The sequence below is a fragment of the Peromyscus eremicus genome, chromosome X, assembly GCF_949786415.1.
Source record: "Peromyscus eremicus chromosome X, PerEre_H2_v1, whole genome shotgun sequence".
In the NCBI taxonomy this organism is placed as follows: domain Eukaryota; kingdom Metazoa; phylum Chordata; class Mammalia; order Rodentia; family Cricetidae; genus Peromyscus; species Peromyscus eremicus.
Genome location: NC_081439.1, coordinates 113848060 through 113961267, shown reverse-complemented (window position 1 = coordinate 113961267; position 113208 = coordinate 113848060). Strand labels below are relative to the sequence as shown.

General features: G+C 41.2%; 2 protein-coding genes across 4 annotated transcripts; one reads left to right on the top strand and one right to left on the bottom strand.

Moving 5' to 3' along the window:
• Positions 1 to 12965: 12965 nt before the first annotated feature.
• LOC131899126 (P2R1A-PPP2R2A-interacting phosphatase regulator 1-like) lies at positions 12966 to 74747 on the bottom strand. Of its 2 annotated transcripts, XR_009376057.1 has the most exons (10): positions 74607 to 74746; positions 69984 to 70191; positions 63765 to 63843; positions 54539 to 54592; positions 51045 to 51088; positions 50917 to 50938; positions 48433 to 48525; positions 46349 to 46398; positions 41918 to 42010; positions 12966 to 13084 (listed from the first exon to the last, which is right to left on the bottom strand). XR_009376057.1 is itself a non-coding variant. In XM_059250512.1 (9 exons), the coding sequence occupies exons 1-8, from the start codon at positions 74635 to 74637 to the stop codon at positions 46381 to 46383; spliced, it is 549 nt and encodes a 182-aa protein (XP_059106495.1). In that variant the 5' UTR covers positions 74638 to 74747; the 3' UTR covers positions 12966 to 13084; positions 46349 to 46380. The 2 variants fall into 2 exon arrangements, 1 of the variants encoding a protein (XP_059106495.1); XM_059250512.1 differs by lacking the exon at positions 41918 to 42010 and having other exon boundaries at positions 74607 to 74747.
• A 4727-nt stretch (positions 74748 to 79474) lies between these two features.
• On the top strand, positions 79475 to 103414 carry Pabir2 (PABIR family member 2). Of its 2 annotated transcripts, none has more exons than XM_059250828.1 (9): positions 79475 to 79885; positions 82585 to 82663; positions 87772 to 87815; positions 87893 to 87947; positions 88191 to 88292; positions 88581 to 88663; positions 89673 to 89734; positions 93365 to 93461; positions 101070 to 103414. In XM_059250828.1, the coding sequence occupies exons 1-9, from the start codon at positions 79788 to 79790 to the stop codon at positions 101212 to 101214; spliced, it is 765 nt and encodes a 254-aa protein (XP_059106811.1). In that variant the 5' UTR covers positions 79475 to 79787; the 3' UTR covers positions 101215 to 103414. The 2 variants fall into 2 exon arrangements, with proteins under 2 accessions (XP_059106811.1, XP_059106810.1); XM_059250827.1 differs by having other exon boundaries at positions 88578 to 88663.
• The last annotated feature ends 9794 nt before the right edge of the window (positions 103415 to 113208 follow it).

Sequence of the window (113208 nt, the reverse complement as noted above, 5' to 3'; positions counted from 1 at the left end):
ACAGATCAGATGGCTCAGGAGTTAGGATCACTGCTGCTTTTTCAGAGGCCACAAGTTTGGTTTCCCACATGGCAGCTGGAAACCTTCTGTAGCTCTAGTCCCAGGGAATCCAATGCCCTCTTCTGGCCCCTGTGTGCACTACATTCTTGTGCACGGACAGACAAGCAGACAAAGCAATCCTACACAAAGTAAAAATATACTTGAAGAATAAAATATACACCGGGCAGTGGTGGCACACGCCTTTAATCCCAGCACTTGGGAGGCAGAGCCAGGCGGATCTCTGTGAGTTCGAGGCCAGCCTGGTCTACAGAGTGAGATTCAGGACAGGCACCAAAACTACACAGAGAAACCCTGTCTCAAAAAACCAAAATAAATAAATAAATAAAATATACAAAGCATTCCTTTATATAAAACCTAAGAATTGTGAGTGTTCAAAGACCTGGGAGTTAAGCCAGTCTTGTTTTGGTAAATTTGGTTACTATACAGAGACAAGTTCACAGAAAGGGCAAGGCTGAGCACAAGGCAAGAGTGGTTTGAAACAATGTCTGGGGAGATACTTGAGACTGATGCGTGAGCCATTAGTTCCAGTCCACGCTGAAAGAAACTTCACTCTCAGTGACGTAAAGGAATGAACGTGGACTAGTGAAGAAAGGACCCAGCTAGACAAGGGGCTGCCATATGTATTCCAAAGCGCAGAGCAGGAGGAGGCAAAGCTGTGTCTGGGGAAACGAGTATGATTCATCCTGAAAGCAGCTACCAAACAGGAAACTTGCAACAAGAGACAGGGCAACGGTCGTCATTATCTGTCACAGAAGGTGTGTCTGCCACCTCAGTGTTGTTAGGCCAGCGTCATCCTGTCATCCCAGTTCACTTCAAAAGGAGCTGTGCAAGGACAGTGTATAAAGTTGGGCTTTCTAGAGGAATTCGGGGAAGAAGTTCTAGATACTTTCATTTCGGCAAGCGATTAAGCGGGAGGGCCGTGACAGCTTCTCGGGAGATAGCCTGTGCGCACATGGAAGCAGAGGCTGGGATTTAGAAAGTGCTATTATGAAAAAGATCGAAGATTGCTCTGCCATTTAGAGAGAGCATGCCTAGAAAGAGCAATTTACAACTGAAGGAAGCTGGAGGTGCTGTGACTGTTCGCCCATGATAAAAGATTCAAAATGGAGGACTCCACCAGAGCCTCGCTGCATTATTCTAGCTGCAGAATGTCAAGTTAGGATTATTGCTTTGAGAAAATATTTGCTACACCTATAATCTGGAAGTGATAGACAACATGCCAGGGCAGAACATTAGTCACCAGGACTAAGTACGAACCAGGGTAACGAAAGTGGACCCAGCTACAGGCATTAAGGTCCCATTTACTACATCAAAGGCAGTTGAAGTCAGTCCCAGAGAAAGGAGGAATGAACCACAACACTGTCCTTGAGGCTGGCTAGGCCCAAGATCACTAACTCTGGCTCTTTCCCTCATTCTGTTCATTTAGTTTTTGACTGATCACTTGGTTAGTCCAAAGATTTTCAACACATTAAAGAGACACCTACTCTGAGTTCTGACAGAGAAGGGGAGGTGGCTGTGGGGAATGTCCAGCTCACCAAATGCATTTTCTAATTAGCTGGGTAATTGCTTTGTGAATCACTGACTTCATGAACACATGAGGTGGCGGTGATTCAGGCTGCAATCAACATAGACAGCAGACAAACTTGTTTCAGTAAAGTAAAAAGAAATGATTTCTTGGGGAGGTGGGCCGATTTTAGTCCATCGAGGGAGAGAAAAACAATATAATTCTGTCTTGAATCAACAAATTGTAAATTGTGCCAGTGTTGAGAAAACTGATTAATCCTGAGATGGAAGGTAGATGGCAAAATTGGCATGCACACACAGGTACACACACACAAAACACACAAAACACACAAAACACACACACACACACACACACACACACACACACACACGTGTGCGCAAATGAAACTCCACAGTAAATTACTTGTGTACAGTTGTAAGTCTTGGGAGTCAAAGTTAGGAATTAATTTACTTGGACATTGAAACAAAATTTGAAATAATTTATTTTTGGAGCCAAGCACAGCGACACACACATGTAAACAACCAGTATTTGGTAGGTAGAAGCAAGAAGACCAAGAATTAGAGAGTTCAAGAACATCCTTGGCTATAGTCAATTTAAGGCCATGTGACTTCTGTTTCAAAAACTCAAACCAAACAACACAATGTGTATTGGATTTTTTTTTTTTTTTGAGATGGGAATTCTCACTATGCTATCCAAGCTAATCTTGAACTCCTGGGCTCAAGTGATCCTCTTATTTCTCTTCTTGGTACTTTTAAAATGAGTGATTTAGCCTTGAGCTGTTGCTTGCACCTACCATCCCAGGATGTGAAAGGCAAAGGCAACAGGGGACTGGAGACATGGTCTAGCCATTCACAGCACTGGCTGCTCTTCAGAGAACCTAGTTCAATTCTCAGCACCCATATGGTGGCCAACAATTCATCTGTAACTTCAGTTTCAGGAAATCTACCGCCCTCTTCTGGCCTCTATGGGTACTGCATGTAGTGCACAGGCAGACATATATGCAGGCAAAATAATTATACCCATAAAATATTTTTAAGAGAGAGTCAAAGACAGGAGGATTAAAGCAAAATTAAGGTGAACCTAACATATATAGTAAGTTCCTAGTTAGCCTAGGATACACAGAGAGACACTGTCTGGAAAAATAAACAAAATGAATGCTTGAAGTATTTTGTGGTAACTATTATAAGTAACTATTTTGTAGTAACTATTATTAAGCACTAACTATGATAAGCTCTTTCAAATGATAACAAGCCCCTTGCTAGGGCTTGGAGTACTTGTGCATGCCTATATATCCTAGCACCTGGGAAGTAGAGGCAGAAGGTGGGAGACCAAGGTCATCCTCCTATATACCAAGTTCAGGGCCAGCCTACACTATAAGATATCCTATCTCAAAGCAAGGAAGGAAGGAAGGAAGGAAGGGAGGGAGGGAGGCAGGGAGGGAGGCAGGGAGGGAGGCAGGGAGGGAGGCAGGGAGGGAGGCAGGGAGGGAGGCAGGGAGGGAGGCAGGGAGGGAGGCAGGGAGGGAGGCAGGGAGGGAGGCAGGGAGGGAGGCAGGGAGGGAGGCAGGGAACAAGAAGACTTGCTATTCCAAGTGTGGTACCAGCAGCACATACATCACCTAGGAACTTAGCAATAGAGACCTTGAGCTTCACCCTAAAGCAGCTCATCCAGGGTCAGAATCTCACCAAGATCCCCAAGCTAAAGAGTTGTGTTAAAAGTTGAGAAGCACCGTCTGCCTGTCACAGTGTAGACAAAAAAAATCTTGCAACAGTTCTACAGATGTTTGCCCAGTTACAGATGAGATGCCTAGTATTGAGACATAGTGTTGGACTTTTCCAAGATCCCACAGCTAACACATTTAGATCTGTCTACCTTCCCCGTGTATGATTTATAGCATGTCTCTACCAGTTAAAGAGTTAGATTCAATGGCAATTCTGTAAAAAAGAAAGAACGAAAGAAAGCAAACGCTATGGATTTCTGCAACAGCCCATCCTCTCGGACACAACAGCGGAAAACCAAGGCATCTGCTACTGTGCTAGCAATCACGTGCTCCGCTGAAAATCCTTTTCACTGTCAGCCACTTATTATGGTATCTTGCAGACAGCTAAATATTTCAGTGGTCAGGGGGGAAAAATGGAGGAGTTGTCAAAGTTATTCCCTCTTCCCAGTTCCTGTTGACCAAACATGCATCAAAACTACAAGCTCCTTCAGAAGAAAATGAAGATTTGCTATAGACCCAAATCATTGGTAAATGCATTTCAAAAGCTGTCAGAGCAGTTTGGCATCACACAAGCAGGAAGGGTAGATGGTTGACTGACAGCTGTTTCCAGCCAGTTTAAAATTGTGTACAGGGAGACGGATATTTGAAAGGCTTGGATCTGGCTGGCCAATACAATGGGCCTTTGTATTTCTGGGTAGGGTTTTTTTTTTTTTTAATATGACTGGAAAAGGTAGAAAAAGTACTGAGTCAGGAGCATACTTCCAGGTTACCAGGAACTCATTACATCTCAGGAACTTCTGTCCGCTAATCCTAGAAGGAGATTAGGCTGTTTCCTTCTCTTTCGATGCTCTAATTATTTGGGAGGCCTGCATTAGTGGATCAGCATGGCCACTTGGTTTTGCAATGAGCTGATGTGATGATTAATTAGCCTGTAGCAGGAGTCTGATGATGATCTCAGCTCAAAGCCCCAGGGATCTAGGACAGGCAGTCAGCCTCGCAAGCATGCACGCACACACACACACACACACACACACACACACACACAGGCACGCACTCACGCACATACTCACGTACGCACACACGCACACACAGCTAGGTGATGAACTCTGAAAATTGAATTAGATTGGTGATAGGCCACCACTGTATTTCTGACTGACTTTTACAATCAAATAATATGGACATAATTTATGGTTGGGAAACCACAATGGTACTTTGTTTGAGACATGGGAGTCTCACTATGTAGTACAAATTCACAGATATTCCTTTGTCTCTTCAGTGCTGGGATTACAAGTGTGTACCATCATGCCTTGCTTAGGTGTCCTTGCTAAGGATATAACATTCTGTTGTTGTTCTATTTTTCTTTTGAGATAAGGTCGCATGTAGTCTAAGTCGGCCTTTAACTTGCTGCTCTATATTAAGGATGATCTGGAACTCCTTAACCTCCTGCCTCGGCTTCCTTAGTGCTGGCATGAGCCATCACATATGGTTTATGCATTGCTGGGGATGGAACTCAGTCCTGTGTGAATTCTACCCACTATATCCCCAGCATGGGATCAAATTCTATTTGTAACGTGTATTTGTTCTGTATGTGCATAGAGGTCAGAGGCCAACTTGCAGGAATCGGTTCTCTCCTCCCACCATGTGGGGCCTGGGCATGGAACTTTGGTTGTTAGGCTTGGCAGCAAGCACCTTTACTTGCTGAGCCAAACTCTTCATGTATCTTTTTTTGTCATTTAAATGGCTATTGGGTTAATTTGATGCCACATTTTAATTGATTTATTAATATCCCATGGCCTTTTCCTTGTAGCTAAACATATAATAAACAATGCTAAAAGTCAACATAAGAGAAAAAGGACACCAAAGAAACAAACCAAATCTACAACAAAGAACCCCTTAAGGTAAAGCATGGAAGCCTTTGTAAGAGTTGTGATGCAAGCCGATATTCCCAGAAGCGCTGGGGAGGCTTCAACGGAAGAGCTTTGTTAGTTTGTAGTCTTGCTTACATAGTGAATTCCAGGTGGACTTAGGCTAGAATGAGACTTTGTCTCAGAGACAAACAAAACAAAATAGTGTCAGCTCTTTATGATAAGATGGTATTATCTAAATTGTGTTGGGCCTCATTCAAAGCTATCCTGGAATGCATGTGGCCCATGGGCCTCAGGTCAGAGGTGCCTACAAGAGTTACTTTAGCAGTGTTTTCTTAATGCTGGGGAGATGACTCAGCAGTTAGGCCAAGTTGGGTTCAGTTCCCAGCAACCACATGGTGGCTCACAACCTTCTATAACTCCAGTTCCAGGGGACCTGATCCCTTCTTCTGGCCTTTGCAGGCACCAGGCATGCACGTGGTCCACAGACATAAAAATAAGTAAGTGAAAACTTAAAAAAATAAATAAGAAGTCCGGCCTGGGTGTGGTGACTAATACCTTTAATCCCGGCACTCTGGAGGCAGAGGCAGGTGGATCTCTGTGAATTCAAAGCCAGCCTGGTTTAGAGAGCAAGTTCCAGGCCAGTCAGAGCCACACAATGAGACTTTGTCTCAGAAAAAAAAAAAAAAGAATTAAAAATCTAAGAAGCCAAGGATGGAGGGAAAAAAAAACGAGCACTTACTATTCTTGGTACAGGACCTGATTGTCCCCCACATTGGGCAGTTCACAATCGCATGTCATTCCAGTTCCATGGAATCCAATACCTTTTTGGGACTTTTTGGATACCCTTGGTGTGAGCACATGCAGACACACACACACACACACACACACACACACACACACACACACACACACGCATGCACGCACGCACACACGCACACGCACATGCACACACACTTAAAAATAAATCTTTGAAAAACAGAGTACTGGCAACATTGTATTTTAATAATGCCTTGGTCACTGTGTTTTCTCTCCCAGACCTTTATTACACTGATGTCACAGTTCCCCTTCGACCTCAACGTTTGTCTTTGGGAAGGCAGAAGAGCTGTTGGTCTCTGTCCGTATTTTGTAGGTAAGTAGCCCAAGGCTCTGAGTGTTCCGATTCCTTGCTCTTCGCAGTAGGGCCTCACAGCAAGTAAGGGACAGAGCCGACGCCAACGTGCTAGCCAGTATAGCCGTGCTTTTCCACTCCCCGGAAACTGGAGACCGCACAGGACGAGCCACTCAGAGTGATCCCCCCAAGAAACCAAAGCAGCTGAGAATGGGGGAAGTGACAATAGTCCTGGGAGGCAATGGAGTTCTTCTTGAGAAAGCAGGGAACTGGGCCTGATGGCCAGGACCGGAAGTCTCCTCTGAGGTAGATACTAGCCCCTCTGTCTGGCCCTGGCTGTGGAGGGAGCCACTAGTCTGAAGCTATTTCTTCTAAAGGGTGCCACATGCTTTGTTGTTTTTAATGTTTAAAGTTATTATGTGCATGGCCACTTTCCCTGCAAGTGTGTCTATCTGTGCACATGTATGCAGCACCAGCAAATGCCAGAAGATAGAGTCAGATCCACTGGACCTGGAGGTACACACAGCTGTGAGCCTCCATGTGTGTGCTAGTATCCAAGCCAGGTCCTCTGGAAGAGCGGCCGGTACTCTTAACCACTGAGCCATCTCTCCAGCCCAGGACACCACATCTTAAAGGTTCTGAGCCTGGCTGTGTGTATGTACTACTGGTAAGGTAAGGAGACCTTGGAGTCCTTTGTGATGAGAAAGGTGAATTAGGCCCAAGTATAAAGATTTTTTTTTAATAAAAAAAAAAAAAACAAACAGCCCAAGAGAAAAGGTAGTGGATCCAAATTAACCCCAATCATGGAACAGCCAGGACCCCTCCCTTTGGCCTTCTTCTTCCAGGCGTTTGCATGACTTGGAGTCCTTTCCTGACGTCATTTCAGTGGGCTAGAGTGTCTGGGAGAGATGCTCTGCTCACACAAGTCCTTTTGAGGTGTTGTTCCATTTAGATTATCTCAGAGAATGACCCTTGTAGATATCTATCAGGTAGATGACATGTTCACAGTCCACCTTGGAATTCAAGTCATCCCAGGTATCACAGTCAGTCATGCTGGAAAACTTCAGTTGCTGGAGGCCAGATTGTTTGACCTGTTGTTAAAAGAATTCTGGGATTTCCTGTGAGCCTTCCAGGCTTCCTGAGACTCAAACCTTTCCACTAGGTAAAAGGAATAGAAAAGGGTGATGCTTGTTTGAGATAACAGACACTTCAAAATTGTTTGTGCTGAAAAACACCCACTCTGAAACCCACCATAGTGGTTCCCACATCATTCCAGCACTTGGGAAGTAGAGGCAGGAGGATCAACAGTTCAAGGTCATCCTTGGCTACATAGTAAGTTCCAGGCCAACCTGGCCTACATGAAGTTCAGTTTCAAACAAACAATTCATTCCTCAGAGAGTGTCAAAGGAACCAAATACAGCATAAAAGGCTGACATCTCTGCTTCATTTTCTGTTTATCCCCTTTACTCAGGCCGAAGGCATAGTGATAAAGCATTTTCCTGAACCTCCAGCCATCTTGGATTCCAGGAAGAAGAAAACCTCATAGAACAGGCCCTTTCTCAGTTAGGGGCAATTCCGTTGACGAGATCACATAGTTACCTGAGCAGAAGCAATCGTCATATAAGGACCAGATAGCTGACCTCAAGCCAAGACTGCAGTAAGAGTTTGAGCACCTTGGAGACCCAGAACTAAGACAAGGATCAACCAGGCTTCAGCTCATTTCCACATGCCTCCTGTCCCACTTCATTTCCTCCTCAAACTGAAAACCTGTGCTTTCCCCCCCAAACATGGACTCGGGAAGCACAAGACACCTTTACCTAGCCCTCTTTCCAGTCCGCCCTGATAAGCAACCTGTCTTTATTTTCGCCATTGGTTCTCTCTGTATTGTGGCTGGTTGGCTGAATCCAGATTTTTTTCAGGTGGGGGGATTGCCCAGGCTTTTGTCCCCTCTACACTCCGGCTACAACAGGACACTGTGTGATGGGGACATGAGAGTACAAGAGGGCATCTCTAAAGTTAAGCTAAATAAAGATAAGAGTTTGCTAATCGCAGAATGGATAGACAGGAGGACTGTCCTTGCTCTAAACATTAACGTTAAAGTCAATACCTCTAGAATGGCAGACCAGGCTTTAGCTGTGTAAATGGAGCTTCTAGGTTGAAAGTCTAAGCACTGCTAACCCCCAACACTAGCCTTGACCACCCCTCCCCAACATACCACTCCAAGGTGTGAGTAATATTGAAAAGCGGGGCGAGATTTATTCAGTATGGCCACACTGGAAAAGGAACAAAAGGATGGTCAAAATTTCCCTCCTTTTGACATGAGATTATGTTTAACCATAGGCAAGGCATATTGATAATTAGGCAGTCCTGGTCGAGGTGTGGTCCTCGTCAACACTGACTCATTGTCTTAGGTGGCTCTCTTCAGTCTGTCTTACAAGGTGGTCTGCTAAGTTGTCAGAACTGTGGGAAGTCCCTTCCTGTGAGCACCTGAGTCTCATACTTAACTTGCCCCCAGAGTGAAATTTCTGGGAAAATCTCAGTTCTGATAGCTCGAGGTGTAAGTGTCTCTCTTCAGAGCATTCCCTTCTTGACAGGACAGTTGCAATTTGTGTATGGTTTACAGCTGGCTGTACATTCAGCGTGGACATTGCAGAAGGGTGGGGTGCATGCCTGAGATTCTGTTAAAACTAGAGATGTTGATCTATTTTCTTGAGTAAATTACCTTTGGGGGCTGTTGGTTTTTGAAACAGGATATCACTGTGTAGCCCATCCATGCTGGCCCTGAATGTATTATACTCCAGTCTCAGCCTGAGTGCTGGGGTTATAGGTCTGTATTACCACACTCGGAAATTGTACTTTCAAGTGTCGAAAGAATAGAATGGAGAATAAAGTAATAGCAGGGGTCGGGCTAGCAGAGGAGAGGTCGGGGAGACTACAGTAGTAAGGGGTGCAGGAGGGAGATCTTTGTGGTGAGGGAATAGCTCAATAGTTTGATTGCGTTGGTAGGTCCACAAATCTATACATGTAATAAGATAAGATAGAAGTGGACAGGCATTGTGCCTATGTCAAATGTTCTAGTATATATCCTTTCTAGTATATATTGTTGTGTGCAATACATTTGTTGAGGGAGACTGGGAAAAGGGCAACTTCTTGTAAATCTATACATTATTTCAAGATACAAAGTTAAGAAGAGAGCCCAGGGAGATGGCACAAAGGATAAAATCCTTCCTGTGCAAGCAAGCATAAGGACCTGAGTGTTCCAATTTCCAACACCTGATTCAAAACAAGCATGGCGCCATACGTGTGTAACCAAAGCAACAGGTAACAAAGACACACACGTAGCTACTGGGAGCGTGCTGGCCAGACACGTTAGCCAAAATGACTCATTCTGGGTCCAGTCACAAGCCCTGTCTCAAGACCTAAGGTGAAAGGCTAGAGTCATGAATCAGCAATTAGCGAGCAGAGGTCCTGAGTTCAGGTCCCAGAAGCCACACTGAATGGCTCACAGGCTATCGTAACTCCAGCTCCAAGGGATCCAGTGCTCCCTTTTGTGCTCACATATGAACACACATGATTAAAATATAGAAATAGATCTTTAAGGCAAACAGTGCAATGAAGAAATGATTTCGGAGGAATTTCTTTTCGGTGGCTTACAAAACCCTTCATTTTCAAATTTCCCCTTTGTGAGAAGTCTTTTCCCCAAATACTCCATAAATTCCTTGCCTCTTTTTGGTGTTGTTATTGTTGAAGCCCAGACTGACCGTAAACTCACAGTGCTTCTCCTGCCTCAGTCTCCAAATACTGGGATTACAGGCATGTGCCACCAAATCTGTCCAGTCCTTGATTCAGTGTGTGTTGGGTGGTAGGAGTACCATGGGAGAAACCATGGCTTCAAACATGCTAGGCAATGCTCTACCAATGAGCAACATCTACAGCCTCAAACATTGAGATGGAAAATGAAAGTTTGTTTCGAAGTCTGTACTTCTGTTTGTCTGTTTTCTCAACTTGTCAACTGAGAATCACCCAGGAAGAGAGTCTCAATGAAGGATTTTCTACATTGAGTAGAATTATAGGCATGTGGAGGGGGGAGGTTGTTTTAATTAATCGGTGTAGGAAGAACCAGCCCACTGTGGGCAGCACCATCCCTAGGCAGGGGATCCTGAACTGTATGAGAGTGGAGAAATTGAGCTGAGTGCAGGCTCATGAACATTTATGCATTCATTCTTCTTTGCTTTTGACTTGTGGATATGATGTGATCAGATTGCTTCAACTTCCCGCCACAGAGACTTCTCTGCTATGATGGACTGTAACCTAGAATTTTAAGCTAAAACAAACCTGCTTTTCTCTTCGTTGCTGTTTTATTTCATTTGGAGACAGAATCTCACCATGTAGCCCTGGCTGGCCTGAAAGTCACAACATAGACCAGGCTGGCCTTTGCTTCCTGGGTGCTAGAATGAAAGGCATATGCCACCATGCCCTCCTTCAGTTACTGTCTGTGAGGCATTTTTTTTTTATCACAGCAACAGAGACAAACTAGGACAGAAATTTGAAGCAAGGAAGAGGGGCCATTGCTGCGATAACCCGTACTGTGTAACATTTTCTTGTGAGAGCTTTGAAGACAGAAATCCTGACAGATGTGCAGACCGTGGAGCCTGAGCTCATGGAGTTTTGGAGAGAAACAAAGACTCTGTCAAGAACAGAGGCTTCTCTCTCTCTCTCTCTCTCTCTCTCTCTCTCTCTCTCTCTCTCTCTCTCTGTGTGTGTGTGTGTGTGTGTGTGTGTGTGTGTGCGCGCGCGCGCGCGCGTCTGTCTGTCTATCTCTCTGTATCTGTGTGTGTGTGTGTCAGAGAGAGAGAGAGGGAAGGAGAGAGAGAAAGAGAGAGGGGGGATGGGGAGAGACTTAGACAGTATCTCTCTATATGTCCCTGGCTGTCTTGGAACATGTTCTGTAGACCAGGCTGGCCTCAAACTCAGAGACCTACCTGCCTCTGCCTCCTGAGTGCTGTGTTTAAAGATACGTGCTTCCATGCCTGGAAAGAACCAGGGCTATCTGTGTGATAATTTGGCCAATGTGGTGTGTGTGCTCACCATGCTAGCGATGAATAAGCAGCTGTAATTATCACGGACCTCAGCATGCCCACAGAGAAGCCTCCAGTGCTGCAGTGGGACACTAGGAAAGTGTGGTGTGGTCTCGGAGCCAGCACCCAGAAGCTGGGTTACACGTCAAGCCTGCAGCAGAACTCAGCAATGGAAGCACTGTCTGCATGCTGCTGGTTTTGAAGGCACGAAAGATGCAAGATTGAGGAAGTTGTGGAGAACATCTAAGGTCTTGTACCCTGTGACTTGTTTGGAGTCCTTGTGGAGAGAGGCCTTAAGAAGCCTTTGCAAAGCCAGGCGGTGGTGGTGCACGCCTTTAATCCCAGCACTCAGGAGGCAGAGGCAGGCGGATCTCTGTGAATTCAAGGCCAGCCTGGTATACAGAGCGAGATCCAGGAAAGGCGCAAAGCTACACAGAGAAACCCTGTCTCAAAAAACCCCCCCCCAAAAAAAAAAAAAAGAACTCAGGGTACTGGAGATGATACAGTCGGGTCATAGGATGTTCACTAAGGGTAGTAGAAGGTGTCCGGTGGAACTGGGCTAAGTCCAAGAGAGAAGCTTGTGTGCACGGCAGATGTATATACAGAGGGATGAGACTACCCAAGCCCTTTGGTAACAAGATTACATTATGAGCCCCAGATGCTGGACATTGGACATACAAGATTTGGTATTTTCCTTGCTGAATTATAGTTTTGTTTTGATCTGATCATTCCTTGCATTGCTCCAGCTTTTCATTTTTAAAACAAGAATGATTGCTCTGTGCTATTATATGTTGGAAGTCTATAGCTTATTTTTTTATTTTATAGGAGCTCACAAGTTAAGAGACTTGTGGCTTTTAAAGAGACTTGGGACTTTTAATGTTGGACTGTATTTTATACTGTGAGAAAGAGACTCTGGGGACAAGGAGTGGAAGGCTATGGCTTAAAAGTAATGTATTTGTGTGTTGAGTTGACGAGAGGTGTGATCGTTAGCTTAGAATCATCTGGAAAAGGAATCTTGGTTGGCCTGTGGCCATGTCTGTTGGGGGTTGTCTTAATTCAATTCATTGATTTGGGAAGACTCAGACCACCATAGGTGGTACCACTCCCTGGGCAGGGAATCTTGAAATGCGTGAACGTATATGTATTCATTTCTCTGTGCTCTCCATTGTGGGTGTGATATGACTAGCTAAAGTTCAATGGACTATAACCTGGAATTATAAGGTAGATTAAACCTTTTCTTCCTTTAGTTGCTTTGGTCAGAGTATTTTTGGTATATATATATGGTATGGGTGATTTGCTTACATGTATGTCTGTTCCCTGCTCCTGTGGAGGTCAGAAAGGGATGCTGGATCCCTGGAACTGGAGTTATGGATGGTTGTAAGCTACCATATGGGTGCTGAGAATCTAACCTAGGTCCTCCGGAAGGGTTCACAACCAGCACTAACCACCTCTTCAGCCCCTTGTCAGAGTATCTTATCACAGCCACAGAAACGAAAGCGGGCCAGTTCTAGAGTGCTTGTATGTTGTGCATGAGGCCTTGTGTTCAGTCCCCAACACCACAAAAACAAACAAAACCCTGAACCAGAGGAAAGGGGGAGTCAGAGAATGCATGCAACCCTTCTTTTATTGTAAGCTACGGATCGGTTGTTTCCATTGGAGCTATTCGTTGCTGGAGACATGAACAGACTGGGAAGGTTCTGTATCTGATTAAGACAACTCTTCTCCCTGCATGAAAAGAACACAGAGATGGGTTAAGGTCTTTCAACAACTTCAATGTGAAAAGAAGAATAAAGTAGGAAGAAGACAGGGAGACCAGGAGGCTGTGAGGCCAGGCCATGGTTCTCAGATGACAGGCGCCAGGTTACCACGCAATTCGCCTAGAGGTCCCCTGGGCTCAGAGGCAGCTGTGCTCTGGAGGTAGAGATGCATGAGAGACCGCCTCCCCAAGTAAAGCCCTGGGAGGAATAGCAGTTCAGCTAGCCTCAGAGGGGGCAGCCGGAGTAGAAGCCAGAAGTCCAAAATGGCCCTACGTTACTTCCTCTAGTGCTGTAGAAGAGGGGATAGACAGAGTCTGAGCCTTTCATGGGAACAGGCGCATGTGCTGTGCAGGCTAAGAATTGGAAATGGGAATATCTGTCACAAGCTTTCAGATCCCAGACACACCCGACCTTACAGAGACCCATCTTGATCTTCTACACTGCATGTACCTCCCTGAAACACCATCAGCACCTTTATGTAGCTCATGTAACCCAGAAGCTGGTGAATGTTATCTAATTCATATTCTTATTTTAGGTTACGGGTAACCTGAGTAATTCTGCCATTTACTAGCATATGATCTTGGACAAGTTGTCTAAACCACAATCCCTTAAAATGTTAGTCTTCCCTCAACATGAGTCCTGGAGGAAAATTCGGCAACAGTTAAGCGTTTCTAAACATACAACTGTCAAAATTCAAAACGGGGGCTAAGGATGCGGCTCCACTGGTAGAGCGCTTGCCTACCATGCACAAAGCCCTGGCTTTGATCCCCAGCATGGCAGAAAACAAGGCACAGGTGGCGCTGGCCAGCAATCCCAGCAGTAGGGAGGTAAAAGCAGGAGAATCAGAAGTTCAAAGTCGTCTTTGACTACATGGTAAGTTCGAGGCCAGCCTTGCATGAGACCCTGGCTCAAAAGAAAAAGAAGCTTAAAACCAAACCGACAATGAACTTGAGTTGTCTGGCAGCGGTTGCCTCTGCTGCCTCAGCACGTCCCCTGAAGCCTGTTTCTGTGTGTACAAAGGGCGTACATGTACTACACGTGCTATCTTGCCGGGCTGTACCAGTGACTGCTGCCTGAAACACCTTAGTTTATATGCAAATGAGTGTGTGTGTGTGTATATGCTATGGACTGTTGTACACTTACTATATACAAAACTTTCTCCTGCTACAGAAAAATAGTTGTTTTGTTTTGCTTTGTTGAGGTAGAGTCTATGTTGCCATGGCTCTTCTGGATCTCACTCTGTAGACCAGGCTAGCTTTGAACTCACAGAGATCTGCCTGCCCCTGCCTCCTGCATGCTGGGATTAAAGGCGTGTGCCACCATACCTGGCTGGGCATAATTGTTTAATTGTGAGAAAGCCTTTAAATATATTTATAGCATCATACTTCAGCATATAAGCATCATATTCATGCATTTTTGGATTGTATCATGTCAGAATGCTTGATTTTTTTTTTAAATTGCTGTTTGAGGGACTGGAGAAACGGTTCCCCGGCTAAGAGTGCTTGTTGCTCTTTCAGAGGACCAGAGTTCAGTTCCCAGAACCCAGTTAGGTAGCTCACAACTGACTATAACTCCAGCTCCAGGGAATCCAGTGCAATTGTGACTTCTGTGGGCATCTGCTCTCTCTCTCTCCTCTCTCCTCTCTCTCTCTCTCTCTCTCTCTCTCTCTCTCTCTCTCTCTCTCTCTCTCACACACACACACACACACACACACACAAATATTAAATAAACAATAATAAAAAGTGCTGTTTGAGTTACTGACTTGAGCTATATATTTTGAAAAGTTAAATGAATTTCGACTTGGGATTTTGACTTTTAAAGATTAAAAGGTTTTGAAAATGTGTGTGTGTTCGTGTCCATGTGATGTGAATTTGTGGGTTATGTGTATGTATGCTATGGTGCATCTGTGGAGGTCAGAGGACTGCTTTATGGAGTTAGTCCTCTCCTTCCACCTCTGTGTAGATTCTGGGGATTGGACTCAGGTTGCCATGCTTGCGTGGCAAGTGCTTTGATCCACTGAGTCATCTTGTTGGCCCTGGGATAGAATTTTTCACAACTTCTGAAATGGCCCTAAGCATTCATCTGTCACTTTGCTCTATGTATTTGTGGGAAGCTGTTCTCTCAGGACTGATGATTATAAAGTCAAAATATCTATTACACTGAAGATGCTCTATGCCTTAACATATTAAATATTGAGGCAAGATTTAATTCTTTATGTAAAAATAAACAAAGGCATCCATCTTATCAGTATGCAAATTTGCCTTATTCTTTAATAAATGGTAAAATGATATATTTACCAAGGAATTGTTTAAAACTCTTTATGATTTATTATTGGTAAATGTTGAATTTGTATACTTATTTTTTATACCTAGGTTCCTGTGAACATTTTTCAGATAAAAAAGGGTCCCACATGGTAAAAGAACAAGAAGCTCTGGTTTAAAATTCTCTGCCCCTCAGTTTGCTTATATGTTAAATGGGGTAACTCCTGCCCTTATAGGATTGACAAAGTGTTTAGCACCAAATAGTCGCTCACACCTGTTACCCTCCTTCTTGCTCTGCTCATTGTTTTTTTTCTGAATGTTACATCACTCATTGCTCTGGAAGCTTCTGTTCTTTGTCTTCCAGTTACCTAGATGCTTGTTAATGTGGCCTTGTTGGCAAGGCTAAATGCACTGGACCCTCTAGTGTTGCTGATGGAGACCTGGAACATGCAGGAGGGGATGCTGTAGTAGTTGGAATGAAATGTCTCCCATACTCTCATATTCATTCACGGGAGTTTGAATGCTTAGTCCGCAATTGGTGGCACTGTTTGGGAAGACTTAGGAGGTGTGACCTTGCGGGAGGGAGTGTGTCACTGGAGGCAGGCTTTGAGAGTTTAAAAACTTACACCACTCATTCTCAGTTTGCTCCCTGCTTCCTGCTTGCTGTTTAAGATGTGAGCTCTTAGCATGCTGCTCCAGTCTCCCTGCCTACTTGCCACCATGCTTCCTCACCATGATAGTGATGAACTCTATTCCTGTAGGACTGGAAGCCCAAATGAACTCTTCCTTCTATAAGTTGCCTTGGTCATTAGTGTTTTATCACAGCAATAGAAAAGGAGCTAACACAGATGCCAATGCTCTACCTCAGACATTCAGAAAGGAACATACTGAATTCTTTTATTTTAATATTGAATTTTTGCTGTTCTAGGAATTGAACCCAAGGCATCCTAGGCAAGCTATCTCTGATTCATATCTCCACCAACAGACTTAATTTTTTGCTTCCTTAATGCACTGTCACAGCAAAAATGTTCATGTGATAAAGCCTGCCTTTTGTCCAAACATAATTTTAGACAAATTTATATGACTTAAGTAAAACCATAAGCCAGGGGATTTCCAATATCTTGACAACAATGGCTTCTTGCCAAGCTCAACAGGCACAAGAATCATCTCCAGACTATTATGGTGGAGGTTATCAAATAGAACATGAGAATCTGAAATGGACCCAGTTACATCAATACCCCAGTCTCTGCCTTGGTACCATACTTCAGCCTGGGGTTAATCATGAGCTACAATGGCAAGAGAAATGGATCCGGAAATGAAGGTAAGAGGTGTAGATGAGGTTTCAGTCATCCACTCTGTAACCAGTCGTGGCACATACTCTTGGCTGAATAAGCGAATGACTCTACTACATCTGATAACCTTCAGACATGACTCTTCTTTTGCATGAAGCTCACTGTAAGTAGCTGTGTAACCTACAGGAAGTGAGTCTGCCTCTCTGGGACTCATGCTCCCCATATGTCAAAAGGTGACATTTATTTATATTCTAAAGGAATTCTTAGAGTTATAAGAATACAGGGGTGAAACCTCTGCAGACTGTGAATGTTCTCTATGATTGCCCTCTACGTAATAGGTATGCAAACAGCTGGTATTGTCATTTGAAATGTATGTCCTAAGTCTATTTCAAGGACACCAGGCATATTCTGACTATCTTGTTTTCCTCCTTACCTACTGGAAAGCCCACCAAAACTGGAATGAGGAAGAGAAAAGTCTGCTATACTAGACTAAGTACTATATAGAGTTTTCTGCTACACTGGGGTAAGTATTATAGAGAACAAAGCTGTGCTTTGTGTTCTCAAATGGGTTGGATTTCAGATACAATTCCTGTTGTGCACTGAATAAGATTTCCCCTAAAAAACAGGTTGAAGTCCTGTGGGAAAATTGGCTGATGGAGTGACTTTCCACTGTAAAATTACTATTTCAAGCTGGGTGTGGTAGTGCATGCTTGCACACCCAAGTACTTGAGAGGCTGAGGCAGGAGGATCACAAGATTAGTGGCTTCCTCAGATATATAGAGTTTGAAGCCAGCCTAGACAATGTAATGAGACTCTCTCTTAAAATAAAAACAAAGAACTGGGGATATATGTCAATGGTAGAGAGCTTGTTTGGCATACACCAGGGCTTGGGTCCAGTTGCCAGTGCTACAGAGAAAGACAGTATGAGAAAGCAAGAAAAGGTCATTAGGGTGGGTCCTTATCTGATATCTGGCCTGTGTATAGCAAGGTAAGTTTGGACACACACACACACACACACACACACACACACACACACACACACACACGGTGGTGGTGGTGGTGGTGGTGGTGGTGGTGGTGGTGGTGGTGGTGTACAGAGCACCATGTGATGATACAAACAGAGAAGGGATGAAGGTCACATGAAAATGTAGCTACAGATTGGAGTTGTGCAGCTTCTGGCGAATGAACATCTGGAGCTACCTGCAGCTGGAAGAGGATGCTCCATTAAAATCTAGAGTATAGCCCTGCCAACATGTTGATATTCTAGCTTCTGACAATACGAAACAATATCTGTTGTTTATAGTGCTATGTTACAGCAACTTCAGGAAAGAACATAATCCCCACCACATGCTTCCTCTGCCTTCCCTGTTGTTATGGTGTCTTTTCCTCTTCTACCCATAAGTACACATGAAAATTGTGCCTTGATCTAATGTGAGTGCTTAGAGTGGCAGAGATGCTTAGATATGATACTGAACACCATCTCACATTAAAAAAACCACATAGTTTGCTTTAATTTTATTTTTCACTATGTAGCCCAGACTGCTCTAGATTCTCCTGTTTCCACATCTCAAGCACTAAGATTATAGACATGTGCCTCCACAGTCAGCATATATTCTTCAAACACAGAAAAGGAAAGGCAAGAGTGTCTTCCATTTCCTTCTCTGCTTTCAAATTTGATAGAAAATAGCAAGAACAGGGGCTAGAGAGCTGTCCCAGCAATTGATACCACCTGCTGTGTAATCGTGAGGCTCAGAGTTTAGATCCCAACGCCCACATAACAAGCTGGCCATCCCTGCAAAGGTCTGTAAGCCCAACTCAAAGAGGACCAGAGACGGGTGTCTGTGTGTGTGTGTGTGTGTGTGTGTGTGTGTGTGTGTGTGTGTGGTTGCTGTCGCTTGCTGGCTTAGAGCCTAGATGAGAAAATGCAAGTCCCATGTTCTGGAAGAGACTCTGCTTCTTCGGTCTAGAAGGCATAATTTTGAGCAAGGAATCAAAGTCAATATCAACAGCCTTGTAGTGTGTCATTCCTGCCAAATGTGCATAAGCTGACTCTCCTGAGGAGGACATACAGGACACCTGCAAACTGAAGGACAGTCTACAAAAGAAGTTGACTAGACTCATCCAAAATGGCAATATCATGTTGAGCATCATTCCAGGTTTAAGGAGCGTTAAGAAAAGAATCATGACAAGTAAATATAATATGTGATTTTAGACCAGATCATGGATGATAAAAAGCAGTGATATAGGCCACTGGACAACTAAAATTTGAATATGAAGTATGAGTTGTATATCAACGTTATATTTCTTTCCTTTTTACTTTTCTTTCTTTATTGTTTTTGAGATATGTCACTGCTATGTTGTTCAGAATAGCCTCAAATGTTTTTAATAATTTATTTAATTTTATTTGCATTGGTGTGAGGGTGTCAGATCCCCTGAAACTGGAGTTACAGACAATTTTGAGCTGCCATGTGGGTGCTGGGAATTGAACCTGGGTCCTCTGGAAGAGCAGCCAGTGCTCTTAACTGCTGAGCCATTGGTCCAGTTCCATAGCCTCAAACTTGATATTCTCCTGCCTCACTTCCTGAGTGCTGGGATTACAGCCTCGCTTCTTTTAGCTATGTATCCAATTTTCTATAAATCCAACGTATTTCAAATTGATATTTTAAATATATAACTTAGGGGGCTGGAGTGATGGCTCAGCAGTTAAGAGTATGTATTGCTCTTGCAGGGGACCTGAATTTGGTTCCCAGCATCTACACTGGGTAGCTCACAACTGCCTATAAATCCAGCTTCAGGGATCTGATATCTCTGGGACCTGCACTCTTGTGCACATAACACTTCTGACATATACACATAATAAACTATATATATATATAACTTTGGGGACTTCGGGTGTGGCTGAGTCACAGAGCATTTATGTGGCATGTATGAGGCCCTGTGTTTGATCCTCAGTACCTAAAAGAAACATACATAGTTTTTACATACATATGTGTGTAGACACACACATATATAGTTTTTACATACATATGTGTGTAGACACACACATATATAGTTTTACATATATGTGTAGACACACACATATAGTTTTTACATATGTGTGTGTGTGTGTATCTACACACATATGTATAGATTTAATTTTGAGCTGTTAATCATGTGTTTGGTGTACTGGGTGTTAGATATTCGAGCAAGAACATGATATAGTGTGTATCTTGAAGTGGCGGTCCAGGGCAGGAGGGAACATATAAAGGCAAGTACATACCATGTGATAAAGGCCTATGTGAGAGCTTGAGGATGGGTGCTGACCTCAGACTTCTGGGGAAAGGTGTCATGGCAGCTCTTTACAGAGGATACAAAGAGGGGCTTGGGCTGGGCATTGTGGCACACACCTGTCATCCCAGCACACAGGAGGCAGAGGCAATGAGGATCTCTGAAAGTTCAAGGAGAGACTGGGCTGCACAGTAGGACCCTGTCTCAAAACAAAACAAAACAAAAACGAGAAGAACTCACCAAATAAGAGAGGAGGTTCAGTTGGAGAGCACTAGTCGGTTTTGCTTCTCAGTAAGCGAGTTCCCGAGAGAAGCAATGTAAGACAGGATTTGTATCAGGCACAGTGAGGAAAGCAAGCTGGATCTGTACCATGTGTGAGGGGAGGAGCATGATGCAGAGGTTCTTCTCATCATCGTGAGCCAGGGACCAAGGACCAGGCTATCACCTTTAAGGGCCCACCCCTACTGACCTATTTTTGCTAGTTGATGCCACCTCCTGAAATGTCCACAGCCTCCTCCCAAAATAGTGCCACCAGCTGGGAAACAAGCATTCAAAATATGAGCCTTGTGGGGGGGGCACTCCAGATTGAAACCGTTACAGTTAGGAAACCTTGTGAAGCTTTTGGGTGCTGGTGAGACATGCATGCAGAGATGGCTGACAGATTTGGATATAGGGAAGACACTTGAGCCTGTAGCAGAAGAAAACCTCCTGAGGACAGACACCAAGGCCAAGATTAGTAGGTGTCAGCAGCCAGGATGAGGCCACTATGGCCTCTTAGGTAATGTAAGAAGAGCAGACATAAGCAAACAACTTGAGGTTGAAAGGTTGAACACGAGTGTGCTCACCTCTGACCTTTGCTGTGTTGTGTAACTGAATGTCTAAGAGACATCAACCCCTGGATTGATAAGTATAAGTAACCAAGTTAAAGGAATGGCTACAAATTAGTTAGAGTAGCTAATAATAAACTAGGGTAGAAAGAGAATGTCAAGTGGTCATTAAAACAAAAAATCTAATGAAGTGATTTTTCAAGAACAAGATGAGCTTTGCAAGCAATAAGAATAAGGTAGTAGCCAATTAACACCCAACAGGACAGGGAGAGATTGTCATTAGTAGGAAAAATCCTGAGAACAGTACCAGGCCCCATAATAAAGGGAAATCAGCGAGGTAATGATGCTGTTTCAGAAGTCAATGGGGAATGGGAATTTCCATTCAATTATGGATACAAGATCCAGGATGAGAAAGTACCTGAATGTTCTTAGCCAGAGCCTGATAGGAACTGTTTTTTCTTTTCTTTTTTTTAGGTTTTGTGTGTGTGTGTGTGTGTGTGTGTGTGTGTGTGTGTGTGTGTGTGTGTGTGTGTGTATGTACATGAAGGTGCCATGGTGCACTTATGGAGACCAAAGGACAACTTTGGGGAGTAGATTCTCTTCTACCATGTGAGTTCTGGGGCAGAACTCAGATTCACAGGCTTAGCACCAGGCATCCTTAGCTGCTGAATCATTTTGCTGGCCCTCTTTCACTGTTTTCTCACACTTGGGAGATAGGGGTAGCAGATCTCAGTAAGTTCCAGGTCTGCTAGGACTATGTAGTGAGACTCTGTCTCTCCGCAAAGATGGCAATTTTAGTAGCGCATGGCAGGTCATACCTGCTGCCCAAGCACTTGGCAGGCAACTTGGAGTCCCAGTCTGGGCTACAGAGTGATATTTTGTCTCAAAAAAAAAAGCAATTTTATATTTCAAATGAAAATAAATCCCCATATATTCATCACTTAACTTCAACACATGGTCAGTTTCATTTCATCTATACCCCGACCAAATATCCTGGCAAACTGACTGGTGTGAAGCAAAATTCTATTGGAAGTTTTTGTTGTACTTTTATTCTAATGATTTATATCTATAAAGTAGATACAAATTACATACATACCGAAAACTGAGGTTGAGAGATTAAATTCATATATTTTAAATTACTTTCTCACCAAGTAATATATTCACATGGCTCAAAACACAAAAGGTAGGAGAAAGAGAGGAAAGGAAGGGTTATGCAGTGGCTCCGTGAATCAAAATGCGTGCTCCCGAGCCGGATGACCTGAGTTTGATCTTCAGGATCCATGTAACGGAAGAAGAAAACCAACTCCCACAGGTTGTCCTCCAACTTCCACATGTATACCATGGTGTACGCTTGAAAATGTGCATGCTTCACACACACACACACACACACACACACACACACACACACACACACACGTAAGTTTTTAAACTTCACAAGAAGAGCCAGGAACGACAGTGCTCTAACTCCAGCACTCAAGAGGCAGATGCAGGCAGATCTCTGAGTGTGAGGCCAGTCTTCTCTATATAGTGAGTCCCGGGCTAGCCAGGGCTACATAGTATAAGCCTGACTTTTTTTTTTAAAGAGTATGTGCGTAGAGGAGGTCCTGTCTTACCTTTGCCCCCAAGCAAAAGTTCCCAGCTGCAGTTCACTTGCCAACAGCTGTCTTTGGAGAAACCAATATCCATGTTTGCGTCTCCTTCTAGAACTATGTTATGCCTATAATAATGTCAAGTGCACTGCACACTCTTGACACTCTGCTGGGCCTCCCTCCTCCCATTTACTATACAATGATTATTTCACATTAGCACATGAAATGCATCCTCTTATACCACCATACAGCCTTCCACTTTATGGACTCTAACTTAACTCGCTCTGATTGGGCTTCAGGGTGTTTCTCACGAGACACACTCACAGGCAACACCGCAGTGTCTACTCTCTCACAATCCTCCTGCACAAAAGCACGCATATGGGTAAGACAAAGCTCCTTAAGGCAGCGTTGCTGAACGGAAGGGAATGTGTGTAATTCTGACAGATGATCCTAAATTATTGTCGCTCGGGTAAGTGCTGGCTGAATTCTGTCCATGCTCTTCCGTCACATTGTAGCTGCTTCTTCACACTTACTTCCAGAGTCCCATAGTGAACTGCTTCAACATCTCCAACGCAAAGACACGTCTGTGACCTTAGCCTCCTATTGCTGGTCTTTTCTCTTCCCCTCCCCCTGCTCTGTGTCTGTCTCTGTCGCTCTCTCCTGATCTTTGACCTTTACAGCTAGCACTCTGCCTTTCTTCAGCTTCCTATTGCTAGGCTTTTCTCTCCTCTCTCTCTCCCTTTCTCCCCCTCCTCTCTCTTTCTCTCTTTCTCTCTCCCTCTCTCTGTCTCCCCTGCTCTTTGGCCCTCACAGCTAGCACTCTGCCCTTCTTCCCCTCTCTTTTCCCAGAAGCCATTAGTAACCCCCTGGCTTCCCTTCGGCTCCTTCCGATTCCGTTCCATGGCTAGCCATTTCAGCTCTGCCTGTGTTGATCTACTCAAGCCCCTTCTCCCAGCGACCTTTGGCAGCACCTGCTCTGCCGACCCCCAGCCTTGTGAAAACCCTAGCACAGTGCACATTCTCTCCCTCACCCTCTCCCAGGCAGCCCTGCTATTGCTGGAGAAGGTCAGAAAGTTGGCTCCACTACAAAGCCGGGCCAGCCAGCCCCCCTGGGCCCCAAGGGCTATGAGGCAGTCCTTTTATATATTGATATCATGTTTCTCTCAGTGATTGTTCCAAATCCTTTCCAGTTCCTCATATCCCCTACCTGCCTCTTGCCTCGGACCCCTCTGTCCAGCACCTAGCTTTGGATTTTAATGAATAGACATAGGTCATCGGGCGATACTCACATATTAGATCCTCCTTCACCTGCCATCCCCACTTCTCGGCCCACTCAGTCATGCCTTTCACCTTCCCACCCCCAGCTTCCCTGAAGCCAATACTTCCTGCTCAGGTTGACCCCTTCCACTTATGCCTTTGGCACTGGGTTCCCTTGCCCTCCCCTCACTCAACCCCAGAATCTATCTCCCTTCCCTTTAGGCTAGCTTTTCCTCCTCATTAATTTTCCCCCTCTTTACTTAAGAGCAATTCTTATGTGTCATTGTTCCATATTGCCATCTTACCACCAGACTCTTCGTGTTTAGCAATCTTTACACTTACACAAGTGTCTCAGCTGCCTCCTGGTTTCACTTCCCCTTCCTATGTTTGCTGCAAACCCAGAAGGCACACCAGGCATGGTGGTGCTCCTTAGCAGCCTCAGCACTAGTGAGGTATGCAGGGAGGGTTGAGAGTTGAAGGTCAGTGTGGGCCATGTGGTAAGATCCCATCTCAGAAAAATAATAAGCAGATAAGTAAAGTAGAAGAAAATAACAAAATCACAATGACATCATCCAACTGTCAACATCTTATGTTTTCACATACACACACACACACACACACACACACACACACACACACACACACATATATATATTTACAAAACTGGATCATGTATGCAAAGTTTATATACATTTTAGAATACTGAAGCCTTGCTATTTATTGTCTGGCCCAAATTAAGAAAATTAACTTCTCTGACTGAGTCCAGTTCCTCTTGTGCAAAAACATAGATTATTATAGTAACTTCTTCACCTGGTTTTATGAGAATTAGATGAGGAAAAACATATTAAGGTTTATGTCACAGTGCCTGACATGTAACAAGTCAAATTAATGTTAGCTACATGGTCTTCTACAGCAAATCCTATATCTCTACATAATCATGAGTCCTGTCCTTCTCATGCCTAACAGAAGCAACTAAGCTACTGCAGCAACTCTCCAACACATACTCGTTTGGCACATGGGTGAGCATATGAGTGGGCTGTGGAGTTCTGAAAACACTACAAAAAGCAATGTGTATTTGTGGCATTGATGTTATCCAGACAATATTTCACTTGTAGCCCAGGCTTTCTTGGAATTCACTATGTACCTCAGGCTAGACTCAAATTCATGGCAATTCTTCTGGCTCAGTTTTCCAAGCACTAGGATGATAGGTGTGAGCCACACATCATTTTTCTTCTCTCTTCCTCTCTCCCTTCCTCCCCATCCCCCCTCACGTGTGTGTGTGTGTGTGTGTGTGTGTGTGTGTGTGTGTGTGTGTGTGTGATGCTGGAGGCTAAACTCCGGGCCTCACACATGCTAGTCAAGCACTCTTGTCATGGAACTGTAACCCCAGCCCTGTGGATTTGCAGTTTTGATAGACATTGCCAAAATGAGTGAAAGCTATCACTACCTCCTTCTTGCCTCTTTCCTTCCTTGTTTTTAGTCGGGGGGTCTCATATAGCCAAGGATGGCCTGGAACTCTCTATATATGAGGATAACCTTAAACTTTTGATCTCCCTGCCTCTCTTCCCAAGTGCTGGGATCATAGGCATGTACCATGCCCAGTTTATTTCTTGATAACTGAACCCAGTGCGTACTAGGCAAGCACTCTGTCCACTGAGCTCATCCCTGACCCTACCATGATTTCTTTCAATTATAAATTACAGATGGGTGCCTTGGCTATTTCACATTTTTTCACTTATACAAGCTCAGGCTGTGAAGCACATTCTCATAACTGAAAATCTGCAAATATCCCTGATTATTTACAGGGCAGAGGGAAGATTAAGAGTAAACACAGAGATGGGTATATAAGTGTTGCACGTGGGAAAATGTTAAATTGAGTGACGCACAGAGGAGAAGATGGCAAAGGGTGGAGCTGGAAAACAGAGAGGAACCAAATCATAAAGGACTGTGAAAGCCACAGTCATTCAGTCAGCTGGGTGCCAGATAATTATTGATCACTTCCTACAGGTCACATAGTATTTTAGGGATTTTGTTCACTTCTTGGAACAAAACAAGAAAATATTGCTACTGGAGGGGGCTTACGTTGTAGCAAAGAGAGGCAAACAATCAAAAGGATAGGGGCTGGCAGATGTTTCAGTGGGAAAAGCTCTTACTCTACAAGCATGACGACCTAAGTTTGGATCCCCAGCACTCATGTAAAAAGCTGGGCACGGTGACAGACACCCGTAGCCCCACTTTTGGGGGTTCTGTGCAGAGACAGGTGGATTCCTGGAGCCTATTGTCCAGCCAGCTTAGTGAAATTAATGAGCTTTCCTATTTATTAAGAGTCCCTGTCTAAAAAAGTTAAGTTGAGAGCAATTAACCGTGACACCTGATACCAGCTTCTGACTTCCACATGCACAGGGAGGGGACTGACATAAGTTTGAGGCCAGCTCTACATAGAATTCCAAACAAGTTTGGAATGGAGTATGAGACCCTGTCTCAAAACAAACAGAACAAACATACAATAACTATAGTAACAAAAGCAAACAAAACCGAATGGGAATAGAGACAGGGATAAAAGTGCAGACAGGCAACTAGTAATTTGCAGAAGTAATTTTTTATAATTTACAATAGTAAATACAGTGCCTATTAGGATCATTGTGAAATTTCACCTTATTATAGTGTGTGTGTTTTTTTGGGGGGATGCTGGGACTCAAGAAAGGACCTTGTCTATGTTAGGCAAGTCTGTATCACTGAGCAATACCCATAATGAGCTTATTTTGTAAGAAGGACACAAATAATGATTTTCCTTACATTTATCACCATCTCTAACATATTTACATGTGACCTGATACCCAGTATCTAATGATTTCAATTCCCTACTGTAATTTATTTTAAGGAGAATGTCCCAACACTCACATGAATGAAAACCTAGTATTATAAGCCATAAAGGTCTAGGAAGGGACACTAGGAGAGATACTTAGCAGCTGTCTGTTTTCTTCCTTTCAGATACCACTTTGTAAATCACAAATGCTTCCTAAATTGCATGCTTATTATTTCTCGGACAGCCTACTGTTTTATACACAGAAGATGAATCCCTCTTTACAATAACCCCACAAAATAGGTAACATCATTGCATTGTTCCCATTTTCTTAGGAAGAAACCGGGGTTGTCTTTCTCCTTCCTCTGCCACTGTTTCCAGCAAATAAATAGAAACAGTAATGGGGACCTAGGAGAGAAGGCAGTGTCTGCCCCATTTCCAAGCTTGGGGGAGGCTTTCCAGGGCGGGGGGTGGGGAAGGGAGATGACAGAGAGTCGTAATGACAGCCACCACTGACTCCCTCCGTGACTGAGAGCTGAGCCAGAACATGGCTTCAGAACACACATGCCTCCCCACAGAGTTCCATTTATTGGTCATTTTAATTGTCCTGTGAATAGCCTAATTGGAATGTTCAAATTGATGTCAGCCTTGTTAGGATGGCAGTTTTGATTAGAAGAAGGAAGGCAATGTGCTGCTGGAGCGTTGGCTCCTTTGGGAAGAAGCCAGATCAGGGTAAAAACTAGTTGAGGAGGATGGTGAGTGGCTGGAAGGGAAGAAATAACAAAGAGTAAGGGAGGGAGGAGCTGGAGATAAACTGTCGGGCTCCTTTGTCTCTATTCAAGAAGAATTAACCGACAATAACATGTCAGAAGAGAGAGGCAGGAATGAGGCCCTGTTTACCTGTTGAGTCTCACAAAGCATATGTACTGCTCTTCAATTTCCTGAGAAATCAGCGTGATAGCTTAACAAAAAACTTTCTTTGGGAGGGGGGTTGTTTGTTTATTGATAGGTTTCATGTAGTCCAAGCTGACCTTGAATTCTCTATATTGCCGAAGCTGTCCTTGAACTCCTAATGTTCCTGTCTCTATCTCTCGAATTTGTTTTTTGAGATAGGAGTTCACCATTTAGCCCTGACTGGCCTTGAACTCACAGAGATCTGCCTGCCTCTGCTTCCTGAAATGCTGAGATTAAAGGTGTGCATCACCACACCAGCATTTTTGTAAGAGTTGCTTTATTTTTTAAGACAACATGAGTACCTATGCAGCTAAGACCAGCCCTGAACTCCTGATCTTCCTGTTTCTACCCTCTCCCCCAAGTGCTGGGATTACAAGCATGGCTACTACATCCAACAAAAGTCATTTTCATTCATGCATTAACACTAGAACTTGCCATACTAAAGCAAAGACTCTGAACTAGAGGTACATCTTTCTCTGGTTCCATTTGTTATTGCATAATGAGAATTCCAGAGCCACCCACTGGCAGTCTATAGGCTACCAGCAGTCGCCCCGGAGTCCATTAAAGGCTTACAACCAAAGCTCACTGTAATGCAAGAAGCCTGGAATGTGACTTTCAGTGCAGTCCTTCAACACTCAGTTTATAAAGGAAAGTTATCCTTTGCATAGAGTACATATTTTTAAATTTCTCAGAGGAAACCGGAGACTAAACAAAAGCTTCTCATTGAAATAGAAAAGCGAAGAGTAGAAGGGGTTAATCTCTGGTACAGAGGAGGCATTGCCTAACAGCCCCAGATGTTATGTGTTATCTAGACCCTATATCACGGCAGAAAAAAAAAAAAAAAGACTGTTTATGATCAAATTCCCCAAAGACTGATCTACTAAGGAAGGATATACCAAGATTCTTTTTGCTAACAGCCAGGTGAGAGCATGATTACACTATCTAGAGCACAAATGGCTTCTTCGTCCTACTCAACATTTGGGAGGTCCCAGACGAGACTCAGCCAATCCTGGCACTTATGCTATCATTTCTATTTGTAAATCAGGATTAGAAGGGGCTTGTCACTTGGTAACATGTGCTCTATGTAAACCCTTAGATCTTCGCTATGGTAAAAACAGAGCAAGTACGTCTACTGTTTTATTTAGCTTTGTGTTTTCATTTCTTTCTTGTCACTGAGATCCAAAGAGTAATGCCATGCTTGGTAGCTTTCCAGATGACCAACAGGATACTGGCAATAATCTATGAGGTCAGATTCTTTTCCTGTCAGTAAGTTAGAGTTCAGAAAGCCATGTGCATGTTGAATGTGTTACTGGGACTTAAACAAGATACAACTCCTCTTTAATTGGGTCTGATCTACCTTGAATTTCATTTTTGTTTTGAGATAGGGTTTCATGTAGCAGACTAGTCTTAAGTTTACAATCCCCCTGTCTCAGCCTCCCAAGTGCTAGAATTACAAGTATGCCCTACAGTCCACAGCTTGGATTTTCATTGTAGAAGTATGCCCTCACCAGCAATGGTGGCATATATCTGTAATGTCAGCATTTGTGATATATGAGCCAGCCTAGCCTATATAGTAAAATCTGTGTAAAACAAAAACAAAAACAAAAAATACAACAAGGTGTGGGTATGGCACATGCCTGTCTTCCTAATCCTGGAAGGCTGAGGCAGCAGAATCAACAATTTGAGGCCTGCCTGAGATACTAGTGAGACTGTGTCTTATAAAACCAAAACCCCAAACCAAACCAAATAAACTTCAAAAGCCCTTTAGCCAGTCATTTTGAGCAGCGATGGATAATTGTGTTTAACCAAATACTAAAACCCAACACATGCAAGTTAAATTATTTGACAAAAAATATAATTGAATTAACAATTCTGATAAAATAAACATTGAAACATGTTTTGCTGCCATCATTGATAACTTTCTTATCTCAAGTAACATTAGACACAACATCTTTTAAAATGTAAACCTCAAAACAAAAACACTGTATAGTGAGATCATGCTTGTGATTCTAAGTCAGGCGGCAAAGGCAAGATTGCTCTGGAATTTGAGGCAGGTCTGTAATTGCAGGCAAGCTGTGGATATATATGAAGACTGTCACTAAAATACCCAAACAAAATAAAACAACATCAAAACAAGTCAACTAAAACCCAAAATAAAATCTGCTGTTTAATTATTTACATAGGAACTATATTAAAGAACATTCACTGTCGGTGGGAAATAGAATGGTGAATTCACATTGGAAAAAATAGACTGCCTATTCTTTGTAAGGTTAAATGTACATTCATCATATACTATAACTATTTGTAATAGACTGCCTATTCCTTATAAGGTTAAACATACATTCATCATATAATATAACCATTTGTTGTAAGATATTTGATTACACTGTGTAAAGATATGTCACTCTGATTGGTTTAATAAAAAGCTGAATGGTCAGTAGCTAGTCAGGTTTTCCAGGCAAAGAGGATGCTGGGAAGAAGGGGAGATATCAGGAGATGCAGAGCGAGCAGGATGGGCACTACAGAGATGAGATAACAAAGCCACCAGGTAGAAATTAAATTAATAGAAATGGGTTAATTAAGTTATAAGAACTAGTTAGAAACAAGACTAAGGTATAAGCCAACCTTTCATAATTAACAAAAAGTCTGTGTCATTTGGGAGCTGGCTGGTAGGACAGAGAAAGACTCACTACAACCATTCTGCTATATTTTTACTCAAGAGAAGGTAAAAGATATGTGCATGGGCTGGCATGCTGGCTCACTAAGGAAAGGCACTTGCTCTCATGTCTGACTGGAATTCAATTCCTGGGACCACACAGGGGAAAAAAGGAAATGACTTCTGCAAGTTGTCCTCTGACTTCCCCACACACGCCATGGCACAGAAATGCCCTGCCCCTCATACCTGGGCATATGTACAAAAATAAGTGTGGTTTTTAAGTAAGATTAATTCATATAAAGGCTTAAACACAAATGTTCACAGCAGCTTAACTAGTAATAGCTCTGAAGTGAATGAAGAGACCTGTTGTACCTTACATAGATTCAGTAATAGAAAATAATGAGCAACCGATACAGGAAACAACACAGGTGGATTCCAAAGATACTATTCCAAGTAAAAATAACCAGATACAAAATTGCACACTTTACGATTATATATATCAGATTCTACATGATAAAAATGAGGTAAGTAAGTGGGGTTGCTTAAAGCCAGTGGAGGGCAACCAAGGAGGATAAACCCCAAAGGATGCTTTATGCAGCGATGGAAATGGTATGAATCTTGATTGTAAGCTTAAAGTTGGTGCAGCTGTTTTGTTGTGTTGTTTGAGGCAGCATCTCTTGTAGTCCAGGCTGGCCTCAAACTCACTATGTAGCCAAAGCTGACTTTGAACTCCTGATGCTCCTGCCTCCACCTCCCAGGCATCAGGGTTTGCAAACATGTGCTACTATGCATGGTGGGAAATCCTTAAAAAGTTGAAGTTTTAACCTTATTTCCTTTAAGGAAGCCTTATGTACTAAGCATTCTGTATATGCTGTGCCCCTGCACCGTATACGATACGACAACTGCAGAGCAGCAGCTACTCTCTGGAAAACCGCAGCACACAGGCAATATAGGTTCTGTAGAAGGAACTAAGTTGCGTGCTGTTTAGAGCAAGGTGTCATAGTTCAATCAGGCTTTTGAGGGAAAAAGTAGCTACTGTATGGGAGGACTGATAACAGAAATCGAAAACAAAGTCTTCATTAAGCTGAAAAGACTAACATGTAACTGGGTTAGATAAGTCAAGGACAAGAAATAACAATTCAGAGTACTGTGAACCCTGACAGTGCCATCTTAGGGAGTACATGTCGAGGGCAAAGACAGCCTGTCTTTATGAACCTTGACTTTATCTAACTGAGCTCTCATGGGAATCGAAAGTCAAAAACAAACAACAACAATAACTGATAGAAATGACTGGAGCAAATAGAAGAAAGCGGCGTGTGGCAAAAGGTACTCCAAATTCTACGGCTAAGCTGCAAGAAGGCCCTTGCCTTCCTCATCAGTCTGGAAGCTCCTTTTCTTCCAGTGTTAGGTAAACAGTTTGAATAACCCAGGGCCAGGCATGGGAGTGCACTCCTTTAATTCTAGCACTTTGAAAGCAGAGGCGTGTGGATCACCAAATCAGCCAAAACTGCCCAGTGAGGCTCTGTCTCAAAAACAAAGTTCTAATAACACTTTAATAAATGTAGGCAATTGAATTGGGGATATGTTAGGATCTGGAACACGTTATTCACCTTTAGAAATAAAAGATAGTGGATAATGGGCGTGGTGGAATATGCCTTTAACCCCAGTACTATGGAAGCTGAGGTGAGAGGATCCTGAGTTTAGATCCATGGCCTACATGCCAAGATTATGTCTCTAGAAAAAAATAAGGTGAATAAAATAAATTTCTTTCAAATACTTATAGGGTAGGATTCAGAATAGTTATACTCAAGTAGGTAATAAAGAAAATGTTGAATTAGATTGTACTAAATCTTTAAGGGGCTAGATATGTAGCAGTTATAAAATCCAAGTACAATTCAGAAATCAGTACGAAATTAGACATGGTTTCCAAGATTTGATTAAGACAATTGGTACCCAATTGTCATATATATATAATTTTATATGTAACTGGAATTATTTAGTAATAAGGATAGTACTTTCTTTCAAAGAGCATGAAGTGTTATGGTAATTTCTGGGTGCTACACATTAAGAATAAAGTAGCTACTAGAAAAGACATCTCAAAGAAAAATGACAGGAGCTGGAGAGACAGCTCAGTGCTTAAGAGCACATGGCGACCTTGCAGAAGACAGGAGTTTGGTTCTTAGCGTCCATGTCAGATAACTCACGACGATGTAGCTTCAGCTCTGACACCCACTATGGGGCCACTGTGGCACCTGAACACTCTCTCTCTCTCTCTCTCTCTCTCTCTCTCTCTCTCTCTCTCTCTCTCTCTCTCTCACACACACACACACACACACACACACACACACACACACACACACACAAGAAAAATGGCGGGGACCGTAAACCCAAAAGAGAACAGATTTATAGAAAGATCTACAGATGGCTGGAGGTCTGAAAGTCTATCTGTGGGAGTTCAAGAAAGGGCATCTCCCCATCCACAAAATATATTCGTATACAGTCTGTCTGTATACAATATAGCCAAATAGAGAATATCCATATACTTAAAAAAAAACAAGACTCTGTTAATCACAGTGTTTTGTAACATTGTAGTCACAAACCTCTTGCCATGTCAAAACTTCTTTCCACATCAAGTGATACAGATGGCATCGTCATTCTTAGAATGTGTGGAAGTTTCTACAAAATGATGATGCTGCAATTTATGTAGCCCAGCATTTCCCAAAGGGTAGTCTACATAGCACCAATGCCACAAAATGGGTGCTCAGAAACAAGGACATAGTTACAGTTCGAACATGCTCCATACCACATCCCCTTTCTCGGGCTTTCGCAATGACATAGAAGGGAGTGGAGGCTGCAGGCAGTACCCTATTACTGCCCAGCTGCCACCTCTGCGGTATACTAAACTCATTTTCCATTCTGTTGAAAAAACAGAAGCAGTTTTAACTGAGCTGGCTGAACTGACTTGTCCCTGGACTCTTCCTAGGTGACCTCTTCTTAATTTGCCAGAATACTGACTTATTCACATTTTATAAAATACCTAGAGAAATGCTAAACTAATTGATCTCAGTGTTAGACACCAGTTCTCATTTTGTTGTTGTTTTTTAACCTAAAACTTACTAACCATTTTAAATATGATGCTAATTACATTTACAACATTGTATGACCACCAGTACTGTCTATTTCTCAATCCTTTTTGTTATCCCCAAACAGAAACTATATTCATTGAGAGTAACTTCCTGTATCCCCTTTCCAGCCACTGATAAACTCTAATCTAATCTTTCTACTATTATTAATCTGTTTATTTGAATTATTTAATATAAGTAAAATTATATAGCATTTGACCTTTATGTCTGATTTATTTTACTTAATAGACTGTTTCAAGAGCCATCCATGTTGTCATTTGTATCAAGACTCGATTGGTTTTCATGGCCAACCACCATTATTTGAATATAGATTTTCAGCTGCTCCAGCACACCACTTGTTTCTTGTTTAGTTTAATTTTGGTTTGTTTGAGGTTTTTTGCATTTTTTGCTGGGGATCAGAAACCCCAACCTGGCCTCAAACTTGCTGTGTAGCAAGGATAATCTTGAACTCCTAACCTTCCTACCTCCCAACTGCTACCTGTGCCATCACAGCCAGCTAAGAGATCTCCGGGAGGCACTGTTTTTAGTGAACCCACAAGCAGATTGGTGGGAAGGAATGCTGCTGGGTAACCTCCAACCACCAACTTTTCTTTTAACAGTCCAATACATTGTACAACAGAGATCCAACATCTTACCTTGAAGGCAATAATCTTTCATTTATTTCGCATTTACAAATAATAATATTGTAATGGGCTGGACTTGGTGGCCCATGCCTTTAATCCCAGCACTCAAGAGGCAGAGGCAGATGGATCTCTGTGAGTTCGAGGCCAGCCTGATCTACAGAGCTAGTTCCAGGACAGCCAGGGCTACACAGAGAAACCCTGTCTTGAAAAAACAAACAAAAAAGAAAAAAATTATAACGAATATGCTTTTTAAACTTACTATATTTTTGTTTTTTGAGACAGCTTCTCATGTATCCCAGGATGGCCTCGAACTCGACACATAGCCAAGGACAACCTTGAATTTCTGATTCTCTTATATCACCTTCCAAGCACTAGAATTAGAGGGATGCACCACTGCACGCTGTTTATATAGCCCTGGTGATTGAACTCAAGACTTTTGTATGCCAGGCAAATACTCTGCCAACTGAGCTACGTCCTGAGCCTCAGCCTCATATTTTTCCCTAAGAAAATCTAGATTTGCTGTATTGGAGAATGAAGAGTGGAAATAGTGTGCAGTGCTTAGAACACCTTCCCAGTGTGTGAGAATCCCTGGGTTTTCTTGTCAGCACCAGCAGAAGAAGCATAGAGATGGAGAGGAGGAGGAATGGAGCATGGAGAGGGAGGGGGATGGAGAAGGAGGAAGAGAAAGTGTAAAAAAAATCACTGCTTGAATAGTTTTGAGCAATATCAAACTTCCACCAGAAAGACCATTAGGAATCCAACATAGTGAATTTGAATGCCACTTTCCCCATATTCCCAATAGTTTCAAATTTTATTAACATTTGAAAAAAAAATCTCTGGTAATAACACGGCGTGGGAATGGATTCCAAAGCAAGCTGAAGGGCGGTTTAGTTTGAACTGTCTTTGACATGCTGCCCCTAGTCCTTTCCTTTCCCAAGCTCTCACCCTTACAGGAAGATAACCCGAGAATAGGGCTTGATGTAAACCCCAGAGGAGCTTCCTACAAGTCTAGTTAAGGAAGCAAACTAAACCCTTCCTTACAGAAAAGCAAGACTAGAAAAGGAAAGTATAATTAGGTTCCTCTGCTGGATAATGACATTTTTAAGTATTTCCTTCCTCAGCCCAGTCACAAGCCAGCTGTTTGCAACTTTCAAATGTGTCCTTTTTTTTATTTGTGTTTAATAGAGACTTACCAAGCAAAGGCCCATGCCAAGAAATAAGCTAAATTGACCTTAGAGGGCTTTTCTTCTAGCCATACAGTAATTATTGAAGAAAAAGAAGAGGCTCATTTGCTGGTAGCGTCCTCTTTAGTGCTAGACAAGTGCTTCCCAATGCATAGCAGGACAGCATTTTTATAGCAAATGGCACTTTGGGCCATGTCTTTCTTGGTTCTCTGGAACAAACACACCAAGCATAACTCTTATTTTGTTTTGCTCAAGCTGTAGTTACAGTACAAAGAAAATGTTATGGTGAGTGCTCTGTCCATTGGAACTTGTTATTAATAAGGAGAGCCTGAGAGGATCATTTTTTCACACAAAACAAGAAACCAGGGGGAAATTAGCTTTCTGTATTTCATCATAAATCATGCATAATTTAGGGAATAGAGGAGACTATTGATGAGGCTGAACAAAATTAGTTTCTTGTTGCCGAGAAGAATAAAAATATTTGCAACAAAGCTGTCTAATTTCTTAAATATTCTTAAGCGTTCTAAAATTTCATGCTACCACAACTTTTACTGTCAGTCTAGTGAAGATGGAGGAAGATAGTTTTCCAGACTCAATAAAAAATTAAGAGGCAGAAGGGACCTTATAAACGTCCAGTCCAACTCTATTTTACAGATCAAACACCTGAAGTCCAGACAGCTGAAGTGTCCTATTCAAAATCACTCAGAACCAGGGGCAGAACTTGAGCTACAAAACTCAGGACTCTTGTATTCATTAAGAATAAAGTCTGACCCCCCTTGCTCATGTAATCCCTCTTCTCACTCTTCCACTGGACTCCTGGAGCTCAGCCTGGTGCATGGTTGTGGATCTCTGCATCTGCTTCCATCAGTTACTGGAGAAAGGCTCTATGACGACAGTTAGGGTATTCATCGATCTGATTACTAGGGTAAGCCAGCTCAGGCACCCTCTACACTATTGCTAGCAGTCTAGTCTGGAGTCCTCCTTGTGGGTTCCTTGGAATTTCCCTAGCTCCAGGTTTTGGGGAAATCTACAGAGACAACTGAACCAAGCTCAAAGGAACTCACGAACTTTAAACTGACAGCTGTGGAACCTGCATGGGACCAGACTAGACCTTCTGCATATGGGAGACAGTTGTAAAGCTGGGTCTGTTTGAGGGACCCCTGGCAGTGTGATCAGGATCTATCCCTGGTACATGAGCTGGCTTTCTGAATCCCATTACCTATGGTCAGACACCTTGTTCACCCCTGATGCAGTGGGGAGGGGCTTGGTCCTGCCTCAACTGAATGTACCAGGCTAAGCTGTCCTCCCATGGGAGAACTTACCCTGTTGGAGGAGGGGATAAGGGGTGGGTTGAGTGAGGGACAGGCAGGGAGGAACGGGAGGAGGAATGAGAGGGGGATCTGTAGTTGGTATGTAAAATGAATTAAAAAAATGAGAGAGAGAGAGAGAGAGAGAGAGAGAGAGAGAGAGAGAGAGAGAGGGAGGGAGGGAGGGAGGGAGGGAGAAAGAGAATACAGTCTGGAGGCAAGAGATGGCTCAGAGGTTAAGAGCACTTGCTTCTCTTGCAGAAGACCTGGGTTAAGTTCCTAGCACCTACGTGGTCGGCTCACAACCACGTGTAATTCCAGTTCCAGGAAATGCAAAGCCTTCTGGCCTCCTTAGGCACCAAGCATGCATTTAGTGCATGCACATACATGCAGGCAACACACAAACAAACATGAAATAAAAAGTAAAGACTACAGTCTGGGCTGGGTGTGAAGATGCATGCTTTTAATCCAAGCACACAGGAAGCAGAAGAAGCAGGTGGATCTCTATGAGTTCAAGGTCAGCCTGGTCTACAAAGCAAGTTTTAGGTTAGCCAGGGCTATATACCTATTGAGACCTCGTCTCAAAAAGATACAGGCTGGTCTTTCCCCTCAAAAGGCTTATGTGATCTTTGTTGCTAGTTTCCTTTAATATCAGTAAAGCCACAGAGATTTCCAAATTGCATAGAAGTAGCTATTGGTCAATTCATTAAGGATCCGCCTAATAACATCATTCACTTAATGCTTTATTTCTGAGAGACCATGGTCATTAAGTCTCCTATTATTAAATGTTGAGCACATTTCCAAGATTCCTATGTGATAGACCATGAATCTCTTACATATTGCAGGCTTTTGAAAATCAATTCAGTTTACTTTGTCTGAGACAGAATCTCACTATGTGGTCTAGGGTGTCCTGGACTCACTGTGTAGGGCAAGCTACCTTTGATCTTAAAGAGTCTCCTGCCTCAGCCTCCTTAGGGCTGAGCTTACAGATCTGCACTACCATCTGGCTTTGTTTTAAATCATAGGCTGTCAAGGAAATAAGCTGTATTTTGGGGGCATTCATATGGCTTCCTGGTCTTTTCTAAATGCACAATTTCGGCTATCTGACAACAAAATTTATCTATATAATAGAATTTTCAAGCACAACTTTTCAGATTTTAAAGTAATTTAAAACACTCGAGGGGAATCATAATTAGTTTCTCCCCATAGATATCCAATGTCATAGATGCATTTTCATCATTCATTTATATATAGTTGCTTCGAGGTGAATTAAAATTTTTCATTTAGGCGATGAGATTAAATATATCCTGTTGTGGGAGTACTAATAATTCAAGGAGCAGGGACAAAGATTAATGCAGATTAGAATCTTAACTCATGTGCTTTTAATAGCTTACTTGATTTACCTCAGTTCTAAGGAGCCAATGAAACAAGCCACCCAGCTAAAACTCCAGACCTAAACCGATCCTCAGTTCTCAAGGTAGGGGATTGCTAATCGTGAGAGTTATCTGACAAGGGAACTGGGCTGACAGCTGGCTTTTTATAAGATTTCCAACTGTAGCTGAAAGATAACCTTTCTAGAATCCACCGGAGTTTAGGTGGTGGTGTTTGGTCTAGCGTTCCTTTTGTTTTCATTTCTGGTTGGTTTTGTTGCTTTTTTTAGACAGTCTCACATAGCCCAGGCTAGCCTCAAACTTGCTGTGTGATGCAAGATAAGAACTTAATTGAATACATATTTTAGACTTAAACATTATTAACCCATTATTTTATGTAATTTAATACATACTAGTAAAAAGTGTAAAACAGGAGCAGGGAATATATCTCAGCCTAGCTCTCAAATATTTCAAAGCATAATGTTTAAGCCTAAAATATGTATTCAATTCAGTTCTTATCTTACTCACAACTTTATAAATGGATAGCAATCTATATTTATTTGAATGACTCACTGAGATTAAATAAGAAAACTCACTGTATTAATAAATGGAATTTATGATTACTAGTCAAGCATGGTGGTGCATTCCTAGATTGCCAATACTTGGGAACTAGATGTAGGAAGATCAGGAGAGCAAGCTCATCCTGTGCTCATATAGCCCAGATTGACCTTAAACTTACAATATGGTCTTACACGATGATCTTGAATTCTTAATCTTCCTGCTTCCATCTCCCAAACGCTGGGATTACAGGGATATGCCACGAGACTTGGCTTGTCAGTTCCCATTATTTACTTTCATCATTAGTTTTTATACTAGAACATGTCAGCCATTTTATTACAGAATTCTTTTTGTGCCAGGCAGTGGTGGTGCACATCTTTAATCCCAGCACTCGGGAGGCAGAGGCAGGTGGATCTCTGTGAGTTTGAGGCCAGAGTGGTCTACAGAGCAAGATCCAGGACAGGCACCAAATCTACACAGAGAAACCCTGTCCCGAAAAACAAAACAAAACAAAACAAACAAAAACCCAAACTCTTTGCCTATAGCACATGTGAACCTTTATGTTTGCTGTTTCCTACATCTTCAGGAAAAAATACGGCAACCACACTGAAAATATTTTAGTTCATTGTCCTTCACCAATTTATAGACTACTGTCTCATTTCAGGGAACTATCACGTCATGCACCTCATACATATTCAATTTAAGGGCGGAGATGTAGTCCAGTGGTAAAGCGCTTGCCTAGTTTGTGCAAGGTCCTGGGTTCAAGTTTCAGTACTACTCATCAAAAATTCATTTGCATCACAGATGAACATAATCATATATATCAGGGCCACTGTTTAAAAAATCTTAACAGCAAGGCATGGTGGCTCATTCCTGTAATCCTAACACTCGGTAGGCTGAGACTGGTAGCTCACTCTGAGTTCAAGGCCATCCTGTACAACAAAGTGAGAAGGTGTCTCAAATAACAATAAACAAACAAAAGTAAAAGCACAATCATTTCTTCATACCTACATCAGATTCCCATCCTTCAATTATATTCGAAGGTAAAACGTGTTTCATTAATGTTTTAGGTAACTGTTTCTATTGTATTGACTGAAGCATTTTAAACAAATTCTCAGCTTCATGTCATGATGGTACATTTCCATTGCTCAAAGTGCTAATATTAATATCGTTACTTAAAGCATTTACTTTAGATTTAAAACTTTTAACATGATGTTTCCTATTTAAAAACCCTTGAGATTTTTTAAAAAGAAAACAATTGGGGTTTAAAAAATACAAAACCCTTAGTGAACACCTGTAAACATGATGTTTTGTTGTTGTTGTTGCAAAAGTCCAAATGTATTAAACTTGTATTTAATTAAGTCAGGTAATAGTCATGAAGATGAGCAAAAAAATTCATAAAAATGAAAAAGGTTATATTTTCTGACATTTTCTCCCCCCTCCCACTTTAATTAGAATGTAAAGTTGATCAGGGCTAATTAGGATGAGTACAAATTCAGTGAAGCCCCAATTACTTATTATTTTCTTTTTATTCAATTAGCTTTTATTCATCTTGCTGTTTCTCTTCCTACACCTTCCCAACAAATTAAACACCCAAGGATTCCTGTGCAAAATAAGCAATCCTTGGATCTGTAGTATAACTAGCTGCATTGATTTTCAAAATTGCTTTCATAGATGACATGGTTTTCCTCCTCAGTGGAAACTAGCAATTACTGAAAGCATTATTTAAAAACGAGTATGGCCATTAAGGACCTAGTTTGTTATAGTCCTAGAGATCAAACACAGGTCCTCAAGCATGCTGGGCAAGTGCTTTACTACTGAGCTGCACTCCTAGATCTCAGCACATCATTTTTAAAAATGGTTTGCCTGGTGGTTAATTGAATAATCACACTTCATTAAAATCTGTACTTTTATGTGTCTAATAATTTCATTTTGTTGTTCCTATAAGTAAATCCAGATCTCAGTATGGCACAAATCCTACTTTTAAGAGGTGGCTGTGGCTTGCTCCTTTGTCTCTCTGATCTTTCAGCATTTACCCTGATATCTGGCTCCAGGTTTTTATTATCAAGACCAATTAGGATTCGTGCTACATCTCAGGTTTTAAACAAAATCAAGGGACTAGGAATGGGACTCGGGAGTGAGTAGAGTTACTGCCTAGCATGTGCAAAAACCTGGATTCTGTTTCCAATCACACAAAATCAAATAAAACAAGCAATTATCAAGGGACAGCCTGAGTATGTTGGAGCATACCTGTAATCACAGCAACTGGGAGGTGGAGGCAAGAGGCATGAAGGCCACTCTGGCTACATGAAACCTTGCCTCAAACAAACAAACAAAAAATTAAGGAGAAAATTTTTCTATGTATTAATACCTTAGAAGTATATGACTAGATCTTCAACATAGTTTTTATTTGGAAAACCGTAAAGTATTACTGCAATGAATTTAAGAGCACAAGAATCAAGCACGCAAACTCTATAGATAAACAGAATATTGGGAAACTGAAAAAATGACCAATAGGAGATAGTCTAAACTCTACTATATCATCCGTTATTAATCTAACTTGCTTTACTCCGCCCCCACCACATGTGAGAAAATCTTGAACTATATGAATCACTTAGCAGAAATCTACTAGAATAAACTAGAGAGCCAGTATCAGAAAATGATGGATGGTGAGTGCTTCTTTTAGAGGGTGAGTTAGAAGAAGATCCAATTAGCTAAGCAGTAGTGGCGCACACCTTTGATCCTAGCACTCAGGAAGCAGAGACAGGCGGATCTCTGTGAGTTCAAGGCCAGCCTGGCCTACAGAGTGAGTTCCAGGACAGCTAGGCTTGTTACGAAGAACAATCCTGTCTCAAAAAACCACAAAAAGAAGAGGAGAAAGAGGAGGAGGAAGAGGAGGAAGATCCAGTTTTGCTGCTGTTTCCATCAAGAGTGCAAGAGTGTCTAGATTAGGAGAAGTGCGTGCTACTCATCTGTTACAACGTTCAAGAAACACTGTTTTGTGTACACAGAACATGAAATCCGTGATGCAAACATCTAGCCTTTAGTCATAAAAATAGTTCCACAAGAGCAGAATGAGAAAAATCAGCACATCTCTTCTATTTCTCTTTATACAATTAAAGCACGCTTTGGGAGGTATGCTTTTTAATAAAACTCCCTACCAACTTTAGTTTTTGTTTTGGTCATTTTGAGTCAGACTTTCGTGTATCCCAGGCTGGCCTTAAACTTTCTATGTAGTTGAGGATTATCTTGAAGTACTGGGATCACAGTGTGTACCACTAAAGCTGATTTATGTGGTTCAGGGGATCATGCATGCTAGGCAAGCACTCTTCCAACTGAACTACCCTACCAACTCCACTTTTTTGTGTGGTACTGGGCATTGAACCTGAGGCCTCATGCAAACTCACCATGCTCAGCCACTGGGACTACGTATAGTCCTAGATACAAGTATAATATTCTTATGTGTTTCTCTAAACTTCTTAACCGAATGCCTAAACATCCCTTCTAAAAGTGTATCCATCAAACATTAATAATACACATGCTAGGGAAATGAACAAAAGTTGATAGCACCCATTTGGAATTGTACTTTGTAACTTTTCCATACAGGAATGTACCATATTTCTGAATATATATAGTAGTCACAGTATACTTTAAAACAAAGTGGAAAATGGCCAATAATTGTTTTTTATAACTCCCATGTTAATACTCACCAAACATTTTGTTGACAGTTAAGAAGATTAGGGAGGTTAAAAGATGGTAACACGTGCAAATTTAACTTGGCTGATTTTCAAGCTCCACTTTACCTATGACAAAATGGTAGGCCAGGAAAGACATGTCTTATTTAACCAAATTTGAATTGTGGAAGTAATGCTTACTCACTGCCATTGATGTGTAAAACATGGAAGACGTTAATAGAAAAGCAAATTTGACGCCAGTCATGGTGGCTCACACCAGAGGTTGCAGCAGAAACCCTGCCATGACTTTCAGGCCAGCATGGGCTTCAGAATGAGATAGTTCATTACTTTGAAAAATAACCGCCATTTTAATGGATAATGAAACTATGGTATATATTCAATACTAGTATTATTCAGCTGTAAATAAAAGTGAAATCACAGTATCTGCATTAAAATGGATGGACTTGGGAAGTATATTAAGTGAGATGACTGAAACTCAGATACAAACAAACAAAAAACATATGTTTTCCCTTATATATATCTCCTTGTCTATAATTTACAGATGTATAAATTTAAGCAGGTGTAAGTGTGGGTATATTACACTATTTAGAAAGAAGTCCAAGAGCAGACACAATTAGGTGATGGGAAGAATGGAGAACCAGCAAACTCTGGATACATGATTTATGAAAGCAGATACAAAGCTAGATTTTAAAGTTTCAACTCCATCATAGTTTTCTTTTTTGTGATAGATAGGGAATAAAATATAATTGATAGTGAAAGTGTAAATCCTCAAGCACAGCACCATTGCTTCAGAATGGCCATTTTACTATGTTTCAAGTTTGGGACTTGGCAAGTGTTTGAGTGCTGTGGTGGTTTGAAAGACAAGGGCCCCCAAAGGGAGTGGCATTATTAGGAAGTGTGGCCTTGTTGGAGGAAGTGTGTCATATGGAGGCGGGCTTTAAGGTCTTTTTCTCAAGATTAACTCAGTGTGACAGTCAGTTGATTTCCTACTGTCTTCTGGTCAAGACGTAGCCAGCACCACGTCTGCCAGCACACCACCACGCTCCTTGTCATGATGATCATGGACTGAACCTCTGAAACTGTAAGCCACCACCTCACTTAAATGTTTTCTTTCTAAGAGGTGCTGTGGTCATGGTGTCTCTTCACAGCAATAAAAACCCAAACCAAGACAAGTGCCTTCTTTAAACTAGCTAAGTGATGCTGTTATTTGTGGTTTTGTTTATTTTATATAGTGAGTTAATTAGAACAAAGTGATTTATTTTTAAGAAACTATCATTTCAGTATTAACCAAGGACTATAACATGACTATTACTTATTCATTCATTTATTTGTTTTGAGACTGGGTTTCACTCTGTAGCCCAATAGAGCCAGAACTCACTCTGTAGGCCAGGCAACCTGGGATTATAAACATGGGTCATTATACTTAGCTTGATTTTCTAAACATACACTGTAACTAAATAGATAAATTCTCCTATAGCACACAATGAAGAGTATAAACACATTTTCAAATACTGACCAGAAACCCTTGACTGTGACAAAACAACACTACTAGGCCAGGGGAGGAAGGGCTAACTCTGTGGCAGAGCCCTTGCCTGGTATAGGCGAGGCCCTGTATTTAATCCTAGTTAGATGTATGTAAAAGCAGAATTGCTACACTCACTGCCTTGATGTAAGTGTTCATTTTTGCAGTTTCATTCTTATAATAGTATCTGCCCATGGGAAAAAATGATCCTCAAGTCCATACCATCTCATGTAGGGTGTATGTGAATGATAAATCATTAAGGCTACCATTTAAAAATGACCCAAGAAGGGCTGGAGGTGTAGTTCAGTGATAGAATATTTGCCTAGCATGTGAAAGGCCCTGGACTCAAATCTCATCAACACAACAACGAAAGTGCCCATGAGAGATTCAATAGACCTTCTTACCATAAACCCACAGCTTATTCAGGGCTAAAGAAGCCCTACATCCTGTTCCCTGCTAGATTATGCTTATATTGCTATAGAAAAATGACCCGTTTCTCCCTTTTCACTTAAATGTGAAATATGGAAAACGAAAATGTATTTCTCATAAAATCAAATTTGAAATATGCTTTGGTAATTTTAGCATTAGTTTAAAAGTAGTATTTTACATCTGTCTAGTTTCTTCAAATTTCGTGGACTTGCCAATTGAAGCCTTATCAGGTCCTGATTACCCTCGGAGAATGAATTGCTGCTCATCACATACACTTGAGAGCCTAATTTTTATCTCATGTTCTTGTACTTTCCAATGTCCTCAATCTTTTTAACAGTTTCCTCAACCGGGGCCTTCTTTTTTATTTTATATCATCTTTCCCTGTATTTCATTTGTGTTGATGGGCTCCAAATAGGACAGAGGTTGTTTCCCAAGGTGAATATTAATATTCCAAAATATTGCAATGAGATTAGATTTCAACACACTTGCTATTGAGTTTGATCACTAATGACCAGATGAATTTTTATCATATTTGGGTAGGGCATGCCTGGGAGAGTCTGACTTAGCATACAAACTCTGCGGCATACACAGAGTTCACTTTGGAATTACCTTAGGGATACACAAACAAATAAGGCAGTTGCCCTCTAGAGCAGCTGAAACCCAGACACATGATATGGGTGTGTGTGAGAGGGATGACATGACACTGGGAGGAGACCAAGTGTATTATGCCAAAACTAAGTGATCCAGACAATTTTATGCAATGCTGAGGATTCAATCCAGGGCCTCATGCATGCTAGGCCAGGATTCTACACCTCAGCAATACTACTAAACCCAAAGAAAAATTTTAATCAATAAATTATAAGAAAATGTCACCACATAATAAAATACTTTGTGTATAACTGTAGCAAAAAGAAAACACCTCCAATGTGGTATTTATGCTCTAATTTAAGCACACTACTGGTTTATTTATTTATTTGTTTGTTTAATGTAGCCCAGGGTGGCCTTAAATTCTCTGTATACCCAAGGACCATCTTAAACTTCTGATCCTCTTGCTTAACCTCCATTATGCTGGGATTCCAGGCATGCACTGCTATTTCTAGTTTATGTAGTGCGAGGGATTGAACTCAGGGTTTCTTGCATGCTAGGCAAGCACTCCACCAAGTTATCTACATCCCGCTATCCGATACTTTTAAATATGCAAATGACTTCCACTTCCTAAGAGCTCCTAGACTGCTAATATATTTGCAAATATATTATTATATTAGACTTCTTATATATTTTTCAAAGTTTATTTAGCCGTTTTTTGAGACAAAGTCTCATTCAGTAGTCAAGGCTAGCATCAAATTTGCTATCCAGCTAAGTATGACTTGAAATCCAGATCCTCCTGCTTCTACCTCCCAAAGGCTGGGATTAGAGACATGCTGGCACCATGCACAGCCAGATTTTACCTAGTCTTGTTCACACAACTGAGTTAGGTACATTGTCAGGAATGTACCTAATTAATTAATTAATCTAAAATACATAAACCATTGTGATATATACCAGACTTTTCCCTATATTTTTTTTCTTCTCCTTCTTTACCATAACTGATTTTCACAAACACAATTTTAATTTCCTTCCTATTTACCCTTTCTCCCATCAACAGCAGTTCAGCTGTGTACTAAACCTGTAGTTCAGTGGCTGTATTCACAAAAGAAGAAGAACATAGCTTAGTGAGGTATCACTGGGAAGTTTGTTGTTTGCTGAGCTGAATACTAAATACATTCTCCAGTTCATACTTTTTTAGAATTTTACAGTTTCCTATATGGCTTTAAATATATTTCTATTGGGATAAAATGAAAGGCCTAGTGACTTATCAAATATATTTTTAAAATAAATGCTTTCAAAACAATTTGTTGAAGGCTAGAGAGATGATCGGCATTTAAGAGCACATCCTGCTCTTGAAAAGGGCCAGAGGCCAGTTCCAGCACCCAAACCAGGCCACTCACGAGCACCTTTAACTCCAGCTCCAAGAAATGTGACATTCTCTTCTTGCCTCTGAGGACAGCAGTCACATGCATATACCCACACACAGATACATATACATACACACAGATACATATACCCACACACAGATACATATACATACACACAGATACATATACACACACACAATGAGAGGGAGAAATGGGAAGTATGCAAACATAGTCCTCTTGTGTATGAACTTCTGAAAAAATTAAACATTCAAAAATTTTTAAAGTTTTTAGTCAGGTGTGGTGGCAAACACTTTTAATTCCAGGATTTGGGAGGCAAAGGCAGGTGGATCTCCATGAGTCTGAAGCCAGCCTGATCTATATAGCAAGTTCCAGGCCAGCCAGGGCTACATAGTGAGACTCAGTCTAAAAGAACAAAAACAATAACCAAATTAAAACAAAAAAATTGAGTAATAATTGGTATTAGCTTATTTTACAAAATAATTCAAAGTTACATTTATTTCTACCAGAATGTAATGGTACCTTTTCTTTTTGATGTTTGCAGGATCCTTGGTCTAAAAGTTCTGATAGTCCTGTGAATTATAAAATAAAACCATCATGATTATTACAAGAAAACTTTGAAACAAAATCAATTGTGATTTCATTATAAACACTTGAGTCTCTGTACTAATGAGAAGTCTGTATACTATGTAACATCACATCATTGCATTGCCTTTCTCTAAATATTAATATGAGATAAGATAAAAAGCAAAGATGAAAAAGTTCTTGCAATGCTGGGGATTGAACCCAAGACCTCACGCACGCTAGGCAAGCACTGTGGAGTACTACCACTAAACTGCAGATTCCCAGAGATATTTTCTCTGAAGTGCTTTGGAAAGCTGGTGGTGTTTGTCAGTGGGTAGAGTGTTTTAGCTAGCATGTTAGATGCTCTGGGTTCGAGCCCCAGCACTGTGAAAACTAGATACGGTGCTGCATGCCTGGAATTCCACTACTTAGGACGTGGAGGCTAGAGGATTCGAAATTTAAGATTATCCCCTGCTACAAATTGAATTTGAGGGTAGCCTGAAGTACATGAGCTTGTGTTTGAAGCAAATCAATAAAGTGCTATAGATGCTTATGAACAAATTCAAACTTGGTCAGAGAAAGATTATGGTCAAACCAGGGTTAATGAATTGCCGAATTCACCACTTGGTCACTTGATTTTTTTCTTTTCAGTATATAAAATGATAAACTGAAACAAATGATATTTTAATCTCACTAAAGCAAAATAACTTCATTTTCACAGAGTTTGGAAGTCTACTTTTTTTGAAGCTACTGGAATGCTTCCTTGGGGGCCAGATTAGTTCAGTGATGGAGTGCTTGCCCTGTGTACATGAGACCCTGAGTTTTATTCCCAGCATTGCAAAAGGAATTTATTTTACAAGCAATTTAGTATTTTCAGACAACATAAACTTAAATGGAAAATTGTCACTTAACCTGATAGGGTAAGCTTACAATCCTATTTATTCAGGAGCCAAGCCAGGAGGATGTCAAATTCAAGGCCAGTCTGACATACACAGTGAGTTGAAGGCTACCCTGGGCAATTTATCAACATCCTGTCTCAAAAAGTAAAACGAAGGCCAAGGATATAGTTTACTGGTAGATTGTTGGACTAGTATGCACAAGACCTTGAGTTCCATCTCTTGGGATGGAAGGAAGGAAGGAAGGAAGGAAGGAAGAAAGGAAGGAAGGAAGGAAGGGAGGGAGGGAGGGAAGAAGGAGGGAAGGAAGGAAGGAAGGAAGGAAGGAAGGAAGGAAGGAAGGAAGGAAGGAAGGAAGAAGAAAGAAATTGAAAAAGAGAGAGACATGAAAAAGAAAGTGGTCACATATGAGTTAGCCATGGTAGTTCACACCTGTAATCTCAGCACTTGGGAGGCTGAGGCAGAAGGATCATCACAAGTTCAAGTCCAACCTGAGCTACAGAGAAAGACCTTGTCTGAACAAACAAACAGAACCGATGAAAAGCTGAAACTATCGCATGGACTTGTGAATAGGGCTTGAAGGCAAACCACTGCAGTTCACACACATTTGTGAGGATGGAAAGAAAACCACTGTAAAAAACAAATTGGAATAGAGATTTTAAAATCATTGCTTTTCTCAGTGGCTTCCTAGGGCATGCAGGGCTGATGGGAGAAGGCTGAGTACAAAGCATCAAGAGGGAGTTAGACTGAGAGCTTCTCTCGATCTTTACTGTGGCTGTAGTTATAGAAATGTATGTGATTCCAAAACTGATTCAACTATACATGAAAAAGCTGCTGAATTTAGTTGGGAGCAGATAACATGTTTAAGAAAGAAAAAAGAAGGGTAAAGTATTTCACAGGTCATTTTACGTTTGTGTTTGAAACAGTCCCACTCTGTAACCCAAGCTGGCCTCACACTTGAGATCCTCCTGCTTCAACCTTGTGAGTGCTGAGATTACATGCAGGCATCACCATGCTTGACAGGAAAACAATCACACAGAATTGGGTATGTATAGTCAAATATATTCCCCTAAAGACTTGAGTGGGGAACGATTAATATCCATCACCAGTTCAAGAGATACAGACTTTTAAGCCCTCCTTCCTTACCTTCCTAGGTTTCTTGGTAAGAGAAGCCGTTGGGGTGACTGGAATCAGTTGGATGTTCCTTATAGTTAGTTGCTTCACAGTGGTGTTGCCATTCTGTGTAAACAGAAAGAAGTGTACCATTACTATTCAAGCCCTTGGCAGAAACAGCTGTTGATGAGCAGGGGTGTACTTAGGGCAGGATCACAGTGCAACAGGGAGGATCTCTTACCACAAAGCAAGTGGGGAACCCAAGAATCATGTTGATAAAACAATGGCACCCTTGATCTTTTGGAGGAGAGAACTACATGGTCATTGAGGTGCTTACCCAGTACCCAAGAAAGGCATTGTGAACACTCAATATTGAGCTATTATACAATATACTCAGGCCCTAAAATTAATATTTTCCTTATGGTTGGACCTATTGCTGTGCTATTGAAAACTATAAACTAATATACATATCTATGCCTGATATTTCATTTGTATTGTAATTCTCACTAAATCATTTTTGGTCCTTTCTTGCACAGTATTACTCCCATAACTCAGAATTTTTTTTTTTTTCGGTTTTTCGAGACAGGGTTTCTCTGTGTAGCTTTGCGCCTTTCCTGGAACTCACCATAACTCAGAATTTTAAAATGCATTCTTTTCCAAAACTGGAGTCAAGTTATACTTGTATAGTACCATAACTCAGAATTTTAAAATGCATTCTTTTCCAAAACTGGAGTCAAGTTATACTTGTATAGTATGTATTCTCTTCCACCTCCCAACATCCAGGTTCTCTTATTCACTCATGCCAACACCTAAAGTGATGAAATGAATCTGCTCAGTTAAGGAACTCCAACAGCATCTACAAACTAAATCACTATGAAGCCTGAAAAGGTCCAAGACTCCAGAGCTCAGTACTCGCCTAGCCAGTGACTCCAAAAGCTACTGTCAAATGAGGGCCTGGTGCCCATCTGAGGCATCTTTCCAAGGAAAAGATGTCTTCCTCCAAGAACCCATTTCCTCATCTACTAACTTCTCAGTCTGGAGGTTGACATTAGCCAGAGTCTCTCTTGTTTTGTCATGGATGCTCAGAAAGAAGAGTAAAAGCCATGGAACAAGCACAGCTAAGTAACTACGTAACTACAATGTTTACAGACATTTAAAAACATAAAGTAGGGATATACCTATAGCCTAAACGTTGAAATTAAAGGCTGTATGTCAACCTCTCTGTGGAAATATTATAAATTATTGAATTAAAGGCCATATTAGCTCAGTAAATCTACCCCTAACAATCTAACCTACAGCTGCTAAATTATATAGATGGGAAGAAAATTGTTTTGTCATCTAAACATTTCAGCACAAATGAACTTGTGTGTGTGTGTGTGTGTGTGTGTGTGTGTGTGTGTGTGTGTGCATGCAAGTGCATGCCAGTGCATGTACCGGCATGCACACATGGAGCCAGAGGTCAGAGGTCAAAGTCAGATGTTTTCTTCAATCACTTTCCACATTATTTCTCTCGTAAATCTGGAGTTCACAAATTCATTTAGACTGGCTGACCAGTGAGCTCGAAGGAACTTCCTGTCTTTGTTCCCAGCCCCTGCCAGTGCTGATGTTACAGGGCACACACTACCACGCCTGGGTTTTTCACATGGGCACTGGGACTCAAACTCTGGTTCCACACTTGTGTGACAAGCACTTCACTAATTAAGCCATGTCCTTAGTCCTCAACCTTTTGTTAAAGACCAGGGTCTCATGTAGCCAGGCTGGCTTCAAACTTGCAGTCAAGGATGGCTTTGAACTTCTGGTCCTCCCGCCTCTACCTACTCAGTGCTGGCAACAACTGAACTTTTCTTGGGTTAATCAGGAAAGAGAGCAAGTTGGTCCATTGGTCCACAACAGAATCAACCTCCATCAGTATCTCTCTATCTCTCTCTATCTCTGTCTCTCTGTCTCTCTCTGTCTCTGTTTCTTTCTCTGTGTGTCTTTCAATGTCTCTCCCCTCTCTGTGTCTCTGTTTCTCTGTCTCCCACCTGTGTCTGTCTGTCTCTGTGTCTGTCTGTCTCCCGCCTCCACCCCCACTATATTGTCCAGGCTGGCCTGATATTTCTAGGTTGGAAGAATCCTCCTGTCTCCACTTTTCCAGTATTATATCTATAGAGAGACTTCACAACTCCCAGCTACATCTACAGTTTGGGGTCAGAAAACTGTAATTTCAGCTCCTCTTTCACATAATGACATTTATTCTTATGGGTAAAACTGTAAAATGTTTCTTTGTAAGGGTATTTTTGTAATTGTTGTGTGTATGTGTGAGCCTGAGTCAGTTTGTGGGCATCGCATGTGTGGAGGAACCCACAGAGGTCACAAGAGGGTGGCAGGTCGACTGGAACTGGAGTGATGGGAGGTTGTGTGCTGCAATGTGGATGCTGTCAACACAACACCATATTAGTGAAAACAGAAATTTTCTACAAAGTTAAAATGTGAATGTTGTACCAGATTTAGAGTTTCTTCCCAAGTCTGACTCACCTGCATAGCAGTATGCATTTTCCTGCAAAAGAAAAGAAATTATTAGTGCTGTAGCCAGCCCATCTGAAGGAAAAGACGTAACCGAATATACAAATGATGAAAACAGTAACTCAAAGTATGGCACTCACCGTTCATGCATTGCTTCTCTGCTTGCTAAATCCATCCCTTCTTCCTGGAAGGGAAGGAAATAAGAATAAACTGAGGGCCCAACTCCTACTTGTCTACTAAATTTCATTTAGGTTGGGAGTTTCAAATTTCACTAAGCTGTACTTCATTCTTATCCACTAGGCTATGGAAGAGCTACATTGTTTCATTACAAGCAAATCTCCAGCAAGTGGCCGGCTCTCTACTCTGTTATCCTACAAATTACCACAGCAGTGGTCTATTACTTCTGCATTGCAACATATCAAATACACAGAAATGGACTGTATGAGAAACTCTGTGCCTTCCAGCAGTCAAGGGAGAGAACTGCAAGATTCACAAGTCCATGCTTTTCTCTACTAGTAGTACTATGATGGTCTTAGTCTATATCATACTAAATGCCTATCACTATGTTTTTTTTTAAGCAAATGATAGGATTTAAAGATGATTTAGACCAAACCACTGAAGTTCAAAATATGTATTACAGGGCTGGTGGGTGGCTTAGTAGGGGAAGGTGCTTGCCATCAAGCATGATGACCTGGTTCTATTCTATTCTATTCTACATGATGGAAAGGGGAGAACCAGTGTAGTTAGTTAGTTAGTTTTACTCTTTGACTCTTTTAACTCTTTTAGGGGGCCCACCACCCAGCTCCCAAATAAATACACATGGAGGCTTATTCTTATTTATAAATGCCCAGCCTTAGCCTTGCTTGTTTCTAGCCAGCTTTTCTAAACTTAAATTATCCCATCTACCTTTTGCCCCTGGCCTTTTATCTTTCTCTATTTCTGTATGCCTTTCTTTACTCTTACTCTGTGGCTCACTGTGTAGCTGGGTGGCTGGCCCCTGATGTTCTCCTCCTTTTTTTTGCTCCCCGATCTCCTCCTCCCAGATTTTTCCTCCTATTCATTCTCTCTGCCTGCCAGCCCGCCTATCCTTTCTCCTGCCTTTCTATTGATCATTCAGATCTTTATTAGACCATCAGGTGTTTTAGACAGGCACAGTAACACAGCTTCACAGAGTTAAACAAATGCAACATAAAAGAATGCAACCCATCTTTGCATCATTAAACAAATGTTCCACAGCATAAACAAGTGTAACGCTTCCCAAACTAATATTCCACAACAAATCAGCTCCCCAAAGTTGTTCTCTGACCTCCACACTTGCACCCTTGAATGCTTTCATCACATGAGCACTAAATAAATAAATAAATAAATAAATAAATAAATAAATAAATAAATAAATAAAATTTAAAACATGCATTACCTAAGTAAGGAAATTCATTGCTTTTATAAACTCGTAAGACAGGCACTTAGAATATTTATCAAAGAAGTAACAAGTATTAGTGAAAATATGGAGAAACTGTAATCTTGGGATATTGCTGGTGGTAATAAAAGTGATACAGATTCTGTAGGAAAGTCCCCAAAGAGATGAAAATAAGGACTCATATTTTTACACCAACATTCCTAACAGCACCGTTCACAAGAGGTAAACAACGAGGTGTCTTCCAGGAGATGAGGGGCAAAATGTGCTGTGTCCACACAAAAGAATATTATTCAGCCATATATAAAAATGAAGGTATGAGTTCAGTATGTGGTGCAGTGGTAGAGTGTTTGCTTATCATGTACAAGGGCCTGGGTTCAACTACCAGTAGTGCTAAACAATTAAATAAATAAAGTTCTGATATATACTGCAGCGTGGATGAATCTTGAAAACATTATGCTAGGTGGAAAAGGCCAGGACAAATACTATATGATTTAATTTATATGCAGTACCTAGAATAGTCAAAATTCATAAAGCCAGAAAATAGAATGGAGCTTACAGGATGGGGCTGGGGTGGTTGTGAGACTTGAAGGTTATTGTTTAAATGGATGCCTAGTTTCTTTTGGGCATGACAAGAAAGTCCTAGAAATAGAACCTATTATCTAACATTGTGAATGTACTTAATACCATTAACTGTACTCTTAAAAATGGTTGAAATGGGGCAAGGGATACAGTTCGGTGGCAGAGTGCTTGCCTAGCATGCATGAAACCCTAAAGTGCCAGCTACTCGAGGGAAGCGGAGACAGGTAGATCACCCAAGCTGGGGAGTTCAAGACCAGCCTAGGCAGTACAGTGATGTCTGGTTTCAAAACAAACAAATAAAATCCTACAAACCTCTGACTCTTTTGCCTGCTTTGGGGACTTTTTTCATTTTACTGGGTCGCCTCATCCAGCCTTGCTATGTGGGTTTGTGCCTAGTCTTATTGTAACTTGCATGCCGTGTTCAATTGATATCCCTAGCAGGCCTGCTCTTCTCTGAAGGAAAACAGAGCAGGAGTGAATCTGGGAGAGAAGGGAGATGGGGGAGAGGAACTGGGAAGAGCAGAGGGAGGGGAAACTGTAATGTAATATATAAGAGGAGAATAATAAAAAACAAAAAATAATCCTACAAAGAAATCTTGGACAGAAGTTAATACTAGCAATGTAAAGTTGAAGCAAATATTGTGGAAATTATGGACTATTATAAATAGGAATTCATATTTACTATCAGTACTGAGCTTTTATTAAAAACACTTAAGAATTTCTAAAAATACCGTTTTCTTTTTATCTCATTCTTTAGTATTTCTCTGTTTGTGGGGAGGGGGGACATATTGAGACAAAGTCTCCTGTAGGTCAGGCTGTCCTTGAACTCCTGATCTTCTTGCCTTCAACTTCTGAGCATTGGGATTCCAGACATGCACCACCGTGGCCACTGTATCTTTGTATTTCTGTTTTGGTTATAGTCAATGATTCATACAGTCTGCTAGCACAGTGGCGTATATTCAAAATGTATAAATAAACATGGTTTTATATGTACTTTGTAGGCACATATACTCACAGTTTGTATTGATGTTCTGTGTGATTAAAAGAGTTGAAAGGTTCAGGTATATAGCTCTATGGTAGAGTGTATGTTTAACATTCACAAAACCCTGAGTTCAAACCCAAACAGAAAATAAATAAATAAATTTAAAGATTATAGTCTATAATGTGGACACTAAATGTCTCATGTAGCTCAAGGTAGCCCTGAACTCATGTAGCTGACGATGACCTTGAACTCCTTATCTATCTTCTTCCATCTTACAAGCCCTAAAATTCCTGGCATGTGATACCACACCTGGCAGTTCATCCATTTTGTTTTAGGAAAACATTCCTTGAATTAAAATTTTAATTGCACATGATGTTTCTAGAATTATGGAAACAGCAGTTCCAATAATAAATAATACTATAGGGGCTGGTGAGATGGTTCATTGGGCAAAGATGCTTGCCTCCAAGCCTGATGATGACCTTTTTGATTGCCAGGACCTACATAGTGGAAGGAGAGAACCAGGTTCCACATACTGTCTTCTGACAGCCACACATGTCACGGCACATCCATATCCACACTCACAAAGAAATAAATACATTCAATAAAAAATAATTCAATTTAAAATGAGCAGCTGTTAATTTTTAAAATTCTCTTACTTGTTTGATTTGGAAAATCCGGTTGGCAGATGTACGAGTGCGGGAAGGCAGAAACTGAAAATTAAAACGTAAGAGTCAAACTTGCTTTAATGTTTCTGATTAATAATTTAAAATATGAAGTTAATGTTATATTGTCTAAAATACTTATTGAGTGCCTATTGTACAGTAGCAATGGCATTTGTTAACTTCAAAGCTTAAAACATTAAAATTGGATCTTGACTAAAGCGTTGTGTTATTCAGAAGTCTATATATGTCAAAATGAAATAATTGCTAACAGAAGAAACATGAGACAAAACATCAGTAAAAATGTTTGTTTACCTTGGAAGTTAGTCTGTTTTTGAGAAAGAGTCTCTTGTAGGCCAGGTTGGCCTCAAACTCCTTATCTAGCTGAGCCTCTCCACTTCTGAGTGCTGGGATTTCAGGGTTCACAACCACATCCAGCAACATCCCCAACTTTCCTTCCCTAAGACACTAGAGATCGACGTCATCTCAGTTCTCTTGCTGGTTTTCATCAAACACTTAAGCTTAGTGAAAGGTGTTACCAGGACAACATGCTCCAGCAGTTACTAAACCATCAGCTAAGCTCACACACACACACACACACACACACACACACACACACACACACATACATACACACACATACATACACACACACACACACACACACATACATACACACACACACACAAAGAAACCTGAACAGAGCGAGTTCATCAAGTATCTTAAAATCCTGCTGGTGAAAAGAAATTTTCATAGTATGGGTTGACTTAAGGCAACACTTTCAAGTAGTTTCCAAAATTTTACTCTTCGTTGCTAAGGTACTTGTTGCCTAGGTCCTTTCTCTTTTTCAGAACTACTTCCTCCTTTTTTGTCTTGTCTCAAAGCTCAGGAAAATCCACGTAAGTGGAGAATGAAGGAATGAGGGGATTCAAGGCTAAGTATGGACATAAAGCTTAAATTACCCTCAGAATTTATCTATTCTATCTGTAGCCTGGTTGTTTCCTAAAATGCTTGGTGTGAATTTATCTTTAACTAACTTTCACATTCTGATTTTATTTGTGGTGCTGGGGAATCAAACCTAAGATCTTGTGTAAGACAGGCATGTGTCCTAACACTAGCCTACATACTCAGCCTCATTATGTATTAAGAACACACTGAGTGGAGCATTTAAAAAATCTCTAATAAGTATCTACTATGTGCCAAAGCACTTTGCTAGGACCTAAGGATCCAGAAGTAAAAATGCAATCTTCCTGACCTTGAGAAAATCAACCTCTAGTTAGGAAAAAAATCCAAGCAACTGCCAAAGCAGAGTTCTGACTGTGGGAATTCAAAGAAGATTCGTGCCTGAGGTCTTACAATAGGCCTCACAGAGTAGATAGGAATTCTGGTTTTTTAGATTTATTTATTTTATTATTGTATGTTTATGAGTGTATTGCCTGCATGTATATATGTGTCCAACACATGTGAGCCTGGTACACTCAAAGGTCAGAAGAGAGCTTTGGATGTGCTGAGACTGGGGTTACAGATGGCTGTGAGCCTCCATGTGGGTGCTGGGAATTGAAGTCAGGCCTTCTTCAAGAGGAACAAGTGCACTTAACCACTGAGCCATCTCTCCAGGCTAAGGTAGGCATTCTTGATGTGTTCAGAAGGTATTCCAATGAAGAGGAAGAACAGCTCAGGGAGAGAGGCGTGTTCCAGGCACAGAGAGACACAAGGTGTTGAAAACTTGCTGGGAGGAAGCAGCAGGAAATAAATTTGGTGAGAAGTGGTTGAAACTGAATTGCAATTTTGGGAATTTAGACTTTGATCTCAATAGAAAGCAAAGTATAAGTTTCTCCACATTCTTAAATCTTAAAGATCTTTTAAACAAGCAAGTTCCGTCTGCTTTGAAAAGTTAAAAAAAAAGTAGCAACAATATGTGGAAAAATTTCAAGTGAAGGAAGGGGGGGTTAGAAGCAGGGTCTAAAAAATAGACCTTAATATATTATATATATTATATAATATAATAACAAGAAATAATGGACATGATGATGCACACCTGCAATCCCAGAACTCAGAGACTGAAGCAGAGGGATGAGAGTCCCGGGCTAGCCTGGAATACGTAGTAAGACCCTGTTTGAAATGAATCTTGCCCCTACTGTGCTGTTTTATTTTGGAGTGAAATAAAGTCTTACTTAGTACTAATATTTGCTTCAAAGAAAAACATTTAGACAGAGGCCTGGAGAGAGGGCTCAGCAGTTATGAGTGTGTACTGCTCTTGCAAAGGACCTGAGTTCAGTTCCCAGCACCCAGGATGGGTGGCTCACAACTGCCTGCAACTCCAAATCCAGAGGATTCAACACTCTTTTCTGGACTCCATGGGCATTTACACACACACACACACACACACACACACACACACACACACACACACTTAAAAATTAAAGTAAATATTATTAAAAAACACACATATTAAAAATCATTTAGACAGTGGGGTTCGAGAGATGGCTCAGCAGTTAAGAGCACTGATTGCTCTTCCACAGGACCTGGGTTCAATTACTAGCACCCACATGGCAGCTCACAACTGTCTGTAACTCCTGTTCCAGGGGCTCTGACACCCTCACACATATATGCATACAGGCAAAATACCAATGCACATAAAATAAAAATAAAAAACATTTAGACCAAAAAAAGAACAACTAGAAGAGACAAGAAATGAATGTCCAATGGGCAAAAAGTAGAATGGGAACAGAAATCCAAGCCTGAGTGGACATGTGTAGGAGTAGGGGACAGAGAGGAAAGGCTTAAAGTACCATCTGATTTGAGTTGGGCCTTGTAAAGTGAGGAGGTTGGCAGCATATTCCACAGAAAAGTGAAGATGTTTGATATATTTTAGGCAAGGATATTAACCTGGTGTGCAGCCAGGAAGGGAGAGAAAGAAGAGAAGGCTCTGTTGCCAAAAGAGTTGAAAATGATGGAGAGTTTGATAAGCTATACTCAATTTTTTAATTACAGAAAAATGATCTGCTCCAGTAAATATAAGAGAATAGCAAGTAGCAGGTTATACCCGGCAGCACTATGTATTAGATTTGGAGTGGACATATGCAGGTACTCAGCTCTGAGCATGGTTTAGTTCCTAGCCAGAGAATGGGTGTAGACCAGCCTTTTCTAGTCATGTTCTTGGCCTGATGTTTCAATAACACTGTGTGCCTGTGTGTGTGTGTGTGTGTGTGTGTGTGTGTGAGAGAGAGAGAGAGAGAGAGAGAGAGAGAGAGAGAGAGAGAGAGATAGAAGCAGAGACAGAGACACAGAGACATAGAGGCAGATTTTTGGAAATAGGGTCTCACTATGTAGCCCTAGTTAGCCTGGAGCTTACTAAAGATACCAGGTTGTCCTTGAACTCACAGAGATCCACCTCCTTCTGCTTTCTGAGTGCTGGGATTATATGCATGCACCATCAAGTCTGGCTTTACTCCCTGAACCATCTCACAGGCCCATTGGCTATTTTCTTGATGCCTAGGACCATGCTTTCTTCCAGAAAGCTTACAAAAGCTCATGCTTTTATAGTTCAAATTACTAGAAAGTTCACTATGTAATGTGAAATGTTAATGTTTATGAGGTTTATAATCTAATCGAAAAGTCATGGTAGCATCAACCTAAGTATATGCATATCCCCTACATAGAACTTTTACATTAGCTGAATTATCATTAGATATTATTGTGAGAGAGGAGAAAGGGTGTGGAAATTGTTCCAAACTCATTATTAAAGACTTCTTGGAAGATATTTTTAATTGATATTTAATAGGTGGTGAAGAGACAGTTTAGTTTGAAGCAAAGGTCTAAAATGTCCCATTGGAAATCTTTGTCCAGGGAATCACAAATGACATTGTGTTAAGAAGGACTGAAGTGGACCTGTAGAACCATAAGCCACTGGAAGACTTTTAAATTGGATACACGTAGCTCCAATATGTGATTGGCCGATTCTTTTAATAGTACCAGTGTGGAAAATTAACCAGGAAAGGCAAGAACTCTGGAAGGAAGTCTCCCTCCCTCCAATCTAAGCGCTGCAGGTGGCACTTGCGGGGAAATTGCCTTGTGTGTTTTTTCTCGTGTGAAACAAGAGACTGAAGTTGAACTACAACAGGGTTGTAAAGCTCAGTGGTAAGAGGGCTTGTTTAGCATGCAAAAGGCCCTGGGTTCAATCCTCAGGACTGATCCTTTTCTGAGATGTTGATAAAACTTCGTGATTGTCTTTTGTGTAAATTCTCATTGTGCCTTTTTCTCCTAGTCTGGGAGGATGAATTCCTTGGAAGGAAGCAAGAGTAGCAGGGCCAAGAAATGATGTCATGAGGGTGGAATATGTGCATGTTTCTGGATGTTTAAGGGAAATAGAAGTGAAAGGGACTGGAGTGTGTGCTAGCTAAAACTCATTCCCAAGAAGTATATTCACTTTAGAAATGAAGAAGTCAGTCTGAGATTTTTTTTCTTTTTTTCAAAAAGCACAGCTGGGTATGGAGGCCTATGAATCCCAGCATGCTAGAGTTTGAGGCAGGATCTTGAGTTTGAGTTCAGCCTATATTACATAGAGATAAGAGAGCTAGATAGGGAACAAACTTAATGTGTATAGATATTAAAAGTTTTAAAAATTAAATTTAAAATGTCCCAGTTTTACTATTTTTAACCCATTCCCCATTGCAGTTGCTTCAGATAAAATACTTAGATAATCCTGAAGGAAGGGTTGTAGGCCGTGTTTCGAGATCACTCTGCCTGGTTCCAGAAATGACTCAAGGAAGCTTATATTAGTACTTACCAGGAATGAATGTGGGTTGCATAGACAGAGTACAGAACGGTGTAAGGAATGAGAGGATACACTTTGCTACTAAGGGAGCATAAACTGATTTGGAGCTTGTGGCAGCCAATGTGCAAAGCTAATGTCCTAGCAGATAGATATCATGGGTTGTACAGTTCAAATGTCTGGGCCTACTGTGGTAGCACATTCCTGCAACTCCAGCACTTAGCAGAAGACCTCAAGTTTGAAGACAGCCTGGGCCACACAACTAAATGCTGTCTCAAAAAAAAAGGGAAAGAAAGAAAGAAAGAAAGAAAGAAAGAAAGAAAGAAAGAAAGAAAGAAAGAAAGGAAGGAAGGAAGAGGAAATGGGTAGGTTGATTAGGAAAACCAACACACTGTTTGTCATTTCACTAAAGGTTTGTTATTCTCTACAAAAGGGCATGTCACTCAGTGGAACTATGCTTTTTCTGAGGACATTCAAAATTAGTGAGGTGGAGGCAGAAGGACCCCAAGTTGGAAGGCAGTTTAGGCTACCTAGTGAGACTCCATGAAGACTGAAAGAAAAGTGGTTGTGAGAGGCTGGGAAGAGGTGGGTAACAAAACTTGAGTGTTCACACTTGGTTGAAAATTTTTAAATGCTATAGAAATGTACAAAGTAGAAGTCAAATTTGTCCTATAACTGCATATTCCAGAGATAAGTACTAACAGCAGTTTGATAAACACATATTTATATGTTATGTAAATATCTTGGAGTCTAATTGCTGGGAACATATTAATAAAGCTATGAGAACGGGAGAGTGTGGACATGGAAGGAATTTGGGTCTCTGATGACATCACTGAACCACTGAATTAGGCAATCCTGAAACCTCCTCTGTTCTCTGACTTCTTACAGTCTAAGCTCCTTCTAACTGGATTTTGTTGCTTCTGCCTACCACACTGTAATTCATCATGTCATTCTCCTGGATAACTTAGCATTTCTGTACTAACGTAAGCATATACTTACATATGGCTTATATTAATGAAATGATACTTGGACACAATAAAAACATATGCCTAGTGCTGTCATAGCAAGCTAAATCAATAAGCATTGAAATCCCCATCATGAAGTAAGTTAAATGACCTGAATTCTTTGCAACCTGGACTAGTTCTACAAGATGGTTTACTTAAAATACATTGTATTAGCCTGATGCTTATGTAAATTAAGAGTCTATAATTCCTCTAGAATGGCATTAAAATGCTGGGTACATGGTTATTGTCTACACATATTATTAGTACTAAAAACATCTTGAGGCCAGAAAAATGGATCAGTTGGTGGCGTTTCCTATGCAAACTTGAGGACCTGAGGTCAGATCCCCAGCATCTATATAAAAGCCAGGCATCATGGCATGCACCTGTAATCCCGGAGCTGGGAAGACAGAGACAGGAAGATCCCTGCAATCTGCTGGTCAGCCGGTCTAACTGAATTGGTGAGCTCCAGGTTCAGTGAAAGAACTTGTCTCAAAAAAATAAGGTGAAGAAACATCGAGAAAGGCACCTGATATTAAACTTTGACCTCCCCAATTATGCATACACACTTACACATACACCTACACATGCAGCCTTGTAAACATACATACACACACAATACATCTAATATTTATTGACCAGTATGTGCAAGTTATTTATTATGAAAGATGTAATTATCAAAAGAAGCCTATAATGTCAATGTTATCATATTCTCATCTTACAGATGATGCAATTAAGGCATAGAAAAAGTAATTTGGCCCCAAACAATTGAGCTGAGCTTTTATGTACAGTGTTATTTATTAGTGTCCTTACATTTCCACCCTTCTTCATCAGAAACCAATCTGCCTTAATTATATCTCACTTTTTTTCTCCAATGAAATTGCTTTTACAACTAAACCCAGGTCCTCTGCAAGGCAGCAAGTGCTCCTAACCACTGACCCATCTCTCCAACTCCATCATCGGCCTTTTGCCGTGGTTATTGTAGAAGCGACCTCCCACTGAAAACTCTTGCATCTATTTTTGCCTTCTTCTAATCTTCCTTTGACTCTAAAGACAAGGTAATCTAATTTTTTTAATATATGTTATTTTGAGATAGACTCTCATGTAACCCAGATTGGCATTGAATTTGCTGAGCTTGTAGCTGAGGATGACTTTGAACTTCTGATGTTTCTGCTTCCACCTCCCAAGCTTTGGCATTCCAGGCATGAATCATCATATCCAGTTTATGTGGTACTGAAGATCAAACCCAGGGCTTTGTGTATGCTAGGCAAGCACTCTATGAATTGAATTATATGTCCAGCTCATGAAGACAGGGTAATTTTTAAAGACCTTATTTTTATTTTTAATTATGTGTATATGTATATTTGTACATATAAGTGCAGTTCCCCTTTGGAGACCAGAAGAGGATGTCAGACCCCCAGAAACTTACACTAGACCAGTACAAGATCTTATAGACTGAGGTGTGGAAGCACGTGCCTGGAAGTCCAGTTCTTGGGAAGCCTAAGTAGGAAGATTGGGAGCTTATAGGCAGAACTGAGCTCTATAGTGAGGCCACGCTGAACTACACTAAGATTTTTGTCTTAAAAACAAAAAAACCAACCAACCAACAATTCAAAAATACAGGACGTTTTTGTTGCATTCAGGTCATGCTAGAGATTCTGTGTCTTATTTTACGATCAATGAGAAGTCACTGAAGAGTTCTAACACAGTTGTTGCTATGAACAAATTTTCAGTTTTAAAAAAATCACTTTTAATCCCATCACTCAGGAGGCAGAGGCAATCGGATCTCTAAGTTCAAGTCCAGCCTGGTCTACAGAGCAAGTTCCAGGACGACTTGGTTTTACAGAGAAACCCTATCTCAAAACAAAAACAAAAACAAAGTTACTCTGGGGGCTGAGAGATAGCTCAGTGGATAAGAGTGCTTGCTGCTCTTTAAGAGGACTGGAGTTCCCGGCACCCATGCCTGGTTCCCAGCACAACTCCTGTTTCCTCTTCCCCTTCCCATGCACTCCTATGCTTTCTCTCAAACTCGTGGCCTCTATCTCTTTAATGATTGCTTTTTTATGAATTTGTTATTTGTGCATGGGGGTACATGTATGCCATTGCACATGAATATTAAGATCAGGGGAAACTTTCAGGGGTCAGTTCTGCCCTTCCTCCATACATGTTCTAGGAACTGAACTCAGGAAGTCAGACTGAAGGCAAGCAGCGTAGGGGAGTAGAGAGAGAGTGGAGCAGGAAGGGAGGAGACTGAAGGGAGCTAGGATGGAAGAAGGAGGGGAGGGGGAGAGGAAGTGAGGGGAAGAGGAGGGGAGGAGGCATGGGAAGGGGGAGGAGAGAGGAGGGGAGAGGACAGGAGCAAGGGAAAGGAGGTAAGGGAAGTGGGGGTGGTGGAGGGAAGAAGCAGAGGGAAGAGGAGGAGATGGGGAGGGAAGGTGAGTTAGGGTCCAGCAGAAGGAAAGAAGGATCAATATAGACAGCTTCCCAGTGTTTTATGAGGCTAGTGTTACCCAGACACCCAAGCTAGTAAAAACGTCACAAGAAAACTGGAGACTAATGCTAAAAGAAGATTTATCTCAGGAATCTGAAGGTGATTCAACATAAGAAAATCTGCATAATACATCCTATTAATAGAACAATGGGGAAGAACACACAATTATTTCCACTGATTCAGAAAAAGTACTACAACAATTCAAACAGGTAGAAACAGATGGGAACTTCCTTAGATCAGTCAATGGTGGGAGACTGAATCGCCCACCATTCCAACAGTAAGACAAAGATATGCACTTGTTGAAACTGGAGAGGTAGTGATTCAAACACAGGGTGAAAGCACAGAATATGGCTCATTGCATCCTTAAAATAGTTCATTGAATGTTGTGTGAGCAACAATTTACATCATTTAAAAAATTTTATATGATGAATCATTTATTCTTTTGACTTACTGACCTATAGGAATCTTTCCTATTTTCCTAGCTTTAATTAGCACAAAAGGAGTTATAATTTAGATTGCCCGGTAACATCATAAATAGGAAATTTTAACTACAATTCCAGAGGAACATGAGATAAAAGTTTAACCTAAAAGGGATGAAAACTACTTTTAGGAAAGCCTGAGAATGGAGTGGAAACTAGATGGCTTTACATAAAAAAACATATCTTTGTGTTAAATTCATAAGGGATTTAAAAGATAATGAGGTTGCAGCTGCAGCAAAATAATTAGAACGTGTTGGATGTATTTGTTGTCCATTAGTAACATTTAGAGAAGCTCTTTCTCAAAGCCAGAACTTTCTAGAAATGCACATTCTCAGACCTTGTGAGTCAGAAACTCTGTAAGGTGAGACCTAGCTGTGTTTTAACGAGCCTTCCATGTTCCACACTCAAGTCTGAAAGGCACCAATGAAGACCAGGAAGTGTGTCTTACCCAGGGATGCCACAATAAGCATTTTCTTACCAAAGCATGGCGGTTCAGAAATGGTGAGCTGTTCCTTCTCATTCTCACGGTGTCAGCTTGAAATCCCTGTGAATTATCACTAAGACAAAAGAAAACATTTGACATATAAAATCCATTACCAACTTTTTAAAGAAATAGAACTTAGAGTTAAAGAGGAACACTATGAATGCAAATGGTGGAGATATCTGTGCAGATGGTTTACACACAGATAGAGACAGAGACAGAGGCTTACTCATCTAAGTTTAAACAAGTTTCACTGTAAGGTAACAAATTCTCAGCTACGCCACTTTTCCCTCTAATTGTTCTACTGAAAATAAGCATAATTTACTGTAAGCTTGGAAATACGCCATTTTGTGTAAACTTGTAACTGATTGAATTTTATGAGCGGAACTATAATGTACAAGCACAAATTCTCAGTGTCTGAACTGTTACATAAAGAACCGCACCCAATAGCAGGACTCAAAGGAACTGAGAGCATCTGCAGGTAAGTGTTGCCCTACTCTGTTAAAATGGTTTGGAATTCATTGTGTTCTCTAAGAGATTTCACATTTAAAAAATCCAGACTCAATATTTCCAGCTTCAGTTGAACATTTGCAAGTTTGTGCAACACTGGACCACATCCCCACACTGCAAACAAGAGCAGACAAGCTCAACAGCTAACCCCTGCACACTGAAAATGGCATCTACGTTCCCAGCTTGACTGTTGCCTTCACAGGTGGCCTCAAACTTATTTGACCCTATCACCTAGATGTCACCTTTTACTTTTTATGTTTCGTTTTATCAGAGCTCCTCAGTTGAACTCCTAAGCAGTCACAAAAAGAATACAGAGGATTCCCATGCGCCATTTATCCAGGTTCCTCCACTAACTCTAAAAAGTCATCTTTAGCCAGGAGCAGTAGGTGGTCCATGCCTATAATCCCAGCACTTGGGAAGTGGAGGCAGGAGAGGCAGGAATTCAATGCCAGTCTTAGCTACAGAGTGAGTTTGAGGCCCACCTAGGCTATATGAAACCTTGTCTCTCCCTCAAAAGGAAACATCTCTAACACCTTCTTCTTGCTGCTTATATCCAATCAAGCGCCAGTCATTTAGGCTGAACCCCTCAGCTCTGTTTTCTATCCATCTCATTCTTTTTAGGAGCGTTGCCAAAAACCACTTCAAAGCATTTTTCCTCATACACAGACTGCACAATAGTCTCTTTGGCCTCCTCACCTCTGTTCTTTCCCTATTCCAAGCTAGTTAGCAGACTTGCCAGGGGCACCTTCCTAAAGAACAGCTTGCTCTCCAGCTCGCAATTTCCAGCTGTTATCCACCACATTCAGGTCTTCAGTAGGACAGTCAAAGCCCTCCACAGTCTGCCTACAGACTTTTGGATTTCAGGGACTAGGAAAATTTCAGAACAAAATCCAGACGTGAACACAGCTTCTCTGTTTTTCTTTTGTTCAGTACAGCACAGCGAAGGGAGCAGAGTTCACAGCAACCTAGTCTGTAGTTTAAAACACCAAGAGAAGAACTTACGGGCTACAGACACAGAGCAGCCTGAGCGTGGGAACTATTCCTTACTCTTATTTGATCAGTATACATTATATATACATATATTGAAATATACAGAGTCTGACAAATGTCATTATTTGTGTTAATCTGAGCTTTATAAAAATTTAAGGAAATAAGAATAGCAGCCACTTATTTGATTATTACATGTCATACACATGTATTGAATGATCTTACTAACCCCCCAAAATATGTACAATTAATAGTAGTTCATTTAAATACTATTATTGACCACCATTATTAATTTTTGTCTATTACTTCACTGTGATAGTGGGGGATGGAGCCAACACCTGGTACGTGGTAACCAAGTGCTCTACCATTGAACTATATTCTCAGCCCTCCTTTTACTCAATGAATTGCTTCAGTTGGTTTGAACTCATTTCACAGCTCAGGTGGGACTTGACCTTGAGGTTCTCCTGCCTCAGTCTTCTAAGTAGCTAAGATTACACACAGGCCTTTGCCACCTGGCCCATTTAATATATTACTTGTGAAAGGGTATTATGTTATGTGGGGGGCAAACAGCCTTAAAGTACAAACTAGTCCTGCCTAGAAAGGATCAGTTGGCAACTGCATTACACATTTATGGTGACGTTTCAACTAAAAGTAGACTAGTGGGAGGAAAGGACCTTTACTTGAGATCAACAGATCAGAGCAGGCAAACACTTCAAGCCAGTCATACACACAAATTTGACCACTTAGCTTTCTGTGTATACCTATGATTGTCTATTTCCAGAATTATTCCATATACTTGAAATGTTACCCAAGCTAGTCATTCCTAAATTTTCTTTGCCTCCTTTAATTTTGGTCTGTTTCAGGTAGGGTCCTATGAAGCTGAGGCCTGTCTCCATCTCTTTGTGTAGCCAAGGTTGACTTTGAACCCCTGATTCTCGTGCATCCACCTCCTAAGTTTCCAAGTGCTAAGATTATAGTTTACATAGTACCCAGCTGTTCTTCTCTTTCCTCCTCCTCTTTCTGTACTTGTGTGCATTCTCTCTCTCTCTCTCTCTCTCTCTCTCTCTCTCTCTCTCTCTCTCTCTCTCTGTCTTTCTCTCTCTGTGTCTTTCTCTCTGTCTCTCTCTTGCTCTGTATCTCTCTGTCTCTCTCTCTCCCACATACACCACATAAACACACACACACACACACACACACACACACACACACACACACACACAGTGTGTGTGTTGGTTTTTAAAAACAGTCTCTCACTATGTAATCAACGCTGGCCTTGAGCTCACTGAACTCTGGAACTCCACTTCCAGAATGCTAGGATTACAGGCATAGGCCACCACACCTAGCTGTCCTCTAACTTGAAAAAAAGCAGAGGCAATGTAACTGGGCCATGCTCATATGCCCCACATCAAATGTCAGTATGCAGCTTATCTAAGCAACAGTAGATCTGTATTAATTCTATTCCTGAAACAATCACTTAGTAGGATGAGTACTATTCTTCTAGGTTAGTAAGAATTCAATAAACTGGGTAGTGGACAGACCTTGAAAGCATCACCCAGTAAATATTAAGGCTTTGGGGACATACAATTTCTGTTGTAACTTCTCTTCTATGTCACTGTATGGACAATTAGGAAGCAAATGGGCGTGGTTAAGTTCCAATATAACTTTTTTTTTTTCACAAAATCAAACAGCAGTCTGTATTTGGTCAGTAATCTGTCTCTTGATTTAGTAACAGTTTAAATTTAGAATGAAGCCAGAGGGCTGTAGAAGGGGAAGCCATTGGCAGGGAGTCCAAAAACTTGGTATTTAAAGGTTTTGTTTTGTTTGTTTGAGTAGGGCCTCACCATGTAGTCCTAGCTGACATCAAACTCACTATGTAGTCCAGGCTGGCCCTGAACTCAGCAATTCTCTAGCTCAGTCTGCTTAGTCCTGTGATTACAGGTAGATGGCATCAGGTTAAGCTAAGGTTTGTGTACATGTTTATCTGTATGTGGTGATGGGGATCGATCCCAGGGTCTCATACATGCTAGACAAACAGTCTACCAGAAAGTTACACCCCTATCTCAATTTCTAATTTTTTAAAGAAAGGCCAGAGAAAAATATTTTTAAAAACCTTACTTTTAAATATAGTATTGAAAAACTACCTTAAATATAGTGAGGTTCTTACTCTTAGCGCAACTTAACATGCCATGTTTTGTTGATATTCATGGGAGACCTGCCCTTTCCTAAACAGAAACAAAGGAGGAGTGTATTGGGGGGTGGGAACCGAGGGGGTGGGGGGAAGGAATGAGAGGAGAGGAGAGAGGGGAAACTGCACTGGGATAGAAAATAAATAAATAAATTTAAAAACTGCCTTGAATGTAGTATTGAAGCTAAGTGTGATGGTGTATATATATCTCTAATCACAACACTTAGGAGATGGAGGCAAGAGATCACCAGTTAGAACACAGCCCGTTCCATAAGACTGTCAAACGTTTGGACATCAGCCATTAAGTTAACGAACTGCAGATTGAGAGTATAAAGCACTCACGATGATCCTTCTGGCCCAGCCTTCAGGTGCCAGGATGATGAGTATGAGTCACCACACTCAGCTATCGAAACATCTGACATAACGCGGGAATCATGTCTGACAGACCTCAAGTCAGAGACTTGCCCACGTGAGGGCTTATTTTTGTTTATAGCACATTGAGTGAGGTAGGGTGCAGTCGGAGACTTACTCAGAAAGAAGAGTTGGTCTAGAGTAGAACTGCACTGAGCCTTAGTCAATTCATTTCCCCTCTTGTGTTTCCAGTTCATATGCACCATACTCCCTTACTCAGGCCTCAATTTCCTAGTGTTCTACTACTCTCCAAACTACATGTAGCAGAGTTCTATCTGCAGCTTGCTAAACACTGCCACATGTTTTTCAACTGATTTTCTAATTTTGCATTGAATTCCATGTATAGAGAAGTCTGCTTTCTTGCAGCATTACTTACAGAAGTGAATTTCCTAAATGTGAACTCTTCAAAACAGTATTACTGTTAAGTTCCTGGGCTGAGGTAGAGTTCAGTGGTATTGAGCTTCCCTAGTATGTTCAAGGTTCTAGGTCCAATTCCTGGGACTCTCAAAACAAAAACAAACAAATTCAATATCCTCTTATGCTTTATGTACATCATGTGTTAGTAAAAGTACCAATGTCAAAAGCTTTGATGAGGTGAAAGATCCAGGTTCAGTGAGATGCCCTCTTTTAGAGGTGGAGAGAATACAGGAAGATGTCCAACACTGACACACAGAGAGAATGATAGATACAGATATGTTATTCCTCCAGAGTCTCCTTTGTTGTTCACAGGACTGAAGAGTTTTATTTAATATTAATATGCAATTAGAGATAAACTCCATAGCTCAAGCTCTTAATGCATGAAGCAATATTTGTACAGAAAATTAAGAGTTAATAGTAATTTATCAGGTAGGCACGAAATATACAAAGCTTATTTAAGCTAGTCCGGTTGGCTGGCTAGCAAGTTCCTGGGATCTACTTGTCTATGGACCCCAAGTGCTAGTGTTACAGGTCTTTACTGCCATGCCTGGCTTTTATTGTGGATTCTAGAGATCTGAACTCAGATCTTCATGCTAGTGTATCAAGTAATTTGCCCACTGAACTATCTTTCCAGCCCCTACAGCAAATTGTAATGCCACTGTGGTAGTTTAAATGACAATGGCCCCACAGGCTCATATGTTTGAACACTTGGTATCCAGTTGTTGGAATTGTTTGGGGGAGGATTAAGAGGTGTGGCTTTGTTGAAGGAGGTGTGTTACTGGGGGGCAGTTTTGAAGTTTTAAGACTGAAGTCATTCCCAGTGTGTCTCTTTCATTCTGCTTTGTGGTTGTGTCTCAAGATGTGAGCTCTCAGCTCTGTTCCAGTGCCATGCTTGCCTGCCTGCTGCCATGATTCCGGACTCCTACCCCCTGAAACCATCAGCTCCAAATGAAATGTTTCTTTTTTAAATTGCCTTGGTCATGGTGCCTTTTCAAAGCAATAGGAAATAACTAAGACAACCACCTATGCATTAATTCTCTACTCATATATCATATGTATGCTTGTGCTTTGCACAAAAAAGAGTAACATACACTTCTGAACCAATTATTTCCTCTTTTTGTGGCTGGGGATATTACCCACTGAGAGTGCATAAAAAAGAGAGCAACTTATTGCAGTACCTAAAATTGTTGTTGTTTTTAAACGCTATATTTATAGTTATTCATAGTTATATATGTATGTATTTGCTTGCAGCCATTTCTATCTTCAGTGTGCAGGAGGTGAAAGTCAAACAAAGGTGACCAGTGCACTGAGAAAGTGAAGAAATAATCATTATAACAAATCTGGAGGCACGGGCAGGGGGGTATTCAGCGTCTTCAAACAGTGGCTAAGAGATAAAGTGAAATCACAAAAATGCCATGCTCCACACCAACTGGTGGCTGTAGCTGGGTCCATGTAGACCCGTCAGACGACAGTGGTCGGGGTCAGATATGTGTTAACCTGAGATGGGATAGGGTGGGTGAATGCCGCCCCTCACTTTGGCCCATCCACTCCCTCTTCTCCACTAGGCTGAGGTGGACTCTTTAGACACCAGAAATATGGAAGATGCCTGCAAGACCTTGATAAGTAAAAGCAAGGAAATTCTACCAGATGTCGTTTTTGTCCAACACCCCCCCCCTTTGACCCTCAGGTACGTCCACCCTGCTCACCCAAATCCATTGATCAAAGGGATGCTGCTGGATCTTCTAAGGAAGCTGGCATCTACAGTGGTGGAAGCTGCTGGCAGGCCTAACTCCATTTCCCTTTTCTCCTTGGCCAGTTTGGTGTTGAGGACAAAGCTGCTACTCAGTTGGAAATTTTGAAGGGTATCTGGCCCTTGTTGATTTGAGGACATGCTGCTGTCTTGATGCAGAGAATCTGTAAGGAGAGATGCAAAGGGGGAAAGGGGAGAGAGGAGTGGCGGAAGCCCTTAGATAAGTCGAGGCACTCATCTTTTAAGCCCTAGTGTCCCTAACACCTGTGGCCATAAACCTGGGCAGGACTGGCCTGAAACCTCCTAGTCCTCACCTGGACCCCTAATTGCCGAAAAGATCTAAATCTCTAATACAAATGACTAGGTGAATTCTCCTCCCTTATGTTTTCTAATCCATGGCAACAAGTAACTGTCAAAACAAAAACTATAGGTTAACTGTCCTGAGGAAACAAGGGCAGTTACACCTCTGCCGGCTTCTTTTGTCCAGTCAGACAACGCACGGTTAACTGCGCAAGCAATTAGCATCCTTTATGGCTGCAGACTCAGGAGCAGCAGCGTAGCACGTGTGCAGGCTAGGAAGGGCCTTTCCATGACTCCTTGCCCTGTGCTCTTCCTAGTGCCGTGCTAAAGGTCTGCTTTGTATCTGCTCCTCTGCTCCTCTGCTGACTGTAGCATTCAGGAAAGAGCTGAGAGGAGTCAGTTATATAGGAATACTTTGCTTTCTACCCTTTATTTCAGTTTTCCCAGGACTGGTCTGTCATCTTTTATGACTGAAACAAACAAGCTTGCTTAATGGCATGTATGTTTCCTGTAACAGCAGACAAACTACACCTTTGTAATTGAAAGACACAACTAAAATCTGAAAGGAACAAAAAAGAGCAAAACACCGTGTTTATGGTTTTGGCTTTGATAAATCACTTTCCCAACTGAACCAAATGTGCAGATAAATCTTCATTTTCAACTTTTTTTTACAATAATCCGATATGAATATTCACAGTATATTAAATTTGGCTATTAGTCCAAGTCCTCAGCTGATGTACAGACATAACAGCGAAGCTTATTTTTTTTAAACAAATGTCTCAAAATACATCCAAATCAATGTTTCCACTTTTGGTAGTATTGGTGTGCTGTACTCATTTTAACACTGCTTTTACTTTATCTCTGCTTCTGCAACTCACAACACTTAACTTCTTCTCATTTAGAAAATTTCAGCACCATTTAATGAGTCCTACTCAGTGTTAAAATCCTAACTTCATGCTAATAATATTGGAGGTTCTGTTTAGTTGGTTGGTTTTGTTTTTGTTTTTGTTTTTGTTTTTCTGAGACAAGGTCTCACATTGTAGCCCAAGCTTACCTGGCACTCACCCTGTAGCACAGGCTGGCCTTGAACTTGTAGCAATCCTTCTACCTTAGCCTCTTGTATGTTTACCTTACTCAGATTTGTGCTTTTGTGTGTGTGGAGGGGGAGAGAGTACTGGGGATTGAACCTAGAGCATGATGCATGTTAGGGGAAATGCCTCACTGCTGAGCTATAATTCTAGCATCTTAGTAATACTGTAAAGCCACACATTTTAGGAATATATATATATATATATATATATATATATATATATATATATATATATATAAAATTTGGCAGAAAAAAGTAAATGATCCTAGTGAAATGGGATTTTTTAATTAAAATAGCCATAATATTCAAATATCACTTTGGAGTTTACAAAATGTTTTCACATGTCTCAATTGGTTCAGTCATTAGCCTTGTTCAGCTAATCAGTGATGAGCTTAAAGTAATGGAATTGTCTTGAGGTAGTATGTGAAAAGTTATGACATGTAAGATCATAATCACTTATTTTTCATTCATTCTGGGAATAGAAGAAGAAAAACTTGATTATGCTCAGCAGAATTAAATTATCTAAATCCCAGACATGAGGATGATTTGGAGTCTCCATTCCTGATGTAAGACAGGTTAATAATAGCTACCATTTATTGGGCACTTATGTGCCTGGTACTATCCTAATCACTTTAAATATGTGATCACATTTAAAGCTTACAATAATTCTGTGAGGTAGGTACCATCACAATGCCCAGATTTCAAAGGAGGGAGCCAAAGCCCAGAGGGCTTATTCAAATTCCAACTACTAAGTGGCAAAGACAAGGTTCCTCTGCCTTTCTAGTTAGGTAAAAACATAGAAGAGGCACCTCTGAATGTTTCTCTGAACACTATTTCTATACTAATAAATACTCAATACATATTTATTAAATTGCTTTATGAATACATGCAAATTTAAATAACCTATATGTGGTAGTTTAAATGTTGTTGGTCCCCACAAGCTCATAGGACTGTTGGGAGGCTGACTTTGCAGGAGTAGGTATGGCCTTGTTGGAGAAAGTATGTCACTGTGGAGGTGGGCTCTGAGGTCTCAGATATGCCCAAGCCATGCCCAGTGCCTCAGTCCATTTCCTATTGCCTTCTGATCAAGATATAGCCAGCATCATGTCTGCCTGCATGCTGCCATGCTCCGTACCATAATAATGGACTGAACCTCTAAAATTATAAATGAGCCCCCCATCCCACAAGTAAATGTTTTCCCTATGAGTGGCTGTGGTCATGGTGTCTCTTCACAGCAATAGAAACACTATCTAAGATACTCTATTTCATAGTTTTATTGTAAAATACATACATTACTACTACTACTTTACAATGCATATAGATCCCCAAAGGTTAATGATATATAACTTGGTACCAGCAGAATCCAGTTTACCACCCATGATCTGAAAGGCATTGTTAAAGTTCCCTGGGTATTTGGAAAGTTTGTAAAATGTGGTTGTTAAAGCCGAGGAATGTGGAGTGCATGAAAAGGGCAGTGCTTAAGACAGAAGAAAGGACTGTGTGACAAAAAATGTGGAGTGTACAAGTGAACAAAAAGCTCTTGCTGCTAGCTGAATTTTCACGTACATTAATACTCTTGGGGATAATTAGTTTAATGACTGTATTTTGAATAAATAGATGGCGTTTCATATATCTAAGCATTTCAGATAGTTTTAAAAAATCTAAATGCAATAAGAATATGCAAACTAAATGCAATAACTAAGAAATAAGAACAATTTGTAATGACAAGGAAAGACAATCAGGGACTGTTTCTAGAAAAAGGGTGGCACACATTGCTTCTGATTTCCTACCAGAACTTGATGTTCAGATCCTATTGATGAAGACACCACACCCTTTGGTCACAGTGCAGGGAGGAATCAAGCTGATATTGACTGGGAAGCTTCCTTCCCACTGGGTACCCTTCATAGGACTGGAAAGTGCTATATAGGCTGCTGGGGGGGGGGGAGTCACAAGCACTCTTACCTAGCTGTGAATGCTGTGACTCACAGTAATGCTCAGCCTGTCAAGATATGCCCACGGGTACAGTAGTGGCATGAATGTTATGGAGGTAACCAGCCACTTTCTAATTGCATTTAAGGCCCATTCCACAAGAGGAAGTGCATGCCTACTATTGTAATTCTGACTGAGAACCTATGGCTGGGGAGCTCAGAGGCCCCAGGGGTGATCTTACTATTATTTTACTAAATGAACATAGTATCAAACTGCCCTCTAAATACACATTTTAATGTCTATTTAGTGCATCTCAGTCCTCATAACAGAAGCTTCTTTGTACAGCAAACAGTGGTTAATGAAGAAACTTGCAACTTGTCGAAGTTTTAAAGATTTAAGTGTTTTTGGAATACTTAGCCATAAATGAGACATCTATATCACACCCTTCCACCCAAGTCTCAGGGAACATTGTGAAAGAGGTGTAGGGAAGGTTTTAAGAGCCAGATTTGGGCAGGGCTTAAGTGACATGTCACTCCCAGACATGACAGGATTCTTGCATTCATGACCTCACAGAAGCTACGGTTGCCTGCAAGGATCAAGCCAGTCAACATTCCATCATGGAGTAAGGAGGGGTTCACAAACTCCCACCCCTTACTGAAGAGCTACTGACAATTGATGGCTGCTGACTGAGGGAAAGTCCACTCTCTTTAGCAGTGTGCTCCCCGGTAGACTGACTATACTTTAATGGTTGGCCTCACACCCATATGAATAGGGGCAGTACAAACTGGACTCAGTGGGTTATAAAAAAGAAGAAGCTGTGAAGCTGGGGGGAGTTGAAGGCGGTAGGGTAGACTTGGGAAGAGTTAAGAGGAAAAGTAGGGTCTGAGTATAACCAAAACACATTGTACATATGTGTGAAGTTCTCAAATAATTAATACAAACATTATACTTACACAGTATCGTTAAAATAAACAAAGAAAATGGTGGCACAGAAATATGAAATGACTAACTATATGAGATAGCAATGATTCTATTACTCAAAGGGAGGATTTCTCTTTCAAAAGAGAAGATTTACATGTCTTCTCTTTTGAAAGAATGAAAACCTTTAAAGACATAGACAGGACTCAGTACAGGTGAGAGTATCAAAAGGATCAAGTACTACAAAGCCAGAGGAATTCTGTACACTACAGTGGCAAACCTGACATTTAAAGAGATTACTCTTACTTCTTTATATCTATACCTACACATTAGTATACTCACCATCAGTGTTTTCTCTTCCACAGTAGGCCATGATCTCAGATCAATGGTATGCTTGAACCTTTAGCTTAAAACTTATACTATCTCTTGCTCTGTATGTCCCAGTCTGCTGCCTACCTGCCAGTAGTCTCTTCTGAAAAAGATGGCCCACAGGCGTGTCATAATCAGCTCCTTATTGGGCTGGTCGTCACAGCAACCTTAAAGTTACATTTCAACCTTCAGTTCCCACAAGAGCAAGTAAAAAAAAAAAAAGTTAAATCCCTGCTTATAAACCACAAATAACCCGAAAATCTCAAAAAGAGTCACATGAAAGGCAACAAAAGCTAGGTAGACAACAACGATATGACTAAAACTGGAGATGGGAGCTATAGAGAAGGAGTTAAAAGTGTGTACTGCTCATAAGTTCAGTTCCTGACATTCAGCTCACAACTCTCTGTAACTCCAGCACTGATGGAACAGATATCTCTGGCCTGCTTAGGTATATGAACACACACACACACACACACACACACACACACACACACACACACAAATAAATAAATAAATAAATAAATGGCCTGCTTAGTTATATGAACACATACACACAAATAAATAAATAAATAAATAAATAAAATCTCAAACATTACAAGCTATTGCCATTGCTCCTGGTTATCCTCCAGAACTTCATGGTAAGACCCTATTGCTGAAAACACCACATAATGGTATGGTAGAACATGGGACAATCAAGCCGGTATTCACTTCATCTTTACTAGCTAGCTTTCATAGTGCTAGAAGGTACTATGCATATTACCAGGGGAGAAATGTAATCATCACTCCTACTCAACAGTGAACCCTGTGAAGTATAGTATTGGCCAGCCTGGCAAGATATGCCCACTGGTACAACAGAAACAAAAATGTTGCAGGAGTTAATGTGCTGGTTTGAATGAGAATGGCCCCCATGGGCTCATATGTTGAGCCTTAGTCTCCAGTTTGTGGAAGTGTTTGGGAAGGATTAGAAGGTGTGACCTTGTTAGAAGTGTGTCACTGGGGGAAGGCTTTGAGGTTTCTAAAGACTTGCACTGTCTTAGTTACTTTACTATTGTTGGGCTGAAACACTGTGATCAAGGCAACTTATAAAAGAAAGCATTTAATTGTGCTTATAGTTTCAGAAAGTTAGAGTCCATGATAGTGGAACAAAGACATGATGTCAGGAGCAGCTGAGAGCTCACATCTTGATCTGAAAGAAGGAGGCAGAGAACACACTGGGAACGGCTACAGTATTTTGAAAACTCAAAGTCATTCTCGTTCTCCAGGGCTGTGGCCCCTGAGAGGCTACCCATACTCCAGTAGATGGCCTTCCACCCATGCACACACTGGCAGCACTGAATGAACCACTTAGGTTTACAAATCACAGAAAGAACCCATGACACTGGTAGGGGAATTGTGGTGGGGGTGGGGAGGAATTGGAGAGGAGGGGATGGAGGCAGACTTGATGAAAACACATTGTAGGCAAGTAGGAAATTCTCAAGCAACAGAAAAGAAAACCTGTAAATGGGCTGGCAAGGTGGCTCGGTGTGTAAAGGCACTGCCAAAGCTTAAGAACCTCGGCTTGATACCCGGAACCCATGTGACGAAAGGAGAGAACCGACTCCCACAAGTTGTCCTTTGACCTCCACGTGTGCTCTATGGCACGTGCGTGATCACAGAAAGATGACACAAAATAAATAAAAAAACAAGTAAACCTGGAAATGATGAGCAACATAGCACCCTTTTTCTCACACACACGTAAACGTTTCCTAAATTGTTATGCTCTTGAAAGTTAGAGATTTGGAGTTGGAGAGATGGCTCAGTGGTTAAAGAGCACTGGCTGCTCTCCCAGAGGACCTGGATTCAATTCCCAGCATCCACATGGCAGCCCTGTAACTCCAGTTCCAGGGGCCCTGACAACCTCACACAGACATAAATGCAGGCAAAATACCAATGCACATAAAGTAAAAATAAATAAATTATTTTTTTAAGTTAGAAATTCAACTAAATTAAGACTATAGTTTCAGAGACCATTTTTAACAGTCCAAGAGTCAACTAAATTGTTTGACTTCTCACAGCTAGAGATAGTGAATGTACTCAACAAAGGATGTCTTTCTTGGTAGGTATTGGGAAGAAAACTATTATTTGTTTAGCAACAATGGTCATTTTGAGACCTTGAGATATAAATAGATACAAAATTTGCTCTGTGTTCTATGACTCTTGTGTCTGGCATCTTCAGCAATAGAATCTTACCATCAAGTTTTAGAGGGTAATGAGGAGCAATAGCGTGTAATGTTAGAGATTTGATTTGTCTTGGTTTGTGTGTGTTGTTTTATTTAAGAGAGTTCAGGTTGTCTCTAAATGTAACTCAGGCAGGCCTGAACTCACACTCCTCCTGCTGCCTTGTCTTCTATTGCTGAGGTCATGTTTTTAATGTAGCTGGCAGATTAAATGAAGTGGCTGGTAGGGGCAGGGTGAGGCTGGGGGAGAGAGGATCTCTGAACCTTCACCAGTCCAGGGTTTTGCACAACCCATGAGTCATTTCTTTGGTTAAATAAGCTCCACTAAATTTAATTTGCCTAACATCTTTAACATTTCAATAAGCTTGACTAAAGAGTAAATACTATTAAATAATTTTACCAACAAAATAATAAAGTAACTATCAAAAAGTTCTTTGTAAGTCTTCATAATAGGGCCAGCAAGATGGATCATGGGGGTAAGGGAGCTTGCTGCTAAGCCTGACAATTTGAGTTTAATCCCTGTGACCCACACAGTGAAAAGAGTGGATTGACACCCTCCAGCTAGCTTCTTAGCATCAAATGTGGGTCATGGCACACATATACAGAAAACAAACAAATAAATACATAAACTCTCATATTATAATCAGAAAGCATAAATGCTGAGGTGTAAAATGACAGTTGTGTGTGGTAACTTTAATATGAAGCAACTGAATTGAGGAGACAAGGAAATTATTTTGCCAAATTTAAAAAAAGATTTATTTTATGTGTGTGTGTGTGTGTGTGTGTGTGTGTGTGTGTGTGTGTGTGTGTGAGAGAGAGAGAGAGAGAGAGAGAGAGAGAGAGAGAGAGAGAGAGAGAGAGAGAGAGAGAAAGAGTTTGTATGAGTGTGTGCATGTGCCAAGAGGACATTGGACTTCATGGAGCTGAAGTTACAGGTAAGTGAGCCACCAGACTTGGTTGGTGGAAACTGAACTCCTGCTCTTTGCAAGAGCAGCGAATGCTCTTAATCACTAAGCCATTTCTTCAGCTTCTATTTTTCCTAAAATAAAAGTACTTATTTTTAATTGTGTGTATGTGTGTCTATGCTACATCCCTGTGGATTCCCCATGAGACGAGGGTGTGGAGTACTCTGGAGCTGGAGTTAAAGGACGTGGTGAAGCTGCTTGAGATGGATACTGAGAAGCCAACTCGGGTCTTCTGGAAGAGAAGCAAGTGCTCTCAGTCACTCAGCTATCTCTCTAGCTCTATTTTGCTGTATTTTCAAATTAATTGATAATTATTATATTTCCCATACTTTGTAGCATTGGATGGTTGAAATGATGCAGTATCTTAGAAGGGATTTTCAGTGCTGAAAATGAGATGATTTAATATTTTTGCAGTTGTTATAATGCCGCATAGCATGTAGTTAGTGCCATATAGGTGTTTTTTAAACAATTCCAGCTCTCATATGCATCATATTATGATTGTTAGAATCTCCATAAGCCTTGGGAAGAAAACGAATCTTTTATTTTTGCCTGGTGCAGTTAAAACAGGTGATCTGAAAAAGAAATCAGACCTTGGTAGACAGAAAACCAACAAAACCGAGGGATTTAATAAATGAGTAAGGGAGGCTTAAGAGATGGCTCAGAAGTTAAGGGTCTTGCTGCTGTTACAGAGAACCAGAGTTCCAAACCCAGCAGCTCACAATCACCTTCTACTGCAGCTCCAGGGGATCCAGCACCCTCTCTGACCTCCTCGCGAGTGAATGCAGGCATGCACATGCATATTAGAGAAATGACTGGGGATCACAGAGGTCAGAGTACAAATTTGGAGTGAAATAATGTGAAAATCCCTTTCTCTTGAATATTACTCTAAAAACTGATACTCCAGTCTCCAAACGATTGGCTCTTTTCGAAATACGGCGCCAGGGTTCCCGGACCAATGCCACGCAGGAAGATTTCGGGCCCCCCTGGAAACGCCCCTCCCTTTTGAAGGCGGGTTGCCGGGCGAGGCTCTTACGCATGCGCCTTGCCCGCAGGCCCATTGGAGCAGCTGCCAGGCGCATGCGCAACGCCCAATGGGCGACAAGATGCGGAAGAACTGGCCCCGTGGAGGCTCCCATTTCTGAAGCGTGGGAGGCAAAAGAGGCGGCAGATTGTAGAATTCAGTTTGAGCTCCAGCGGGTCCGCAGGTTATTAGAACCAATAAGAGGGAGAAGCTGCGCTGCGGTGGCGCAGAGAGCCGACCTCTTTTCCGAGTCTTGCGGGCGGGCGGGGGCCAGGGAGCGAAAAGGCGCCATCCCTGCGCTGAGGGGCCCTGGGGGCCGGGTCCCGGAGCATGGCGGACTGGACCGAGACCCTGAGCATGTGGAGGTGGAGCTGCCGAGGCCGCCTGGCCAGCTGTCAAGTCCTTATTGCTAGCGCTGCAAAGGCAGCCACAGCAACTGTAGCCGAGCCGCGCTTGCGGTCTTAGGCGGGAAAAATGACAGCATGAGTTCTGCCACTGCCTAGTTTCCTCCCTTTTCTTTTCCTTCTGTGCTTCCCTCTTCCACACATCCCCTCCTCCTCCTTTCCCATCCCTGTGCTCCTCTTCCCTGACCTTTGTCCTCTTTTCCCACTTCTGTCCTCTTCCATTTATCCTATGCACTGCATTTCCATCTATCCTTTATCAACCTCTGTGCCTTTTTCCTTCTCCCGCCTTTGTCTTTCCTCCATCCTTTTTTTTTCATCCTGTCCCCCTCCCAACACAAGCTCTCCATCCTCCTCCGCCACCCACCCACCCCCACATCCTGCCTCATCTGCATCCTCCTCTCCCACTTTTCTCCGCCCTCGCGCCCAAGCCTCCGCCCATTAGCCCCCGCCCCCAGCTGCCAGTCCCCAGCAGCTCAGTCCTGCAGTGAGTCCATAGCAAAGCACCAAGAGGTGAGCACTGCTGGCTGTGCCTACTAGTAAGTCTCCGAATGGCCCAGGAGAAAATGGAGCTGGATTTTGAGGCTGACACATCCGATGGGGGCACCCTGAGACGGTCCAACAGTGCTCCCCTGATCCATGTGCTCAGGTGAGCTGGACTGGGGAGGACGGAGTGTGGGGTTCAGAGGTTTGTCCCTGGGCAAGAAGTCTTCCTTCCCGAAAGTGCCAGTTCGAGTTCATCTGGACTCCGAACTGAGGGGTTGAGGTCTTATTCTCTTCACAGTGACTTGGCTCCCTAGATGGAGGGAAAGTTTGACCTCACACTCTGGCTACGTCTGAGAAAAGGGCCCTCTCTACCTGGGGGCCGTGTTGTCCAGTTCTTAAAAAGAATGTAGAAACCTTCTGGCTCTGCTGACAGGTTGCTTTTCCTGGCTAATTTCCATCAGGGCAAGTCAAGCTGAACCCCCTGAATTAGGCTTGTAACTTGACACCTGACTCTAAGAGCTGCTGTTTCTATGCCGAGTTTAGGAACCCTGGCATTAACAGAGGTTTGCTTTAAGAAATCATAGTTTATCTAATAACTTGGGATTACATGGGGCGCTCATATCTTATTAAGTGATTTGGATTTATTACAGTGTTTTCAGTTTTTTAAGCTGCTTGAAATGTGTTCCAGTGACTAAAAGAAAAAAAAAAAAAGAGATGGTTTGTAACTTAGGTCAGTAAACCACAGGTTTGAGAAAATAATGGGGAAAAAAATCACTCCTTTAATTTTAGTGGCAGGATGTTGTCTTTTCAGTAAACAAGACACCAAGAAGTTTAAAGTAAAATCTTGTGGTAATGAGGGCTGGTTGGCGCACCTAATGAGCCTATCACATTTCCCTTTTGTAAGCAGACGATTCATCTGAAGAAAATTTTGAGACCCCCGCATAGAGGGCATTAATACAGTACAGAGGAGTAATATTAGCCCAAAACATTTTTTTTCAAGCACAGCCGAAGGCTTGATAATGCTTTGCCACCAATTGAACTGATTATAACGTCTGTATTTTGCGGAGGGGCAAGTATTTTTTCCCTAGATTTAAGTATGATTTTGAAACTGGGGGAATGATGAGGTGACTGTTGCATTTCTGATGTTGTCCTTGGCATTACCAAGTAATTTTTGGATATTTAAGAGGAAATTGTCTCTTTGTCTCATCCTCCACCCTACCTTCTCTCTCCTTGTCTTGTAAAAGTCTGGTAAGCAAGCAATTGCTGGGGCCTTGGGCTGTCCCACTGACCTGCATTTAGACAATTCAAGAAAAAAGTGCCACTGTTTTGTGAATCACAGTTTAAGTAATTACTTGAAAGATAGCATGATGTGACAGAGAAGGGGCGAAGAGTCCAGGCCTGGTTTCAATTGTCACCAGCTAGCTGAACTGAGTGAGTTATTTAACCTTTTCACGTCTGCTTTCTCATTTAAAAACGGGGATGGCTGAAATAGGTATTGTCAGTGGTCTCTTGGAGCCCAGAACAGTTCAGGTTTGAAAATCCTTGTATTCCTATCACGGGCAGAACAGACTGCTAGGCACTTCAGGGATATCATACAAAGACCAATAAAGCACCTCTCCGGAGAGACTTAATAACCATTTACACTTATTTTCTATTTCATTCCTTTTCTCTTTTCTGCTTTTTTTGTGATGCTGGGGAACCTCTTTTTTCATACAAGGTAAAATGTGAGCTCTGTATGTAGCTGTTTAGCAGTGCCTGTCAACATGTACGAGGCTATGACTTCATCCACAGGAACATACAGACATACAAATGTACTGGTATGGTAGTGTGGCTCAGGGTAGAGCTTTTGATGGGGATATGCAAGGTTCTTGATTCCATCTCTAGCTCTTCAAACAAAAATAAAAAGAAAGTTTACCCAACTGTGGTGGTATATGCTTGAACCCAGGAGTTCAAAACCAGCATGGACAACATAGCAACACCATGTCTTTAAAAAGCAAGGTGCGCACTCCGGAGGCAGAGGCAGGCGGATCTCTGTGAGTTCGAGGCCAGCCTGGGCTACAGAGGGAGTTCCAGGAAAGGCACAAAGCTACATGGAGAAACCCTGTCTCGAAAGACCAAAAAAAAAAAAAAAAAAGCAAGGCGCTGTCTCAGGAAGCTTGTATCTCCCAGTTTCTTTGAGTTTGAAGTAGAGGATGGTTACATTATGTTTGTGGAATGAGGAGAATTCCGTGCTGTGCCTTCACGGAAGCAAGGCTTTTGAGATAGGTGTGGAAGGAGAGGAAGGATTTTGACAGATGATGGTAGGGCGTGTGAGGTCAAAGGGGAAACATGAACAAAGAGAAAAAAATGCAAATCTCTTTAGTTATATCTGTTCACTTGGACATCAGGATTCAGCGGTAGACCGGGAGAACGGGTGCTTGGGGCAGACGTGTTGATGAGACTTCTTTCAGTCTTAAGACCGCGCTCCCTAGCTCTTCTCAGGCGGTAGGTGACACATGCAAAGCAGTAAGTAGTCCTCATGGTTCTCTGGGGTAAAGAGCTGAGCTGCTCACATCCGACAGGAACTGGTTTGGGGGTGTAGTTCTGACCTGAAGCAGCTGGAATGAACCAGTCTGGAGCTCCGCCCTAGTCCTCTCAGAGCTGTCCCCCCAACCACTGAGGAGATAAGTGTCTAGCGAAAGCAGAGGCCGAAGCACTCCAGCCTGGCCCTGCCAAGAGGACGGACGGTAAGGAGGTCCTCGTCTGTAGAAAATGATGAGCCATTGAAGAGTTCATTGTTAATTACAGATTGGAGGCCGTTGAGCTCAGTTGACAGATAGCTTCCTTTAGAAGACATTAATCCTTTTATTTTTTACTTTTCAGTGACCTTTCACAGGTTTTTGAGCCGTATCCACTTAGAACTCGGAGGAACAGTGCGACAATTATGAGCCATCATAGCTTGGTAAGTATCAGAGTAAGTATCTGCAGTGATTTAGATTGGAGGAGATACTTTCAAATATAGCTCTTTCTGGGAAATTATGTGCTGTGCATAATTTTTAAAAAAAAAAAGACTTATTTTACCCATCTTTTCTACTGTTTTTGCCACCGCCATTCAGCTTTTGGTACACACACACATACACACACACACACACACACACGCACACAAACACACACACACACACACAGGGGTGGGGGGACTTAAAAATTGCCTTCCTTGCTGTAGGACTTTGTATTTGTGAAAATCATCCCTTGTTATTTATTTCTACTTGCGTCACAGTTGTGAGGTAAATCAGGAGTAACTTCCAAATATAGCTGAGAACCGTGGTCTTTATTTGTGCTAGGATATAAAAAAAATCACTTAAATGGTGGCAGAGTGTTTCTGACACTCATCTGTCAGCTAACACTGGTTGTCTAAAATAAAGACCCCTGGAAACTACATGTTTATATTCCCAGAAGAGTGGATGAGTGTGTATCTTCTCTGTAGCCAGAGCTGTTGGGAATCACTGTATTAGATGGCTGCTCTGGGGAAATTATGAAGAGGTTTTTATATAGTAGCACTTCACATGCAGAGCTCACTCACTCGGCAGCTTTAGACATCTGAGATGTAAGCACACGGACCTCTAAATGGCTGAACTAGATTTCCATAGTCTGTGCACAAAGGTTCATCCATTTATTTATAGGACAGCCTCTCTGACCCCTGAATCATCTAAAATTTATACACAATTATAATAAGCTTCCAACTCAGTGGTGTGTTAGAGGCAGCAAATCAGAAGAGGTACATGTGGGTTAAAGGTCTGCTAATACTTGCCAGCAGAGAGGAGAGGGAAAAGCAGAACAGCAGGCAGGATTTTCCCCTCCCAATAGTTTGTGGTTTGGCACAAGGGCTAAGAGCCTGTTGATAGTCCCGAGGGTGTCACTAGTCTAGAAACATATGGCAATGTTCTAGAGGATCCCTGGTCATTAACCTTCTCTGAATTTCCAGTAACATGTCCACTTGGATTGTATTTTCCATGGTACGAAGTCCTTTCACTCGTTTAGTTCATGTAACAGTCTCCACAAAGTGGAGAAGAGACAAGGCATGAGGGGTTTGTCTCAGGTATGAGCAGCAGCAGCTGACTCCAACACAAGTGACTTGCTTAGGATCACACAGCAGAAAGTGGCTGGGCTGGCACTAGACTAGAGATCTTCCAGTGCCGTTCTGTTTGGTTTAAACGGTCTGAGAAAGGGGGCATTCTAACACATTTTAGAAAGATTTCCACTGAACTGGCTAAAAATACTTAAAGAGGGGATGCTAGCTATCTAGAGGTTTGATTCGCTTCACCTACTTCCCTGACGGCACTTGAAAATATAACTACTTATTTTTGTTGGGTATATGAAAAATGTTCTTACGTGTTATACAGCTGTGCTCCTGATAAGAGAAGCATAGCAAAGACGGGGAAAACGAATTGGCCTCTCTACACTTCACTTAGCTCTTTTATAAGAGGTGAAGATTCTTATCCACTCTGGTCTAGGCTCATCTGTCCTTACTCCCCGTCCTTTGCTCTGGCTGCCTCATTTTCTAAAGGGCCATGGTAATTCACTGATCCTTATGCTGCCCACCAACCCCATCCTCCTCCTTTCTCGCGTTTTTGCTCCTTCAAAACCTATTTTAATCCTTATATCTCCTTTGTACATGTTCCCACACCATCATGATATTAATGACACTCTGTACTAATATTACAGCACACTGTATAAATCTTAATGTGCTCTTCCGTGTCCCATAGTAACAGGCAAAGAGTAAAATGCTGGCAAATGAAATGGAAAGGATGAGATGGTAAAAAGACAAGCAGAGAGGACGTAGGACCTCCATAATTTGCCGACTGATTAGATATATGTGAATCATCTAAAATTTATACACAATTATAGTAAGCTTCCAACTCAGTGGTGAGTTAGAGGCAGCAAATCAGAAGGGGTATGTGTGGGTTAAAGGTCTGCGAGTAGTTGCTAGCAGTTGATTTGGAGGCCAAATTACATTCCTTCAAAATAATCATAGTCCTGTCACAATGTAAGATAGAATTCAAACAGATGGATTTTACAGGATTGTAACAGTCATAATGTAAATAATTACTATTTTCCATAAGAAATACAAATGAATGTGTAATAGTATAAAACCAAACATGACAATTATTCTGCTTAAGCAGCCTTATGCTATTACAACTTTTTAAAATAACAATTCTGGGAGAAGGAGGACTCCAACTGACTGAAATTGTGTTTCATTGTGACCAGGGGAGTGGTGTTGCTTTGATTACAAGGAGAGAAGTTGAAAAGATGGGAAGGTTGAAAGGAAAGATGAATTCTCTCAGGGGGCTGAGGTACCACTGATTCCATGCTGTTCTCCAACGCCATATTGTAAAGCTTTTTTATTCTTTGGTCTCTGTTAACTTCCTGATTTACCACTGTTCACTTCCAGCCAAAGACACTTCTCATTTCACAGCTAAAACAGACCCCTTATCTTTGAATTTTTTAATGATTTATTTATTTTTTTAATATGTGTTTGAGCCTGCATGAATATATGTGCACCATGTGCATTCAGGAGCCCTTGGGAGCCAGAAGAGGGTGTTGGATCTCCTGGAATTGGAGTCACAGACAGACGTGAGCTGCCATGTGGCTTCTGGGAACTGAACCCCGGTCTCTGCAAGAGCAGTAGCTCTTAACCACTGAGCCGTCTCTCCAGCCCTGACGCCTGTCTTTTGTAATACCGGTGTTCTTCTCCTTAAACTGCCTTTGTCTTCACATGTGGTGCTGCTCCCTGGTGGTCAAGATGTTTTCTGACGCCCCTGGCATTTGGTGTAGCTAGTGTCCCCCCTCTCTTACCCCTCAGTCTCCTCCTCTCTAAGTCTTTGACTCCCACCTTTTCCTCACACATACTCTATGGGACATTGACCTTTTCCCCTGTAGGTCTGTCCTTCCTCCCTTTCTCCTCCCTGGCCTTTTTCAAAGAATGATCTAGCCTTGACTGTATCTGGCGCCTTGTCTCCTAATTTCCTGCTAGTTGGTAATCTTGCTGCTTCTACCACAACTCCATTAAAGGCTGTCCTTGAAAATGTCACTAATGCCCACTTAACTGTCTGTGTCAGGGGGCTCATTTCTTATCCCACTTGAGCTCTTTGCTTTCCTTAACACCATTTACTCAGCATCTCCCTAAAGCTCCTAGAAGGGGTTTTTTTTTCCAGCTGATAAATTATTCTTGTTTCTGGTCTAGACATAGTTCTGTTTTTCTCTCTCTCTCTGTTTCAGAGCCACTTTATAGTTTTGTCTAAGATTGAGAAGTTGTATGTTTAATCAGTGTTGCATTGAAATTTCTGACTTCTTCCTCACTGGGGCTCTCCTCATGAGCTCACTCACTACCTTTTGGTCTGCATTAGTTCTCTAGACGACACACGTGTGCTTCCCACATCAGCCTGTTAGAGTAACCCTGTCTTATTTCCTTACCTGGAAGATAATTTTTCAACAAACTCATTAAAAGTTCAGTGGTAAACATGTTGCTTTCATAATACAAAAAAAAAAAAAAAAAGACTTTACAAAGGATTTTACTTGTACAGTTTTTCTTGTTTCAAAGCTTAGAAGAGAAAAATACAGGAGTGGGTAATGGAGGTGTGCCTTTTAAGGGAAAATCATGTTTCAGTGGATAATTTTACTTGAATTAGCTTTTGCCTAAAAAGCCCATTGTTCTACTGCTCACATTAGAATTGGTTTTTGTTGTTGTTGTTGTTGTTGTTGTAATAGCATAAAGCTTCTTAAGCAGAATAATTGTCTTGTTTGATTTGATACACTTGCAAGTTCATTTGTATTTCTTAGAAAATAATAATTATTTACATTACAACTGTTACAATTTTGTAAGATCCACTGGTTTGAATTATATCTTACCTTCTGTGACAAGATTGTGATTATTTTCGAAGGAACATAATTTGGCCTCCAAATCATTTCAGTTTTGTGATATTAAAAGTTGAGGGCTTGAGACCATTGATTGAGTCCTTGCCTGGCATGCGTGAAGCCCTGGGTTCATCCCCAGCACTCCATACACAAGATATTCAAGATATTCAAGAGGTGGAGACAGGAGGATCAGAAATGCAAGGTCATCATCAGCTAGCTAAGCAGTGAGTTCAAAGTCAGCCTGGGCTATATGAAATCCTGTCTAAAGGAGAAGAAAAGATGATGTAAGGAAAACAGCAATTATTTTGAAGGTTAACCTTGCCTTCTTTCATTGATCCTCGCTAGGGTGGGCGGTGTGCTTGCAAGGCAAACACTCTCTCCCTGAAGCTGATCTTCCTTTAACTGTTATGGTTTGTGGTGATAGCATTAGAAATCAAACCTTAGAGATGATTTACAGCATGGAAGCAAAATGTTCTTATTGCCATTTTAAAGTATTTTTGAGAACATTAATCATATAGAAAATGTTATGTTGGGTTTGTTAGCCTATCTTTACTCATTAGTGCATCAGTAATAAAAATTGATATCATTGGCATTTTTTCTTTCCCATTTCACATAGCTTCTTATTTTAGATTAGTGGAATAATGAATACTTCCAAGGCCCAGTCTTTTTTTCCTTAAATTTATACAGTTTTCCATTCATTTGGGAAAAGTGCTAAAGTCAGGGCCTGTCTGGCGACAGATGGTGCTTTGAGGTTGGACACCTGGTATGCTTTCTAAAGACTGCTTGCATTGCCTCTGGTGTATTAATGTTCAGGGGTTTGAAGAGCTGAGTTTCTAAGAATATGAAGAATTATGTAGGAAGAGGTTGTACACTAATTCTGACAGCAACTGATGCTTTGTGATGCACAGAGTACTAGGTGTTTACACTTAACTTACTAGCTCAGGTCAGAAATTTAAGACTAAAATCTTAAAAATTCGTGAGGGTGCCACTCTGGTTGCTGGAAGCATTGCCCTTCTTCTGAGTCTGCCGTGAAATACTGGTAAGGCATGGCTGCCGGTCTCAGAAGGGTAGTTCCGATCCTCTGGGATTATTTCAGCGTTCTTTGAAATAGACACGTGCCTGAAAACTATGGTTATGCACATGTGCTTATCCTTGTAGGAAGAAGGCCTGGACATGATGAACAGAGGAGCGTCCCATGAGAGGTTAGTGCTTAGCAAGGGCAGGGCCTCGCCTACTGTGTCTTGTTTATAAACTCTGATGGCTTGTGTTTCTGTTTTAGGGAAGTCCAAGGAGGAATGCAGATAAGCCAGTCATGGGATGAGAGCCTGAGCCTGGTAAAGTGTCCCCATGTGTGCTGGTTTTATAACTTCCCGGAAGTCTCTGTGTCCGTCAACTGACTTGGGAGTTTCCTTCACAGACCGATAGCCTTCCAGCTTCCAGAATGACTCTTAGTTTTGATCTCTGCTTTACCAGCCGAATGTTTGAATGTGTCCATTTCTACTCTTCAGAATATACTGTAGTAGTTACTGTAGTAGTACTGCGATATGCTGAATGAGGGTAATATTTTATGTTCACAGAGTGATAGTGATTTTGACAAGCCAGAGAAATTATATTCTCCAAAGAGAATTGACTTTACTCCAGTTTCTCCGGCACCTTCCCCAACCAGAGGATTTGAAAAGGTAGGATATTGTCAACAAGATATTAACTGTCTTTTCCACAGCAAGCTGTTTATTCTAAAATATATATACACAATTCAACTTTAAAGTCTCCCCGGACTTGAAGAAGCAATGCAAAGCTATGGTAGCAAACTGGGAAATGTCGTATGTAGGAGGAAGCACTTGCAGGGAACGCTGTCTCTGTCGTATTTCAATAGAACCTTTTGAAAAACAAAAATCAGAACCAAAGAGCACCTTTGGAAACCTGGAGTGCTGTAACTGTTTTAATGGAACATGTACTTTCCCTAGCAGTGCCTTTCACCATCCTCGCAAATGTTTATGAGTAGCAGTGACATGCCATCAAGTCCTCTTCTGAATCCAAGACACTTTTCAGTGTAAGTGAATTGCAGTGTTGAATGTGGGGACCGGAAAGACGGCTGGGTGGGGAAAAGTGCTTGCAAGCATGAGGGTCTGAAATTAGACCCCTGAACCCATGTGTAAAGCTCATCATGGCCACTCACACCTGTAACCTCACTGAGACGTTGAGACAGGAGGATAGCTCAGGCTTGCTTAGCCTAGCTCCAGATTTAGTGAGAGACCTTGTCTCACAGGAATAAGGTGGACTGTGGACTGTGATAGACCATCCTTCTTTGGACTCCAAGAATGTTACCACACAGGCACATAAACAGGCACATGAACTTGCACATGCATGTGCACATACACACATAACATACACACACACAGAGAGGGGGAGAGAGAGAGAGAGAGAGAGAGAGAGAGAGAGAGAGAGAGAGGAGTGTCTGGAGTATTATTCATTACTTTTTTCCTCAAATTAATTTTATTATGGAATTTTTCAGACATACATCAAAATGGTTAGAACTTCATAATGAACAACCATATGCTCATCACTTATATTGAGGCATTAATATTTTGCAAGATTCTGTGTTTGAGATTTAATGTTGATTGATGGATTGAGTGTGATACTGAGGCTTGAACCAAGAGCCTCCTGAATGCTAGACAAACACTATCACTAAGCTATATCCCCAGTGCTTAGTGTTGATTTATATTCAGAGAAAATGTGTGTGTGCGCGCACACACACACACTAGCATACTAATGCCCTTTTTAAAGATAAAAGAGGTTATAGATCAAAATCCAAATACATATTTAGTAAGACACTTTTCTTTAAGCAATTGTGGGTATTTTGCCTTAATACTTTTTAAAAGGCTTAAAATGCCACGTTTTTTCATATCACCACATGCTGACTCAAATCACCCTACCATGTAAGCACTTTGTATTTCTGACTGTATGACTGTCCATGTTACTTATTTGGTGGGCTGCAATGCTGTTAGTCTTTCATCTTGGAAGCACTTCATATCATCCTATTTGTTTATTTGTCAAAGCAGGAGTCGTCAGAGTCCAGGCAAGTGCATTAAGCCCAGTGTTCTTGGTCCTCTTAAGAGAAAAGGTATGTGGTAGCTATGGCTGAGTACTGTGCTACATACTTAAACCTACTAAGAGAGTACATCTTAAATGTTCTTATAACACACCAGAAAAGAGATAAGTAGGCATGGTAATAAATGTATTTGCATATATACCAGATCATGACATTGTACACCTTACTAAATATGTATACCTTCATTTTAATAATATTGGGGGAAATACTGAGTTTAGCCAAGCCTAAATTAGAATTTTTGTCCAAAATGAATTCACAGAATTACTTTTCTCTTTTTCTAAAGAAATGTTAAACATTTTCAACCATGCTCTACGGGTTCTAAGTTACATAAATTTTATAATTCATATCGGAATCATATTCTTATATTCATATTATAAATATATATTCCCAAAATAATTACCTTTCAATGATGAGGCAGGGATATCTCCGTGAGTTTGAGGCCAGCCTGGTCTACAAAGTGAGTTCCAGGACAGCCAGGGCATAGAGAAACCCTGTCTCAAAAAAACAAAACAAAACAAAACAAAAAGGCAATTCAAAATTGATCAAAGACCTTAGTATAAAACCTGAAACACTAGAATTGCTAAAGGAAAACACTTTAAGCTACAGGCATAAGCAGATGTCATTTTAAAGAAGAGTTTTAACAATTGCCTTAAGAAAAAAGCAATGCAGGGTCTGGACAGATGGTTCAGTGGTTGTTATAAAGGACCTGAGTTCTGTGCCCAGCACCCACATTAGGTGCCTTATAGCCATGCAACTCCGTGTCCAGGGAATCTGACGCCTCTGGCTTCCCAAAGGCTCCTCCACTCATATGCACATACCAACAGAAATGCAAACACACACACAATTAAAAATGATAAAAATAAATCTTTAAAAACTAAAAAAGAGCAGTTCCGCCAAGGGTGATGGTTTATGACTGTAATCCTAGCACTTGGAAGGCTAAGACCATAGAACTACCAGGGCCAGCCTGTAGTATAGAGTGAAACTGTCTCAAGAAACAGAAATAGATAGATAGATAGATAGATAGATAGATAGATAGATAGATAGATAGATAGATAGATAGATGGATGGATAGATAGATGAGTGAGTAAATAAGTAAGCACATAAATAAATAAATAAATAAACAAACAAACAAATAAATAAATAAATAAATAGGGGCTAAAGAGATGGCTAAGTGATTGGGACCAAATACTGCTCTTGAAGAGGACCTGGGTTCAGTTCCAAGCACGCACATTTCCGGGGGATCTGATACCTTCTTCTGGCCTTTGCAGGCACCAGGCATGCATGGGTGCACATGTATATATGTAGTCAAAACACTCATACACATAAAAGTAAGTAAATCTTTAAAAAAAAACCCGCAAAAACAAATAAAGCAATTCAGATCACCTTCAGGACCAAGAAACTAATACTAGGAAAATGGCTTTGGTGAAATCTTTCCAGCCCTAGCCTCACACACAAAATCAGAGGTGTTATATTTGATACAACTTAGACTTAAGGATAGCTAGGTATGGTGACACACAACTGGGCAATCACAACGCTTGGGTAGTGGAGATAGCAGGCCGAGTCAGTTCAGCTTCAGCAGGCTGTTCAAAAGTATCCAGCAGGACTGAGCATGTAACACGAGTGGGAGAGTACTTGCCTGACATGTATGAAGCCCTCAGTTTGCTCTACTGGGGCATAAACAGTTTGGTGGTAAATGCCTGTAATCACTGTACTTGGCAGGTAGAGGCAGGGGGATCAGGAGGGATCAAGGTCATTCTCTGCTACTTGGGGAGTTCAAAACCAGAAGTCAGAGGCAGGAGGATCACTATAAGTTTGGAGCCAGGCTGGGTTACACAATGAGTTCTAAACTACCCAGGACTGCCCAGAGTTGTAGCCACTGGTAGTTTGCCCATACTCCAGTGGATGGCCCCAAACCCGTGCACATATGAACTACACTAACTGGACTTAGTAGGTTATAAACCAAATCAGGAAGATACGAAGTTGGAGTGGGGACATGGTGGGTAGAGGACCCAGGGAGTATAGGAGGGGGGAATTGATGATGAATATGATCAATTTAATTGTTTACATATATGAAATTATAAAAAAATTAAAGATGATATGCTTTGGAAAGTAGATCCTGATATAGTAATAATATTCATATTTAGTAAATCAAGTCCCTTTATTTAATCTTTCAAAGAATCATTTATAACCTTAGGAATGTTCTCAAGAGTATTAGATGAAAGTACACTTTAAACTAAAGTTATTATTATTGTTATTATTAAAGTAAAATCTGTTCAGAAACTTAATGAAATTGTGTTTGTCTAGTAGCTATTCCAAAATCTACCAGTAGGTGGAGGAATTCCTTGCTAGAGTTGAAAACCCTATATAGTTTCAAAGCTTCACTGAACAAAGTAAATGAGAAATGTAACTTTGGTGAGTTTCAATAACTTTCACAACAGCTCCAGAAGAAAAAGTAATACTACTTAATTCACAGTAGGGAAAAGGAAGTTTACATGTGTTCTTGTTGTATCTTTTTCTGTCATAAGTAGTTCATACAATTTTAAGTTCAGTTCCATGGTTCTACTGAGTTATAGCTAGGCTCCTGAATTCAATAGGTTTGATTTTTGCTAGTTTCTCTGCTTGTTTGAGACAGGGTTTCACTCTGTAGTACAGGCTGCTGTGGCATTCTGGGGAGCCCAGTTGGTCTCAAGCCTGGGGGTTATGTTCCTGCCTCTACCTCACAAATGCTGGGATTGCAGACATGTTCACCACATTTATCTTAAATTGTCTTTTCCATTCTATTTTCGAGCTCAGATAAAGACCATCAGCTCCAAGGAATATGCACAGTTAAAATAAAAACAGAGCTCAGGGCAGGGGAGAAGAGACAAACAACCCATACTAGTTAGTGGTAAAATGTTAAGCATGATTCCCATTGGTGCCATGTTTTATGATTACAAGTTCAGTGAAAATCTACAGGGTTGAGTAAAACAGTACAGTTCCAAGTCTGTGAACCGAGTTACTGTTACTGCTTTCGGATGTACTTTCAGCTGTATTTTTATATTTAGTATATCATCTACCTCAACCTCTATTTCCACACTATCAGAAAATACATTTTGCTGCTGTCTCAAGATGTGTTAAGATATTAAAAGATATATAATAAGTAATCTTTGCTAGCCATAAAATAGCCACTGTGAGCTTTAACTATTTGGGAATACCTGCTTTATTTCCACATTTGGTAAGCTTTGATTCAGGCTGTCTGATAAAATCAGTGTTCACTTTTATGAGAGAGAGACAGAGAGACAGAGAGAGAAAGTAACATGCTAAACATAATGCATGAAAAATTTAAAGCTATTACTTTTTTGGTCAAGGTATAAAAAAGCGTATTTCTTTATATTCAAGCACATAAGAAGGTCACTGTTTTAAGGGGAGGTATTTTGAGAGAAACTCTTACATAGTGTAGGCTGACCTGGAAGTAGCTGTGTAGCCCAGGCTTGAACTCTTGTTCTTCCTGCCTTCTGGAGCCCTAGACTCCTGGCACATGTGGGCACTTTTATGTAAGAGCTTGGAATACTCTGAGCTTTGGCTAAACAAATATCCCCTCATTTCAGCAGTGGCCCTGTGTTTGTCAAACTGTTTTATGTAGCTGCGTTTCTTGTGTTGTAGGGGAGATGGAGACAGAAAGCCAGCCCAAGAGAATCTTCCAAGGCACCACCAGCATGCTGTCTGCAGATGCACCGCAACTGTCTGATCTCAGTTCATGGTAAAAATGAAATGAAAAAACAAAAAACTATTCGGGTATGACTCACGTTAAAAAGAACCACATTGAAAGAATATTGAGATAATATAAAATGTAATGCACGCTCACATAGGGCAAGTCTTCACAGAGGTGGAGATGTTTTTGAATGACCAGGTCCTCTGAAAGCCCCAAGTACTTCTTTGGAAGTATGTGTATCCTTTTTGCACATTTATTTTTTTCTCAGCCTGTTAGGTCAGACTTTCTCAATAGATAGGGATGGGATAGTACTGTGTAGTGTCATCAGCTGACTGGTGGGAAAAAGCCTGTGGGTTGCTGTAGAGAAAATGCATAGTAATTATCACTGCTCTGCTTGCATTTCATGTTCCATGCTTTTGACTTCTGAGAGATGGCTACATTCTCTTAGCTATGTGTATCACTAGGACAAAATCCTTGGCATGAGCAAGGGGAGGAGGATTTCATTCAGCTCATGGTTTCAGAAGGTCCAGTCTGTAGTTCTCAGGCTCTCTTGATTCTGGGCCTGTGCTGATGCAGGTCATCATGGCAGTGGGAATATCTGTCAGGGGCTACTGCCCTCATGGAAGCCAGGAAGCAGAGAGAAAAGAAGGGACTAGGGATAAGTATGACTTTCATGTTCATGCTCCCAGTACCTTCCTTGCTTCAGGTGGGTTCCTCCTCCTAAAGTTTCTGCCACCACCCAAAATAGTGCCACTACCCAGGTGACCAAGCCTTCAACACGAGCTGGTAGGCGACATTTCATATTCAAATCATTATACCTGTGATATTTGCTAGGTAATGGGATCTATTGTGATAAAATCTTTTCAGAAAATTTATAGTAGTCAATCACAATGCTAATTAAGATTGCAGTTTCTCATTACATTTTGAAACATAGTCGAACTATATAGTGCAGGCTCACCTCAAGCTCACTCTGTAATCCAGACTGACCTAGAACTTACATCCCTCCTGCTTAAGCCTCCTGAGCACTGGGACCATGGGCATGTACCATCAACCCCCACTTAAATGTGCAGTTTTTTTTTTATAGTAGTAGTTACTAATTCTTACGATCCAGACCACATGACTGATAATCTTTCTCATTCTAGTTTAGGTCTGTAACATAAGGGTTTTCCGTGTTTTATGAGCGAATTGACTTCTTTTCCTATTCTTGAAGTTGAGCAATTGGATGCTGACAGACATCTGGGAGGAAGGCGTAGTAGCAGTTCCTAGATAATATTTTGAACTCTTTCAGGATATTCCCGTCAACTTGCTAAGTACCCGTATTCTATATACAATTGTGTAACACCTTGTAGAACTTTTCGATCCCTGGGTTTTTTTTTTTTTTTTTTTTTTGGTTTTTCGAGACAGGGTTTCTCTGTGTAGCTTTGCGCCTTTCCTGGGACTCACTCGGTAGCCCAGGCTGGCCTCGAACTCACAGAGATCCGCCTGGCTCTGCCTCCCGAGTGCTGGGATTAAAGGCGTGCGCCACCACCGCCCGGCTGATCCCTGGGTTTTATAGCTGAGAGTCCTTTTATAAAAAACTCACAAGGGCATTCACTTTAAAAATAGAATAAAATGGAACCCTCTAAATGGAAAAAATATAAAAGCCACTCACTGCTCTAAGGGTTGACAATTTCTTCTTCCCAGATTGCATGTGTATCATTTTATTTAAGATAACTTGCACTTCTGGGTGAGCAAGTCCTAGCTTATTGTCATTCATGAGGCTTGCTGACTGGTACTGTTGGAATGCCTTTTAGATTGGTCCTTTTTGTATCTTCCACTGTCTCTGTGTATCCTTGGTAGCTCAATTGCTAATTTTGGTACAGTGTGTCTCCCCAGGTATGTAGAGATTGCAAAGAGTAATTCATGAAGCTTGTCAAGAGGACTAGTGGATGAAACTATATACCTTGTGCACACTGCATGTGGCTCTTTTGGTAAAGTGTGAATATAGGCACATGACTATAAATAGATTTGCTTACCCAGTTATTTATCAAGTGATCCAATGAGGAAAAAGTTCACAACATTTTGCCAAGCAGAAAACAAGGAGAATGAGGAGCTGGGTGTGTAGCTCAGTGGTAGAGAGCATGTTTAGCTTGTACAAGGCTCTGTGTTCCACCTCCAGCATGGCAAAAAAAATGCATGGTGAGATTTATAAATATTTATATTTTTTGTCTTTTTCTTTTTACATTGCCACAAAATACCAAAAGACATTCACACAAATTAGAAAGCAAGGATAGGGAGCAGGTTGTGGTAGCACATTCCTGTAATCCTAGCACAATGAAGCCTGAGGCAGATTGCCATGGTGGAGGCCAGCCTAGGCTACATAGTGAAACAGGTTGGCCTGAACTATATAGTAACGCTGTATCAAGCAAAAGGAAACCAGAAGGAGGTCTAGCCCAGCGATAGAGCACTTCTCTAGCATGCTCGTGGCCCTGGATTTTATCCACAGCAATACCAAAATCCAAACCAAAACAAAAGAAGAAAAAAGGAAACAGCACAGTATTTTTTGTGGTCCCTTTTCTTGTCTGGCACTCATCTTTTACCAGCACAGCCTTAGCTAGCTATGAGTGCTGTAGTGGAACTTGAGTTGCTCTTACAACCCAGGAATGAACCTGTAGTTGCTGTGAGAGTCCTGGAGCCACAGACATTAATGCTAAATGAACCTCAAACTGAATGGATGCTGAGTTAAAAGGATCAAAGAGCCTAGGAGTTTGGGGTCAGTCTGAGCTACAGAGTGAGACCCTTTCCCCCAGAGAGAACAAAGCCAATAACTGGGACAATGGCACTTGCTGTGCAAACATGAGGACCCAAGTTCAGATCTGCAGCACCTACAGAAAAGCCAGGCATGGCCACACATGCCTATAACTTCAGTACTGGGGGTTGAGGGAAGAAACAGGTGCCTCAATGGAGCTTACCAATGAGCTGGCATAGCTAAGAAAACTGGAAGCTCTAGGTTCAGTGAGAGATCCTGTCTCAAAAGAGAAGGCCAAGAGAGACCCAACATCCTCCTCTGGCCTCCTCTGGTCTCTACATGAGCAATGACAGACATAAATATTCATATGCACACACATGCATGCACTACACACACAAGCCTTTCAAAAGGTAGTTAATTAGCCAGGGGTGGGGGGGTGGGGCAGTGGTGGCACATGCCTTTAATCCCAGCACTCGGGAGGCAGAGCCAGGTGGATCTCTGTGAGTTCAAGGCCAGCCTGGTCTGCAGAGTGAGATCCAGGACAGGCACCAAAACTACGTGGAGAAACCCTGTCTCGAAAAAAAAAAAAAGTTACTTATTTAACTTTCAAATAACATTTCTAGATGAATTTCTGGCATCTCAAAGGATCTTAAAGCTTGAAATTGTGTTAAGATCTGCAGGACACATTATATACTAAGGATGTTGACACTTACGTTTGCAGGGAAGAATTTTTGTGAGTTACTCTTAATAATGAATCTGGATTCTGCTTTTACAGACACTTCTGTCTCTTAATGCAGTTCCATTGGTCAAAATCATACATCCATATTCTTAGAAGTGGGGCCAGAGATAGGAACCACCTGTGCCCTGATTCCTGTTGCTGAAGGTGGAAAGGAAGCAAACTTTCTTTTGCTACCTGGTAGAGAGTGGCTCAAAGATCTGATAACTAGCAGATATGATCTCATCTTTTTAAACTTTTCTTTTTCCCTGTCCCATCCCACAAAGAGAAGGAAAAGATACATTTTATAGTCCTTAAAGTTTATGTGCTAGCTAATAATCTTTCAAATCTGACATCTTTGAAGTATAAATTAAGTTAGAACACTGATGTGAACCCATTTAGGGTTTGTGTCCATTTGAGCACACATTTTATTTCCTTTTTTCCCCTAAAAAGGATCTCTGTGAGTTCGAGGCCAGCCTGGACTACCAAGTGAGTTCCAGGAAAGGCGCAAAGCTACACAGAGAAACCCTGTCTCAAAAAACCAAAAAAAAAAAAAAAAATCCTGAAATCACTGTCAACAGAATGTGGGGACCATTGCCACTACAAAGCTGGAATTATATCATTTTACATTTAGTATGTGTGAACATCAAGAGTTTGAGTGTAATTCAGAAGTCTGCCTTAGTCGGTACTTCAGTTCTTTGGTTGGTTGGTTTTTGTTTTTCATAGTAAGAACTTCCCTTCTGTGCTGTGGGATGCTGCCCTTCTGTTCCTTATCCGGCTGGGATAGGACTGTACGTGTCTGCAGCACTGCAAAGCAAACAAAGATACTTTCAGGGTCCCTAGCCTAGAGAGAAGATGAAGTGAATACCTGTTTGCCTGTAAAAGTGCGTCAGTGTTTAATGTGATGGTTAATTTGAATAGTTTGACTTAGATTTATAGTTTGCGTCTTCTCATTATATAGTCCAGACTGGCCTAAAATTCAGTATGTATCCCAGTGTAGCCTCATGAGTTCTGGGTCTACAGACATGTGCTATCACACTTTAGCCATCATTATTATTTTTAATGTTTTTCTTTTGCTTTTTGAGGCAGAATTTTTATTCTGTATCCAAAGCTAGCCTTAAACTCATGATGTAGCCAAGGATGACCTTGAACTCCTGATGCTCCTGCTTCTGCCTCTGAAATTCTGGGATTACAGGCATGTGTCACCATGCCTAGAGGATTTTTCTATAATTGTTTATTTGCTTGTGTGAGGGCATGCACATGTGGAGATCAGAGGACAACTTTCAGGAGTTGGTTCTGTTCTTTGAACTCAGGTCATCAGGCTTGGCAGCAAGTGCCCTTACCCACTGAGCCGTATCAGCAGTCCCCCTAGCTTATTTTTAATATATATGTATATAAGAGTGGCATGTGTGCATCATTTAACTTTCAATTCAGATAGTCCTGTGTCCCATTTCAGTTACCTTTGCTTTCCTATGATTGTCTGCCTTCTGGTCTCCACTTACCATTAGCACTCTCATCAGATGTTATACGAGAAAATAAGAACTCAAACTGGACCATACTCTGTTGCTTTTAGAAGCCCTGGTATAAGATGTGATGGTGATCAATAAAAATGACTTTCACACAGTAACCTCTGTGGATTATACAGTTACACAAACCCCGTTCTACATACATGGGGTGATATGACATGTGCCCTCTGTGTGATGATGAAGAAGACATTTTGAAATGTTCATTTTTATTTTTTTTCTAATTGGTAATGTCTCTGTCATCTTTTTTCTCATGAGTAATCAACAATGTTTAGAAAACCATTTCACTGCACAGTCTTACTTTGTGTTTTGGAATGACTTCAAGAGTCACCTAAGCAAGCAGGTCTTGTTACAGATGAAATCTTCTAATCCTGGGCTCCCTGTCATTCTGGTGCTTACAATAAAGAATTCTTTATTTATCTTCAGATTATCTGCATGGTGGCCAAATGGTAATCTAAGTCTCTTTCTTCCTGCCAAACGGCCTAGAGCATGCCCCTGTGCTGCCCAGCCAATATGTGCTTTAGGAAAGTCAATTCATTTTAATATTAGTCTAGGCAAAAAGCTGCAGAGGAAAATTCATGTATGTTCCAAAGGCAAATAGAAAGGTCCTTTTGATTTTCCAGTGTCTTGGATTATCTGTGTAACTTTTTTTTCAGTTGTTGAATAATTCATATTTTTGGACCATTTGCCATGTGGTTGAACAAATATCAGAGCCAACTAAGTTTTCCAGACTTCTTCCTTAAAAGTGGTATTATTGATGATGCATTTGACGGCAGTGTGCATAGTGTAGAAGCAATGTGGAATATACTGTTTCCATTTTTCATTTTTGCTTTTCCAAAACCTATTTGTAATCTGTCTCCACCTAAAAACAACCTACAGGCAATAGAAAGAGATGACAGAGGGGACTGTGGTGTAGCTCCAGTGGTAACATGCTTGCCCAGCCGTGTGTGAGGGCCTGGGTCCCATCCCTAAATGGCATTTTTTAAACAAAATAGGAATAGAAAGGTGGGAGAGGAAAAGATGCCCTTCAGAGGGACGGTGGAGGCCTGAGACTTACAAATATACTGTAAACTGCTCTCAGTGGAAACCCATCAGCTCAGAAACTTACAGAAATAATATTAAAGACATAGCATTTCGATTGCCTGCATTAGAACAAAATGGGGTTTTGCAAAGGAGCTAGTGACAGACTAGAACCTGTATTTCCTTGAGTCATAATTCCTTCTCTAATTCTATGTTTTTCTTCCGTTTCCAAAAATAAAAACGTGTCTGTGTAAACTTAAACTGCCGAACTACTCCTGCAGTTTGGCTCTTACTATGTTTTCTGGACTCTATACTGTCTCTGTACTTCTCTGCTTTGAATTCCCAGAAGTGTCCTTGCTTCTTCCTACACCTTCCCGAGTTCATGCCTACTGACCTTTCCCATCAAAATCAAATCTCACCTCTGAGAATCCTTTCACAGTTCCTCCAGGTTAGATCAGGTTACTCATGTGTCAGCCTCTCATAGCACCCCCCCCATTCCTTCCCTTTATTGCTCACATCACAAAGTTTAATTATTGTTTTATGAGCCTGATTATTTAAATCTCTGTCTCCTCCACTACCCTGTATATTCAGTGAGGCTGGGGACCTTGTCTGTTCTTCATACCATTGTCCTTCAAATAGCTACATAGTTTCTGTACTTGGCAGACACTTAGTAAATATTATAATAAGTGATTGAGTAAATTCAAGGCAAATAAAGAGCATAGATCCATGACCCCTGGGAACTGAAGCAAGAAAGGTGGCTTGATGTCAAGCAGAGATTCTCGGTTCCATGTAAAGTATGAAGAAGCCAGGCTTTTGAGGCAGGCCAGATTGATTTCTGGGAACACTGAGCATCTGAGCTGGGTGGAAAATGTATCTCTGGGCTGGCTTATAGAGGTGCTCGGTATCCAAATCAGTTTAAGTGGGAGGATGAGAACAGAGGCCAGTTGTGTGGATTAAAGAGACGTGATGGGGACCATGAGGAGAGAGCGTTTTAGAAGCTTAACTGGGGAATAACTGAAGGATGTGAGAAGAGGAGTCTTACAGATAGCAGGGAGACCTTTGGATCTGAAAGGAAACCGTATTAAGATTTCATAAACTGAGAAGAATAGGAAAGGCATGTAATTAGAGGAGGAAATGATTTTAATATTTGCACTGAAGCCTCTTGGGAGTGGGCAAACAAAATGGTCAGTTTTAGGGCAGTTGAAAAACTGTCCTCAAGGGTAGGAGTAATATGTCTGAAGACACACTTAAGCTAGTTTAAGAAACGATACCTTGATAAACCTCAGTTATTCTTGCTCGAAGGCTCTGGAAAAGTAAGAAGATAAATATGAGGACAGAAATCTTTTAGGCAGAAGGTCAGGAACCGCCCCCCCATCCCAATAACCATGGCATGTCAAGAGGAACGCTTACCATATGTTACATAGTCAGGTGCCTCCAAGGGGATGATCAAGTTATCCAGAATGTTGCGAGTCTTACTTTAGGTTTCCGTGGTTTTATAATTTCATAGGTCCCACAACATAGTCCATTATGCATTTCATTGCTGTGGCCTTTATGCTTCTTATTATTTACCAATGCTGTACTGATGTGTGCGTCCTTGAAATCATGTCATTGCATGTTATGTTGACCCTGATACATGCATTCGCTTATAATTCTTTTTGCTTTGTCCTCAGTTCAGATATTTTGGATGGCAGTAGTATCAGCAGTGGCTTGTCCTCAGACTCACTGGCTACAGGCAGCGCTCCCGCAGAGTCTCCAGTAGCATGCTCCAATTCATGCTCTTCGTTCATCTTGATGGATGATCTCTCACCCAAGTGACTTAACCATTTCTGATTCAGTGTTTTAACTATTTCCCACATAAAACATTCAGTGAGGAATGCAGAGAACTTTGATCCACGATGGGGATTAAAGTTTGGCAGATTGCAACCATTCCGATGCTCCTATTTCTGGGCATCTCTGTCCTCTAAAGTTCAATTTGCAAGCATAGTCACCTTACTAACATCTGTTTGGGCTGATCTCATTTTGCGTTTGATGACTAAATCTCAAATACACAGTTTTGATTGCTTGGGGGATTTTTTTTTCTTAGTGCCTCAAAGAGCACCTACTTTCAAGCATTTAAGGGGGGCACTAATGTGTATCTTCTGATTGTTCTTTCCCCAGCAGTGACATATTAGAGGTGATCAGAAATTCTCTTGCTTGAGAGATTTATAAAAATTCTCTGTTGACTACATACTTTCCCATCTCTTTATTTCACAGTAATATTCAAATTGCTTTGGATTATATCAAACTTTTGTTTTTCTGCATCAGCTTAAAGTACATCATTGTGTTTCCCTTCCCTGTCTGAGCTGCTTCCTTGCCATTTCTCACCGAGGGAAGAAACTCATAGTCGCTTCCATCACTCCCTCATTGCTTCTTTGCTGTTGGAATGTATGCAGTAAAGACTGATGTAGAGTGGAGAATGTAAACGGACTTACAGGATGCCTGCATTAATCACCTCAGATTCTTAGGACTATTGCTACCGCAGTTGCTATTTCTCCCCCCAACCCTGGTGCCCTAAGGAATATATAAAATATTGTTGATATTTCTAGGTGGTGTTACCAAGGAGAAGAAATTCCTGCCTTGACCAGATGTGTGGAGCATCTCCAAATGAACGAATAGTTATTTGCACAAAGCACTGTACAAAGCCAGCGTCCATGAAGCTGTCAGGGTCTCGGCTAGTGTTATGAGGCCTTAGGTGCCTTGGGGTACCTTGCCGTGCTGTAGGGGCGTATATCATAAGGAATGTGGAAATGGAAGCTTTCTGTGTGTCAGTGCTAGTTTGACTTTTCCCTGATCCCTTCTTGTCATTCAGTTTGTTTTGTCCTGTGGTGACTGGTGGGGTTTTTCTTTTTTCTTTTCTTTCTTTCTTTCTTTTTTTTTTGTTACTGTGTTGTGCTAGAGTCGGAACCCAGTTCTTGTTCTTGGTGCCCTATAGAGGGCAGCTGAGTATCTGTAAGGAAGCTGTGAGGCACTGGAAGGGTCAATGCTACTGTGCCCTCTGCTTCCAGCTCTAAGCAGTGTATATGCAGTGTGACGTAACATATGCTCTCATTTTCACAGGAGGAAACTCCTGATTAAATAGTGAAGAAATCCAAGTGTGATCTATTGTGACATTATTACTTATTACACTACGTAGGATCTCTGTGTTGTTAGATTTCTCTTAATATTCAATACAGTGGGTGGACTATTTGTTTAATATTCACATGTACCTGCTAGAATTGTGATATTCTATTCCTAAGTGGATGTAAGAAACAAACAGAAAATGATTGAACTTAAGTCTTTTGAAATCTAAACCCCTTGGAGGTGGTTTGAAGGCATTCACAGACAAGAAATTAGCTTGCTTGCAGCCAAACCTCTCTTCTAACCGTTAAGGAGCATCACTTAGCTTGCCACAGTCATTCTAGACACGGGTCTGCTCTTAAGTTTACATTGTAATCACTCTCATACCGGCTGTTAATGGACGCTTTAGTTCCCTTGTTGCTTTAGCCTGTGAAAAGCTCAGAACCCTTCAAACCTAACCTAAACGTGCTGTTAGAAGAATCGTCCCCTCGTGTGCCATTTTAAAGAAACGTTTCTTTGATGGCACTTGGCATATCCACTCTGTTAATGAACCGTGTTCAAAGGCTTTTGCCTTCATAATCATAAGAAACGGCTTTGTCTTTCAGATTTGTCTGCCCTCCCTCTTCTGTCTTATTTCCTTAAAGGGACACTTTTGAGTTCAAATTTAGAGTCCAAATTTAAGACTATTAAGAAATAATCTTTGAAATGTGATGATATTTCAACATGTTAAAAATTCAGTGGTAAGGTAAAGCTGGAGCAAAAAATTGAAATTCTCCCAATGGTATGATGAGATCAAAGAGGCAGGGGGATTTACTTTCCTGTTTCAAGCCAACTCTTTTATTAATGAACTTAATGAAATGTTTTAAATTTGTCCATTTCATACATGTATACAGTTCGTTCTGATTACTCTCCCTCCCTCCCTCCCGCCCGCCCTTGTCAACCCCCTTCTCCCTACAAACACCTTTCCACAGTCTTTTCCTTTGTAAACTAATCTTTTGTTATTGGTCACCTCTATATTGTTTAAATGGACTAGAAAGCTAAATTTGTGCAGAGATTGTTTGGAAATAAGAGATAGGTAATTTGCTAATTCGCAGAGGAGCTTTGTTGACAGTACCCCTTTATTTTTATATAAAGTCTAATATTTGCAGTGTAGTTATTGTTACAAAGCAAAATTCTTTCTTCCTATTCTCATATTATATCATATATTTTAAGCTTCTATTTGAAAACTAGTACAAGAAATGAAACCATAACAAAATCCTATAGATACTGGTTTTGCTTGAATGACTTATAAATCACTGTTTTATGATAACTGCTTTTGGAATAATAGAAAGTTTTGTGAAATGTTGACCTCGTGTATCTCTTAAGAATGTGAATTTAATAAAGCATATATACATGTATAAAAAGACAATATTTTACAAGTCTGCCTCTTATTCCTGTTGATAATTATTTTCTGTTGCCATATCCCAAGAGCTTGTTCTCTGTTTCTGGGAGTAGGTCAAGTTTTGAGTAAAAGGGTTTTCTGCACACAGAAGAACTAATATATAGCTATAGTCAGGTTCAAGCTGGCTGACCCAGCTGAGAAGAAACCTCTCCACATGATCTGTCTATTTCTCGAGAGTATTTCGTCACATTTAACTGTTTAGATGGCTTTTGCCGTAGTTACATATTTCTTGCTTGCTTTCAGTTTATTTTATCTTTTAAAAAACCTATTAATAAACTTCTATAAACAGGCAAAAATAAAGACTTTAGTTCATGATTCATATTATAAACACTTAATTTTATTTTCAGTATTTTTGAAGAGATAGATGACTTACTTTTAAAAGACTTTACATTTTGAAATAATTTCCTAAGTCCAGAAAAATTGCAAGAACACCCAACGATGTTCCATATACTCTTCACCTCAGTTCCCAGTTTTTAATGTTGAACCACACTTGATTTACCACTCTTTCTAAATGGATGTCCCTTCATCCTCCGTCTGTCTGTCTATCTGTCTGTGTCTCTCTCTGTGTCTGTCTGTCTATCTGTCTGTCTGTCTGTCTCTCTCCGTGTGTGTGTGTGTGTGTGTGTGTGTGTGTGTGTGTGTGTGTGTGTGTGTAACTTCTGAGCTTTGCAGGAATAAGTTATAGACATGATACTCCATTACCATTAAATGAACTTTCCTAAAGATAAAAACATTCCACCCATTCACTCCCAATTTGCAGCTATCAAAATGATCATTAAATCTGAGGACCTGTTCCAATTTTGCCTGTTTGAGTATCCATGTTCTTTCTGGCCTGATGGCATAGTGGCTACCTATGGGTGACTCTGGTTCTGTCATTCCTCCAACATTTGTTAGCTGGTTTTGCACTATGAAAGAGAATTTCCCCATCCACAGTTTATTCGTGTCAGTATGGAGTCACTGGCTTCTGTTTTACTTGGTGTATTTTCATCCATCACCATTACTTTGGTTGTTGATTTGGACAGAGCAAACACTAAGCATGTTCCTGTGTTCCTTAAATAAAAAGAAAGATTTATTTACGTGTGTGTGTGTGTGTGTGTGTGTGTGTGTGTGTGTGTGTGTACACCAAATGTGTGTGGGTACCTGCAGAGGCCAAAGGAAAACATTGGATCCCTTGGAGCTGGAGTTATAGGTGGTTGTGAGCTGCCCAGTGTAGGTGCTGGCAACAAAACTTGGGTCCTTTGGAAGAACAGCAAGTACTCTTAAGCGTGCAGCCATGTCTCTAGCCCCTTCTGTGTCCTTTTGCCATACACTGTTATTAACTGTTGGTTACAAGATATCCCAGATTCATACTTTCTTTGTCCTAGCCCCTGGGATCAGCTATTTCTCCAAGGAGCTCTGATTCATTTAGAGAATGATGTTAAAAACTAAGGTAAGGACACTAGGTATCATGGTTGCCACCAGGGCATAATTGTTCAGGGGCCTGAGAACACATAATACATGCATAAGTATGCCACATAAACAGACATGTACAGGCATGTATATCTGTCTATTCAAAACCATGAGTTCTGTTGTGGAGCACACTTCAAGGAACTAAGGCGGAGGATTTTGAATTCCAGACCAGCCTAGGCTCTTTAGAACCTGTCTCAAAAGAAAAAAAAAATCCTGAGTTCATACTAGTACCTCTGATTCCAATTCACCATCACAAGAGTCATTCCAAGGCCCCCACTAAACATCTCTAACTCCATTTTCCGGCAGTTAGACATGTGATTCTTTTATCCCCCAAATAATTTACTCCTTCCTACTGTATGTAACCAGTTTCCTGCCTTGCCAAGCATCACTTGAACTTCTTCAGGAAGAATGCTCTCCTAGAACTAACCCTTTGTGGCTCCCTGCATTGGTGTTCCTACAGAAGGAAGAAAAAGGGAAGAGGGTCTGAAAAAACCCAATTCATTTTAAATTCTGGTGATCAACCCATACACCTGCAAGTTCCTTTTAATTTATGTCTGACTGTTTACAGCTCAAATTTTCTTTCTGTTGTTTGTTAGTTTCTTTTGAGATACATTTTTTTTTTCTGGCCAGAGCCCAAGCTGGCCCAGAATTGAGTTCCTCCTGTCTCAGCCTCCCAGGTGCTGGGATTACAGGTTTGTGCTACCAGGCCCAAACATAGACTTTATCTAATTAAAAAAAAAAAAACAATAAGGCAAAGAGACCAAGTAGATGTGTTGGGGCATAAAAAGCAAGGACTATGGTTCCAGAAGGCTTCTGAGACGATGCCCGGAAGGCTGCAGCTGAATCTTTAGTCTACTGCTTCCCCAAATGACGTATCTCGGTGGCTTGAGACTGAATCTGGAACAAACTTGGAATAGAAACAGGACTCAGGTAGATGGAGCTAGACACAGGCTGAACAAAGCTCCATTACAGAAATAGAAAAAATGCTGAAATCATGCTGAAAATGAGACTGGAGAGGGAGGGAGCAGCTTTGTGTGTTTAGGATCTGGGAGTCTAACTTACTGTGTAGATGCGTAGACTTCAGCAGGGGAGGTCAGGAGAAGAAGGCAGGGTGAAAAATCCTGGCAATCATCAACATTTCAGCGTCTGGTTAAAGAAAAGAGAGGGTGGCAGGGAGGCAGGAGAAAAAACAGCAGCCAACTGCTTCTGTGAAGCAGAGGGGGGAGTGACTAGCACGGTCAATTAACATCTCGACTGATAATTTCCCATTGTATCTGATAATTTGGAAGTCCCTGAGACATTTCTGCTGGGGTGCTTTTGGTCATCGTTTAAATAGATGGGCCCAGAAGACGGAGACTGTGTGGGTAGTCCGTGTTGGATATCTTCTAATCGCACCCATCTCACCTTTCTCGATCTGTGATTGATTACAATTTATTTCCCCTTTTCTCCTGTATCCCAAGCAGTTAGCGCTGTATCTGAAAAAGAATAGTCACTCAATAAAACTCTGCTGGCTAACCTATAACACTCTAACCTATAGAGGGAGCTGAAAGAATGTCACTCTCACTTATAGGCGGAGCTAAGGAAAATCACAGGGGAATGTTAACCTATAGGAGAAGCTGAAACAAAATCTCCTGGAAAGTATTTCCCAGACTTTATAACCCCTAGGAGGAGCATTGGAGGCCCGCCTTCCAGACATCTCTGAGGAGAACTTGCACGAGGAGGCTTTGTCAAGGAGTTCCATCTTAGGTAATATTTATGAATATTCTCTTTCTCTCTCTGGTATCTGATACTGATTTTCCATTTATGTGAATGATATGGTTTTCTACTGAAATAAATGTAGAAAATAAGATTTCTAAAGACCTGTGTTTTAAAAATAAATAGCAGAGAAAAAGCTGATCTAAAGAAACGTGCTAGGGAAGCAATGGTTCTAAGCGATACTCAGATATGGCCCAAATCGTACGGATAGATATCCATAGGAACTTTGAGACAGGAACATAGTGGATCGCGTTGCTATGTGGAAATGTGAGGAGTTTGTTTAATCTTCGTGGAATGCTCTTTTTGGGGTAATTTCTTTGGATTTTCTTGGGGGACTCTACTCTTTCCTCTGTAAAGTATGATAAAAAGGTCTGGTTGCCTCACCTTTAACTTCTTGGAAAACAACCCCATCTTGTCTTCAAGGACAAGTGGGAACTTGCATGAGGCTTAGGGGATAGGGGCCTGACAAGCCCTCCGGGGCTTTGCTTACTTATCTCTCTGATTAAAGGAGAGCTAAGGTCAGAATGGATTCCTCAGAGGAGAAAAATCTGATCAAGTTTCTGAGGCCTGCCTGATGCTCTGGGCCCAAAGAATTTTCGCCCTAACTCCTCTGATGAAATCTAAGTGGGGTGAACCTGCCCTCTAGGAACTGGTCTCCCTTTGGGACCTGGGGATTTCCGAAAAGACAGGGGACTGTGTTTGTTGGTGAAGGATCAGGAATTCTAGGATTTCTGCTATGTGTGGTGGCATGTACTTGTAATCCCAGCACGTGGAAAGCTGAGGCAGGAGGATTGGGGGTTTAAGGTCAGTCTGGCTTATATAGCAAGACTCTGTCTCAAAACATTCTTTTATTCTATATTCATTTTAATTCATTTTTAAATTAAGGGGGAAAACTCAAGAGAAAAAGTTCAAATCATAAAATGTTGAAGTTAAGCTTCCCTCCACTCACATTCTTTTTACAAACAGTTTGATAGTTTGATTTATGTACATAATTTCTTTGTTCTATACATATATCAACACATTTGAGATGGTTCCTCATGCACATTTTAAATCATTTTTTGAAGTTTTTAAGACAGAGTCTTGGTACATAGACCAGGCTACTCACAAACTTGCTGTGTAGCCCAGGCTGGCTTTAGACTGAAAATCTTCCTGCTCCATATTCCTATGTACTGAAATTACAGGGCTGAGCACCATGCCTAGCTTAAATTTTTTTGAAGTGTTTCTTCTAAAGGGTGAAGAATTCTAGGATTTCTGCTGTGTATGGTGGCATGTACTTGTAATCCCAGCACGTGGAAAGCTGATGCAGGAAGATTTTTTCAGTTTGCAATCATTCCCAGAGAATGAATAACTAGAAGGGGTATTCATTGAGAGTTCAAGAATATTCTGTATTAGCCAGATGTGGTAGTGCACACCTTTATTCCCAGCGTTCTGGAGGTAGAGGCAGGTGGATATTTGTGAGTTCCAGGCCAGCCTGGTCTACATATTGAGTTCCACAACAGCCAGGGCAAAACAAAAATATATTTTATGTTGAGCAAGGTGGTGGATTATGGGTTCATTTTCCACATCTGTGTAGTATTCTCTTTTTATGAACGTTCCACATTTTTAATAAATTCTGAATTGATAGTCGTTTAGATTTTTTACATTTATTTCCTATTTTTCATGTGTGTGTGCATGGTTGAGAATGCCACAGTATATCTATGGAGGTCAAAGGACAACCTGAGAGAGTTAGTTCTCTCCTTACACCATGTGGTCTTGAGGATTTACTGAGGTCATCAGCCTTGGTGGCAAATGCCCTTACCCACTGAGCCATCTCACTTGCCCCATTGAACGTCTTTTTTTTTTTAATGTATTACTGTATATAACTAAAGGATCTTATATCTTTTTCTTTGTTTCTTTCTATATTTCTGTCCGAAACATTTGGGGGAGCATGTACTCTCACTGTGTCTCAGAGGCTGGACCCCAACTTCTGATTGTCCTGCCTCAGTCCAAGTAGCTGAGATTACAACTATGTACTAACATGTCTAGGAGAGATTCTAAATTGCTAGGTCAAAAGGTGTGCATTTGCACTCATTTTCCTTTTTGGAAAGGTAACACAAGTTCAGGGCATAGTTAAAACTTCCTGTGCTTGGCTGCACAAAACTTGCACAACACACCAGTGCCTTTCCATCAGCTGGGGTGGTGTGGGGGGGCTTGTGAGTCCCCACCTAGCCGAGGTACTACTGACAACTGATGGCTTCTAGGGGAGGGAGACTCAATTTTCTTTAAGGGTGTGGCCCCTGCTAGGTCGACTGCACCCTAGTGGACACCCGACACTCACAGCTCTATGGGCAGCACAGACTGGAGCCAGTGGGTGATAAGAAGGGAAAAGGAAGAGGGCACAGAGGTGCGGAAAGGTAGACCGGAGAGGAGTTTAAGGGGAAGATTGGAGGTGAATATGATCGAAATGCATTGTTTGCATGTATGAAATTCTGAAGGAATTAATAAAACATATATTTAAATTTTAAAATTAAAATCAAACTGGGAAAAGGGTGTAATATATCTTTCCTCAGAAGCAACCAACGCTAACAGCTTCTGGCAGATTCTCAGAGGGATAGTCTGTGAATTTCACATGTATTTACATATTTTTATAGGCACTGTTTAAACCATGCCTCCAACCTACAAAACCTCATACCAGTTTATGAGTTCCTATTTTCCCCCAGAAATTATTCGAGGTTTCTAGAAAGACCTGATTAAAAAGAATAGATATCATTCATTCATTGGATATAAATTCAGATGCTTCAAAATTCTAAATGAATTCCCTGCCACTTTCCCCATCTACCATAGCTCCTTTCTCCCCAGAAGCAATTGTTTTCTGTTTCTTGTGCATGCTTACAGAGAAAGTTTGCATGTACAAAAAATGTATCCGTATATTTTTTTTCTCCCCGAAAATTTACATAATGAGTTGCATATTTATTTGGGCATGTGAGGGGGGGCGGCGTTGTTTTTGAAAAAGAATATCACTCCCGTAGCCCCATCTAGCCTGCAACGTGGCTCAGGCTGGCCTCTAAAAAATCCTATTGTCTCCCATCCAAGTATTAACCAAGCCCAACCCTGCTTGGCTTTGGAGATCAGGCTCATTCAGGGTGATATGGCTTCTGGCAGGGTGGGGGTGGGGAAGGACTCAGTTCTCTTTAAGGAGCTGGCCACTGGGAGTTTGACCATGCCCCAGTGAGTATATAGGCAACACAAATTGGAATTGGTATATTTTTTTCTTCTTTTGGGGGGGGCGAGCACGGAGGGGTGGGGAGCAGACCTGGGAGGGCTGCAAAGTGAGTATGATTGAGGTGTATTATGTGAAATTCCCAAACAATCAATAAAAATACATTGAAAAAAAGAAGTAAAAATAAAACATCTCTCAAGTGGTCATAGTGGAAGATGAACTTTTAAAAATGATGCACAATAAAATATTATTCATTAAAAAAAAAAAACTCTGTTGTCTCAGCCTCCCAAAAGACTGGGATTACAGGTCTGAACCGTCATGCACAGCTTGTATGTGCTATTATAATATAGCTTACGTTGCCCCCCCACCAAGTGGGAGAGACTTAAAAATAACAATTGTTCATTTTCCCCTTACTCTGTGAGGAAGCAGGATGGTTCTTTTGTTCAGGGCCCATTACAACTGATCTTAACTTATCAGTTAAGTCAGTTGGAGAACTGTTAGTCTGTCCTGGCTCCAACTGGTGTTATCAGGCCCTACCTCCGCTGTCTGTTAGCCTCCAGACGGCTAGTCTAAGCTATTTCTCATGGTGATGCCACGAGGCAATCCGAGATCTGGCTTCCCCTTTTATGACACTTACCTTACTTACTCTTCTCTTTTTTCTTCTTTAATTGTGTGTGTGGTTTAGACAAGACCTTATGTAGCCAAGGCTGTGCTTGAACTCCTGATCCATTTGCTTCCATTTCTCAAGTACTGGGGTTACATTACAGGCTTGTGCTACCATGCCTGGCTCCCCCCACCCCAATTTCTTTTTCTTTATTTTGAAGATGTGGTTTTGCTCTGTAGCCCAGACTGGTGCTCAACACTTTTTTAAACCAGATTCTTACTGTGTAACCCTAGCCGGTTTAAATCTCACCACATAGACCATGCAGGCTTTTAATTTGTTTTATGGTGATCTTTCTGCCTCAACCTCCCAAGTACCTGGAGTTCCAGGTGTCAGTTTTTGTTTATTTGCTTGATTTTCTTTTTCCTTGTTGTTTTTTCAGTCCTCCGACTCCATGTAGCCAGGAAGAGATTTGAAGTCGTCAGTTGAAATGACACTATTTTTCCATGTCTGTCTCCACACTGGATAACCAGATATGTGAGGATAGTGACCAAGACCACCTTGTTCAGCCTGGAATCACTTACTCTTTGCATTATGTTAATACTCAATTAGCATTTGTTGAATGAATAAATAGTGGAACCACTTGGTCCTCACAGTCACCAATGCAGCCTGCCACCCACTAACCGAAAATAGAAAAGAACGGACAACATGGAGGCAAGGAGTAGAATCTAAATACAGATTTTCTCTAGTCTCTGCCCACTTTCAATTCCTGCTCACTTTCCATGCCAGTTCTCCCCCTATCTTTTCTCCAAAATTTAGGTTTCCATTTCTTAAATTAAAAAAACCTTCAGCAGTGTCTGTGTGCATAAACTATGTGCCTTCATCAAAAGTAAGAGAAGTTGGAAATTCTCAAGAGAAATCAGACACTAGCATATAAAATGCTTTGAAAGGCTCTGCTTTCTTATCTTTCTGTAATGATGTCCTCATGGAGCAAAACTAGAACCCTGAGAAATAACCAATGCGAAAATCATTCCAACATATGTTTCATCTTACTGCGACAACTGTTTCCCCGTCCCACTGCAAACACACAGTATCTTTACTTTTGCTAACTCACTTGCAACTCTAACTTCGTTTCTTTAAGAAAACGCATTCTGGGCACCAGAAATAAATATATCAATAAACATTTGAAATGGAACGCATTGCTGAATTGGGCAACTGCATATTTATGAGTGCCTGTTGATGGAATACATTAATGAGCCCTCAAGCTAGCAATTATCCGTGTGTGTGTGTGTGTGTGTGTGTGTGTGTGTGTGTGTGTGTGTTTTCATTTCCTTTCTTCCCTCTCCCTTTCCTTCTTTTCTTTCTTTTTAAAATATTTTTTTGGAGACAGGGTCTCACTCTGTCATCCTGGCTGGCCTAGAACTCACTATGTACATCAGTCTGGCCTCAAGCTCACAGATAAATGCCCATCTGTGCCACTTGAGTGCCAGCATTGAAGTTGTGGACTACCAGGCCCAGCCTTAAAAAAAAAACTTTTTGTTGTATTAAGGTAAGGACTTTTTATATAGCCCAGGAGAGCCTCGTACTCATGATCGATCCTCGTACTCATGATCGATCCTCCTACATCTAGCTCCTGACTGCTGGGATTACGGGTGTACACAACCATACCCGGTCATCCTTGTTTTCTTGTTTTTCTACCACTAGAAATCCTTGATGCAGTTTCATAGTATGTGTTTTCAATGTGTAGAATAAGGCCTTCTTTATACGTTGATTTTTGCCTCAGAAGTTGAATGATTCACTTGATTTCACAAGCCTGGAAAAACAGGCTTTTCCTAAGACAGTCGTTGTAAAAGGAGCCTCTTGGTAACAGATCCCATTGTCACTAATACGGTAATTATAAATTGACCCAATAAACATTACTTTGTCATTCTGCCCAGTCAAAAGGCATTTTAGAAAAGTCACGTGCGTTAGACAGAGCGGAGCAGCTCGATTCTGCGAAAAATCTGCTTTCTTCCTATTTTTATAGGTGGTTTAGAGTTTTGATGGGCTGTATAAATAAGCATGCTGATTAGCAGAGATTTATTACAGTAAAATGGTGTGTGTATGTGTGTGTATGTTTAAACTCTTTGATGCATGTGAGTTTAAGTTAGGATAACTCCAGATTTAAGTTTAAATTTTTGGGAATAATCTTTCCATAAGGTAACAAGAATGTACTGCATGCCGTTTGGAGAATATGTGAGAAGGGAGGGAAAACTGTCTAAAGGGAAA

Coding starts and splice junctions, on each gene's coding strand:
- LOC131899126 (XM_059250512.1), bottom strand. CDS start 74,637: ATGGCCTACTGTGGAAGAGAAAACACTGATG. Junction 63,844..69,983: donor CCTTTGATCAATGGATTTGG/GTGAGCAGGGTG, acceptor CTTTTGTCTTAG/TGATAATTCACAGGGATTTC. Junction 48,526..50,916: donor AAATGCATACTGCTATGCAG/GTGAGTCAGACT, acceptor CTGTTTACACAG/AATGGCAACACCACTGTGAA.
- Pabir2 (XM_059250827.1), top strand. CDS start 79,788: ATGGCCCAGGAGAAAATGGAGCTGGATTTTGAGGCTGACACATCCGAT. Junction 82,664..87,771: donor TTATGAGCCATCATAGCTTG/GTAAGTATCAGA, acceptor TTATCCTTGTAG/GAAGAAGGCCTGGACATGAT. Junction 87,948..88,190: donor GGGATGAGAGCCTGAGCCTG/GTAAAGTGTCCC, acceptor TTATGTTCACAG/AGTGATAGTGATTTTGACAA.